Raw genomic sequence first — 142,828 nt, 5'->3', positions numbered from 1 at the left:
TTTGCTTCTAATGAGATCAGATGTTTGTTTACATAATAAAATGTTAAACTATGAAATAATGTTATTAATTAGGGATTTGAATTTAACTTTTTGAGTCATATGTGTAGTATAATAATTATATATGTGACTTTGTATAAAAATTAGAATATTATTAGTGTCATATTATATATGTAACACCTCTGTTAAGGGTTAAGGAAATTGTGGATATAAAAATTGGCGCTCACATTGAGAGGTGTACTTAGAAGATTTTATGGTGTTTATAAATATAATTAATCAAATCAAGCAACCAATAATGATGTGAGATCGAAACATTAGGATCGTATGTAGGAATGAAAATTCTTTTAACGCTCAATTGATAGGCTTGTTCTGGTATACTCAGTCGAACATGGTTTATGAGTCGAGGCGAATGGTAGTTTAAATACCTCTCTTTTTTTAACTTTTTGGAATGTCTTAAAAAACTGTGATGGAATTATAGATTCAAAGGCGAATATATAGTATTCAGAGTATCAGTTGAATTGGTCTGAAGGTAAAACATCCTTTTTTTTTCTCTCCCTTATAACAATCAAACTCATTTATCAATCATTAATACCGTATGTTAATATTTTATATGGCAATAAAATTATTAATGTCATATATTCATATTTGATAGGGCAATCAAATCATTAATGTGTATATTCATATTTGATATGGTAATCAAACCATTAATTAATACTTGTTAATATACCTACTAACGGTCAAAAAATGATCGTTGCATTAATAATTAGTTTTTAATTACCTAAAGCGACTGCCTCGATCGACCGGTTATCCCTATCGGTAAGTTGATTCTCATTGTAACGTCGACTCGTATATTTCATATAGTACACTAAGGATGCAATGATTGAGAAAACTCCCTTAGTGTAGATTGGGGGTTTGTTCTAATACAATCAATAGTTTAACATCGCTTTAAGAGTCAAGGTGGGGATGACAAAAATATCCGTATTCGTGGGTATTTGTGGATAAAACTCGTAATGGATAGTTGGTATCCATGGGTAATTTTTACTCGTGGATAATGGATAGTGGATATTTTAATACCGGTCAGAAAAATTAAAAAAAAATTAATTCATATTTTATTAAGTTAAATTTAATTAAAACTAAAATTAATTTATATTTTATCAGATTAAATTTAATTAAAATTATTTTTTAATTTAATTTAATACATTTTAAGTATTTTTTTTGTAATTTTATTTCAATTTTATTTTCAAAATCTATAAAATATAATTTTTTCGTTAAATATTCGCAGGTAACCGCGAATTTTAAAATATTGATGAGTATTTTTTAAACGGGTATCAGCGGGGATAATGGACATGTAGCAAATGAATTTTTTTATTGCGGATCAGGTAGCGGGTAGGTATTATTCGTTTCTGACCCGACTCGTTACCATCCCTAAGTCAAGACTAATAAAAATTCTAAAACTCAGGTTCCAAAATAGACAATATCAAGAATATTGTTACTTCTCCGAACGATATTATCTAAGAATAATATATATATATATATATATATATATATATATATATATATATATATATAATATGTTAGAGAATAATCAAGAATTCTCTTGTATCGTGATCTAACTAAAATATAAAATTCTTAATTTATTTTACTTTAATTTTGTTGGTTAACACTTAATTTATAATTTTTTTAAAATTATAATGAAATTATATATTTGTATTTATATTTATTTGACCCAAAATATATTATTATTGTCAGGTACAAAATGATCTAATAAGCATTAGGATTTAAGTGTGAAATAAAATAATATTCCTTTGAAATAAAGAAAAAATTATATTTGAGTATATATGAAGATATAAACAGAGTCTATTTGATAATTAACAAAATCTAATTATTATATTTGTTATGATCGTACGTCTCTTAAGTGACATTGTTAGGATCAATCACTCATCAATTGAGGTATTGTCTACTTTGGAGTCTATACTTCGTCACAACTTTGTGTTGGTTGCAAAATCACGGCAAGTGCACAGGTCACAACGTAAAAAGTAATAAATATCGTTCTCTTCCCAGGGCAACACATGACAACTCTTCCTCTCATAACTCAATTAAACATCAAAGTGTACAAAAATACAAGAAACTCCTTTTGATATTTTAATCAAACACTTGGTATGAGTATTTACAATTTATTAAGACTAGAATTCATCTACTTCATTCTCATGCATTCACAAACATCTCAATTTCATCCATTATGAGTTCAATTTCAGTTCTAGGTTCCCAATACATCAAGAACCATAATTCATGCATGGTTGGTCAATCCAAAGCAATCATTAAGTATAGAAATTGAATACTAACATGAATTAGAAAATCATATATCATTAACGTCACAAAATACATAAGAATTCCATGTTTGATAACTAATTTCAACAAATAGGAAAAATTTTCCATGATGGAAAACTTAAGGTTCTACAAAATTAGAGAGATAAGGAAGAAATTGGAACTAAAGAGAAGATGCACATTCTTTCCCAAGGTTTTTGGCTGTTGTTTCATGCTCTAATTATGTTTCCCCTTTGCATCTCCATCTCCAATTCATGACTCATCTTCCTCCTCAATCCAAAAGAGACAAAATCACCATTAATGAAGATTGAAAACCTAAGGAGGAGTGGGAGAGCTTCTCAGCACCCCAAGCAACTTCCAAGGGCCTCTTTCAGTCACTCTAACTAAAGAATTTAAGTGTGAAAGGAGAGAATCTCCAAAACTTCACAAAAAACATGTTTCGATAGTCCATTTTAACAACCGTCTAAGAGTAGTTGCAGCTAGCGATGCCACAACTACGACACTGTATACCTTTACATAAAATAACCATAACAAAAAGAAAGTTAAAGGATAAAAAGATTTACAAGAACAAGAAAGGAAGCAAGCACAATGAAAGTTTTCTTCCTTAGACTTCTCACATACAAAGACAAACATCCATTATCAGAAATACTCTTACTACACATAAATTTATCTGAAAAATAACACATACAAAGTCCATCTCACCAACACCTAAGTTACCTAGACACACGAGTAACATAGACGATAAATATCAGATTTTTTATTCTAATGTAAATGTATTAACCATTGTCCATGTTATTATTAATCACAAAGTTCCTCATATCTAATGATTATTGTAAAAGTTTAGTTAAGTCCAACAATGATTTTAGCTGTAATTTTATTTAATGTGTAAACAGGTAAAATAAGGGATATTAGAAACAATAAGGTAATAAATATTTTAAAAGAACAACGTCTAAATAAAGGATAAATCACAGCTTATATAGAACGAATAAAAAATGTAATCCCATGTGATTGGTGATTAATTAGAGTTGTTGGAAAATTTGGACTAATTACATGCATGCATAGGACAAAGTCGTAAAACAACGATATGACATGAGTGTAACCCGTTATGACAGAGATACATCAATCACATCACACGGTATTCATGCATCTTCTACTTTCCTTTTTTTCAATATTTATTTATTAATTCCGTGACACCAAATCATGGTGCTCAATCTGTTTTTTGGAATGTATTAATTAACCCATTTATGTTATTTTAATGATAAGAGTTGCATAAAATTTACATGTCCTCTGTTTTATTTAGTACTCAGCATATTCTGTTTTCGCGATTACCATTCTTCCCCCTCCTTCAAACAATAATTTTCTTTTTTTTTCTCCGACAAGTTCTTTGTTAATCGAACGCTCCTGTCATGGAGGAAATTAACGGTGTGCACCCTGTTTCTTATCGTACTCATATTTTTTCACTCTTTTTTCTATGTCAAGTACATGATTTAGTTTTTCCAGATTCCTATTATTTTTTGGAGGGTGTGGAGCTTGTATGATTATGGGTTTTTCTTGCTTACCCTTTTCATGTTTTTGTTATTTGCATTGATTTTTTGAATCTTTGTGCAATATGTGCATGCTACATTTTTTGGTTGTGTTGATGATATTTGCAGAGCGTTGAATTCTTTTGGGACTTTGTAATAGAAGTAATGAAGTGTGTAAAGTCACCAGGGGAATATGAAGTTTCATAGGATTGATTATGTGCATCCTTGAAAATTTAAAGTCCCTACCCAATTGAACAACAGAGCAAGTATTGTATATTTAGAACATAATGTTTCATTTACTTCATTGTGTTTATTTACGTTTTCTTTCTTTTCTTGATTCTTTCAGTGTTGGAAGCTAAGGATGGGACTGTCTCAGTAGCTTCTGCATTTGTTGGTCACCAAGAAGGTAATTATTTTGCAGGGTTCAGATTTCTTCTTTCAATTTTGCTCTATTAGTTATCCATGGCTGACTTTCGTTGATGCATCTACGTTTAATACCTCATATTTATATATGTTTTGTCGTGGTCAGTTTTATATTTGTTTCAGATGTCAGAGTCCTATGCATGTGTTATCATTTCATTCAATAGAAAGAAACCAGAATTTAGTATTCATTCATTGGGCAAACATTAGGCCTGTTTATGTAAATCAATGTGATTTTTTTAAAGATCAGTTGGAGTTTTTGTTTTGCTTGCTTGATATTGTACTAGTCCCTTATTGGTTTTCTTTTGGCGTGGTCGTTGCTTAATTAGTTGTGCAGGATACAGACCACAAATTTGTAACGAAAGCTGTTGAAGAAGCATATAATGGGGTAGATTGTAAAGATGGAGGCCCATTTGGTGCTGTTATAGTTCGTAAGGGTGAAATAGTTGCTAGTTGCCACAACATGGTTCTGAGAAACACAGATCCAACTGCTCATGCTGAGGTGACAGCAATAAGAGAGGTTGGATTTTAATTAGGCAAATGATTCCCTTATACAACATGGAAAACATATTTTATTTAGCTGATAACGATTCTGTGTTTTTCTGTCTCAAACAGCATTCATCATTGCACATGATGCATATGCCCTGATAAAATGTCGATTTTGTTGTCTCAAACATGTATCACTTTTTAAACAAAAGACTAATAATAATCAGTAAAGAATATATTGATATCGTTTCTCTTACTTGTGTTTTTTAAATGCAATGTTACTTGTTTGTTGGTGGATATTGAAGATTTTTACTAAAGGGTCTACTTATTAAGAATTTACAATCTCTGATCGGAATGGTTGAAACTTGAAAGGATGGATCATAATCATAACAGGAAAGATTTCTATAGATATATACCACTCAAACCTTGGACACATCTCATTGGTGACAATTATCAAACACTCATTGAGATTACTTTTAGGACAACATGCCTGTGTATAAATTGATCGATTTGGATTTTCCAGTTGTCAAATAGGGTTTTGGACTCATGTTCAGTTCCATCTATGCAAGCAAAATAAAAAAAAGGTAGACATAATAATGTGCTCCAAAATCAAGTTTTTGAGATCTGATACATGTAGAACAAAATCAAGTTAGTATTTAACAGACATCACCATTTAACCTATGTTTCTTAGTTTCAGTGAAAACCTTCTGGAAAGTGGTTAAATCCTTGTTATTATTTGTTCAAATTTTAGATATGATGCCCAAAGATTTTTCTAGATTATACTTTGTACATACGTTACAAGGCTATGTACTCTCTAGGGTCTGATGTCTGATTTAGTTTTAGTAAGTAAACTCTGTCTTAGGAGAAAATGTTGCTGCATTGTGAAGAATTTAAATGTATGTGTGAAAATGCTACTAGATTTCATACATGGCTTTCGGAACAACAGGTTTATAATTATACAATTTGTTAGCTGGTATGACTCTATTTAGATTTTGGATAGGGCGGTTAAGGCATTAACTTCCGGAACAACTGAAATGTGATTGAATTACTCTGCATGTCTTGCTTTCATGTACTTTATGTGTAACAAACATAGTGCAATGAATGATAAACAAAAACTAATAAATGCAATGTTTTCATTTTACAGGCATGTACGAAGCTTAACCAAATAGAACTTTCAGACTGTGAAATATTTACTTCCTGTGAGCCTTGCCCCATGTGCTTCGGTGCAATCCACCTTGCACGCATTAAGGTTGGAAATTGGAATACCTGCTTTTCCTATGCGTTTCCTTTATATAACATTCATCATGTTTAGAGCTAACTCATTACAACATTCTTTTGTAACAGAGATTAGTTTACGGTGCAAAGGCTGAGGCAGCAATTGCTATCGGGTTTGATGATTTTATTGCAGATGCACTGCGAGGTACTGGATTCTATCAGAAAGCAACACTGGAAATCAAAAGAGCTGATGGTAATGAGGCCGTGATTGCTGAAGAGGTCTTTGAGAAAACAAAGACAAAATTCCAAATGTATTAGATCTGTCATTTTTCATTTAAATTATTGAGACTGGATTGAACTCATTTGAATACAAATGCTACAATTTGAACGGCATCAGATAAGGACTATATCATTGTCAAAGAATTTTATCTTCACACCATGGTATTATCTAATAATATATCCCTTATTTATCATGTTATTGTTGTTTATGACATCAAGCTTTAATACTTCCTGAAGCTACGTTTTCATGCTCAAAAATGCCTTGGTAACATAGGCTTAAGGGTTTATAAATACAGAGAAGAGAAAATAGAAGCAAATGTTTCTGCAGGGTAAGTTCTCCGTTAGGACGAGTAGAATAAAGTGGGTGGTTTGTGTACTTTGCAAATTCTAATATAATCGTTAGAACTCTGATTACAACAAAAGTGCTTTTGGGAGTTAATGAGATAGATAACCCCATAATTAGTAGAATAAGTAGATAATTAGTTAGTTTCATGCTAAGATGATAATAAGGCATGTTATCTATAGACTTATAAATAAGAAATGAGCCTGAAAGGAAGATGTGAGTCTGGAGCCAATGAGTCATCCTAAGACCATGGATTTTCAACACAGTTTGTCCAAAGAATAAAACTTTTAAATGGGATAAGGGAGTGAGGTGCTAAAACATACTCTAGTATACATACAGAGTGTACCGATTGGGATCACGGGGAATCGTCCATGATTCGCCCCAAGCAGACGACGGTTGAAGTAACCGATCAGTCCACAATAGAAAGTCATGTAGGTTGAAAAACATTAATAATTAATTAATAAGTTTAATTCTCTTATCAAATATAAATATACGATATTAATGAATAGTTAACAAATTTTATTGATTAAAAATATATTATATTAATAAATAACTAATGGGTTTAATTACTATGAAGCCTATGATATATTAATGTCTGTAAAGATACATTTTTAAAATCATATTAAGATTTTAATAAAGATATCTAATTTAAACATCAAAACTGAACTAGGAAGGACAACGACATACCCTTTCAAACTCGACAACCTTCCAACCTAAGCACATACATAGTCTGACAAATAAAAGGCTTCAAAATCATCAACATTAGACCCTGATGTTTAATGTTTACCATGGAACAACATAAGTATCCTAAGAAACATTATTAATGGAAAAAGTAATCAGTGTATCATCAATGAAAGAACAAGAATCTCCTTTAAATAAAACTAGAAGTTTTAGAGAACAACAGTGCGGTATAAATTTTTATTAAAGACAATATACAATAAGTTAAATAATCACCATAGTTTATATTTAAATTTCTTTGATTAATTTATAATATATATAATTTTCAAATCGCCTAAATAATTTATTCATAAATAAAGTTTTTCATTTTTAGAATTAAAAGTTTAAAAAATATAATTTTAACATTTTCATTATCATTGAAATAATTTTACCCAATTTAATGTTTTATTTTTGTAAATATTCTTTTCCGTTAGACAAAATTAGACATTTAAACAAAATCAAAGTTTTCAGCTATTTTTTATTATGAAATTAAAAAAATGACAAACAATTTTTAACTTTAATTTGTAAAATTTGATTTGTAAGTTATAATGTGAAAGAAAGGTTGTGTGAAAGATATCCTAAGTGTAAGTTTGGATCTAACTAGATGAATTGAGTGTAGAGAGTTAGTGGGTGAAGTTTGTAAGAGAGTTCCCAAGAGTTGAAGGCATAGATTTTGTCGTGTTGTTAGGCAGAGCAGTGAGCTAATTAATGTCAAGGGAAGTTGAATATAGATGAAAGGTAATGATGAAGAGAGTTTGTAGAAAAGTTGAGCGGTTATTGCGGTGTTAGCCTGGTCAATGCAATGAAGAAAAAAATGCAAAAAGCTAAACTAAATTAGCAGCAATGATACAGGAGGTTTACTAAAAGATAACGATACTTTGAGAAGATTTTAATACTACGTGTTATATGTGGTGATCGATCTATTTTGATTATTATTATTATTAAGTATGAATGATTATGAAGTAATTTTGAACTAATCATTAAATAACACTAAATAATACGTAAATAATATTAAAATATTGTTAAAATATTGTTAAAATATCGTTATTCAACTATTCCGTCAAGATATTTTTGGTTGAATCGGTCAGGTGGCTACGCCGCTTTTCTTTACCATCGTATTGTTTCTTTCTTTCTTCTATTGCTTCTGTGACTTTGAAGCAACTCTTTTTTGGTCCTTTTCACTTTGAAGGAGTAAACCCAATGCCCCACACCACAAGCCAAACCACACAACCCGATTCTTCAACTTTAGTCTGTTCCTCTCTCTGTCGTCTTCCTTCCTTCCCGCTATTATACAATTCGTTTACTGTCTTTTTTCTTTTATTCCTCAATACAAAACAGACAACCAAGACTCTTCCTTTGTTCGTTGAATTCAACCTCTGTTCATGTTTCATCCTACTTTTTACAAACACGCTCTCCCCACTCAAAATCACAGATTGCAACCTTCCCCTCATTATAATTATTAATAATCATATTATTGAAATAATTCACTATTTGCTGCTTTGACCCAATATATATATATATATATATATATATATATAATAGAAATTGAGGTGAATAACCACTGCTTTTTAATATTTTGAAGGGAATGCAAGACGTTATATTCCTTACCAGATACGCCAGGTTCAAGTGTCTGTCGTTTCTCTCAGGTAAACTTTATGGGTAAATTAACGTATGATATTTATGTTTGTATTAAAATTCAAATGAAACACAAGTTGATAAATATATTTTAGTTAGAAAATAGTGAAAAAATTTTAATGTTGATTTAGGTGTAATATTGTGTTTATGTAATGATGTGAGTACACAAGTTTTTCCCTGGGGGTGATGTTTATCACTCGGAAAGTCAAAAGTGATTCAAAAATTTGGTGGTCAAAATTTTCATCTAACACGGGATGACGACGCGCAAAGAATGATTTCCCAAGTCTTCTTAATGATTCTCTCCATAATATTTAGTAATACGCATTCACATTTATTTAACGTAGACTAAAATAATCTAAAGAAATAATTTTTTCTATTTTTATAAAAGCAGTATAAAAATATATAAATAAATATAAAAAATTTGTGTGTATAAAAATATAATTTTTTTTATTCAGTATATTGGATTTCTTCTGATTAATCTTCCTCCGATATTATCCCTAAATCTAATATTTCATATTTAAATAGGTTGAAGATTACAAAAATTGAAACTTGAACGTTGAACAGTAGCATTTTCAAATGAATTTTCACCCTTTCTTCTTTTTCTTATCCGATCATATATACATACGTATATTGATAAGGACACCGTGGGATTATATGCTTTATTCTTTCTTCTGAATAAATAAAAACCTAGAATGTCTGTTTGTAAGGAAGAGTTATTGACTTTCTTTTTTATAATAAAATCTATTTACGAGATTTATATTTGGTGAATAAATATTTTCCATCTGCTGCTTTTCTTGTTGATTTGTTGGAGAACTAACATATATAAAATCAAATAATGTTTTCGGAGAAAACAAAGTTCTCAGTCGTTAATAAACAAAAATCAAACAAGAAAAAGATTTATTTGTATCAAGTTCGACTGGTGGAGCATTGACTTCAAATAAAGTTAAATTAAACTATATATTCGTGAATACAAGTTTTATTTTATGAGTACATATATGTTGGATCTATTGAGGAGGAGGTTTATGTGGGTTACACAAATACCAATAACATCTGAGCCAACTATGTAAGGGATCGACACCACTCTTTACACAAAATCTTAAGACAATGAGTCTTTCACCTTTATATACTACTCTACTTTCTCATTTTTATCCAATATGACATTTGGACTTACACTTGAATATAATTCTCTTTCAACATTTAAAAATAAATTTATGAGGATAGATGAGGTTAGGTGGAATTGTATTTATTGTACATGATGTATATTGAAATCGAGTTTCACGACCAAATGGTGACCCCATACTCTAATAATTGATGGGCTCCATGTCTTTGGTTGAACAAGCAAAGACAATGAAAAATGAAGATGAATTCCTTAAAGACATGAACATGCGCAAAAATAATGGAATATATTATCAAGTTTTCCTTTTAAGGAATTTTCAATTTTTAAAAAATAAAAGTTACACATTATTTTTCTTTTAATTAATGTAGCTTTTGAAATCATAAGACGATATTTAAATCACTTCTATATTCAAAGACAAACATAACCAGTGATAACAGTATTTGATATAAAGAGGTGAAAGGTAATTTTTGAGATAGAGAGATTTTAGGTTTTAAAGCAGAAATCTTTTAAATATGGTTAATGATATTAATAATATTATCTCGATGGATCTGGAATTAAAATATTGATATAGTATAAAAACAAAAACAACATTCCAAAGTATAATTGTTTCCTCTTGTCTTCTTTCATTCTCTCCTTGAACTTACATTTATGTTTTAAATTACTATATTACGTGACACACCTTGACCTTGACGCAACCACAATCTGTAACTTCCTCATCCCTGCTACGTAAAAACTAAACTCTTTTGTATTATCCATCTTTTTTAATCTTCTCAATGATGTGGATTTGAAATTCACTCATTAAAACATATGCCTTTATTTATGAATGTATAATATTAAAAATAATTTAAGAATGAGTTTAGGTTTTATATTAAATAAAAACAACAAAATTAAATCTTATATATAAAAAAACATAAATCTTGAGATGTATATACCGACAACATCTCCCACTAAAAAAAACCCCTCTTGGAAAATAAATATATTATATAATAATTTAGAAAAGTTAAATACATTTAACTTTTATATCTTATTCAAATGAGTTTTTAATAAAAACATGAACCGAATCGAACCATTATCACACTAAGGCTAGTGACGCAGCATTTAAGATTGTGTTGTTTGGTGTTTATTATTATTGTGATTTCCCCTGCATGAAGGAAAACCGACCAAATTTTCGCCTTTCATTTTGTCGTCATGGAGGGTGCTTCTTTCGTTGACTCAACTTCATTTCTACTTGTACTTAAATCTAAACACATTTAATGTATTCAATGCCTCAACTAACAAAAATCACATAAATATGGATCTTCTAATTAGCACAAATGAAGGGAACGCGTTTTAAGTACAACGCACCATTTTCGGCCATTCTCTCTCACTACCAATAATTCAAAGAAAAATACACCACCACCAATTTCCTAAAAGGGTGATAAATCGAGTCATCTCGACAGCTAAAAATAGACCAAGTTAAATTATATTATTACTTAATAACTAATTGACGAATTGACCAATCTCTCAGACTGAAATGGATTCATGTTGAACTGTCGCACTATCAGAGTTGTCAGACTGCATTTGAATAATTTATTACTTATTTGAATATAACATTTCTGTCAGTAGTTGAAATTTTTATAACATATATTCATACATTAAATAATTTTTGTTCACACAATCATTCAATCATTATAATATTAAAATTTTAAAAATTAACAATCAATTTCATCGTCATTTCTTCATTCAATATTTATCATTTTCCTTTTCAAGGTTATTAGATTTAACATTAGAAGAACTCCCCTCCTCTTCTCTTCCAAATTCACCAACATTATCATCAAAATCACGAAATTCATGCTTCCAAGTGGAAGTACAAATTATTGCTTCAACATTCATTGGCAATAAATGATTTTTATACTTATTCAAAATCCTTGAACCAATACTGAAAGTAGATTCAGATGTAATTATTAGCCAGGTTAAGACTGAGTTTCTTACACTTAGGTATTTTTTAATGATGTCGAACTATCGGGCTATCAGACTGGACTACCGAACTCGACAAGTGAATTCCTCACATTTAACTCCTTTTAATAATGTCAGATTATCGGATTAGACGAGACGAGTTATGTCATATGAAAGAGATTATTCTAATCTATTCTTTTTGGTTGGATGACTGAGTTCACTTGACTCCACCTTTATTTTTTCTTAATTTTTTGCACTTTTAAATTATTCTTTTCACATACTTTTACTATAGCATTAATTAAGTTTAAAGTGTATCATAAGATTGAATGTTCTTAATTAAATCTCTGCCGATAATTTTTGTGCACAGTTGAACATTTAACTTTTTTACATTTTTTTTCGTTAGATTTGGTGACTATTCAAAGTAATGTGACTCATTTTCCATTCTATTGTCATTGTTTAACTGTCTTATGAAAAATCAAACAAAAGAACTTAATTAAAGTCTAAGTCTTTCATAAACTTAAATGAAAGTATCTATTAAAACTTTTATTTTACTATGTTAAAATTAGTGACATATAAGTTAAGCTAACCTAATTAATAGATAAATATAGTAATAATAATTCAATTGAAAAATATCAAATTTTCATATACTCAATAATAAAACCTTTTATTAGAAATTTAGTTTAAAATAAAATACACTTAAATTAATTAAGTCTTTATTTTATACTAATTCAATGTATAACTAAAATTCTTACCTTTTTAAAATAATAATACGTTAACAGTATATATAACTGAAAAACTCTAATTTATCTTAAAATTTTGAATGAAAAGTAATTTTATTTTATATTAATTTAAGTTTTATTGATGAATATTTTTCTAACTCTTTGTTCGAATTACCACCATTCTTACTCAATGAAATAATAAAACCGCTTGCCTACTAAAAATTACAAAAATAAAAATAACACGTATTTGGGAAGAAAAAATATAGCAAGAAATCCATTGGCATGCCAATAATAGTCCCCTTGTCTAGTGGAGACAACTTTAATTTTTCAGAAAATAATCGATAATATCGTAAGCTATGGAAATCTTATATATATATATATATATATATATATATATATATATATATATATATATATATATATATAGAAAAAGTATTAGCCAGAGAAATATTATCTGTATAACAAAACAAAAAAGGTGTACAAGTAAAATAATAAATAATTTTTCAAAAAATATTAATTTATTTAATGGTCATATGGTGACCGTATCTCACATTTTCACACCAAGTTTTTTCACGTTTGCTTTAAAAAATGATATTGTAAAACAATAAAATACCATCTTCGATATAACTTTTAAGATAGTTATTACAAAAGTTGATTTTAGAAATTAAATCAAAGAAAAGTGTATTCTAAACAGTCACTATCTTTTCTCCCCACCACTTAGACAAGGTCACTTGTATATTTTATGTGGAAAAATTCTCTGATATAATAAGCAGACTTTCATACTTAACAAAGACTATGCTGACCAGAAAGAGGGAGTCTTAGTTTATATATATATATATATATATACACACACACGGAGGTTGCATCGACTATATATCAATCTTTGCTTCATAACTGAGATTCCAATACTGATATCTCCAACTGAAACCATAACAACCCAGAAACAGCAGCTATATATGCATATCTGATATAAATGGAGGACAAAGTTGCATTCAAAAATTTGCTGCAAGATCAGAAAAAGGCATGTGTTAGTAGCACAGATGCACTGAACTGGACTCAGGAACCATCCATCAGAAACACTGTAAGTTAATTACCTATTTTTTCTTGCACTTCACCTTTATCTCTACCTATTCTTTACATCTTTTTTTTTCTGTTTTCATTTATATCCAAGATATAATTAATTTATATTAGCTGATAATTTGTTTTGAAAGCTAAATTATCATGATCTTAATTACACGAGAATATATATACCATGTTTGTGAATTGTGCAGCTAGGATCTACTCTTCTCGGTTTGAGTCTCAATAACTTGGAGCTTCCCCAAAATCTTGAGCAAGATCCTCTGAACCAAGTGGGTAATCTTTGACAAGTTAAATCGATCTGCAAAAACTGCATGAATTTTTTGACTGATGCTCCCTGTGTTGGGTCTTTTCCTTGACTGGTTTTTAGCTGGGATTGTTGCAAGTTGAGCTGGAGGAGGTGAAGAAGGAGAATCAAAATTTAAGGTCAATGCTTCATGAGATCAGTGAACACTACGCTGCTCTTCAGAATCAGTTATTATTGGTGATGCAGCAAAAGAAACTCTCTTCATCTCCGAATCATGAGGACATGCAGGCAAGTTTGACTATGAATTTGTTTAATATATGCTTATTTGACTGATACTTCGTTTTGTTATGAAAATTAATTACATAACTCTAAATTAAGTTTTGTTATGAAAATTAATGCACAAAATATATTCATAGGTAACATAAATTAAGTTCTTCTTTCTAATTATTAACATCACATGTATTATTGATCGTATTAATCTCCAAATACATAAGAATAGTTAATTAAAATTTGTATACTCTTCTGGCTCATTTTAAAGGAAATTGATTAAAACCATAAACCATGTTTTCTATGTCTCTAGAAGGATAGCAGGCAAGATAACGTGAAGAAGCCATGGCTGTTCTTACACACTGGTAAGGTACCCTTCAGAAGTATTTACTTGTGTTGAACAAAGGCAAAAACCTGAAATATATATATACTTACGATGTTGAAGGTAAAATCAATAACCAAGTAACACCAGAAGAAGCAAAAATCATAGAAGATCAGGCATTTGAGGCTTCTTGCAAGAAAGCTAGAGTATCTGTAAGAGCACCGTCATCAGAATCTTTGGTATGTATGCATTTCTATCTTATTTTTGTAGAATTTTATTTTATAAATTTGATTGCTAATTCTCATAAAATCTATCATTTTATGCATTGATTTCATCTATATGAATGTAACATGAAAAGATTGGGATAATTGATCAGAAGAGGTGTATTGAGAAACATAAATGAACACTTGTAAATCTTACATGACTATAATCAATTTAAGATAAACGAGAATTTAAAATATATAAGTAAATGTAAATTTCATTTTTTGTGAAGTTAAAATTTAAAATTTATTTTTTAACAAGACATAATATTTACTCTCTTTTTTATATCTAAGTTAAAAAAAAATTAGCATTTATAAATATAAATTACAAAATTATTAAAATGTACTTTTTTTATAAAGTACTATATTAATAAGTTTTATTTTTTTTTAATAATTAATCTTGTTCGATTTACAAACAACTTTTATAATATTAGATTAAATTTAGAGTTTATTTTTTAACATCATTTCAGAGTAATTGTTACAGTCTAATTTTAACGAGAAAAAATCCTTTAAAAGGAAAGTAAAATTTCTTTTGTATTTAAAAATATTTATAAATATAAAATAAAAAATTATTAAATTAAATTAAAAAGTTTTTTTTTTTAAATAATTGGTTTTCACTCACGAGAGAGAGAACATTCTTTATAACATGTTCTCCTTCTTTTTATCTTTATTTTTAGAAAAAAGAATATGTATTAAAAAATTAAAATAATATTTTTATTTTGATTCAATAAAATCACCACCAATAATAAATTTGTTGATTTTTATTAGAATGATTAAATATTTTTTATCATTTAACTTTAAGTAAAAATTAAAATTAGTCATTTTTCAAAATTTTAATCAAATTTAGTTTCTCAACTTTGTAATGTATAAATTTAGTCATTTTAATCAAATTTTATTAAGTTTATTTAATGTTTGAAATGTATTTCATAATAACATTTGAGTTGTTTACATTGTTTGACACATTTTTTTTCTTCAATATTAATTGAAAAATGCATTTGAAACCGCAAAAAGAATTAATAAAATGTACATTCTTCTAAAAGTGGGAATTAAATTAGTCTAAAATTTTAAAAATTGACTAATTTCAATTTTTATTGAAACTTAAGAAATTAAAAATATATTTAACTCTTATTATAATTATATTAAAATTTAATGTATTTTCTTCTTAATTCATACTCTTTTACTTTAGACAGGCTAAGTGTAATTCATTTATAATATATAAATTTAAAACATGGGATAATGTTACAACTTTTTTGAAGGCAAATATTAAAAATTATTGGAAAGAAAATTGCCAAGAAAATTGCCGACAACTACAAGTCATGTTGCATTTTTGTTGATCATTCAACATAACACTTTTCATTTCAAATGCAATGATTAAATTCCTGTTTAGTTTAGTTAAATTCTATTGGAAATTCAACTGTGAGTGGTTGGGAATGTATCCGTTGGAGGGAAAGTGTACCTATGTGAAAGAGACTCATTCTTGAAGGAGAGATTGTTAGAATCCAATTGTGAGTCTAAGTCTTATATTGGATAAAAATGAGAAAGTAAAACAGTATATAAAGGTGAAAGACCCATTAACTCATGGCCTTAAGATTTTGGGTAGAGAGTAGTGTCAATCCGTTATATGGTTGGGCGTGGAAGGGACTCACCCTTGAGGGGAGATTGTTGAAAATCCAAGTGTGAGTCTAAGTCCACATTAGATAGAAATAAGAAAGTAGAACAATATATAAAAGTGAAAGACTCATTAACTCATAACCTTTGGATAAAAAGTTATCTCATTGGTGTTTATGTCTCCTCAGTGAATTTCTCGTCAATAGACCTTACAAAACCTTCAATATTCTTCATTGTGATAAGATGTGAGTTATTTTAATTTTTGTCTAGATTTGTTTTATTAAAGCAAAATTAAGTGTGGGTTGTTTAAGAAAGATAATTAATTACATTCATATTTTATATTTTTTAAATGTGGAAAGCAACTCCATCCAAATTGTCCTAATTAACATATATATGACTTAATTTTCATGGGAGAAACTAAAAATTAACTTGATCAAAAGCTCAACAATCATGCTAGTTTTTCGGTTCTCAAGAAGAAAAAAGAAAAGGTAAATAAAAAAAGGCATTGATCTATTGCTGGTATTAATTTACTTTTAAAGCCATGAAGTGAGTAAGGGTGATTTCATTATCTCCAATTAACCCAAAGAGCTAAAATTTAATTTTTATTTTAAGTTAGAATAACAGTATAAAAATTTGATGCAACCAATAAAAATAAAATATGACATTGAATAAAGCATATATATATAACTATGCATTGACATTTTATTGTTAGAAGGGTGATGGGTGTCAATGGAGAAAATATGGACAAAAGATATCAAAGGGTAACCCTTGTCCACGGGCCTACTATCGTTGCAACATGGGAACATCATGTCCAGTTCGCAAACAGGTTTACATTCTCATTAAGATTTGAATATATTACCTTCTTATTTGCTACCAAATACATGCATTTTCATTGTCCAACGTTGTTATTTACTTGGAAACAGGTTCAAAGGTGTGCTTCCGATGAAAGTGTTGTGATCACAACCTACGAGGGGACTCATAATCATTCACTCCCTCCACCAGCCAGATCCATGGCTTCCACAACATCAGCAGCACTCACCATGTTCCTTTCTGGCTCGACCACTAGTTCAGCTTCTACCTACTATCCATCTGCATCATCTTGTCCCACTGTAACACTTGACTTAACCCAGCCCACTAAGAACTACCTCAAATTCCCAACTTCAAACCATTCTCAAACTTTCCCTCTTTCAATCAATGCCTACCCTCACAACTATGAAGGATTACCTTCAGAGAAAGACCTTTCCTTGGTCGATGTTCTTAGTGCTGCCATCACTAGGGATCCTTCTCTTAGGGCAGCCTTAGAAGCAGCCGTTTCCTCTATGATTGCAGATTCTCAGAACATCAACAATCAGCAAGTGCAGAGAAGATGAACATGTGTTATATATTGTGAGTGTAATATCGATATTTTATGATAATATATGAATTGGTGATCTTTGAACTTATGTTATGAGAACACTCTCCAAGAGGTGGTGTTCTTGTGATGGACCATAAAGATACAACCATTAAAAAATTCAGAAAGCTGTGAGATTTAGATGAATTCATACAAGAGGTTAGCATTTTCAAACTAAAATATATTTATGAATATTTTTAATTTAAATTCACACTTAAATTTGCGATAATTGTTTAAATATAAAATATAAAATTCATCGAATATTTAATTGTTTAAATCCTTCAAAAGAAACTTGTTTCATAGAAATGGAGATAATTAATAATGGAACCTATTCCTCGCACTACACCCATTTGACATCCACGTGAAAATACCTACAAATATTCTTTTCAATCTAAACAGTTATTTCTTTTAGATTCTCAATATAATTGAAATTAAATTGTGTATTGATACAAGTGGGTTTTTTTCTAAAAAAAATCAAATAAATGAGAAATAAATTCAACAAATAAATTACCATTAAAAAACAATCTCTCTAAAAATAAGCTTAATTTTATAAATTTAAATTAAAACATATTTATAAAATTAAATTAAACAAGTTCAATTGCTAATATTTTTTCATCAATAACTTTATTATAAAAAATAAATAGGGTCATAAAATTAAATTTTAATTAATATTTAAATGAAATCATTGATCATGGTTAATAAATAAATTGATGACATCAACTTCTAAGGAACCTGAATTATAAATATTTCTCTTAACTTTTTCAAAATTTTCAAATAAAATTTAGTTGACAAATTTTATTAAAATATATATATTAATGATTACAAATTAATTAATAAATATATATCAATTACTGATAAAAAAATTATCAATAATCATTTATTAGTATAATTATTGACAGATTATTTTAGCTATCCACAAAATTTGTTGCTAAATATTATAATCGTGTCTTTTTTTTTCTCTCTTCTCTCACTTTTTTTTTTCTTCCTCTGCCACGGGCAAAACTGCGTCAGTTATCACTCTTAGTTCCTCTTCTTCCTTTTTTTTTTCTTTTTCTCTTTCTTTTCCTTCTTCTTTTTCTCCTCCATCTCCACCCTCACCTATGCTAATGTCCTCATGGCCTCTGCTGCTACACCATGGTTGCACCATTATCATAATATAGTCGTTGCATCATTGTTTTTAGCTATTTGTCTTCCCTTTTGCTATTATAATTGCCTCTCACTCCTTCTCCTCCTTCTCATTCTTCTTCTTATATTTCTCTTTTTTTTTCTTTCTTTTACCTATCTCACTTAATTTATAAAAGAAAAATTAAAATTAGTGAAAATTTTGATATTCATTTTACAATTAAAAAATTTGTTAATAATTAAAATTCTAAATTATTAACTAATTTACCGACAAATATTTAAAAACTTCCATCAAGTTTATCGACAAGTTCTATAAAAAGTGTAATTATCAACTGATTATAAAATATATGTTATCATCAAAAAATTTACTACAAAATAATCAAGAAAAAATTGATTTTACTAATGATTTACTGATAAAAATTATATTAATAAAGAATCATGAATTATCAATAAATTTTATAAACAAACCTATTACTAAACATATTTTTATTGATAACTAATTTTAATTTACCTATCAATTTTACTAACAAATTTACTACTAATTAAAATTTTAAAACCCGTTTTGACAAATTTATTTCTTTCAATAAGAATTTGACCGATAAAATACGATAGAAAGAATTTCATATTCAAACATAACAGATAGAAAACATGACTAAAAGTATTTCTTTTTATGGAAAGTAGTTTATTATGTTGAGTTAAATGGTATATATATCACATCTTTTCGGGATTAGATTACGTAAGAAAAAGCTTTGCAAATATGTTATATAATTTTGTTTGAACCATATCCCAATATATAATGTTAAACATCAAAATCAGTATTTTTATAAATGTATTAACATGTTTAATTGTGTATCCAGAAACTTATATAATATTTTAGTGTGCAGGCAACATTGTATGAAGAATCTAAGAACTTTGAAAATGCTTACCATTCTTTTATTCTTAGTTGAAGGCTCACAATTAACACCAGTGATTTAGTTAACTTTGTACAAAGAATTCATTGTTGAATCCTGTAAAATCTTAAACATTTATTATACTAGTTCGGGGATCAATTATTTGTTATTTTTATTGTTATCTCCATAGTTATTTATTATTCACTTGTTTTTTAATTTGTGAGACAAGTAAGATGAATTGTTTGTTATTCAAATTGCTATCTTGATAGTGTTTACATATTAATTAACTAGTTTTGAATTTGTGGGTGAAGTATTAGTACCTTAGATGACATTGTTGATATTTGTGCCAAGCTAGGAAACCATATTTGAAGTAACATTTTGTGATTCATTCTATAACAGTACAGCACTACTTTCAATAATTTTAATTTCTTCCTCTTCCTTGAAGTCTCAAGCTGTTTCTACCACGTTCCTATCATCTCCGACTATTTTGTCCTAAGTTCTGTCCATCAAAAAGCATTTATCGGGGTAAGTTGTCTTAGGGGTAAAACTGTTAATACTTGGAACGAAAATGTTTCATAAGAAGTACCTCAATCTTGATCGGAGTGTAGATTTCTACAAATCCTTTAAGATTGGAATGTAGATTTCTACAAATCCTTTAAGAAAATAAACACTTCCCTGTACATAGCCACAATCTTCATTGAATCACAATTAACGCTAGTCCCCCTTGCAGAATCTCTCTTAAATCTTCTCAGATATCTCTTGTGAATTTTGGACAATCCAAGCATTGAGAGATCATGTAATTCATAAAAGAACCATCATGTTACAACTCTCCCACACACCAAAGAGAGAACCATCTTATTGTGGCATTGATAAACTTCAGTTTGTTATTGAATAATAGGCAAGAGTTTACATGAAAGAAAAGCAAGAATATAAAATAAAGGTAGAAGGAAACAAATGCCCGCAATAAAACAATCAGAAAACGGCACAAGCTGGAGGCTTATTTAAGCAACAAACAAATATATAAAATACTCACATATATATAGTATATATAAAAAAAATACATTACCAACATATACATATATATAAAAAACTATGTCGTAGTAGTTAACAAACAATAGCGATGATACACACATATACTAGTCTTAGGACATAAGAAAAACACCCAACCAGGAACTGCAACACACGATTTCAATTGACAATAGACATAATAGACATGAGTCTCAGCTTAGAAACCACCGCGAAGGCGAAGGACAAGATGCAGGGTAGATTCCTTCTGAATATTGTAGTCTGCCAAGGTACGACCATCCTCCAATTGCTTCCCAGCAAAAATAAGCCTCTGCTGATCTGGTGGGATTCCCTCCTTGTCCTGAATCTTTGCCTTCACATTATCGATTGTATCAGAGCTCTCCACCTCCAAGGTAATGGTTTTCCCTGTCAGAGTCTTCACAAATATCTGCATTCCACCACGAAGCCTCAACACCAAGTGCAGAGTGGATTCTTTCTGGATGTTATAATCTGCAAGGGTACGCCCATCTTCCAACTGCTTCCCAGCAAAGATAAGTCTCTGCTGGTCCGGTGGGATGCCTTCCTTGTCCTGAATCTTTGCCTTTACATTGTCAATAGTGTCAGAGCTTTCAACCTCCAAAGTTATGGTTTTCCCAGTTAAAGTCTTCACAAAAATCTGCATTCCACCACGAAGCCTTAGCACCAAATGAAGAGTGGATTCCTTCTGGATGTTATAATCAGCAAGGGTACGCCCATCTTCTAGCTGCTTCCCAGCAAAGATAAGCCTTTGCTGATCTGGTGGAATCCCCTCTTTGTCCTGTATCTTAGCCTTTACATTATCAATGGTATCAGAACTTTCAACCTCCAAGGTAATGGTTTTTCCCGTCAGAGTCTTGACAAAAATTTGCATGCCACCTCGAAGCCTCAAAACCAAGTGCAAAGTAGACTCCTTCTGGATATTATAATCCGCAAGGGTTCTTCCATCTTCAAGCTGTTTCCCAGCAAAGATAAGCCTCTGCTGATCGGGGGGAATACCCTCCTTATCCTGAATCTTGGCTTTGACATTATCAATGGTATCTGAACTCTCCACCTCCAAGGTAATAGTTTTCCCGGTCAAAGTCTTGACAAAGATTTGCATGCCCCCCCTCAAACGAAGAACCAAGTGGAGAGTGGATTCCTTTTGAATGTTGTAATCAGCAAGGGTTCTTCCGTCCTCAAGTTGTTTACCAGCGAAAATCAGCCTCTGCTGATCCGGAGGGATACCTTCTTTGTCCTGGATCTTAGCCTTCACATTATCAATGGTATCGGAGGATTCCACCTCGAGTGTGATAGTTTTTCCGGTCAAAGTTTTCACGAAGATTTGCATCTGTACAACCAGAAACTAAATCATCAAAACAGTGACAGAGATAGGCAATTCAATCAAACGACAAACCCTAATTCCTCCAAAATATCCATAAAACAATTAAACCACAAATTGAATTCCATAAATATATGGAAAAAATAATTTAAACATCTTCTAACTAAATATCGGTATAAATTCAATACACGCAACAACTCGATAGCAGAATCCAAAAGACAGCTCTATCAACACAATTAAAAGAAACAAAAAGATCGGTACGACAATACGATGATTACAGAAGAAACTGAACCTAAGATAAGAATGGGAGAGAAAGAAGAGACATACCTTGAAAGAAAAAAGAGAACGTCCAAACGATCAAGAAACTGCGAGATTGGGAATTTAGGGCTGAAAGATTGAGAATTGCAATGATCGATGTATGAAGGTTGGGAATGGTGAGTCGTATTTATAGGTTGGACGACGACTCATTGACAAAAATATCAATAAAGTAGCGAATACAAATTTGACACGTGTATGGCGTGGTCACTGACACGGCACGACAAGCATTACAATTTACAGACGGAACGGATTACGTTCTCTCTACAATGTTCTGGCAAATTCTATATTTTGCTTCTAACTTGGTTAACCACAAATGTTTGACTCTTGAATTAGTATCTTCTCTTTTTAAAATAAAAAGATTATTTCACACGTGTTATTACTATTTGTAAATTCTTTTAAAAGAGTCAAATGACCATCATAATAATAATAATGAAAGTGATGTTTTGTAATAAAAGAAAAAAATATTCATAACCTTAAAACTATTGGAAACATGTGTTTACACTTTCTTTTACTATAATAAAAAATAAAATATAAATTTTATCATAATCATTAAAATAATAAAAATATTACTAAATTTATATAATAAATCATTTTTATAATTTTATCATATATAATTTTTTATTGTAAATAATTAATTGAGTTTAAAAAACTTTATAATTTTTTAATGTAAAGTAATAAAAATTAATTTATATTAATAAAAAATTAATAATAAATTCTATATATTAATGGTTACAAAGAGAAAGTCTATTTATTGACAGTTATAAATATCTATAAAATCAAATTACCAAAGAAAAAAAATATGTTTTTATTTATTGTTTTAATTATTAAAATAATTGAGAATTTAAATTATTTGTTTCTTTTTGTTTTATAAATTAACATCATATTATCATCACCCTTTTCTCTTTTTATTTAACTAGGTCATTTAAGAGATTGATGAGTTTATTATTTGAAATTAATCCATCACTTCTTACCTCTCACCCAAAGAAAGTGTAAGTTCTCTTAAAAAAAAATGAAAGTGATTTATATAGAAATGTATAAAAAGGTTCAGATTCATGAAAATAAAATGAGATTTATGGAAAAGGAAACACCATCATATACCCTCTCTAAGTATGATGTCAATCTAAATCCATGATATATTTTCTAAATTTTAAGATTATATGAAAATCAAATAAAAAAGAGGTGAATCCTCGAAGAAAACATCTAGAAGGAGACATGATCTCGGAAGTTACTGAGAAATAAAAATTAAGGGTTTGAGATATAAAATCTGAAAGAAAAAAAAATATAACATAAGAAGAAAACAAAATAAAAACCGACAATATTATTATAGCATCCTTATATATTTAAATAAAATATTATATTTTTTATGCTGAAAGACTTTTTATATTATCATATTTTGTCCTAATGAATCTTACATGTTAATTCAAATTCTAAATCATCTTAAATCTTCGTTTTACAATCAACGTGGATGCATCCAATAACCTTTAAAATAGAAGATGTATCAATAAAAAAACTACACTCTTCATCATGAAGAGTTGACAGAGAAGAATGCAGCCTAATTTGAGCAAAGGTAGAGGCCGCACTAAATTTATCTTTCTGTGCTTAATATCTAAGTAAGGAAAAACTTCATTGAAAAGGAAACAAGTTTGCATGCTACACACATACTACTGAAACACTTCTACTATAGTTTTGAAAAGATATATAATTTTAGAAGAATAATTCATAAATTAAGAAAAATATGTGTTATTATTTTAGGTAGGAAAGTTGGGCATTTATACTCAAGAGATAAAAAAATATAATTAGATATTTTATAAAATAAAAAAATTATTTCATTTATTAAAAGGTAAAAATAACAAAGTTAAAAAAGACGTATCTTATTTTTATAATACTATATATATATATATATATATATATATATATATATATATATATATATATATATATATATATACCTTCTATCATCACTAAAAAATAGAAAATTCAATACCAAAATTAATATTAAAATAGATATTTTAATACTAATTTAGTAGTAAATAATAATTAATGAGACAACCTAACTCATTCCATACTTAATGATTCATTTATCCAATGTTAGATTGATAGCATTCAAAATAAACCATGTTTCATAAAAATACATCGAAAAACAAAGGCGACATACCTACAAACTTTATTTAAGGTAATGAAGAATTCAAATTTTTAAAGTCGATTAAACTTTACTCTAAAATTCGTTAAAAGGATTATCTCTAATTTGGATAGAGTGCATTCGACGATATTTCTAAAATAGCTTATTTTACACGATTAAAGTTCAGGATAATTTTAAATAGAAGATTTTGTTAATATGATTTAGCTATTTGAAGTTTAGTGCAATTCAATGGTTTTGAACCGTCCCTAATCTTTTATACAAGGATTTATCCACCACAGAATACAACACCAGCAGCAAGCAAAGTTTGACCATGCTAGCGATTAAAACAACACGAACCTTCGAGACAGAACGACATCATAATCGACTAAAAGAGTAATCAATATGGTTCTTCCTTCTTTTCATTACCAAGATGTGAGGAAGTTATGACATAGAAAGATCCTTTAAGAGCCCATTCCGGGGTAACTAGTTATCAATATTTATTTCTACCTTTATATCAAATTTCAGTTCCTAGAAAAAGTAATCTATTTGATCAAAATTTAAGAATGAAAGAGTGATGCAAATTTCTAAAAGTAATGTGTGAAACGAGAAAGATATTTTTTATTTGATTTGAAGAACACACGAGTTCAGGAGATCAGTTTAAAAACACAACAGCAGTACATACACAATCTGCTGATCAAGAGTACAACGAAACAAACAATTGGTGAAAAGTGAAAAACTTAGAAGCCACCACGAAGGCGAAGGACAAGGTGGAGGGTGGATTCCTTCTGAATGTTGTAGTCTGCCAAGGTGCGACCATCTTCCAATTGTTTCCCAGCAAAAATAAGCCTCTGCTGATCTGGTGGAATGCCCTCCTTGTCTTGAATCTTTGCTTTCACATTATCAATTGTATCAGAGCTCTCCACCTCCAAGGTAATGGTCTTTCCTGTCAGAGTCTTCACAAATATCTGCATTCCACCACGAAGCCTCAACACCAAGTGCAGAGTAGATTCCTTCTGGATGTTATAATCAGCAAGGGTTCGCCCATCTTCCAGCTGCTTCCCAGCAAAGATAAGCCTTTGCTGGTCTGGTGGAATCCCCTCTTTGTCCTGAATCTTTGCCTTTACATTATCAATGGTATCAGAGCTTTCAACCTCCAAAGTAATGGTCTTTCCAGTCAACGTCTTTACAAAAATTTGCATTCCCCCACGAAGCCTCAAAACCAAGTGCAGGGTAGATTCTTTCTGGATGTTGTAATCCGCAAGGGTTCTTCCATCTTCAAGCTGTTTCCCGGCAAAGATAAGCCTCTGCTGGTCTGGGGGGATACCCTCCTTATCCTGAATCTTGGCTTTCACATTATCAATGGTATCTGAACTCTCCACCTCTAAGGTTATGGTCTTCCCAGTCAAAGTCTTGACAAAGATTTGCATGCCGCCTCTCAAACGAAGCACCAAATGGAGGGTGGACTCCTTCTGAATATTGTAATCAGCAAGGGTTCTTCCATCCTCGAGTTGTTTCCCAGCGAAAATCAGCCTCTGCTGGTCTGGAGGGATGCCCTCTTTGTCTTGGATCTTGGCCTTTACATTATCAATGGTGTCTGAACTCTCGACCTCAAGGGTAATGGTTTTCCCGGTCAAAGTCTTGACAAAGATTTGCATGCCACCCCTGAGGCGAAGCACGAGGTGGAGAGTGGATTCCTTTTGGATGTTGTAATCCGCAAGAGTGCGACCATCCTCGAGTTGCTTACCCGCAAAGATAAGTCTCTGCTGGTCAGGTGGGATACCCTCCTTGTCTTGAATCTTTGCTTTCACGTTATCAATGGTGTCGGAGGATTCAACCTCAAGGGTGATGGTTTTGCCGGTCAAAGTTTTCACGAATATCTGCATCTGTTCAATCACAAACTAATCCATCAAGAACAACGTAGACACTAAATCCTCTTTGAGGATTTAGGGCTAAATTCTCAAAGCCCTAAATCCTCAAGAAATTGAAAACATAAAACCCTAACTAAAATCGGAAAATATGCTAATTAAATTCGTAGATCTCAGAATCGAAAAACAATTGCATGAATCTAATTCAAAGATGATAAAACCAGTAAGCATAGATCAAACATTCCCAATTGAAAACATCGGATTGAGAGTACGATTATCAACGAATCCCAAGGCAAAATCAATCAATTGAAATTAATCCCATCAGGGTGACGAAAAGGATGAAAAAGAAGAACCAGAAGTACCTTGAGAGGATAAAAAATGCTATCAAAGATGTGCTGAGATCAAGAATTGGGAACTATAAACCGATATTAGAGCGATGCGTCAAAGATTAGAGGGAGGGTTATATTTATAGCTTTTTTGTGAGAGGCGGTTGCAAAAATATCCCTACGTTAACGAATAAAGATTTGCCACGTGTACTATGATGATAAGGATGACACTCAAAATAAGCATCACTACGTAAAGGATTACAATTCTGCAACTGTATATAGATTCTATTTTGAGCTCTTAAGTTATAATATAAAAATAATTTAAGATTAAGATTTTATATTTTATTTTCAGTTTTACCTAATAAATAAAAACAATTTAAATTAAAACAATTAATTTACAAATTTTACCTGGCTCTTTTTTAAACTTTACTGTTTTTTAATTTGACCGTTTTTAAACTTTTTAATTAACAAATTACCTACAAAATAAATAAAAATATTAATAATAAAATTATACAAATTATTTATATTTAATTTTGTAATTATAATAATAAAAATATTAATAATGTTATTATTATTTACTATCATAAAAAGTAACTAGTATGTATATGTAAGACATTTATTTTCACTTGTCATTAAACAAAAAGTGTAATATAAATAACATGAGTTAATTAAAGAGAATATTTACTATAATTAATGATAAAAAAATTTAAAATAATTGAAATGTAAACATTATATTTTAAATAAACGTTAAAGGTATCATATATGTATATCCATAAGAAATAAATTAAAATTTCATATGAAGTTATACATTGGAGATATCTTACTTAATATTGTGATTGTTTACTTCTCCATAAATCTTTTTATACTCTTTAACCATGCTTTTGAATAATATATAATAATAACTAATATTATCCAATTAAAAATAAATATTACTGAAAACATTTATACGGTATTTCTAAAAGGTAAAGATTGGAAGTTTACTTTTAATGAAAAAATAACCTGTTATTATATTAAATAATTCGATACAAATAATATGATATTTACTACTTACATATTTATCTTTTTGAGGTTATGTTTATATTTTTTAATAAAATAATTCTCTTAGAAAATTATTAAAAAATATTTTTCAACAATATGGTTTATAGGAAGTGTTAATTTTTAAAAGTGCATTTGATATATTAAGTTTTTCGATAATTAAAAAATGAAAAATCTCATTTTGGATAATGCGTTTTTGTGTCTTTGAAAAATCTCATTTTAGATTCATCAAATCATATGATTTATTAGACATAATATTATAGGTTGATTCGCTTTTTTTCAAAATATGAATTAAACATTCACGTAATTATACTATTATATTATTCAAAATAATTATACTAATACATAATCAATTTTATATAAAAAATCTAAACTTAGTTCTTACATTTCTATATTTATAGAATCTAAACCTAGTTCTCATTGTCATATATTTACATAAGTGCATCAACATTTTTCTCTTGAAATAAACACATGTAGTTTTTCATTTACTCACACCACTAAAAATAATCATTACAGAAGAAGAACCAACACAAACATAAGAAAGAATAAGCAAGTTTATAAAAGAAATAATCATATAGCTTTTTTTTCAAAATATAAATTAAACATGCACATAATTATATTATTGTACTTATTCAAAATAATTATACTAATACATAATTATATTATTATAGTTTATAAAAGAAATAATCATAGGTTTTTTCAAAATATGAATTAAACATACACATAATTATATTATTATAGTTATTCAAAATAATTATACTAATATATAACGAATTTTTTTATTTACTCGAATGGAAATTTTGTTCGGTTAGACGAGTTTTTTTGTTATGGCAAAATAGTGAGATTGTAGAGTTAAAGAGTTTTTAAGAAGAAAATATACACATTCTTATTTTTCTAAAACAAGTGAGTTTTTATTCTTTTAAAGAAATGTTTTGCGGGTTTTACAAATATATAATCTATAATCACTTTTCCAGTTTTTACTAAGTTTTGCAGAATTCTCCTAATATTATTTTCTTAGTTTTAATGTAGACATACAATTTAATTAAATTGTACATTAAATTATTATTTATATGTTAATTCAAATAATAAAAATTATTTAATTAATACAACTATACATAAGAACTTAATTAAGAGACTTTATTTTACTTAGTCTGACCTGTTTATTAGTAAGTTGAAGACATTTGAATTTAATATATGATTGATGAGTTAAATAGATTTATTTACTTAATTAAAAAAATTATAATTTTTTTAATGTAACATTCTTTTAATATTTAACAAAATCCAAAAGTTCAAATGTATTTTATTTATTTTTCCTCATTTAGACAATAAATAAATTATTTATTTCAAAAAAATAAATCATAATTTTAAATTGAATATAAATAATTTCAAATTGTAACCTAAAATATTTAAAACGGTTTCACCACATCAGTTCTTAATAGACCAATCCATTTTTGATTCGTACTAAATAATTTCTTTAAAACGAATCCATTCTGATTCGTACTAAATTCATAAAAAAAATTAATCCCACCTAACTCGAACAAACTAAATATAAATTTTAATCTATTTTAACAAATCTATGTATTACTACTAACATTTTATTAAACATATCAAAATCTCTCTCATGCATGCAAATACACATAATTTTTTTTAGTAAAAAAATCATCTCATAATTAAATAAACATATCTATATATAATGCTTATTCAATAAAATATTCAGTATTTCATCTCCACCTCTAAGGATTTCATCTTGTACCTCAAATTTCCTAAAATGTCCCTAATTAATAAGTGATTTAAAAGTTTAATATTTTATTATTGAGAATTTCTATGCACGGCATTGACTCCAAACATGCATTCCTACTGCACCTGTGCATCCCTTCACTCATGCACCCTTGCATCCCTCTACCTCGTTTCATCTTTATAAAAAAAAAAACCTACACCTTTGAACTACAGTTATTTCATATATTTTTCTTCGAGTTATTATTTTTTTAATTATTTTTAAAATTATATATAATTTTCTACGAATTTATAATGTAATTATATAATTTTTAATTAATATAAATTAATTTCTATAAATTTATTAAAATTAATAAAATTGATTTTGAATAAGGATAAACTTAATATCATATCGGATACAAAAATTTGAATTTGTAAAAATCGGATGTGTAGATCTGAGGATGAAAATTTCAGATATCAATATTACTGTTTTAATTATTTTATTAGTTTATAATTATTTTTAAAATTATGTATGATTTTTTTATTAGTTTATAAGAATAATATAATTTTTAATTAATATAAATTATTTTTTATGAATATATTAAAATTAATAAAATTAATTTAGATTAAAAATAATTATGCATATCCGATATATATATATATATATATTCAGATATCCACATCCGAAGTTTTGTTTTAGATATGAAATGTAATTCATGCCATTATATTTTTTATTCTTAATTGTTTTTTAATAATTTGATTATTTGATTTTTATTCTTTTAATAATTTGATTAATTAGTTTTTATTCTTTTAATATAAAAAAATAACTATAAAACAAATATTAAAACAAAATATTTCAAATAATTAAAACAGAAAATTTAATATTTTAGAGAAAAAGAACCAAAATAGCTTCAAATTATAAAAAAGATATAAAACTTTAAAACAATTGAAAACAAAAAAAATTAATAAATTTAACTAATTCCTTAATATATTATTTGAAATAAATAACTATACATTCTATAAAATTTATAATTTCATTAAAAATAAATAAATTTAATTCAAATCTTTATATAAATAAATAAATTATTAAAATATAACAATTTAATTAAAATAAAATTCAAAAATACAATAACCGAAAATTTAAAATAAATTATTAATTAATTAATTAATTAAAACCACCAAAAAATAATTTTAAAAAAAGTTAAACACAACATTAAATGGCTAAATAATATTTAAACAGAACATTAAAACCCATTATAACAGTTACCAGTTTACTAAACATTAAATATAAATTTAAAAACATTGGAATAAAAGAAAATAAAAAACCTATGTACGCATGTCAAAATCTGGACTGAATCGCTTATGAACATCCGATCGAGTTCCATCATCTCTCCATAGCCAAACGACACCACCAACGTTGTCAAACGCAATCAAATGCTGGAGGGAGAAAACCACTCCGAGAACGGAGAGAGTAAGACGAAAGCGAGAGAGGGAGGAAAGAGCGAAAATGCCTAGACAACTAACTTAAGTAATGACATGCGAGAGAGAAATGAAATGAGAGAGAAAATATCTTTGTGCACTACTACAAAAAGAATCTTTGACCACTTTAATTTTTTGATGAAACCTCTTAAAACATTTTTCACTTTAAAAATGCTTAACAATCTCGGTTAAAAATATTCAAAATATTCTCTATATTCTTTCATGTAACACATGACCAGTTGAGAACTACAAATATAATAGTTATCACATTATTTCATATAACATTTAACAATTACACCACATTATTCAAATTAAACATTTATCAATATTAACAATTTGTCTTACTTTGTAAAAACTTGTGAAATGGACTCAAATACACTTATCATATTAGTTTGAAAATCTATTCCATTCATCACTTAACCTCATACACTTTTAACTAGCAATCACATAACACATCTAATTTAAAATTTCACTCATACGACCTATATAATTTAATATATGTTTAATGCGTACATTACTTAAAATTTCACTCATACGAATTATAAATTTATTATCTGGTTTATGCATACATTACTAGTTATTAATATCTATAAGGAATATTAAATATATTGCAAGTATATAACTACCAATCACAAGTTTTTCAAGAAATCACTAAAAATATAGTTATTCCACACAGACATCGATCATTGATATTAGTCACACTAAGGAAAACGCTTAAAGGCCACCACGAAGGCGAAGGACAAGGTGAAGGGTGGATTCTTTCTGAATGTTGTAGTCTGCCAAGGTACGACCATCTTCCAATTGCTTCCCAGCAAAAATAAGCCTCTGCTGATCTGGTGGGATGCCCTCCTTGTCCTGAATCTTTGTCTTCACATTATCAATTGTATCAGAGCTTTCCACCTCCAAGGTAATGGTTTTCCCTGTCAGAGTCTTCACAAAAATCTGCATGCCACCACGAAGCCTCAAAACCAAGTGCAGAGTGGATTCCTTCTGTATGTTATAATCCGCAAGGGTCCTTCCGTCTTCAAGCTGTTTCCCGGCAAAGATAAGCCTCTGCTGATCTGGGGGGATACCCTCCTTATCCTGAATCTTTGCTTTCACATTGTCAATTGTATCTGAACTCTCCACTTCCAAGGTTATGGTCTTTCCTGTCAAAGTCTTGACAAAAATTTGCATACCACCTCTCAAACGAAGCACCAAGTGCAGGGTTGACTCCTTCTGAATATTGTAATCAGCAAGGGTCCTTCCATCCTCAAGTTGTTTACCAGCGAAAATAAGCCTCTGCTGATCAGGAGGGATTCCCTCTTTGTCTTGGATCTTGGCCTTGACATTATCAATGGTATCTGAACTCTCCACCTCCAAGGTTATGGTTTTTCCAGTCAAAGTCTTTACAAAAATCTGCATACCACCCCTTAACCGGAGCACCAAGTGGAGGGTGGACTCCTTCTGAATATTGTAATCGGCAAGGGTTCTCCCATCCTCAAGCTGTTTACCAGCAAAAATCAGCCTTTGCTGATCCGGAGGGATACCCTCTTTGTCCTGGATCTTAGCCTTGACATTATCAATGGTGTCAGACGATTCTACTTCAAGGGTTATGGTCTTGCCAGTCAAAGTTTTCACAAAGATCTGCATCTGTTCAATCAGAAACTAAACCGTCAATAACATAGATATGTAGGCATAGTTCGACCACATACTCTAGCCTCAGAAATGACAACAGAGTTCAAATAACAAACCCCTAATTATAAACCGAGGATGTATATGGGAAGTTTGGCTAACAACAAACCTATTACAGAATCCATCAGACCACAAACTCTACTTCAACCACAAACCCCAGCCCCCATAAATGATTAAAAATAATTGAATCACAAACCCTAAATTAAAAACCGACAAAGTATACGGGACATTTTGCAAGAAACAAACAGAGTACAGACCCCAATCAGACCACAAATATTGCATAAAACAAACGGATTAAAGAACAAGAAAAGGTGATATAATCAATTCTAGTTCCACGACAAAAAAAAACGACCAACAAAGATTAACGTAAGTAAAAGATCGAGACGTGGATATGATCAACGAAGAAGACCCAAAGTATAACTCAATAAACTGAGGTTAATCAGATTGCTATTTAATGAAAAAACTAAGAAAAAGGGAGAGAAGAGAAAGGTACCTTGAGAATTGAGACGGAAACTCGAATCGAAGGATTAAAATAGCTAGGGTTTTGAGATTGGGAATATAGGGTATCGATATATGCGAAGAAGGATGACGAAGGAGTAGTATTTATAATGTGGTTTCGCTTACTGAATGACCAAAATATCAATGGACTAACCAATAATAATATGCCACGTGTATGGTTGTTGTAACTGATACGGCAAGATAAGCATTACTTCATGGATTACGCTTCCTTCTAGGTTAATCTGGTAGATTCTATGTTTTGTTTTCCTAATATCGTCAAAGATAAGATATAAAGAATTTTCTTGCGCCAATATCTCTCTTAATTTTTTTAAAGCAAGCTTTTAGATATGTATGATAGCAAAAATCTAAAGAATTTTATTTTAAAATAAATTTTTTTATATTTATAAGAAAATAAATTAAGCAAATTGCTTTTATAAATTAAATATTTATTATTTTAAACTAACTTTTATAATATGTTAAAAATAAGTATATATTAAGCTTATGATAACTTTATATTTTACTTATTTAGTTTTATAGATTTACACTTATTTACTTTTAATTTGAATTTGAATAAAATACAATTTGACAATATATATAGATTGTTTTATTGTATTATCGTATCTGTCTATAATCTGAAAGGTGAAACATATTAAATATTTATTATAGTATCTTTTAATTATTTCATTCATTTTTATTTAAAAAATAATTTTATTTATTATGAAATATTATTAATATATTTTTAACGTAAATTTTATATATATATATATATAAATTATTTATTCATTCCTTGTGTTTTAGTTGTGATATAAGATCCAATGACAGATAAAATTGTTTACACCCGTTCTTATTAAAAATTTATCTTTATTTCAATCCTTAACAACTATAACATTTTTTACTCATTAACTTTCTCATCCGAAACCAACATACCCATATTCATGCTCATATTGTTCTTTATTGTTTTAAATATTAATTTAATAATATTTTTACAAAAAAAATAAAATAAAGATATCATAATACTTTTTTTATCAAAATTATATAGTATTTCTTCTCTTTAATATAAAATATTTAAAAAATTATAATTATATAAATATCAAATAAGATTATCAAATAAAAATTAAATTAATATCAAATGATTATGGAAATTAATGAAAGATGATTAAAGATGTATCTATAAATAAGTTATGAAATTAATGAACAAAAGAAAAATTAACACGACGACTTATTTGGATTATCTAAAAAATTTAAATTATTCCAGTAGTTTAAAATAAGTATGGATAAAGGACAAAAATGAGTATTAAACGGATGAGTATTAGACGGATGAGACAAATATATACATAAACATTATTGTTCTATATCCAATTTGAAATAATTAGAAATTACATGTACTCACACCTAGTCAATTTATTAGGATTTTTTATCAAAATGGGGATAGATTTGAAGAATTATTATGTATAGTTCATTTTCTATTCCTAACGTTGTGTTTGTTTACGTGGATACTTTTGTTTACAGTGATATGCGAAGATAGATTTGTGAAGAAAATGATATTCGCTTGAAACGATTTGTACATAGGGAAAAACAAGAATTTGCGAGATTTGAACGTTATCAGCATTCCGCTAATCTGAGAAGATTTGCGATGATTTAGGTGGAAAAGACTGCTTTGCCTTGTACTATTTTAAAATTTCCAAACACACCATTCAGCCATGGTTAACATAAAAAATGCATGAACTGTACTTTCACGAGTAGGGACGACTATTCTTGGCCATGTGATTTACCACTTTCCACTATCTTTGCCAATGTATTTATGGCTTTTGCAGCGTTCTTTTGCAGCCATAACACTGTGAGAAAATTCTCTGTTTGACTATACAATTCACTGAAAAGAAATTTAAATATGATTTAAAGAAAAAAGGTTAAATAAAATAAAAAATTGGACAACCACTATATTAAAATAATTCTATTTATTTCGTATAAAATAATAGTTATAAAACATTAAGGTCAACATTTTTTTTAAAGGAAGCATTAATGTCATTAAATATTACGCTTTTCAATGACATTTTACTGAGCATCATAAATGTTAAATTTTTAAAGTTTGATTTAAAAATGAATAAATGATGAATGAATTGATAACATTGTTACAATTTTTAATGTTTTTACTTCCTAACAGATATTTTTTAAAACGATTAATTTTTTTAATAACATATAATATTTAAGAAATGAAATTTAAGTATTATTTATGCAAAACAATAAACTATCTGGTAACTTTTTGTATATTTTAATTGGTAATTATACCTTTCAACGGATAAAAATAGTTAATTTAATAAAAGAAATAATTAAATACTTTTATATTTTAAAAATAATTGTTATATTTTTACTACTATTTTAATAATTATCTAGCTGGATTGTCTACACTTCACATACCAACGGGTATAAGATTAACAAACTAAATTGCAAAAGAAAATGTAAAGATTAGGAAAAAGTTAGCTCTAAGAGAAGACACGTGGCAGCAAATAATGGGATTTGATATTTAAAATAAAATAATTTTAACATAAGAACTCTAGACTCAAATGGATAAAAATAGTTAATTTAATAAAATAAATAATTGAATACTTTTACATTTTTAAAAATAATTGTTATATTTTTAATATTATTTTAATAATTATCTAGCTGGATTGTCTACACTTCACATACCAACAGGTGCAAGATTAACAAACTAAATTACAAGAAAAAATGTAAAGATCGGGAAGAAGTCAACTCTAGGAGAGGACACGTGACAACAAATAATGGGATTAGATATTTAAAATAAAAGAATTTTAACATAAGAACTCTGGACTCAAGATCACTCCATTATCTAAGGAAAACCTTGTCACTCTCCAAAGCTCTTTGTCCCTTCTCTGCCTTCTCTCTTCAATCTATTCTCACTGAGCCATCGGATTGTTGATCAGGTGGTGTTCGAGCATTCCCAACGTAGAGGGCTCTGTTTTGAACTGATCACTTTCTTCTTTCTCACCGGTAAGTAGTTCTTCCTTTCTCCTCCGTTGCTTTGGAACCTAGGGCGTGCGACTTTACTGGTTGCATATAACTAGAAACATTTTCTTCAAAGCCTTGTCAAATTCTAGCTCTAAGAGCTGTTTTCTACCATCAATGTAGTGGTTTGTAGGGTTTGGTTGGGCCCTTGCTGTGTGAGGTACTATAGAGAAACTTTCTTGTGAGTTGGGCAGTTCACCTTTGAGGTAAGGGGAGTTAGCTGTTTGTTTAAATCTGTTTTATAAATGTGTATGCATGTTGAACTGGTGTGTTGTTTGGACTGCATTTTGGTTTTAAGTATATTGGATGTTATGGAATGAAACGTGTAGTTGATGAGACTGTAATGGCGTGCTTGTGAACTACATTGGATGAACTTAGTTACTATAAATTGAACATGTCAGAAGTGTTTGGGGGTAAGATTTTTGTTTAGTATTAATTAGATGGACAATTTAGCAATTAAGAAGTATTTTAGGTCATTTGAGAGAAAGTGGGATAGTGATTCTGAGCATTTGAAGTCTAGAGTGTGTTTTGGAGGGTTAAGACAGTTTAAATAGGTCCAATGTGGCTTGCTAGGAACATAAAACTGGTTTAGAACATGCTAAAAATGGTAGAATTGGATTTGAGCCCCTTAAGTTGAGGAAATTAGAGTTTTAAGAAAGAATTTGGGTCTTAATTACTTAATAATCATTGTAGGAATGTGTCAAATCAATTAGATAAGTTTAATTAGGTTTATATCATCAATTAGAGGTCTTAGAAATTGGGGAAGATTATTGGAAATGGTAAGAGGGTGTGAGTGTGCATAATTCTGCAGAACTGGCGTTCTGCAGATTATGCAAACTCGTTATGCAAATGGTTTCGCATAGCGAGTCCTTGCAAGGGGTGCTCTTTGCCAGGGTCATTCGCTGTGCGAGTTGATGCGCCTCACGAATGATCAGAGAGTGTTGCTCTCTGCCTGGTGGATTCGCTTAGCGAATCTTGTCGCTATGCGACTGGTGGTGGCCTGGAGCCACTACCATTTTAATTAGAAAAGCAAATGGGGCGCAAGGCGAGAAGGTTTGGGGGGTTGGTCTCTATCTAGACTCTCGTTATGAGACTTAGTAGCGCTATGTGAGAGACCTAATGTCTGTCACCTATGCGAAGTAATTCGCAAGGCAAGTGTGGTGCGCTATGCGAGCCACTTTGGTTTCGCCATGCGAACAATATGTGCTGTGCGAGAAGCCCTGAGTTTAGTTGTTTAATTTCCATGGTTTTATGATTGATTAAGTAGTTTGTTACACTATTTGTGAAGCATGTTTTAATGGCTATGGCCTTATCTAAAGGAGTTTAAATCTCTATGTTGATTCTAATTAAAAGTATATGAGTTGAAAAGGAAAGTGGTATGATCTCAAGGTTTCAAGTATAAGTTTCAAAGTTTAGAATCTCTTGGTGAGATTCTTAGTTGTTTAGAATGAGAGTAGGAGCTCAGTCTTAGGGGTCATCCTGAAACTCCAATGGGCAATCATTCTCAAATAGAGAAGATTGAACCATGTCGTGAGGAGTAGTAGGAGGTCTTAGTCTTGGGGGCTTCCAGTATGCCTCAAGGCCCGAAACAGGCTAACCTCGTGAGTGTGGTAGGGTGAAACCCATTGGCAATGGCTTTGCAAAGCAGTAGAGGCCACCACGAGTGCATGACCCGCCATAGCTCGACTATTATTCTAAGTCCGGAAGAGTTAAGTCTAGTACACAACATGTTAAGATGTATAATTTAGCTTGCTTTGATTGAAATTGAATTTGGTATGTTATACACTGTTATATTATATGTTTTGTTTATTAGCTCACCCTTTTGCTTGTTGCTGTGTCTACTTGTGTGTGATGTTTTCTTTTATAATGATCATCCACTCAGATGTGAGCAGAGTTAGATAAGGTGCCTCTGGAGCAGGCCTTGGAGGGAGAGGACAATGCTGCTCAGTGTAATTAGGATGCATATCTATTTTCGTATATTTTGAAATACTCTTTGTATTTAAAGATTTAAATTTATAGCCATTTTGAATGAGTACAAATTAAATACTTTATTTTATAGGTTCTTAACTGCTTTATAATATTATATCTGATGATCTCTATATTATATATTTGCCATACATGGGGATGTTACATAGAAAAAAAATGATAGATACCATAATGTGATAAATTTACAATTGAACAAATTACAATATGATAACCCATCTTGATCGAATACATAAAAAATAATAAAATTATTACTATTATTATTTATTACAGATAGAAAATAAATATAAATAATTTTTATAATTTTATTGTAAATAATTTTTACTTATAATTTTATAATAAAAAAGATAATTAGTTTAAAGAACGGTCAGATGGAACAACTGATTAAATTTAAAGAAACTCTCATTTAAAGAATAAAATTACTAAAATAATTATTTTAATTTTTTTAAAAGGTAAAAATGAAAAATAAATGTAAACATTAAAAAAAGAAATCTCTTCTCATATATAGATATAAACTAATAAAAGTACATACATACACACTTGTATTCACTTTTTTATGATTATAGAAAATAATAAAATTATTATTATAAAATTAAATTAAAGAATTTTATGATTTCATTGTAATTTATGATTTGTTTTAAATAATTTTATAATTAAAAAATAGATAAATTTATAAATATCAAATAAGAAAGAACTCTTAAAAGGTAAAAATACAATCACTTAAATATAAAATTAATAAAATAATTATTTTAATTTAAAAAAATAAAAAAAGTGAAATTGAAAAACAAACGTGAATATTAATATATATATATATATATATATATATATATATATATATATATATATATATATATATATATATGAGAATTTGGTCATCAGTATATTAATTACTTTAAATTTCTTAAGCGTTATGTTACATGTTGTTTTAAAAAATTATTAATCATTGATATAAAACAATTAAATATTTGTTATATCAGTATTAAATGACAATAAATGTTTTCTTAAAGAAATAAATGTATGTAGTGAGAAGTAGCTTAGTGGCTATAAATTGAAAGGTGTAAAGAGGATGTGAATGTGGTGAAAGAGTGTTTGAGAATGGGGAATGATGAGGTTGTGTTGGTGGATTTCAATCTGAGTATGTTCTGTGTAAGAGTGAAGATTGCTTTAGCAGAGAAAGGTGTTGAGTTTGAGAACAGGGAAGAGGATCTGGAGAACACAAAGAGTGATCTGCTTCTGCAAATGAATCCTGTTTACAAAAAGGTTCCTGTTCTTATCCACAATGGTAAGCCAATCTCAGAATCTCTGATAATTGTTGAATATATTGATGAGATTTGGAGTGATAGGACTCCTCTTTTGCCCACTCATCCCTATCAGAGAGCTCAAGCAAGGTTCTGGGCTCATTTTGTTGACCATAAGGTAACCTCACTTCTTATTTTTCAATGATCTCATTTTTTATTTTCCAAAATCCTTCAGGCAATCACTTTCTGACAATGAGATATGCAGGTGCATGAAGTTGCAAAGAGGATGTGGACTGGGAAGAGAGGTGAACATGAGGAAGATAAGAAGGAGTTAGTAGAGAATTTGAAGCAATTGGAAGAGGCTCTTGGGGACATGCCATATTTTGGAGGTCAGACATTTGGGTTTGTTGATATTGCTCTCATTCCCTTTTACAAATGGTTCTCTATTTATGAGAAAATTGGGAACTTCAAGCTCAACTGTCCAAAACTCACTTCTTGGGCAAACAGATGTTTGGTCAAACAAACTGTCTCCAAATTTGTTTCTGATGAGAAGGATGTCTATGACTTTGTTATCAGATATAGGAAAACAATTGGGGTGGACTGAGAGATACAGAGACCAATCAAGAACAATGATAAAATGCTGAGTATGGGAAGTTTGTGCTTGGCCAAAATAATTATGCAATAAACTCAAGTGAATTCAGCTAGTCGGTTTGGCTTAGCTGCTTAAAATATCTTTGCATTTTTCCTTTGCTTTTATATGAATGCTTAAAATATACATAAAATCTTTGGCTACAATGAAAATGAAAAAAAGGACTAAACATATGTACTGAAACGGCAATTTTAAAAATTTATGTAGAATTTTTTACATACACCAATTTTAATTTATAAAAAAGTAAATTCCAATTTTCTTTCTGTTCCTTTTCTTTTTCAAAAATATTTTATCAAGAAACTCATCCGTACATATCCTTCCATTATATTGTTATATCTAGCTGTTTTCCCTCGCTAGAAAAATGAAACGAATCATATCCATAAAATATTACACTATTTAAAATGTAAGAGGGCTAATCACAAATTCCGAGGGATACAACTGCTGATTGTCACAAATCATGTAAACCTTTTCATTTTCTGAAAACAATATGACCCCAAAAAAATCTGCGATTAGGCAGCTTCAGTAAATCTATTTGGCAGATTGCTAAAGTCAAGCAAACTCCGAGTAAAATGCTCCCAAGATAAAATCTCCAAAGAGCCCTGCAACCCTTACCATTGTTTGCAGAGTATCTCATGAAAGTGAAGACTGATTTGTAATCTCCGTAAATTCGTGGAGAATCGAAGGTAATAGGCATCAATACAAAGTACAAACATAATTTGCGGCATATAAAACTAAATAAATAACCATACTTTAAAATTGACGGATCTTTGATGATAATATCCCCATTTATAAATTAACTTGGTTCGGAAGCCAGACATGTCTTCAGCCAAAAGGGAATACTACAAACCTGGGCATTATCTGATGGAAAAACTTTAAGATTAAACGTCATGCTAATCCAGAGTTACCCATTATCATGTAAATGTTCCATAGCAAACAATCTTGTATAGTCATATCTCATTCTAAAAATAAGCTCAGTCAAAAAAAAAAATTTTGAGGAAACAATTACATTGAACCATTGTGTAAAATACAGACAAGATGATGAAAAAATGGGTCCTAAGATTCGAGCTTACAGTGCAAAAACAAATTTGAGATTGAGAGGTGACCTGATAGTAATCTTCCCATAATATTGCGCATGAAGATTAACTCCTTATGTATTCTAAACTTGCTTTACATCCTTATTAACCCTCCCTAAACCTCTGGGACGATCAGCCTCCTTGATCTTTACAGAGCAAAGACTGCTATTGCCTCAATAACCGTCATCAGAATTCGTAGAAGCCAAGGATCTAAATCAGGCCCACAGGCACTAATGGATACCAAGCGACTGCTCGTTCAGTAGTTTTCTTACTTGATAGGATACAGATTCAAAAGCTTCTATGGCATCTTCATATGGATTTTCAACCTTTGTTCCAACAAAGCTTGCAACGGAGGCTCTTTTAAATGTTGCCCAGTTATGGTTTTATTCTGCAAATCCTCACATCAGCACTTGTATTCTGCAAATCAAAGTTCCATCCCACAGGGTATTTACCCCGTCTAAGGTTCACAGAAATGCTTTCTTAACTACCGTCAGATACTCATCCAAGCCATGCAGATCGCAATCTGACTCTAATTTATTCTTGTAGAATTTCCTCTTGTTGAAATTCTCATGTTCGACCTTTTGTTCCAATACATTCTTAATTACATGTTGAAGCCTCTTCGTCCAGTTGACCTCCAACCTTTCTATTTTGTCCTACGCGTGCCCCAATCTGTTCTCCATGCTAGAAAAAAATTCTGCTCTCAGTTCAGGCTTCCATTCATTCCAGTTTTTCGTCCAACAGATCCATCCTTCTTGTTGCAGAAGTCATGGTTTATTTAGCAAATACCAAGTCCAGTGTCCTCCAGAGCACAAAGATGCTAGAGAGAAAAAATTAGGGGAACTTCTACTGGAACAAAGGCATCTATGCAAAAGGTTCCTGAACCCATCCTTTTTTATGGCACACTGTACAACAGATGCCAACTGTTTCTGCCAAGTACATGAAAACATTACGTCAGAGTAAATCAAATGCCAAAAGTTATGCAATGTTTCTTTATTTGAATCTTCCCAGACATTGAACATTAGTACAAATAATTTTCAAGTACCCAATAGGCAAGGAGGACTATTAGTAACAACGAACTTTTAAACCATCAGGAAAGATTGAAAAAGTCGTGTACCTGTTCAGGTGAAAACAGGAGAATCATGGAAACAAGTTGCACAATTCCAGCAGTGCCCACACGTCAATTTTAGAGGATTTGGCCCAAGTAGTTCCCGTGTGCAGCTCTCAATTCGCAATTATCTAGTGAATTGGGTCAGAAAGAAATGCGAGAATCTTTACTGGTCATTGTTTGACTCTTGAATTCATTCGGGATTGTGTAGTTCACGTAGCTTCTTTGTGGAGTTCTGCTAATGGTTATTATTAGACCTTCGACATATTGCATGTTACTTGTTCATACTTCTTCCTTTTTACATGATATATTTAAGGATTCTTTTTACCCTATAGCATATGTATAATGTACCTATCTCTTCAATCTTAACGAATTTTGTTTTAAAAAAAGCAACAAATACGGATCAACAAGAACAAAAGATAAAAAGATGAACCTTATTTGTGATTCTGATGGGCTTAATTGAATTGTAGTACATATAACAGTTAACCGGGAGACAGTGCCTAAAGATCCCAACCAACTTCATGTCCCTTTCTACAGGTCTGCTCTACCACTTCAATAACATGCAGCATAAGTTGCTGTAGCTATTGAAAATAGACAAGTATTTTGCCAAACATAATGTTACTGTAGCTATTGAAAATACGACTACTGATATTCCGAAATATGTCTTGTCCTGACTTTTGTTTGCCAAAATTGAACACAATTTATCATGTTGGAGCTGTGGAATAGGACTTAGGCATAAGACATACAATACAACTTCCATTATTGTGAGGTACAAGTACATTAACTAGAGCAAAGGATGTAAAATGATAAAAAGCCCATTATTATTTCCCTCTAAAGTCTAAATGGCATAGCAAATGACAGACATAAAAATGTAGGGTTGAACCAAGTATAAAGGAAAAATAAACGTTTTGCTAGAAAGGAAATTGAAAAGGCAAGGGTTGTAATGTATCTACCTTCTGAGATGTAAGTTTCTCTCACATATGTTATTTGTTTTACATGGTGAATTTCTCATCTGGAAGAATAGATTAAGTATTAACAGCACCGATGAACAGATTAAGGAGAGAAATTGTGGCGAAAAATGCATTATAAACCCTCAATCAATTTATGTATTTACCAGTTTAAAGAGTAAGTCACTAGGCTTGATAAACAATGCTAATATATGAATATTCAAAAATCACATCCAGTAGTTTGACCTATATTAAGAAAACATGTCACACTTCAACAGAAGACAATTAAAACAAATGAAATATAACATTAAATGAATGTTTTGAAATTTTAGCTTATGTTCTTTATGCTTTTTTGGCAAATACTGGGCATATTGTGGAATCACATCCAATAACTAGCATATTGTAATGATAAACAAGCCCAATATAACATTCAAAATCACACCCTGTAGTTTGATCTATAATAATAAAATTTCCCATTTCAACAGAAGAAAATTAAAAGAAATGAAATATAACATTAAATCAATGTTTTGAAAATTTAGCTTATTGTTCTTAGTGAATGATTCGTCATACTTTTATGGCAAATGCTAGGTATGCTTGGATCATTATTCATTAACATCAATTGCTTAATTTTTCTGGCAAATGCTAGGTATGTTTTGTAAAGAGGCAAAGTACCTGTGCCAATGTTTTTGTTAATAGATTTAGTTGTTGGAGCCGAAGTAAAGAGGCAGAGTATATATGCACTTTGCAATATGTGCTACTACTGCATTTGATGTGACCATAATGATAATTTTCAAGGTTTCTTTAGATTAGCATCTGACTTAAGACAACATTAGGCACTTAATTTGATAATTCTTAGGTTTCATCTTAAAATCAATTGACATTAATTAAGTGAAGTTCCCCAATAAGTATATAAAGTACGCAATGAGGAAATTTTTAACACCCCCCTTCACACATGTCTATTGGACCAAACGATACATGAAGAAAACTATGAAAACAATAAAAATCCCCTTCCACAAACCCCAGAATCAACAAAAGTGGGCTATGGCCTCTAATACCAAGTTGAAAAGGAATGAAGTTTCAAATATTATCATTGATATCAAATACAAGCACTAATATACTAATTTAATCTACTAATATTGGCTAATCACAATAGACATATAATGTCCTAGTAATTACAGGCTATCAGTTTGAGAAATTTGCGCAGGAAACATTCTGTCCTAAATTAATGCTAATAAAGTATTTACAACAGATAGCAGACCTGTGATCAAGCAGGTTTATGTTAGAATAAAGGTGAATGGGGCATGCACCTAATTAGGCCCATTAAGGATGGGTTACAGTTATAAACTGTAGATAAATAGTTGCCTATAAAATAGGAAGACTGTAAATGGTTTGATGGGACTTTTGGTGATTAAGAAACTGAAGTAAGAAGTGGATCCACACCTCATTAAATATCTAGAATCGTGCATTACTCCCTGGGGAACTTCTCCCTGGTTTTATTCAATACAGAAATGTTCTTTCTCGTCATATTGATACCAGTTCCATCAATCAGTACCAGAACCTATCAACTACTTCCCTCAACTAAAAAATGGGCAAAGTTGGCAGGGTGACTGGCATTGCAGTGTCCACCAAACACTAGTCAAAGGGTTAGTGCACAGCTAGCCCGCATGGACACCAAGGCTAGAGAGCGTAGTGGAATGTCAAGATCCAAATTCCAATTGCATGTTTAGTGCGGGGTTTATAAGGCCCTGGGCTCTTCAACTACAACAACTAGCTTATGTGGTGTTGTTCTCTGCAGATTCCTTTCATAATTTCTATCAAATATTAAGCACATGGCCTCTCGATAACAAATAAGCAACTTGAGCAGAGTGGTGTTGGCGTTCACCCAAGACTGGTCAAAAAGTTCGCGCATAACTTGTTGGGGCTGCTAAACATAGAAAGATGTTAGGATCCAATTGCAATTTTAGTGCGGGGTCACCTTGAACAGTGGGATCTCTTTTCAACTATAGTAGCTGGCTTTTGTGGTCTGGTTCTCTCAAAGTTCTTATCATAACTTCTATTCAGCATAATGTACACGGCCTCTTTAAGAAATTTCCTAACAAATATGAAAATTTGCAAATGGATTAGCAGCTTGCTCCGTCCTTCCAGCAATGCTTTCTGTTTTTATTTGTTGTTCTGATTTTCCTTTTCCATCATGGAGGATCCATTATTACCTGATTCCAGTGTAAATTTGCTCTCTCCATGTTCCAAGTTCTTCTTTCATCCTCTAGCAAATAAACTTTTTGAGATACAAACACAAATGAGTGCTAATGGTTAACACCACCAATAGTTTCCAACGGATTTCTATTTTTGATAGAACCAGAGACAACATTTCAAGGATTAGTAAAGCTTTCTTTTAGCAGAAGAAGAAAAAAATATATAATTATGAAGGATAAACATGGGTGGCAGGAATAAGGTTCAATAATAATCAATTCTCAAACTCAAATAACTCACCAAAATTTCCCATACAAGGGAAAGAGTTCATTCTATCTTTGACTCAATGAAATGTATTGGGTAGGTTCGGGAGTCTAAGGCACTTCTCAACAATATTGCGGGGTTGGAATGAATCAATGCCACCAAATAGGGTAATTCCATTCTCAAGACCCCACCTATCTTCTTTGTTCTGCATCCACCCATTTTGAGCCTGAGTTGCCTTCTTTGTTGTTGGGATTGTTTTACTCTGCTGAGGATACTCATCATCGCAAGATTTTGAGTTGTCGACCCCATCATCAAGCTCTTCTATAGCATGTATTCTCACCCACCTCCCTAACCACTTTGATTCTTCCCACTTTTGTTTGGATTCAAGTTTAAAATTTTAATATCATCTCCATATTTGCATGACTTCATCAGGTTTCCGGAAACCTGTGAGCAATACGCTGCACTAGCTTTTATGAATAAATTATTTACTAAATTATTAATTACATTTTAATTCAAAAAATATAAAAAAAAAACAACAACAAAGAGTAATAAAATTTGACTCAAAATATTGGAGTATATCTGTGTAGCTATATGTGCTCAAGCAATTATTTCCTCTCAAAGTTGAGGTGGTTTCAAGATTCTTTCCCCAGTCTACCATCATTATTTCCAAGACACGTGACTCTAAAGATCAAGATCCTGACCAAGTCCTTCACTACCATCATTATTTCTAAGATATGTGATTCTAAAGATCAAAGTTGGACACTATGCTCAGGTTAATTTTTGTAATGCTTCATCCATCTTCTTGCTCCCTGAATTTGGACTCAGTAGATCAGACTAATGAATAGAAATTGGGAGAAAATAACATGAAAGATGGATAGAAAGAAATTAAAAGAACAGAACTTTATTGAGGAGCAGAACAAAAATGTAAAATAGAATTCTCTTCAAGGGATTTCTCCTACACAAAGGATCACTCCTTCTCCTTTTCACTTGAAAAAATTTACAAAAATAACTCTCGCCAAATCTAAGTCCCTATTTACAATCAAACTAACTAGCTAACTGGTCCAACTAAATAATGTAATAATGGATTAGCAGCCTTCCTTATTCACCTCTCATTATGCATCCTAACAACAGGGGGTGATAGTGTCTAGTGTCTACCACAACCACAAGAAAGCAGATGGATAAACAAGTAGTTGAACCAAAAGAGGAACTCGCTGAAATGCAGCAGTTTGAAGATAACAAAAAAAACAAAATGAATGGTTGAAATCATCATTATTAAAAAAGTCAGCAAATGGTGGTAAACAATTCTGTATACCTGGCCTTTCAAAAGGCAATATTCCAAGTTCATCGACTCATGTTTTGAATGAAGGCAAGAAATAAGTTAAGCACTTATACATTATATATCCTCCCTCCATCACTCCCACTAATTTGGATTGATCTTATTATGTCAAGAAACCTTTGTGCTTCTTTCAAGGGATCCCATTCCCACGGACTCTGGAAGTAGGATTCAAGACACTTATGAAAGAAACTGTGCACTGCACTTCTAGGTTATCATTTCAGTCTCTATATAAAGTAAATCAGCCATCCATTACATACAGGAAGCTACCGGACAGATTAATCCAAACTGACAATAGCTGCCTAACCAACGTTCTTTTCTTGTTTATGTGTGTGCTACCACCAAAACTGTGACCAGAAAAGAGAAAAAGGAAAAAAAAACATGGGAATTTTGAATCCTATTGAGACAAGGTATAAGAAAGATTTTCCTCTTCTATTCAATCAGAATTCAAGGCAAGGAGTAACTATGGTGGAAATATTAACTACAACATGTCCACAAAATGGAGGCAACCAGACACACAACTACTGGTGAAGCAGATTGATAAAGATAGATCAACTACACAAAAGCACATCCATTCCATACAACATACAGCTAATATCCAATTATTCACTTTTGAAATGACATATTGTTGCATCATATTATCTATCACAACATGGCATGCAATGACTGCATTTGAATTTGGTAAAACACAAGTAACATTGTTTGATATTTCAATATTCCAATGATGCAACCAGCCACCCCACAAACTAACCCTACCCAAAAAAACTCACAAGAATCAATTCCACAACACCATAACAACAACCAATTCATCATTCCAAATCTTATTGCAATGTTTAATAGCAATGGATTGGACGAAGAAGTACACTATTAGGCGCCGCGCCGCCGTCCACCAGCAGAAACATCCCCGTTCAGTTCCTCGTCTTGCTCCCGAGCGAGGATCTCCGCAAGATGCTCCAGGGCCTCCTTGGCCCTCTTCCTGGCCACAGCTGCCTCCCTAGCACGGCGCTCCGCGTCGAAGCGCGCCGCAGCAGCAGCCTTGCTCATGGAGAGGGCCGCGATCCGCGCAGCGGCAACGAGGACCTTGGCGGATTGGACATCTACTGCTCCAGTCTTGCGGTCGGGGGGACTGAAGAAGATGAAGTTGCCGTCGAGACAAATAGGACAAAAGAAAGGTGGTGTGGACTCAGCAGACGTGGTGGAGGGGAAGACACAAGAGCGGTGGGCGATGGAGGGGCAGCGGACGCACATGAGGCGGTGGTGCGGGGCGAGGAGAGAGTCTTCGTGGAGGTCGAAGCAGATAGGGCAGAAGAGGCCAGGGTGCTGCTTGAGGACACAGTTAGTGCAGTAGCGACGGATGTGAGCACGGTGGCGGATGTTGTGGATGGTGAGAGATAGGGTTTGTGTGGCACCACAGATGTCGCAGTTCGACGGAGAGGCTTGCCGAGAGTTCATGGCGGAGGACGGAGAGATAACCTCCGTACGAACGTCCAGTTCCAACGGTAACCCTAGAAATTCAACACTGAAAAGAACTAGAATTGGGAAAATGGTGGGAACTACTAAGGGATTCTTTCACCAACTGTTTTATTTTCTTTTAATCTCTTGTTGTTAGTTTAATCAAGCTTAATCATTATGATTTCTTTATCTATCTAAAATTGTTAAAATATAGGTTAATTGTTTATTTAAATCATCATTAACTCGAGTTTATAGATAATCAGTCCATGAGTAAAGTTTGGTTTTAAGGAAGTATGATTAAGGACACAATCTTAAAGTGCAAATATTTTAAGATCTAGCAAAACATGATATTGAATTTTCTCCTTAAACTGAGTTTAATTCTTTAAACCGAATACAAGCCTGCACCTTTTTGCGCCAAATTCATCCTAACCAGTTACAGGAGAAAAAAATGAATTTATTTACAAGATAAAAAATAACTTATTTGTATATTAAAAAATAATAATTTAGGAAAACTATATGAAAATTTTATAAGATTTAGCTTTAGAGAAAAATATGTTTTTATTTTGTTCACTTAAAATTTGTTTTATAAAATACTCTTGATTGTTTAATTGTGAAAAAAAAATGACAACTTGAACTACTTGGCAATGTAACACTTTCAGTGAATATTTTATATTGTGGTCTAGTAATGGCAATGAAAAAAATTGTATATAATAATTTTTCTACTGTGTGTTGAACTTATTTAAATAGATTTAAAAAATGAAATTAAAATGTCCTTTTTTCACAGAGTAATAATACCACAAAAATTTTACCTAATGCGTGTGTTGGAAAGATTATTTAATTATGTGAGTTATGATTAATTGTGTATTTAATATTCTTTTCTTATGATGCTATGTAATCAACATGACTTTATTTAGGATGATAAAAACTAGCATCATTAAATTATTTATATTATCATTACCATTAATTATTAATTGATAATAAAGGAAATTTATTTTCTTATGTACTTAATTTTCTTATAATTTTACTTTTCAAATTGAAATAAATATTTTTTATAATTTTATCATTTTAATAACTATTTTTTAAATTTAAGTAATTATTCAAAACAACAAATTAATTTATAATTTCACTTTTTTAGTAACTACATTTCTTTAATTCAAATGATTATCCATGATAAACAATAATTTACACACAAAAAAATGTCACAAAAATTATTTTTTTATAATTAGTTTTTATAAAATAAAATTTTATAATTTATTAATACTTTTTATTTCAAAAATTCAAAACCATTTCATAATTTAATAAATTTTTGCTATAGTAAAAATAAATAACACACGTACGTATGTATTTCCACTATTATAATTAATGAAAAAAAAAATCTCTTCATTTATAATTTATATTTATTTAAAGTATTTTTCAAAACTTTTTTATTACATTTTTCATCTTGTTGTTATTTTAATTTATTATCTTTACACCTTTTTCCTAAATATACAAACACTTACAAAAAAAAATGAGAAAAAACTGCATATTTAAATTTGTGTAACATTGCATTATATGCAAAACAATTAACTTTTAACTTTTGATTATTATTTTTTATTCGTATACAATAATAAATTTAATTTTAAATGGTTTGATAGATAGTTTAAGGATTTGAAAATATTTATGAAAAAAATACTCTAACTAATAAACAAATATTAGTTAAACAAATTAATTAATATTCTATTTTCACTTTCTATTTAAATAAATACATAAAATACACATACATATTTTTTTTTTCAATTTTTAGTAATATTTTAGAAAAGAAATGAAAATATAGCCATCAGTAAAGATTTAAAAAAAGCGTACCTTAACATTTTTTAACTATATTATATATTTTGTTTATTTTAGTTTTATCTACATGAAAAAAATTAAAAAAAAAACGTACCTTAAAATTTTTAGTAATATTTTAGTTTTAACTACATATGAAAAAAATTGACACCTTATTTAATTTTATCATCTGTCTATTTGTCATGTCTCTTTTTAAGTTTTTGTTAAACCTGATTTCTTTCTTTCTTTATCGAGTTATTATTATTTTTATTTTGTCAAAAGTACAAATACTTTGAAAATTGTATAAAATAGTGCATATTGCAATTTATTTAAGATTACAATTCTTTCAAACAATTAATCACTGGACAAACTTGTTCATATATGCGAGCAACAATAATAAGTTCAGATTCACCTTGATGAAAAGAGAATTAGCAAAGTTAATAAATATTTACCTGATATAAATTATATATTTAATATAAATAGTAGTCCAATAAATATGTTAACGTTTCTAATTCATTCTCATAATATTACTTTTTCAAAATTAAACAATAAAATAATTAATATTGTATCATATCTCAAAGAATGCTCCTCGATATTTGTGACATCCCCATAATATACGACATACATGTATAATAAAGACGTCATTTAGTTATAATATTAGAAAGCAGTTAGAGACATATAACAGACTATATTGGTTACAGTCATCCAAAATAAAATCAGAGTTGGTCTCTTAAACATAAAGGACCACTGTGAATTATTATCAGAATAATACTACTAATCAAGATCCTAAATATACTAAGCTGCAGCATCACCTTCTTCCAGCGTTTTCTCCACAAACACCTCCTCTTCATCTACTCACATCCAATTTAGGATGATCATTGCAACAGGAAACATACCCAAACAAAGCACGAACACACAAGCAAGGGTGAGCTAGTTTCACAATCAAGCATACTATATTAAAGTAAACAATTCAACACATAAGTACTTTAAGCTAAGCAAGTTAAACCATACAAAGGAACATGTCACAAACTAGACTTCACTCGTTGTTTTATAAACCGACTCGTCCGAACCAAAATGATTACCGAGCTATGGCGGGTTATGCACTCGTGGTGGCCTCTACTGCTTTGCCAATGGGTTACACCCTACCACACTCACGAGGTTAGTCTGTTCCGCGCCCTGGAGCATATTGGAAGCCTCCAAGACTAGGACCTCCTGCTACTCCTCACCACATGCAATCCTCTCTACTTGAGAATGAAAGACCATTGGAGCGTCAGGAAAACCCCCAAGACTGAGCTACCATGCAATCATTGTACACACTACAAGGAAACCACCATGTATCCCCTCCTTGAGGATCATGGAATTACGTTCATGAACCGTACTGTCACTTTGTAATCATATACTTTCTGCCACAATCAACATATACACAATCTCAACAATATACATTACTCACCACTCACAAATTATAAAAATAACATCTCCACAATTGAATCTAAGTTAATCAATACCAAGAACCAAACAGCTCCAACTAACCCATAACAGCTCATAAAATGCATCAATTTATACATACCTACAAGTAATATAATATAATTATTGATTAACACTCACGTTTCAATATAAGAAACAAGTATCCTTACTTTATTATATATATGATACGTAACTGTTATAAATATATATTTTTATATTATATTAAACTAATATATATTAAATTAATATATATTATATTAAATATATATATATATATATATATATATATATATATATTTATATATGGATCCTTACTTTAAATTCCAAACACACAGTGACTGATTTCCCAAAATTATAATTGACTAGAAATTAACACATGATAATTTTATGCATGTACAATCAACTTGTTTTAATTTATTTTCATCCTAATAGAGATCTTTCTTTACCTCAATTGGTCACCGGAGAGGACCTATATGTCTGAAAGCATCAACTCACATTCGACGCCAGCACATATGACTAGTCACAACTGACTGGACCAGGGTAGGGCTGCTCTATGATAAGGGATGTGCCAACTCAAAAGGTTCCTTTATCCTACCAACAAAGAAAGACTCTCAACAATTAACAATTAATTTATTTAAATTATCCTCTTATGCTCTAAATCTGAAATGACTAATTTTAATATTTTCACTTCCACAAACTGATTCAAAACAGTTTCAGTTATAACACCCAATACAGTAAAAGTCATAAAACAGTTTCACAAGAGCACACCAGTTCAACATTCGTATGCATATATTTTTATAAAATAAATTCATACAAAAATAATTAGCTCCCCTTACCTTAGTGGTTACAAGTACAACACTCTTTAGAAGAAACCCAAAACAGTACTCTTGCACAAAAGCAAGTTCAACCGAATCTACAAAATGTCAAATTGGGTACAGAGACATCTCTTAGAGTTAGAATAGATAGAGAATCTAGAGAGGAAAACCATTGATTTCATGCAACTAGAAAATTGCATGCCCTAGGTTCAAAGGAAAAAGGGAAAACAGAAAAAGATAAATTACCCGTCCAAAACGAAAATCTAATCAGATGAAGGGAAAGCTCTCAACTCTGTGAACGAAAGCACACTACCTATTTGAAATTTCAATGGTGGGAAGTGATGGAAAAGTAGAGAGAAGTCAAAGCAAGAAGAAGAAAATGAAGCTGAACTTAGAGAGAGAAAGAGGAACTGGATGAAGAACTCAGAGCTGAAAAATGAGACATCTTCTAAGGTCGTAGTGTCCTTAGCTTCTTGGACCAGGCTGCAGGACCCAATAGCCTTACATTTTCAGGCTCTTACAATATTACTTATTATTTGAAATAGTTCATATATATATATATATATATATATATATATATATTTTAATTCTGCAGGATAAAAACTAACATCCAATTTAATTATATTATTAATGTCAGTGTTTATTTGAATTTATTATTTTGAAATTTCATGAGCCATATCAAGAAACTTATTATCTTAATATGTGAAGTTTGAGGAGATGCTAATCTAACTCACTTAAGTATTTGGAACAATCTCATTTGATTGTTTTATCTGTACAAACAAAGTTTTACATCGAATAAAATAAAAGATGAACATATATTTATATACATATAAAATATAATAGAAAGGTTTGTCCATATCAAATAAAATAAAAGATAAACATGTATTTATATAGATATAAAATGATATCAGCACGAGAGCAAAAGAGAGAGACATTCGTAAGTTTGACTTCTTCTTTTTCATCTTTAGCTTAAGTTGTCTTTGTTTTTTCATTGAAGGTTCTGTGTCTCAGAGGAAAGCTATGTTTCTTGTCGCATACATCCACTGTATGTCCGAAATTCCCACTGTGTGTATTCATGTTGGTAGGATTTTTTTTTTCTTGAAACAAACTTGTATGTCATGTCTTTCCAAAAAAGAATAAGTAATAATGTTTACGAAAACAATGTTTTTAACCTCAGAATTAGAGAAAAAAATTATTCCCATTAAATGTCTTTCTTGTTGAAAACACAATTTTTTTTAATGGGTAGAGGTGGATGCATCAGCAAGACATCGGATCTGTCATTTAATCCTCTTAAAAATTACATGGCACGGTCTTGCACCTTTGATTCAAGACTGTGGAAACTTCATAAGATTTTGCACGTGCAAGAGAGATCAAACTTCAAATTTTCCAATTCATCCCAAACTGTTCTAAGTTTGGTGAAGTATTTTGTGAAGTGCTTTCCCTTGTCTGATTGATGCAGAGGATGTTTTGTCAAATATCAGAAGAGACTGAACCATCCACGATACGATCATGCTGTTGCATGGTTTTCACTCGTTGTATGGTTTTCACTCTTTGTATGTGTGATCAGTTTTCTCTGGTTCAGCAGCAGACCCATCCACGAGCTGGGCTTTGTTTTTTTTACTTAGTGCTGTTAGCATGGATTTATTTCGTGAATGATAATTGGCAAAATCGAGAACTGGAGAGACCAAAGCGGTGGCTGGATTTTTTCTAGAATCATTATTTTCTTCAGCCATATCTTGAAAACCAAAGAAAGCAAGGCAGGTAAAAAGGAATGAAAGACGACAAGAATCAGCAACACGCATCAGGGCTCTTCTGAAGAAGAACTTTGATACCATCTTAGATATTACACCTTCTTTCTTGATCACACGTGAGAGAACTGATCTTGCTTGATATGTAGCTATGATTCATCATGATATGAAGAGCAGAGCAAGAGAAAAGAAGAAAAAAAAATGTATTGACATGTGATGTGTGTTGCTGAATACTGAAAATAATTATCACCAAGAAAAATTCATTGAGACCTGCAGGTCTAATATTTTTTAAAAATTATCCGTGATATGTTGTGTAAGTTTCTCAACATACAACAAAATTTTTCTGAAAATTTCAAGAACATGATAGTATCTTTTTAGCAACATAATAACCTATTTGAGGAAAATAGCAAATTATATACTTGATATGTATTATAATTTTATCAATCATAAAATACCGCAGAATCCTTATTATTATTGGTTTGGACATACAAGTATTCAATGTTTATGAGTGTTTTAGAGGTCGTGTCAAGGTGTCCGTGATATCATGAAGAGAAACTTATTGAACATGAAGTAGAATGTATTGATTTTTAATTATTACCTTTTTATTTTTCATGATACATCTTAATTTTCAAATTTTAAAAATAAATTAATATAATATTTTTAATCTAATGTCATTAATTTTTTTCTTGTTAGGTTTAACATTTTCGTATAAATAATTCAAATGTATTTTAATATGTCAAAATCATTTAACATAGATTAAAATAATTATATTCACCAACTTTTTAAGTTTGAAACTAAAATATATTAAAGTTTCGTACAAAAACAAATTTAAATTTAGCATCTAAATTTATCTACTAAAAATATATTTAAACCTTACTATAAACTCAAAAGATAAATTACATTTATATCTTTATAAAAAATAGATAAATAAATAAAATAATGTATAAAATAATTAATTTTACCAATAAAAATACAAGAAATTTCAAACACAGAATATAATAACAATTATGTGGAAAGTTAATAAATATACATTGAAATTATTAAAAAAATATTTAATTATATTTTTAGTTCCTATATTTTACAAAATCTATGATTTTAATTTTTAATTTTTTTCTTGTTTTCTAATTATACCATATTTTTTATTATGAATATTTGTTATATAAGTAATTTTATTTAATTTATATTTTAGTTTTGAAATTAAAATCATATTATTTGGTATTACAATGTTCATAGGCTAAAAAAAATAAATTTATAAAAATCAAATTCAAACATTTTTCATTATTTTATATTAAAAAAAGTATTTAAGCTTATATATTTAAAAAAAAAACAGCTGGCCATTAGATATTTGAATACAAAGGAAGGACCCTCTGGTCAAAAACGGAAGAAAAATTTTCTTTTCATGTTTCTAAGGAAAGAAAGCAGAGCGGGTTTTGAATTTTGAGAGGCATTTGGTTGATTTGAGGGACGAAGCATAGCACAGCTACAGCCTCCATGGATGCGGAGGACTGGGATTTGAGTGCAGAGGACCTCGATTCCCTCGAAAGAGACGCTTTCCAGAAGATTGCTCAACTACGCAACCCTCCTCCTCCTCTTTCTCCACACCAACATCACAATTCTGCAACGGCAACAACGAATCACTTCCCACCAAAACCCCTTCCTAATTCGCTTCCCCAAACTGTAAAGTTATTATCTTTTCTCGTTGCCGTTACATTGAGAGTCATGGGTCCTTTTTTTTTTTGTATGTGAAGGTTAACTTAGTGATTTTGATGATAAGTATTCATGCCTATGTTATGTCCCATTTAAAATGAAGCAACCTAGAGGAAGAAGCCTAAGCTGTTTGATATAACTATTATTTTACTTTATTTTTATGAATTATGAAGTTATGAAGTATATATGACATTTTTGGTAGAAACACTGCTGTGTGTCTTAGTTTTATTGCTCCAATCCAGGTTGGTGCTTCGTCTCAAGGAGCAAGAGCATTGCCCACGTCATTGAAATCAGGGACAAACAACGGTGTGCTTACCGTCTCTTGCACCATTTACTTAGTCACCCTTTCTTTTCTCTCTGTAGCAGTCTATCTTTTCTATCTCTTTCTTTTAATTGTTTGTCAGCCATTTCTTATTGGTACATTATGCTCAATGGTCTTTGAAGGTTTCTATTTGCCTGCTGTAATTTGTTATGTTGGTGGTGATTTGTGGGTGTTTATTTTGTTTATCCTGCTTTATGTGTTGCAGACAAACAATCCAAAAATGGACTGATAAAGTTTTCAGTTAAATTTTTTCTTCATTCCAGTGGAAATATTGCAGCAAAGTTTCAATATGACCAGGTTTTACTGACTAAACTACTTGCAGAGTATTGATTTTATTATTCAATCTTGAATCCTTTGCAAACAAGGCTTTGTCTTTGTTTGACCATATACACGTGTCATTGTAGAGCTCCGGGATCATGCCTTGGACTTTGTTTTGCATCAGGTAGTAATTGCTGCTTTTCGAAAAATCCCTAAATCTTCTTGGAATGCAAAAGAACGGTATGTTTCTCCACCCTTCATCCAATTTGTTTGTTTGTGCACTGCATACCAGTGTGAGTATGTATTAGTTTTCTTGATTGGCTACTTTGTTGCCTTAGCCATATAAACTTTGAGCCTGCAGGTTATGGGTATTCCCACTGTCTTCCTTGTCAGAGGCGGAGAAGTTTCTTGGAGATGTATCAAGTTATAATGTTCAGGTAACGGCTGCTTCCTTATTTCCCTTTCTTTGTAGTTAGGAAATTCATGTTAGTATGCTACTATATACCATCATGAGAGAAACAACCTTGACATACACAAAGTTCCTTTTCATAATAATTATGTTACCTTTAGTATGAGTCTTGGATCAATAGTAAGACTGATACCAGTGCCTTCATTTGTGAAGGAGGGCTTGTGTCCCTTCTGATTATCTCAGAAAAACCCTCAAGTCATTTGATGATTGTACTGGCTGTTTGAGTATAAGATAGTAAGTGGTCTTTTTTGTAGCTTCCTTTTTCGTTTTGTTAACTGATTGGTTTTTTATGTGGTTCTTCTGAATTATTTTATTTGGAGAGAAACTAGTGGACATGAGTTTCAAACCTTTTCTGTGTATATTTGAGGAAATCCATGATGCATCTTTTTGCCCTGAATTCTGATATACTTTTTCGGTTTCCTTTTTTTTTCTTTTTAATTCATTTTTGTTTCAAGGCATTTTCGCCCTTTTGCCTGTTGCCAATTACAACTTTCCTCTCCCTGTTTTTTAACAATCGATGTTTTAATAATGGAAAAATAGATTATTGGAAAAGTAAACCATCCTATGTGAATAATAGGACAAGGAGATTCAAAGGTTGGATCTGGGATCATTGATTCTGTAAATGTTTATTCATTTAGTAAGAAAAACATGTTATCCTAGAGTAAGCTTGTATACTCGATTTTTGTGTTTAAGGGTCTTGTTTTTTGGACATTATTTTGTTTCTTAACTTCATCTCTATATCTTTTAGTTTTCTTCATTTATTTAAAAAAATTGAATAATTTTATAGGTTGAAAACTTAGATCCCTTAGTGCAACGTGCCATTGCTGCAGCTTCTGTAGTTCCAGATCTTCAAGGTATATACTGAATATTCTCGTTATCAATTTGTTCTCTCTTTTCTAGGTTGGAAGACTTTAGGTTTACTTTGTGTTTTGTTTTTTAATGAAAATTTCTGAAGTTGCTATTTTTGGCTGCTTTACTGAAAGATCGTTACTGCAAGATCCCTAGTTATATTGAATCAAAGCTATTGCCATTTCAGCGAGAAGGTGTTAGGTATGTAGTGACTTACTTTTTTCTCTCTCACTATTCTCATAAATATGGATCAGTACAGTTATTGTCTTTTATTTTCCTTGTCTATTTGTTTTTTTTTCTCATGTATTCATTTTAGTTATTATTTGTTTTCAGGTTTATATTGCAGCATGGGGGACGTGTTCTCTTAGCAGATGAAATGGGACTAGGGAAAACCTTGCAAGTAATTCACTGTCTAAAATTATTTCCATGTTTGCACTGTGCATCATGGTGCATAAAAGTGTTTTGCTTCTTTAAAACAAACATAAAATTGTTTGTGGTGGAAATAAAATGTTGGCAGGATTTGTGCTCTTCTAATATCTATTGTCGGGTCATAAATTTGGTTAGCTATTTTTCTTCTGTAAATAAAAAAGTGCATCTCAGTGTCTTAAATGTTAATTGACTCACGTCACGATAGAAATCATCCTTAATGATACAGTAACCTGTCTAACTTAAATAACAATAGTACACATAAATAACATCGCAGTCACAGTAGCACTGGTGTAGTAGTGAGTAGCACCCATTTGTTGTAATTTAGGGTTGTGTATCGTGTCAGAGTTATGATCTTTACTTTGGTTGTTAATTCGTTATGACGGAAACTCTTTATTTACTAGTATTGAATGTAGAATTTATTATTGGAGAAAGTTTCTTAATACATTCTTTTACCAGTATTGAGTAGCACCCTTTCTTTTTACTTGTTCCTTCTATTTCTTTTCTCCTTATTTCATTCCTCATCCAAACAAAATGTCAAGGAAAGTATGGAATATTTATTCAATTCGACTACCATATTACATAAGTGTTCTACCTTTAATTTTTCTTGACTTCTGTGTCAACAACCAAAACTTAATTGTGACTGGTGCTTAGGCTAAGCTAATTGAAACACTTCTTTGGCAATCTCCTCTTAAAAGTCCATTTCCAAAATAAACACTTGCCAAAATACATATACCACTAGCCAGAATCCGGGCATCACATATCTAATCCAATAATATTCGCAGGAGGTAATAGCGTTTCATAATACCAAAACCTTTTTGATTGGAGGATGTTCAAGATAAAAAATAAAATCAAATTGTCACCAAAACAAGGGAGGTCTGACAAAATTGCTAGAATGATTTCTGTTAGGATATTTATCCTATTTTATCATCACTATATTGTGTCAAGGGTTACCCTATTTATCATGATTATATTGTGTTAATGGTTATCCTATTTATCATGATTATATTGTGTCTAGGATTATCCTATTTATCATGATTATAGAGGATCAATCAAGCTCTCTAGAATTATTTTACAGTTTAATTCTCAAGTATTTCAAACTGTCAGCAACTTACTACTCATCTGCATAGAAATCTGACTGAAAAAATAATAATAGAGATGGATGCTGTGTGGCACAAGAATATCCATGAGCATGATGGAGGAGCATAACTGAGCTCTATTTTTATTTTTTCATTGTTAGTGACATACATGCTAGATGACTGAATAGTCTCAATAAAATACGTGCATAGAAACCAATTAATTATTCAATTTTTTTAAAGAAGCAACATTTAAACACTTTACAATTTAAAGAAGTAAATGCCAAAATGCAATGTTAAATGGCAAAAGTTGGAACTCAACAAATTAAATAAATAAAAATGTTTGAGGTCTAACATTTAATATATACATAGGGTTAAAAGCTTTCAATCCTCTCTCATAAACTAGCTTTTGGTGTTGAGTTAGACCTAGTCCAAATTCAAGAAGGATAATTCATGTGAGAGTTGAAATTGAGTTTGTTGTCTCATTGATAACCCTCTCTTGACAATTTCATAGGGACAATTTCATCTAATAATACTCTATTTTAGAAATAACAATAGTATGTCAACAATATCTTATCTCACTTGGAGCAACTTCATCTTGTTGGTCCCTTTGTCTATACACTGGTGGCTCTTTCTACAGATAGTCCTTCCTGGATTATAACTTGCTAATGGTCACATAATCTAACATGGACATCCCAAAAATACGTTACATAAAATCACTCTCAGTAAAACCAAACTCATTTCCCATGTTGAAAGTCTCAATGTCATGTTATATAATGGAATTTCATTCATCATAATTAAAATATGATAGAATAATATAGGCAGGTAAGGTAAACTTAGTTACGGAGAGAGAAATTGATACCTAGTGTATTACTTACGAGAAGAAGAATGTAGGGGTGTGGAAGTTTATTTTTGTAGCGTGGTGTGGGTCTAGAGTATGTACTCTGACTTGGGAGGGCCTTCTCCGGTGGGGTCTTCTCTTGTACTTGTTTCTTATTTTTAGAAATGCAAATACATCAGATTTCTAACAGAAATTCTTGTAAAATAATTGCTTGTCATATTCCACAAAATATAATCACCTAATTGATCAAAAAAGTTCATATGCAAAAATTTTAGATGGTCAGCAGCCAATACAAAGACTTATTTCTCCTAGCAAATAATATTAGATAACAGTTACATTACAAAATAATTAAGATAATGATCATAAAAATATTAGAAATATGCTGCCATGGTCGCTATCCACTTAAAAACTATGCAGAATCAAACCAAATCACTGTTTTGAACTACAAGATAGTAGTTGGTAGACCTGAACGCGTACTGATGTTTAATTTTAGAAGATTATTTAATGATGATAAATTCATTCCTAGACTGCTAAAATACACCTTCAAACGGTGGTTGAAGTGAGGGCCTTATATTTTATAAAGTTTCATTCTTAAAATTACAAAAGTGGCCGTCCTTTCTTTTTTTAAAAAAATTGATTGGCGTGTTTCATTTTGCAGGCAATTGCTGTAGCTTCATGCATTCAGGAGTCATGGCCTGTTCTCATAATTGCACCATCTTCACTGCGCTTGCAATGGGCTTCTGTAAGAATGGCATTTTTTTTCATTTAATAAAACACATTCGGAAACTTATTTTATGCTCCCGGTTTTTCTTTATTTCAGATGATTCAACAATGGCTGAATATTCCTTCATCAGATATACTAGTATGCTATGCATGATCCCTTCACCGAATTTTATGCATTGTTTTGGTTTATATAGAAAATTGTTTTGGTTGTTCGAGGATTCTATTCTGATAAAATACATAATTTACTTTTGTATTCTGAATTCATTTCCCATAAAATAGATTGTCTTACCTCAAAGTGGTGGATCAAATAGAGGAGGTTTCAACATTGTATCTTCAAGTTCTAAAAACAGCATTCGTTTGAATGGACTATTCAACATCATCTCATATGAGTTGGTGCCAAAGCTGCAGAATTTGCTTACGACATGTGACTTTAAGGTTAGTACTTTCATGTTATCGGAATTTTCTGACTTTCATTATGGTTCCTACGTCCTTAATCATATATCAGTATTTGATTTTAACCATTTCTTGAAGGCTGGGTACAATAAATAGAGGAAGTCATCTATATATTATTGCAATCAAAGTGTTGAAATTTTGAAATACATGAATTTGATGAAGTATTTAATGTTTGTAAATTATGAGGCTCATTATGATCTGCATGGTTATACTAGGCTATTAAGCAGTGTGTTTACTTGACCACGGGTTGTTAAATAGAAATTGTAGCTTGTGTACTGAACTCTTTCTTGGTAGCGGTCCAATGGTGCAGCGTCTTGTAGACTTTTGCAATCATTGTTTGGTATGTTAGTTGGTTTTCTTTTTCTGTTCTATGTATCTATACTTTCCGGGCCCCTTTATAAGGGTGATATGTACACATCCATAGATGATGCTTCTACTGTAATTGACGTTTGCTGTGTTCTTTTGTATCTCTTCTGTACTTGGTAATACGAGACCTGTTTTTGTCTCCTTTCGTTTGATTGTTTTCTGTGCATTGTTCTTCCAGAAATGTTATATAGATTGATGGAAGCTGTGGAGGTGATTACTGTTTCCCCCTTCTTTGGGTCTGTTGGCTGGGAATTCTATTAGTTATTGGTTATTAAATGAAAATGACTTCCATTATCCATTCAAATAAATCATCTGATAATGATTATGGCATTTGTTTTACATGGTATCCCTTAGTTTGAGGTTGCATGTGCTTTTCAGAGTGTCTAGCAGCTATTGCATATGTATCCTGATCATAAAATAGCGAATATACAAATTATTTTTTTCTTTTGTTTCAATTATGACCTCTTGCCCTTTTGGTATACTTTTTCTTTGAAAAAAGTGAAATGATTTGAGCAAGGGGCTAAATAGTAATTATTTTTTATATTTCATCGTTTTTTTTATTATTGTGTTTGTATAATCAAAGCTTTTCCTGAATTTATGTCTGACTATAATTCTTTGCCTGCATACATGGTAAAAACATCGCTCCAATTATTACTGATAAATCACACTCTTAGATATGAACTATTTTTGTCCAGGTTGTGATTGCTGATGAATCACATTATCTGAAAAATGCTCAAGCAAAGAGGACAACTGCTTCTCTTCCTGTAATAAAGGTATTCACTCTTGAAAGTGACAATCAAATGTATACCCATATCTAAATTTCATGTTTAACAGACACAGAAAACATATAAGGAAAAGGATAGGAGAAGAAGTGAGAGAATTGAATGGATAATTAAACCGGAGAAAAAGAAACAATAAGTCTGTAGGGTGCACGGAAGCGTCAGCAAAGGGTCTAGTACTCTGAACCCTTGTTCCCCTCCTCCCCTAAAGGAAGTCTGACTTCATATATGAAACATATAAAGTAAATTTTGTTTTAGCTTCAATTGCAGTATAGACTGTCTGCGGTAGAGTTTTCTGTTAAATTCTCTCATGCTTTCTTTGACAACAAAGTATTGTAAAATTGTCAGAAAGCTCAATATGCATTATTGCTTAGTGGAACACCTGCTTTATCCCGGCCAATTGAACTATTCAAGCAGGTAACTCTTTTTATGTTGATTTATGTTTCATACCTCATTAGTATTTGGCATTTAGGAGTATACATTTTAATAATCTGATTGAAATTGTGCTGTAGCTGGAAGCTTTGTATCCTGATGTATATAAGAATGTTCATGAATATGGTAACCGGTACTGCAAGGGTGTAAGTCATCTCGTCATTACTGATAAAATCCTTTTGATTAGCCAGTTTTTCTTTTGCTTTTAATGGATGAGCATTCATGCTGCCATTATCACATGGATCTTCCAGGGATTTTTTGGACTTTATCAAGGTGCAAGTAACCATGAAGAGTTGCACAATTTGATGAAGGCTACAGTGCTGATTCGCAGGCTTAAAAAAGACGTTCTTTCTCAACTTCCTGTAAAGCGCAGGCAACAAGTGTGTACATTTATTACCATTGGTTCTCTGCAACATTTTATGTTCTGCACACTTTTGACTGCTTATTTCAATTTGTGGATACTCATGTTTTATGGAACCTAAGAATTGATTATTATATTTGTTTGGTAACTGGTTCACAGGTCTTCCTAGACTTGGCTGACAAGGACATGAAGCAAATTAATGCTTTATTTCAAGAGGTGATTCAATATATCTGCTGTTCATCTTTGCCTGTAGAATTGATTTCCAATTCGAATAAGTAATTTGACTTCCTTTGGCTTGACTGTTCGTTAGTTGGTTAATGCACATATTGTCATCAATTTACATAACTTGTTTTTGCTAATAAATGAATTGTATTCTAGTTTGTGATTGAGAAAACTGATATCTTCTTTTACTTATGAAATTGATTAGAAATTTGCTCTGAAGTTTTACCTAGATCTGTACTGGTAGTTGTTACACACACACACACACATATTTACAAAATCAGTTTACCTGGAAATAGTAGTATTTATGTCTTGTCTATGTTAGAGGTTGTAAAAAGCTGACCAGGATTGATTTTTCTCCCTATAGTTGAAAATGGTAAAAGCCAAAATTAAGGATGCTAAATCACAAGAGGAGGCAGAATCACTCAAGTTTACTCAAAAGAATATAATTAACAAGGTATTGACGGAATGACTTCTGCACACAATTCAGGTTGCACTATTTGTTTGAAAATTTGTTGCTATTTCCTAGAAGTAGAACATATGTTTCTACTTTATTTTCTGCAATGCATGCTCCCATTCTTCATGTAGGGCAATTTAAATTTTGACTGTTTGTGGTTAAACATAAAATTTTGATTTATTCAATTCCAGATATATACTGATTCTGCAGAAGCCAAGATTCCATCTGTTCTTGATTATCTTGGAACTGTCATTGAGGTACTCCTCTCCTTCACCTCGTTGCAGCAATGGAGGATTAATACTTTCAACACTGCATATGCACCAAGATCTCTATGATATGATTCCTGCTTTCTTTGTATGAGTATACTTGCATGTATTATGTTTATTTGTTACCTAATCTCATACTATTTAGTTTTGGATAAATTTGTCGTTTTGTGTTTCTTTTTTTGTAAAGATGCCTTTTAACACTTACTGTAGGTTGATTATTTGAATCGATTGAATGAATATTGTGGTAATATTTTTAACAGTAGGCTGATTCTACAAGAACATATTAGATAATATTCTGTTGCATATCCTTAATTTTGACAATGACAAGCTTGAGCTGTAGCCTGTGTTCAAGTCTCTATTAGAAAGTATTTGTGGCGATAAAGATTCTGAGAAAAAAATAAAAAAACTTTTAGCGGGATAGTTTCAGTCCTGAGTACTAAAGGTTGCTTCCCTGTAAGTTATATTTCCACCGTTGATTCTGGGTCTCAAGAATTGTGCTGCGGAAAATGGAAATTAATGGATCATGGCGCTTTCTTGTGCCTGCTACCAAGCTATTGGTCACAGTGTACTGAGAAATTTGTAGCCAAACTACACATTAATTGCATACCAAAATAGATGTGAACAGATCGTTGTTGAGTTGATTGATTTATCTCATGCTTCACCCCTAATCAAATGAGTATAATTAATTGAAAAGAATGTCATCTTCAGTTTTTTAATCTTAATATTTTTTTAATTGGGTTGTTGATCATTGGAAGTGGTAATGTTATGCTTCCTAATTGTCACAGGCAGGTTGCAAGTTTCTTATATTTGCACACCATCAGTCAATGCTTGATTCGATACATGAGTTTCTTCGTGTAAGTCCACTTAAATGTTATGCATCTCATCCTGAAATGGTAAAGTCTCATAAAACTGCTCAAAATTTCCAGAAGAAAAAAGTGGGTTGCATACGGATTGATGGAGGTACACCTGCTGCTTCCAGACAGCAATTGGTCACTGAGTTTCAGGAAAAAGATTCTACAAAAGCAGCAGTGGTATGGTAAATTTTGTTACGAACATCCTTGCATTTATTTTTCTAACTCTATTGAACTCTTGCAATCTTGGACTATAATTCTGGCATAAAATATGGTTCAATTTGAGTTAATGAATTTCTGTTCGTATGTCTGCAGCTATCTATTAAAGCTGGAGGCGTTGGGTTAACTTTAACTGCTGCCAGCACAGTAATCTTTGCAGAACTGTCTTGGACTCCCGGTGACCTAATTCAGGCTGAAGACCGTGTTCATAGAATTGGCCAGGTATCCTCGAACATGGGTGCTTCCTTAGTATAAAGAGAGAAGAAAAAATTAAATAGAGATATACAACACCCTTGTAGTTCAGATAAGGCATCAATGGTACTAGCATGATAACATTATGAAACCCTGGCAATCTCGGGAAAAGATTGAGAATATCTCCATATGGAAAAGTTCTTCCATACTTGGCTGATTCTTAGTAGCCAACGTGTTATGATGTTCTGATGACTCTTTCACTTGCTACTTCTTGTGTTTAGGTGTCTTCAGTAAATATATACTACTTGCTTGCGAATGACACGGTTGATGACATCATATGGTGTGTTTTGTGCTTTTCTGCTGTTATCTAAAGCTTGGTGGTTGTTACTGACTTGATCTCTTAGATATTAATAATACTATAATTTTTTCACTTTTCAGGGACGTAGTGCAAAGCAAACTGGAAAATCTGGGGCAGGTAAATCTCTATTTTTTAGGAACTCTCTCGGTCGTAATGAGATTAATTATGTATACAGTTTCTGTGTAGTAAAATGATATGGAGGTCCAAGTTATGATTTATCTTTCTACCCGTTAGAGAAGATTTATACCCAAGTAATTTTTTATTGTTTGGATTGATGCTTAAAGATGCATTCTGAATTTAAGTTATTGAAACAGATGTTAGACGGTCATGAAAAGGCCTTGGAGGTCTCTGCTACTCTGCCAGAGAGTAGCCCTTCAAAGCAGAAAACTCTGGACCAGTTTATTAGAAGACCTGAAAACGCGGATAGCCCTTCAAAGCAGAAAACTCTGGACCAGTTTATTAGAAAACCTGAAAACTCGGATAGCCCTTCAAAGCAGAAAACGCTAGACCAGTTTGTTCGAAGATGTGATAAGATAGATGGGTTGGAACATGAGCCCAAACGTCCCCGAAACTGACCCTTGAAACGGTAACCAATTTTTTTCCTGCTTGTATATGTTTGCATGACTGCTTACAATTATTTCTTCAAAAATTTAACAGTCGGTGCTCAAGGTGGACTACAATTATCGTCCCTTGAGAAGAGGGGCTTCTAAAGCAGGAGGGTGTAGCTTCGCAGCACAGTTTACAACTCTAAACTGTGCAGCTTATGACGAAGGAACTGAACGGTTTTGCAGAATATGCATGGGATGGAATCAAGGTTCTCACAGATTTTAGGCTTCAGATTTCCCATCAGTTTTTAGTGGGACATGTACAGAGTACAATATCATGAATGTAACTTGTAAATTGCTTTTTACTCAATGCAAATTTTTGATATCATTGTCATGTCATGTATGATATTTAATTTTATACTAAGTTAAGAACTTGTGTTTTGTAAAACCTCTTGTACGAATCACGTTAAGAGTGGTTTAAACGATCTCTATTGTAAAAAAAAACTTACCTTTCATACTTATCTCCTTCAATTTTTTATGAATTCTTAAACAATAAAGACTAAAAGAAATGATACAATGAGTAAAGACTAAAAAAGTTTTTTAATACGACTGGAAAGATTAAATAAGTTAAAACCTATAATTTAATGTTAAATATAGTATATGTTCGTATGTTGCTGAAAAAATAAGGAAGAAATGTAACGGTTAATTGCCGCCAAATTATTGTAGAGAGTTAAACTACGGAAAGGCATTCCAAGTAAGCAAGGAAAGGAATATAGCAACTAGTTTATATACATAGATAATTCGAAAAAACCATTGTTAATAATGTCAATACCACTAAAAATGTTATGTACAAAAAAAATCTTCGAATCTCTTTAAAAAAGAGTACATTCAACATTTTGCAATACATTTAAACTACACTTCTTATCTCAATTTTTTTTAATTATAACATGTTTATCAAAATTAAATCGAGTTGATTAGTGGATTAATTTCAGACAGACAACGTTAATCAATGTTCAGATGTCCATGTATTCATTTATAATAAAAGCATTCAAAGTCTCGAGGTAATCCAACATTTTTTAAATCTACATTAATTTACATGAACAATAATGATTTGAATAAGCATTTAATGTTTATTAATGATGATGCTTATCATATCTGCAATTCTATATTTATCTAAATAAAATTAAATATATTTATTTATTAAAACTAACAAAATTATAATGTAAGTATCCGATGAGAAACTAGTATATATACATTTACAAATAGCACACAAGTGGTTACCATAGCCACATCAAGCAGCCGTAATTGCACCTGCCATTCCTATATCTGTGGGATTCTCCCCTAAAAATCTAGCCACAATGGCATCCACATCCTCCAAGCCAACTCCAATGAACAGAGGGTTAGCTGGAAACTTAACAGAATCATCAAGTCCCCGAGCAAGGCTATGATCAACGGAATTCTGAACTCTCACATTAGGAGCAGTTTTGCACTTGCCCATGCACTTGCATGCAACAACAGCACCACCTTCAACACCCACCACTTTTTCAAACTCTTGCAACAATGCAGCAGCCCCTGATCTTTTGCACTTCCCACCCATGCAGACCTCAATCCTCTTCTCAGAACTGGTGGTAACTACACCACTCTCTCTCTTAATACCACCATCTCTAACACTGCTAACAGAGACATCGTTGTTAGAGCACAAATCCATGGCATCACGACGTGAATTCCCGTCCTCAACAATGGGGGTGATCTTGGTTATTGGGGATTCATCCACAGGTGCAGCAGGGGCAACAACACTAACACCAACACCAGATCTAAAGCTGTTCATGTCAACCACTTGATCACAACCACAATCACTGTCACTTGATTCAGACGATGAAGATGAAGATTCACACTTCTTTTTGGAGGCCTTGAGTTTAGCCTTCTTCTCCTGTTTCCTCTTTTTCTTCGTTTCCTTCTCCTTTGCTCTTGCAGCTTCCAACTCTCTAAGTAACACGTCGCCAGCATCCTGCACGCAGTCAAACAACACCGTTTCAATAATATTTTCTTGGGTAAAAAACTTCATCTACCATCATCATCATTATTAGATTTATGCACATTGTTGTTTCTATTACTGTTAATATACTTATTATAAAAATTAATAAACCTATTTCATACGCAAATATACATTAAAAACTTTGATCTCCTTATTTTTTATTCGCAAATATAGATTCTGGGATTATTTCATTCATGAACTTAACATCCGATATTTAATAAATTCCCTGATCTGACATCTATAATTTCACAATTAGAAAAGAAGAAATAAAAAAAAACAGAGCGAGGCCAAATTTGTAAATACTAATCACATATAAATCAAATTATAATAAAACATGTTATTATTATTAATATTATGATTATCAAGCAAGGGATAATATACAATCATAATTCTGAACAGTAACAAGATAAAAAAGGGAAAAAATTGTACCGAGGTGAGGTTTTGTTGAAGATCATAGAACATGGAAAGCTTCTGAGGATCCGAGGCGAACCCTAATTTGGAGAAATCCTTCAGCAGTTTCAACGTTTTCTTGGGAGAGAGAACCTTTTTGGTGTTCTGGTAATACTGCAGATGCCCCTCGTCACAGAAGTCAGAACCCGTTCCCATTCTCACCGCAACACGAGGAGCCACGCCACGGGAACGCGTGTGAGTCCCAGCGCCGGAGACGTAGCTGACATGACGGAAAACGGTGCCAGAAATCTCCATGCGTGACGATGGCAACGAACGACGCAAAGTTCTCCTTTTCTTCCTTTCTAATCTTTCCTAAGATGCTTCGATAATCTTCTATGAATGTTCCTTTCTTAATCTACAAACACGATTTTTCTTTTTGAATTTTTTCAGCTAATGTGGCTGTCTCTTATTGGGCCTTTTTGACGTGGCTCGCATTTTCGTTTAGCCTCTGGCGGACACGTGACCGTTTTGGTTTTCCACGGTTTTCTTTCGTTCCGCGCACGAATTTCTTTGATCTCGGCCGTTGGATTAACTTCCCATCATCCTGTGGTGCAGATGCAAACAGAGTGGCGACACGTGTTTGGCTTTTTAATGACGCGTCACCATTTTAAAGAACACGTGGTCATAGACGATGCGTTGTGACAGATGGATCTTAGACGACTTCGTTATTATCTATACCATTAAGAGAATTTATTTTTTATACAATTTTTTTTAAATTTATCATATTAATAATCACTTTTCAAATTCAAATAATATTTAATTTTTAACATTCAAACAATTATTCATGATAAAAATATTGTTTTTATTTTACATTTTTAATAACTATTTTCTTTTTTGAATTAAGTAATTACTTTCATAAAAAATATTAAAATAGTAAGAAATTTATAAATTATTTGTTATAAAATTTATTTCATAATTTGTTAATAATTTCAATTTTAATAATAAAAAATCATTTCATATTTTAATAATTTTTTTAAACATTCGCTGAATTGTTTTTACTTGTTTATATAAATTTTTCAAACTCTTATCAAATAACTTCCCTCCTTTACGGAGGTATATTACATATAAAAAGTTCAGATTTAATTATTTTAAAGTTAATTTGAAAATCTATTCCAGTCAGTTAAAATATCTCTTTTCGTTAATATACTTTGATTTTATTTCAACGGTTTATATTTAATATTATTAATTAATAAAATATTTAAATAAAATAAAAAATAATTATATTTTCACATTATTCAAATAAATATTTGTATAGTAATCACTTTTAAATTTTTAGTAACTTATACTGAATTATTAAGTGATCATCTTTTATTAACAGTGTTTCAGAATTGAATTTATTTATACACATTGGATATTTAATCGCTTATTAAATAGTAATAAAAATATATACTTGGTGAATTGTAATTTAAGAAAAAAAAATTATGTACATATATCCTTTGAGATAAACTTGCTGACAAGAGAAACACAAGACTGCAGAAAAAATTTTGATCAATGCATTTAAGGGTGTTTCAACATGCACTTTCAATCATTTCATTTTATATTTCCAATTTTTTTTAATTCTAAAATTATTATCTACAATTTAAAAACCCTACATTTTATTTTTTATACTCAAATTTCAAATTTATTAAAGAAATTTTCTTTCAACCAATTTTAAAATTTGACTAATCTTCTTTCTTGAATTTTAAAATTCTGATAAAAAATCTTTTATCATATTTTAAAATTCGTTAAAATATTTAAAAAAATTCTTTAACAAATTTTAATTCAGATAAAAAAAAATTGTTTAAAAAAGACTTAAAAACAAATTCACTTTAAGAAAAAAAAACATATTTAATCCTAAAAAATTCTTTATAAAATAAGAAAGTTTCAGAAAATGTGAAAGTTTGAATTAATCCATTTAATAACAAACAGTATAAAAAAAAAGGGTGTTTCATCATGCGTCTCCAATCCTCTCATCATGAACCTCCAATAAACTTTAACAAAATTACTATTTCACCCTTAGTTATTTTAAATTTTGTAAAAACTAAAAAAAAACTGGTCAAAGATTTTTAACAATTTCAGTTTTTATTTTCTGCATTACATTTCATTTGATTATCTGCATAGGGCAAATTCAACTTTTACGTTTCTTTGCATCGTATTTCATTTGCTTCCTGAAGTTTTAAATGTTTTATTCTTCTTCGACTACATTCGTAACTTATACAAATCTAATAATTTAAAATCACGCAACTGTAAGAAGAATTTTTAGAGAAACAGCGGACAAGCTGTTACCATTTCCAGTTTTCTCTAACCTCCACGTCTAAGGTCTAAGCTGTCTCTCCAAGATGCCAAGCTACCTTCAACATCTTAATATTCAACTAAGGGTGCAAACACTATGCAGATCTTTTAAACAATATATTTAATGCTGAAAAAGACTTTCTTTAATAAAAGATAATTTTCAATGAATCAATTTTAATGTATAATCATCTTTATTAATTAATGGATATTTATAAAAATTAAAAGTATAGGATTAAAGGATTGGAGAAACAGATGAAACACCCTAAAAAAAATGTCAAAATAGGCCTGATATGTCATTTAAATAATGAGTGTTTCATCTATCCATTCAAGATTTTATCCTGCACCTTCAAAAATTTCACTTTTAACTTTTTGATATCTCATCCTACACCTCCAACTTTTTTAAAACTTTATTTTTAACTTTAATAAATATTTTTCCATTTTTTTTTCTTTCTTATTAAAAAGAATCTTCACTGTCTTAATAATAATTTAATTTAATTTAATTTAAAATTTAAATATTATTTAAAATAATTTTATATTTTAATAATTAGGGTTAAATATGTTTTTAGTCCCTAAACTATTGGCCATTTCTGGTTTACGTCCCTCTTCCAAAGTAAGGTACACTTTAATCCTAAACTTTGGTTTTAGTCCTCCAAAACTAACACCGTGAAAATAATGCTGACGTGTCTAACGGTAGACTGACAGAGTTCTTTATTTTTCAGCTTTTCTTCCTTTCTCTCTCCCTCGGATTATGTTACGATGACCCTTACTGTTCAACATCATTGCCTTCATCAGCCATTTCAACCTTGCCCCCAAACCCCTTCCCGCCGCTGCTCTTTCCGACGCTTCTTCCTCCGAAACCACTGCCGACGTCTTCTCCAGATCCGTCGCATCTAAGCGAAAGCGCGCAAAAGGTAACACCAACTCCAACTCCAACACCAAGCGCTGCACTCGGAGCAGAATCGCGCCTCCTCCACCACCACCGCCTACAACGCTCCCGCTGCTGCCCGAGACTCCGGTTCTGAAGAAAACAACCACCAGAGAAAGCCACAAGGACGCGCCGGTGTGGCTGAGCTTCGGGAACCGCGGCGGTGCAGGTGCGTCGGTGGATCCATTCTGGTTCCCGGCGGCGGGAACGGTGGTGACGGTAGAGAAGACAATGGTTGGAGAATCACCAAGCCTTCTAGAACTACGCCGGGAAAAAGCATCCCAAAATAATCTTCTACCGTTCCTTCTGGCGTCATGATCATTGGCATTAGCATTGTTTCCAGACAAAATGTTGGAAGATATTGTGACCACGTCAACTTGAAGCACACTATCATTTCCTGTTCCTCTTTCCTGATTGGATACAAGAATACCTAAACCTGAAGGTATTGTCTCACGGCATGGTTCTTCTTCTGGTCCTTGAGAAGTTGCTGCTGAGTTGGAACCTTGAGAAACAAAGTTGGAAGAATTTTGGATAGATATGAATTGCATTCTCAACAGAAAAGCTGATAAACTCTGAATAAAAAAAAAACTGTCTCAGTCTACCGTTAGCCACGTCAACATTATTTTCACGGTGTTAGTTTTGGAGGACTAAAACCAAAGTTTCGAAAAGTATGAGGACTAAAGTGTACCTTACTTTGGAAGAGGACGAAAACCAGAAATGACCAATAATTTAGGGACTAAAAACATATTTAACCCTAATAATTATTAAAATATAATTTATATTATAATAATAGTTATATTAAAAACATAATAATAATAATAATAATAATAATAAATAATAATAATAATAAATTTGATTTAATATATTCAAATATATTAAATTATAATAAAATATTAAAATAAATTAAATAATTATTAAATTTTAAATAAAAATAAAAATTTTAAAAAACTTATTTATATATTAAAATCTATAAAATATGTTAATACTTTTGCTTTTTATTTAAAATTTAACAAATATTAAACTTAAATAAAAATTATAATATTAATTATTATATTTTTATATTTTAATAATTAATAAAATATAATTTATATTTTTAAAATAGTTCTATTAAGAAAATTGAAAAATAATAACTAAAATAAAAATAAAAATGAAAATAAAAATAATACTTAAAATTATATTTAATATATTAAATTATATTAAAATATTAAATTAAATTTAATAATTATTAAAATTTAAAAAAAACAAAATTTTGAAAAATTTATTAATCAGATATAGATAATTATAAGTTATGAATCGGATATCAATATCCGAGAATGGTTTTAAAATTTTATTTTATATAAATTTTAATAATTATTTAATTTAATTTAATATTTTAATATAATTTAGTATATTTGAATATTTTATTTAATATAATTTTATTTGTTATTTGATAAATAATTGTTTTAAAATTTTGTTTAATATTTAAATTTTAATAATTATTTAATTTAATTTAATAAATTAATATAATTTAATGTATTTGAATATATTAAATATTTTATTTAATATAATTTTATATTTTTGTTATTATTTTTATTTTTATATTTTTAATATAACTATTATTATAATATAAATTATATTTTAATAATTATTAAAATATAAAATTATATTAAATAATATTAGAATTTTAAATTTAATTATTATTAAGGTGGTATAGAGTCTTTTTAATAAGAAAAAGAAAATAAAATAAAAATATATATTAAAATTAAAAATAATTTTTTTTTAAAATTAAAGGTGTAGGATAATGATAAGATCAAAAGTAAAATTTTTAGAGGTGCAATTTTAGAGATATAGGATGAAACAATCTTAAATAGTAAAACAATGGAAAAATAAAAAATACGGGCCAGTCCACTCATTACGAATTTATTATGGGTGTTTCATCATGCACCTCTAGTCCTTCCACCCTACTTCCAAACTTTAATAACAAAATTTTACTAAAATTAAAAATTAATAGAATAAATTAAATATTTATAATTAAATTATAAAATCAAAAAAATAATCTAATAAACTTAAAAATTAAAACACCAAAAAAATAATAATACTTAAAACTACCTAATAACTTTTATAATTTTTTATATGAATTTTAAATAAATTTAAAATATTCATATAAATTATTGTATACAAAATATCTATTTAAACATTTATAAATAATATAATTAAAATTTTTAAATTAATCTAATAAACTTTTACATTCAAAATAAAAAAATTTAAATTTTAAAATAATATAATAAAAAATAAAAAAAACAAACTTTTACATTATAAATAATATAATTAAACCTTTAAAATAATATAACAAATTTTAAAGTTATCTCGTTAAATATTTATAAATAATATAATTAAATATTCTAAAGTAACATAATGAACTTTTATATTATAAAATAATATAACACATTAAAAAAAATTTATAAGCACATCGGAATATTTTTTTTTAAATATGTATATATAACATTTCAAGTTTCGATAAATAAATTTAAAAAAAATATGTACCGACTATCAACATGATGAATCGGACATCGACTTTCAAAATTTCCTTTTTCAGATTTTTATATTTGATACATTTATCTTTATAATTTTATTTTTATTTTTTCATAATTTTATTTATTAAATTTAATAAAATCATATAAATTATTTTTTAATATTATAAATTATCTAATTAAATATTTATAAATAAAATATTTTAACAATCTCTCAAAACTGAAAAAGGAGAAAACTAAAGAAGATGAAGTGCATGATATGCAAACACTCAACAGAAGTAAACAGGGTGCAGGTTTTCTAAACAATATATTTAAGGTTGAAAAATGCTTCATTTAACACACAAAATTTTTCAATAAATAAATTTTAATATATAACAACCTCAATTAATTAGAGGATATTTATGGAAACCGAAGATGTAAGATAAAAGGTTGGAGGTGCAGAGTGAAATAGCCATTTATTCTCCAACCCATTTTCCGGTAAGTCAGTCTCCTTCCACCCGATTTGTCATTCTTAATTATTTTTCTGTTAATATAAATAATGTCCATTTATTAGTGTTATATACTTGTTTTTAACTATGGAATTTATTTTGATGATGAAAAATATCCTCGAACTTTTCATCATTACTTTTACTCTTTATAAGAATGATTTTTACAGGCACAAAACAAGGTAAAATCTTTTCCAATTAAATTTTCATTCTTGAACGAAAAGAACGTAAATGATTATATAATGAGGTAGAAATAGCTTCAGAAGTGTTTTTCCCAAGCTCTACAGATTGAACATGACTGTTATACTTTTGAAGTAACTCTATAAACATTGATCACATGCACCTTCAAAAGCCAAAGTTTCTTCTTCTTCACGGTCTTTGTTACATGCACATAACAGTGAAGACCCTATTCCTAGGTTATGACATGTTGGGAGCTCACAGATTATTAGCCATTTGACCTTACTATGGAGTTTTCTTTCTTCAGAATCTCTTCATGTCTAACAAGCATTGACATTGGAGATGAGAAAAAGAATAATGAATGTTGAATACCCATCTTTTGTAGCATAAAGTAACAATGGTTTACCATGATAATGGTATGCCAGCCAAAAGTTCTCGAGACCCTGCTAGGTGTCCTGGTACACGTTGCCGTATCTCTTCAAAACAACACATTGTTTCTGAGTCCAATCCTCCAGCAAACTACAAAAACATGCTAAAATCAGTGTGACAGCTTCGTATATGATGAAATTGGTGCATGTGGTCTGTCTATGTAATAAAATGAAGAACATGCTGTGAAAGATAAATAATATTTCACTCAGTGAGAGTGGCCTTTTGATGACATGTAAACAAACATGTTTAGGGGTTCAACTTATGATGTGCTTTAGTCACAAATTTCTGAACACTTACTAGTTACACATGAAAATCAGAAGTGATGACAAAAAATCTGCAGACAGATGCTAACAGTTTACCTGATGGGCTCTGTATGCAAAATGCACACCCTGAAGCAGAAGAGAATCTTGAATAGATTCTCTGTCGGAATTGCGAACGGATTCAAGCTCGATTGTCACTCTTTTCATGTACATCTTGACAAGGGTCATGGAAGCCTGCTTTATCTGCATATAGATGATATATTATTCATTAAGACAAGTTTTACAATGCAAATTTAGCATGTGCAAAGACAACGACAGAAGACAACAAATCTTCTAAGGGTTTGTTTGAAAGTTTCTCCTAAACACTTCTATGAGAGAAAAATAACCCAAAAAAAATGAAATTAGAATCTGTATAAGATTCTATTAGCTTCTCATAAATCCTGCTTTTAATTCATGTTCAAAGTAGTTTTAGTCTATGGAGAAACTAATTTCATTTCTCTTTCTTATTTTTTTCTCAGCTAGAAGTGTTTATGAAGAAGTATCCTCCAAACAGGCCCTAAGACAAGACATTGAAAAGCATGAGAAGCAATCATGCTCTTATATAAATGCAAATGACTTATGATAAGAAACACATGGATTGTGATGATTGGAAATGTACGGCCATCTCCAGTAGTTGTCGGTGATCATTAATAATATTTTGAATAAGAATGAATTTTCTATTTCTAAAGAGGAAGTCATATAATATGCCTCTACAAACAAATTAGACAGTCACATCTTTTAAATCATGCATACTTCATTGAATTTGTTAGACATGACTGAAAGAAAAACAACTCATGAGTTTTAACGCAGAAAGTTTTAATCACAGGGACATCCTTGTATGAACGTTGAACATTGATCTCCCTTCAGGGGTATACGTTCATTCAATGTTCTCATTTCAAAGATATAGCATAAAAAAACCATACATTGCTCATTATTCCAGAATCAAGCATCCATGCAGTTGGAATGTTGTACACTTGATATGAATGTATGACTGAACTCCTTAGCTTTATTAGCCTCTGTATTCTCCTCTCAGACCTGTTACAACGAGATGTAAAGAGAGACAGAGTTAGCATCCTTGACCTGTAAATGTCATATCAGTGATTAATAAACAGGAACAATATATCTAACTTGTCTAATAGGCTGGCCATCTTTTTTAAGGCAGCTCCACATGGAATATCAGGGTCATCCTTGTAGGAGGAGATTTCCTGTTCTAGCATTTTGAGTTCATGATACTCAATTGCAGCCTCTCTCAATGCATCAGCTCTCTTCTCAGGCCACTTAAAATGCTTCAAGACAGCACGTTCATCAGCCTGCAGAATGAAAGATACAGTCCTTTGTTTTAAGAAAGAAACCAATTATAATTTATGTTGTACCTGATTACAACATTACGTGACACTGGCATACTTTTAAGAACCTTGTAGTACAGTCTCATTTTCTGATGAAACTTCATTAGATGTACATTATTAAACTAAACATTAATATTCAATACCTTAACTCATGCATTTCTGCATAACCACCTTTCCTTGTAGGGCTTAGATCATTCATGAAGGTTAAACTATATGCAGCAGTAAAACTCGATGAACAAGAATGTACAAATAGAATATACCATTTTTTTGTCTTGGGAACAGGAAAGGATGATGACATTAAATGCTAAATCAATGAAGTTATCTTTCAGAGTCCATATAAAAGTATTGCCTCCATTTCTTGTTACATGTCACTTTTAGAGAAAATAAATATTTCTACTTATCTGTCATTAATTATCATTTTCTTACTTATTTAAAACTTGCAAATTGAAAACGACAAATAAAAGTGTAAAGAATATCAAAGTACAGAAAAAAAAGATACTAAGAAATTACAAATATATCTTACATGATAAATAGCTAAACCAATTGGCTGCTCAAGCAGTAATCATTATCTGCCAGATAAACAGTTTCGCTAGAAACTTACCAATGATGATAGTTTTCCATCAAGCCAATTAACAAACTTTAAGACCTCTTCAATATCCGTGAATGCTGCATCTACTACTTTCTTTATGAGGTCATTAACGAACTCTCCTTTTGTTTCAATATCTGTCCTTATCTGGAAAAGATGGTCATTTATTAGTCTCATTAAATAGTAGTACACATCTCAAAGTTAGAAACACATTGAATGCAAAGCTTACGGCTAACAGATGAGCTGAACGGTTTTGAATTTCTCCCACAATGCTACTGTGTGCACTAATAACTACTGGTCTCTGATGATTCACAGGTCCTTTTGAGTCTATCTTCCCATCTTTACTCTTTAACGAGTGAAATAGTTCAACAATTGCAGCACCCTTTTTGGTGTCAGATAATCTTGCTGAAGGCCGAGATGGAATTGGAGGTGGTGGAGGAGGCGGAGGGGGTTGCAGGCATGTGCTGTGTGCAGAATTTCTTCCTATAATTGGTGGTGGTAGTGGTGGAGGTGGCTGCAGGCATATATTGGGTGGAGATTTTCTTCCTATACTTTTAGTTTCATGAATGGAAAAACTTCTGGTTGGTGAAAGAATTGATGCTTTGGCAAAATTAACTTCAGGATTACCTTCCTTTTTCACTCTAGACAGTTCCAATTTGTCAGCAATGAGTTTCTGTATGTCTTTAAACTTGGGACTCTGGTGTTCTCCTATTACTGACTCCTTCTTCATCCAAGAAAAGAAAAACAGATTCAGTTCCAAGATGTGGGAAACATAAATTTTTATGAACAAAACAAACACATGATCTTAAATTTGTACCAGTATAATTTAAGAGTAAACAACTATCAACAACATGAAAAATCCAATCAAACAGTGATTGATGACTGCAATAAACGAATTAACCACACTTGGAATTAAGACCGAATATGAAAATTACAATACTTAGAACTTCAGAAGGAAATTCAAATATTGAGAAATTATTATATGGTCCTAAACCTGTTCATGACCATGGTCTCGATTCACCATCAAGAGTGGCAGAAAAAAATCTAATAGCTTCTCTTCAAAGTTCATATTTTTCGAGGTAAAACATAACAAATTCTCACCTTTCCACTGTTGCCAATCCCAACAGTTGCTTGCTTAGCTTCAGCAAGGTTCCGAGTGAGCTTTGTGTTCTGGGACTCAAGCTCCACATTCAAGCTCTTAACTCTATCCAATTCCTCCTTCAACGCCAGCACCTCAGATTGCAAACTCTTGATCAAATTTTCACTCACCTCGAGCTTCTCCTGCAACTCCTTCCTCTTCTTCCCATCAGGGTCATCATCTCCACTCTTCCTCAAACCGAAATCCCCAAGCCTTCGCCGTGGCCGAGCAACAACAACAACCTCAGCCTCCTCAGCTTCCCTACCCTTTCGAGACCCCACAGCAGCACCCCTCTTGGCCCTCGAAACGTCCTTCAAGTCCAGGGGCACTGACTTGGCTCTGGTTGATGTCTCTGGTGGTGACTTTGGAGCCTTGGAAGAAGCTCTGAGGCGTGGCTGCGGTGGACTCTGCAGGGACTTGTTGTTGTCACCGTGCTTCTTCAACGCAGTTCTTGTAGTGATTGGTGAAGACGGCGTCTTTTGCTTCATCACTGAAAAGGGTCTGTCTGATGAGAGATGATAAAAAGATGAAAGAGTGACAAAAGAGAAGAAAAGCAGGAATGTTGCGGAGAGAGGCTTTGTTCGTGTGAAACGGTGACGGTGGCAGTGCCATGCAGAAGAAAGACAGAAAAGGAAAAAAAAAGGTTACGCGACAAGCGTGTCCGTGTGTGTGAAAGAAGGAGTGTGTGCCAACTCGTGACAGAACAGGGTCGCCATAGACGAACAAACAACACCTTCAAACCGAACGAACCGTTGACAACAAAATTAAACTCTGGAAGTTTTCCCTGTACTGTTAAATTGACATAACAAAAGTTACTTCTTTTAACTTTAAAAAGAACATGCTTCAAATGAAGGCCCATTTTTTACAGGAGTAACTATAAAGTTTAACTATGGATCATGGGTTATGATAAGGAGAAATATAATCGCAGTTTGAAAAGCATATATAAATTCTTAAATGGTGGATTATGAAGATAAATGAGTTGCAGTTGTATTTTTTTTATTGCAGTTCTCGCAGCTGTAATTTATAAAAAGAACGAATATTTCCCAACAATCTTACATAATTCTATATGATACTTTCGTATTTTTAATCAGCACGAACTTTCCCCAATTTGGATAACAATATGATATTATATATCCTTCATGTCAATAATATTTTAAGAATTTTATATTTTGTAACATAAACTGGGGAAAGTCAGAAATTTTGTTTCTTTATGTGTCTTGTATGTAACTATATATATGTAAGACAACAGCTAGCAGAGGGAAGTAGGTGCAACAAAGGTTCAACGTACTTTACAGTCATACAAAAAAATGAGTATATGATTTTTGGGACTTGTTATATGATAATACTAGAGAGAGAAACACATTTTTTTTTTCAGAAAAAGAAAAACATCATGATTGATCATAGGATTCGCTGAGAAAAATAATAAAAAAACATGTTTTCTGCATTATAAATAAGAGATCTAAATATATCATTATCATCATGATCATGATCTGAAATGCAATATGAAATGAAATGAAACAGAAGTTAAAGATAACGTTACACACAAAATATAGTAAAATGATTAAAATAAAGAAAGATATTTAAAGTATCTCTCTAACTCAATGCTATTGTGTGATTAACAGGGCGTGAAGGAGACAGATCGTCTTTGTAAGGGTAGAAGTGTTCTTTTTAGGATATGGATCCCTATGTCTTAAAACTGTCAAAACCAAATTTATTAGACTCTCCCTTCTGTCCTATTCTTTTCCTTATCTTCAATTCAAGGGCCAAAGGACCACAGATTAAAGCTAAGGTCATCACAATAAATTTAATAAAATAATTATGTTATCCATTTATCTTTTTTATGTAACACCTATATAATTATTTTATTGAAGATGGAAAAAAGAATGTGAGAATTAATGGAGGACAGTAAATGTGCATCCCAAAACCAAAACTTTGTTTCATGGTCCATAAAGACAGATACATAAGACAATGTAAACCACTTTTTTTATAAAGAAAATCCACTCACAAAAGGACGGGTCATTATATGATTTATTAACTACTATAAGTGTGTAAGTTAAAATTTATTTATTTTTAAACTGTAATATACTTATTCTTTTGGACCTGTTAGTGTTTCTGGTGCGTGTTGTTTAAGTATGATTATTACTTTTAAAAGAAAAAAGTGAGCTACGGAATCTCAATATTTAATTTGCGTGAAAAGACACAAAACAAAGTGCGTTTCGTGAATAAGCCAAGACTTCAATTCCTTAAGGCTCAAAAAGCACACAAAAAAGCGTTTTTTTTCATAAAAGGGCCATTAACTAAAAGAATTGCAATTCAAAAGAACTCAGAACTTGAAGACTCTTATTTAAGATGCATGTGAGTTATGTATGAGATGACATGAATCTCACAATGGCCCAGCAATTTGTGCACCAAGTTTGACTATTTTTGTTGCAGAAAGTGATCCCTCAGATGGGTTGAACCTGAATGTTTGTCAAAGATAGTGTTATAAAATTTTCACATCAGACAAAAACGTATAGTGAAAAGGAGAACCCGTGAAACGTGTAGGAGCTATTTGTGCAGTGTCTACATGTGACAGTCCATGAAAGTGAGAGAAAAATGAGTAGCAGAGCAGCTGCAGCAGCTAGATTTTAGAGCCACCTCATACTAGATTTTAGTACCACATACTGCATAAGGGGAATGCAAACAACATCTTTACAGAATCACATGTTTGTCCTGTTTTGACACTGGAGGACCATCATCAACCATGCACAATAGTACACTAAATGGATTCATGCATAATTTGTCACTACTAAACCAATTTCAGTATAGATTACCTACCTATCTATTTTGTAGCCTTTCAAAAGGTTCCCTTTTAATGACCCCTTTTGACGAGTTTTCCTTTGGATTGTTTCCATGGTCAAAAACTACTATTTTTTAGCTTAAAATTCAAATAACACAGATATGTATAGATATGTAGATCATGTGAGCCTGCAGCTTTCAGTGTTTAAGAGGGATGCAGTGTTCAAATCAGTTCTTGCAAAAAGCTAAAGTATTAACCAAATACCTTCCAAAAAGGACTTCACCTTCACCCTTCAGACTTCACAGTGATATTGCAGTCTTAAAGCCTTAATAGCCCATGAATCAGAAGGAAACTTTTTCCAACCCTTGACAACTAAATCTCCTACATGTCATCATCTATAAAGAATCTGCAGATAAATCAGTTTAATGCAAGAACTGAATAGCTCTCTTTATGAAAGATGATGATGAATAAGCTGTGTTTAATGAATGACTCATAAACATGCAGAAACAGAGAAAAAAAGGTGTGAGGAAGACACCTTGGCTTTCAGCTTGGTTCCACCATTAATGGAGGAGGGTGCTAGCTTGTGTTATATGTACGTTTCTTTGTGGCAGTTGATCTTGATTATGAAAAATAGAAGGAAATGTAAAAGTCAGAGAAAGGCAAAAAAGGGTGGTAGGGGATTGAGTATATAAGTAATAGGTGATATTCCCTTTGAAGGAATACTTTATATATATATAACAAAACCTTTCCAAGTTTGTTGCCACTTCACATCACAGAAGGTGTCATTTGTTAATGCAGTTGTGATTAAGGAAATAGCTAGGAATGCCGCTTTCATCTTTGAAATCCGTTGTCTTTTTGTAATTTGGCTCTTGAACACACGTGCTAAAATTCTATCCCCTTTTGCAATTGAGGTTTGAACTCAAAATTAACCCTTTTTCTGGTAGGTACATTGGCCTAAATAGAAGTATCTTAAGATGGCAGACACCGCTGGAGGTCCTTATCAAACGGTTTTTAATTTCTTAACAACCTTTTCACTATATCCCTTTTGTTACAAATTTCTTTGTCTCTTTCCAACAGCTAATTGGCTGAATAATACAATTAATTACATTTCAAGTTTCAACCTGTTCATCTTCAGTGGCAGTTGTGAGCATTATATCGAACACTGGTTGTGCATTATTACTGTAACATTTGTGCTTGTTGGAAGCTTGCAGTGCTGGTGCAGCAGCAGGAATCTCAATCATTTGCTCATGGACCCCGTGATTATGATTAGCTACAATACAAGGGTGTGTGTGTAACTAAACATAGGTATCGATTTTTTGTATTTATGTTACGAACTCATGGTTCCTCAGCCAGAAAATTATCCACTTTTATGGCATTTTTCATTGATCTTTCTTCTTTGGGTGCCATTTTGTTAGGAAAATTTCTTCTTACATCAAACAAAAGCTGCAGAGTTGTTCGAGTGGATATATATAACTCAAGAAATTTGAATTCAACGAGCCGTGAGATAATCTTTAAACTTAAAACAGTAAAAAAAAAGTATGAAAATAAAATAAAATTAGTTTTTAGAAGTTGAAGTATATTACATAAATTTATTCATAAAAGTTCTTTTTATAGTTTCCCTGTTTACACATAAAAGACTTAATTTAACTAAATTTACCCATAAGTGTTTGTAGAGAAATAAAAAAAAGATGTAAAATTAATCAAATTTCATTCAAACTAAATTATGATTAACTTATTCACTTTAGCTTATGAAAAAGTTAGACAAGAGATAAGAAAAATATAAAGTGGACAAATTTATTTTAACTTCCACTAAAGTTTTATTAATATACTAAATAATGTTTGTTTTTCATAAATATTTATTTTACAAAATATTATACAAACTATAAACTTTATTTAAGAAAGCCTAAGAAATGGAGTTGCTACCCTACTTTTAATTTTTGAACTTTCTCTAAAGAAGAGATTCTAAAACCAAATACAATTAAAATGATAATAACAAGAAACAGAAACATTTAATTGTGAAGTTTGACTATGGTTTGTAGAAGTGGGGTTAGGTGTCTGATGTAACCATCAAAAAGTCTACCCTGTTTTTCACGGCACCAAATATACTCTTTAGTTTTTTATTTTTAATCATATTATTGCTATTAATTGATTCTTGGTGATGATTATTTTTTCTCCAAAAAATCAAATTCTTTAGTGAAATCTATTTTCATAATTACGCTCTGTCGAGTAAGATTCAAATTCAAAATATTGTTCCCCCTCTATGCTAGTTGGCAAATTGAAATAAATATGTAAATTTGAGGTGTTTTCTTATTTTTCTTTGGTTTAATTGCTTCCTTTGTCCCCAGTTTGGTTGAATTGTGTCAAATTCATCCTCATTTTTAAAAAAGTTTCATTGTCGTCCTCACGTGGTGTAAAAGTTTCATTGTCGTTCTCACGTGGTGTAAAAGTGTCAATTGAATCCAAACATAGAAAAAATTTGTGTCAAAGTAGTCATTTTTCCTATATCTCTGTGTCTTTCTTTCATACAATCAAGTACAGATATTCATTTTACCTTATCCAATTTAAGGCTTTTCATAGCTCCAGAGAAGTGACATATGAAAGGAAGACACAGATATATAGGAAAAATGACTACTTTGACACAAATTTTTTCTATGTTTGGATTCAATTGACACTTTTATACCACGTGAGGACGATAATGAAACTTTTTTAAAAATGAGGATGAATTTGACACAATTCAACCAAACTGGGGATAAAGGAAGCAATTATTCTTTTTATGAAACATCACCTTTATTTTGAGTAATTTTTTTTACCTCAATTTCTTACAAATAATCATGAGGTATTGTTGATTTTAAAGATTAGAATTTTTGTTATTTTTTTTTTAAAACAGTTTCGAATTTTGAAGAAAGAATTTTTTTTAAACTAAGAATCACCTCTTTGTTTTTTTAGTTTCTAAACTTAAAGTGAATTTGAATTTTTTTCCCGTTTCAACTTTTAATATAAATTTATTTTTAAATTTTAAAAATAAATATATAATTTTTACAATTTAATGACATAAAGTGTTAAAAAAATATTTAAATTATTTAAATTGTGTCAAATATTATAAACAATTCAAACATTATTTTAAAACACTCTTTTAATATATCAAAATAATTTAACACAATTTAAATTAAAAATATTATTTCTATTTATTTTTAAAATTTAATATAAAAATTATTATTAAAGACAAAAACGAATTTAATTATAGACAAAAACGAATTTAATTAGGCATCAAAATTTAAAAAATACAAATATAATTAAATTTTAAACTAATTTTAATGTCGACTCTTAAATAATGTTAAATTATTAATAAATTTTAAAATTACATATTTATTTCAAACAACTTTCTTAGAATTTTAATTCTGAAATTTATCGGACTGTTCAAAAGTTTAATTCTAAATGTGATTCAAAAGTTATATTTGGAAATTTAACTCCAGGGTTTAATATATTTTGAACTTTTAAAGTTTTTGGAAAAAGAACATACATCTTATTTAAATAATAATTTTAAAAATTATAAATATATTTTTTATTTTATACAAAACAGTAAAAAATTGATTCTTATTCTTATATTTTTATTTTCCTTAAGTATGCTTTTATCTCTATTAGTTTGCGAAAATAAAATATAAAGATAAAAATAAAATCTTTACTGATTTGCATGGAATAATATATATATATATATATATATATATATATATATATTAATGGAACATTTCAAGGTAAAATCTTTATATAATTTACTTTCATTATAAAAAAAATTTAAAATATTATTTTCATGAAAAATAGTCTTTTGTTTTTATTATGTGATTATTTTATTAGAATTTATACATTGAATAAAAAAGATAAATCAACCTCAATTGATTCATAATTTGTAATATTTCAATTTTTTTTCCAAAATCTAAGTATATATATATATATATATATATATATATATATATATATATATATATATATATATATATATATATATATATATATATATTTGTATATGTCAGATCCGTAAAAACTCTAACTTAGTGGAGTACATGTGTAAGCGAAAGAGGTGTTTGAAATTCAGAAAGTGGAAGACAGGTGTGTGATGCAGATTGGACGAACGGTTTTGACGGTAGGAGTAAAACTTAAACTTTCAAATTTTTGTGCCACTTCTCTGCATGCACCATTCATCTTCAACCTTCTGAATCTCCTCCTTCTCTCTACCATATCCACCTTATCTCTAAGAAAATCTCATTTTTTTTTCCGATCACCTCTCAGACACCGTTTGAACTCTCCCGACGTAAAGGGCTTTCATTTAAACCGATCGAGTCGTGGTTCTAAGCCGGTGAATTATTTTCTCCTTAGCACGTTCGTTTCTTTTCGCATGCAAACCCAGATTTCTGGTTGCCTAAGCGGATCATCTTATTCTGAGTATTTCTGGTCTTCTGTTTGGTTTAGTTTCTTAAAGCGTGACTGTCGAACGTTAAGGTCTTTGGTAGTGGTGAGCTATATTCTGCATCTGTGAGCGTTCGGTTACGTTTAGAGGTAAGGGAAACTTATATAATTTGATTAAGATTCTATTTTGAATGGTTGTATGTTTGTATGATACTTTGTTTGATGAATATGAAATATTCGTGTTACTACATGTTTGGATGTGTGGATGAATGATTGATAAATGGTGTGAACTGAGTTGAAATAGGGTTGATCTTCAAACTGCAGTATTCTGAGTAAATTCTGTAAGTGTGGTCAAGCGTCATTCGTGGTTGTTCGATTCTTCATGGAAGTGTATGGTCTTAACTGAATTCTCATGCTTTAGGGATATCGTCTGAGAGTCATTCTGTAATACTCTGCAGAATTATGTAAACTGTAACCGAGAGTCAGTATTGACCATTCGATTTTCCTTTGAGCGTTCGTTTAAACTAAACTCTTCTTCTTGAGAGAATTTAGTTAATGACGATCGTTTAATATTATTATATATATGTAAATGAGCGTTCGGTCTAAGTATAGTTCTTCTTTGTGTTTCATAAACAGTTTAGTTAATGTATTCTATAATAAGTAAAGTCGTAGATAATGTATTCTATAATAAGTAAAGTCGTAGATGATATCGTTATTTTTCATTAAAAATAAGTGTGGCGCAATTATATATATATATATATATTATATTCATTCATTTTATTTAAGTTTAGTAGTGCTCGGTCTTGGACCAAGCGTTCGGTCTCAGTAGCGCTCGTTCTTGATAAGTGTTTGGACCAGCGCTCATTCAATAGTGTTCGGTTTCTACAGGGCTCGGTCTTAAACTAGCGCTCGGTCTCGTTTCAGTAATCTATTATTACCGTTTTTAAAATAAGAGTCTTCGGCCAAACTTAATAGCGTTTGTTTCTTCATAGTATCTCATCAGTTATTAGTATTTGGTGTCAAACAGTTTTGGTCTTTAAAAGGTGTTCGACCTAGAGTCTTAGCACTCGGCCTAGGCTTCGTGGAGTCCGGTTTGAACTCTTAAGGGTCAGTTCATTGAAGCGGATAAATTTGTAAATAACGCTCAGTCATGATTAGTTTCTAAGAAGTGTCACTACAAAAAAAAGCTTATTTAGAGGGGGTTTTTTTTTCAATTTGCGGGGGTTTTTACCCTCCGCTAAATAAATTCCGGGGGTTTTTCAAACCCCCGCAGTTTGAGTCGCCACAAATTATCTGCGGGGGTTTTTTTCGCCCCCTGGTATCATATTCAATTTGCGGGGGTTTTTCTGCGGAGGGTAAAAACCTCCTCTATATATTCAATTTGCGGGGGTTTTTCGGCGGAGGGTAAAAACCTCCTCTATTACTGACTATTATTTTGAGGGGGTTTTTAACCTCCTTTATATTTTTGTCACTTTTTTGTTTAATGATTATTAAAATATATAATATCGTTTTTTGTTTGATGATTATTAAAATATATAATAACTATCTATTTCCATTAATTTTTTTTTTCAATTTCAAAATTAAATAAATTTAATTTTTTTCTAAAATTATTAAATACCAAACAAATATGATTCATTTAATTAAAAAAAGATATCATACAACAAAAGCCCCTGAATAGAAAGAAATTTAGAAAAATAAATTGAGAAACAATTTTATAGTCACATCAAGATAGACTAAAAGTCAATGTAATCTCATTACAAAAGTAGTTACAAAGAAAGAAATGTTACTCAATTCATAATAAACTAGGTATAGTTTTATCCTAAAACAATATCATAAACTTCTTAAATGTTACTTCCATCAGATGATTGTCTTGCACCCAAAGGAGACTCTGGCTCATTTGCATCAGGAGCTTGCTGAAATAATATAAAAAAAAATTAATAAAATAAACTCAATTACATGTACTCACATTTTGTAAATAATATATAAAAAAAAATCAAATAGAATTCAGTTTTAAAAGTCATTATTCAAATTTTCCTTGACTACTGCAGTTACTACTTTACACCATATATAAAATGCAATGGACCATGAGTGTAAAGTTTTAATACTTTTTTATTAGTGAAAGGGATGCATAATGGTTCATCGTTAATTCCAGGTGTTTCAACATGGAGCAATGAAAAACCAAAGAAATAGAGAATGATTATAATGACCCTTGTTCGACAGTTTCAGAATGCATGTGAAGGTTTTGTATGGTTTGGTTTTCCCTAGCCAGCCAGAAATGACAACTGATTAGGGCTTTGCACATCTCATATTTTGTCACAGTTACATTATAGTCAGATGAGCTTTTTGTTGCATTTTCTACCATCATAAAAGTTCCCTCGTTCACAACCCTCCAATTAGTAGTAGAGCAAGTCCGTGGTTCTCACATAAAATCTAACTGTAATGATTTTCATTGTAAGAGAAAAGTGATTCTTATACACGAAATAAGAATTTCTCCCCTCCAACATACAACTTAATGATGTAACATGCTGTAAGTTGGCGTTCCCTCTTGAAATATCTACGTTGGGTCAGAATTCAGGAGGATTATCTAGCTTGTATTGATTTGTTAACCATTTCAATCTTTACTTCATCCTTCTTTGTGTTAGTTGAATACCACATGAATTAAAATCAATACAATGGCTAGGGATCAGCAGGGCTTGAAAATATTTTATAATGTACTGAAATAAGGCTTCTCAAATCCCCTTTTTTCTCTCCTTCCAACATATATTCACTGCTTTCGTTACTTATTAATAGTGGTTCGTGTATGTGCTTTCTATTTATTTTCTAATTGTTTGACTACCTGGACTCCAGTTAAGACCAATGTTTTATATCTTATGTGGTTTTAATAAATCCTTAAGACTAGTTCACTGGCTAGAGCATTGTGATTGCTATTATAGAAGCAAAAAGTCAAATTTGAATATTCTAAAATATACTGATTATGATGTTTTAAAATATACTAAAAACTTTTTTTAATATACCAACATTAGAATATTTTGAAAGTTTAGCAGAAAATCCAACGAAAAAAGTAAAAATAAAGATAAAAGTCCAAATAATGGATACCAAAACTACAGAATAGAATAGAGCACAATAGGTAATAAAAATATATATGATGTTATTGAAAAAATAGGAAAATCAAAAGGAGAGAAACTCCAATTCCCATAACAGAGCTCCTAAACAGAGAAATCAATATTTTATATCCCAAAACCTTCTCCTTCCCTCTCTCTCTCTCAACATTCGCCTACAATAGAATTTCTCTTTCTCTCACCATAATGTAACTGTGACAAAATAAATTAACACATGCATTGATCTCTCATTACATATTTTGCATGCACTCTAGTTTCTATCTCAGTAGTTGAAGGTCGCCTTCCTCTTGATCTTCTTTTTATTAGATCTCTAAATTCACTACAAAAATTAATTACATTAAATGCATAAAATACAAGAATAATGTGGTTCAATTTGTTTAACTACAAATCACACACTTAATGTAGTGTACTTACTCAACAAACGGTGTGACTATCGCACAATTTAAAAGCACATATCGATGGGCTTGTAGCTTTTGCATATGAGTTAAAGTAAACATTGAGGAACCTCCTACCACCTTCCCACCTTGTGGGAATATAGATGACACAAAACACTCATTATCATTTGGGTTATCACAAACACGTCGTTGTCTATTGAACCTTGTCTCTATATCTTCAATGTATCTAGAACAAAAAGTAAGAGACTCTTCAGCTAAGTATCCCTCAGCTATAGAACCTTCTGGTTGTGCCTTGTTTCGTACAAAGGTCTTTAAATGACCTAATTCCCTATAATAATGATAAATAATTACATTAAATAAATTGGACACATATAATATCATACCTTGAACTAAAAGTAGTTAGCAATTACCTCTCTATAGGATACATATATCGATAATGAACTGGACCTCCAAGCTTTGCTTCCTCTACCAAATGAACAGTTAAATGAACCATAACTGTGAAGAATGATGGTGGGAATAACATTTCTAAGTGGCAAAGTGTAACCACAATACGATTTTGAAGCATTTCAAGGTCTTCAAGATTTAAGCTTTTACTACAAAGGGCCTTAAAAAATGAGCAAAACTCCACCAAGGTTGCAGTGACATGGTTTGGTAACAAATTACGTATTGCCAACGGAAGTAATTGCTCCATTATAATATGGCAATCATGACTTTTTAGTCCTGATATTTTATGTTGAACATCATCAACACATCTAGAAATGTTACTTGAGTAACCATCAGGTACTAAAACATTTTTCAAAGTTTTGAGGAACAACCTTTTGGTATCACGAGTTAGTGAAAACAAAGCAAGGTGGTATCTTCCATTATCATCTGGCCAAAGATCCTGTCTTATGCCCATTTCCTTCAAATCTTTCCTTGCATTAAGATTGTCTTTGGATTTAGGCTTTTCATTCAACAAAGTATAGATTAAATTGTCAAATACATTCTTTTCAATGTGCATGAAGTCTAAATTGTGACGTAACAAATTAGACTCCCAATATGGAAGTTAAAAAAAAATGCTTCTTTTATTCCACTGTTTAACTTCTTGTCTGCATCTTTTTCCTTTACCATCCAAATGAATTCCTCTCCCAAATGTAACATTAATATTTTCCACTTGCCTAAAAATGTCAGATCCTGATAATTTTAGTGGTGGATTTCGTTCTTCAGTGCTTCCATCAAAGCGAACACGATTCAATCTAAATCTATGGTTTCTACTTAAAAAGCGACGATGTCCCATAAAACACCACTTCCTACTATGAGGAAGACGACAAGGTTCTGCATCAAAGTTACAAGTAGGGCAAGCTAAACCTGTGTGTGTGTTCCAACCAGATAAAATACCAAGGCCAGGAAAGTCACTAATTGTCCACATAAGAGCTGCTCGCATTCTAAAAGTTTCATTCAATGAAGAATCAAAGGTCTCCACCCCATCATTCCATAGCTCACGTAACTCATCCACAAGGGGTTGTAAGTACACATCAATACTATTTCCAGGCATCTGCTTACCTGGAATGATCATCGATAGGATCAATGAAGTGTGCTTCATACAAAGCCAAGGTGGAAGATTGTATGGAATTAAAAACACTGGCCAAATACTATAAGTAGAACTCATAGTGCCAAAAGGATTAAAACCATCACTAGCAAGGCCTAAGCGGACATTTCGAGGATCTAAAGCAAATTCAGGATGCATTACACTAAATGTCTTCCATGCCTCACCATCCCTTGGATGCCTTATAACTCCATCCTTGTTCTCTGAAGAATGCCATCTCATATGCTTTGCAGTCTTAGAGCACATAAACAATCTTTGCAATCTTGGTTTCAAAGGAAAGTAACGTAAAACTTTTGCAGGTTGCTTTTTTTTCTTCTTTGGGTTCCATCTAGATGTACCACAATGTTTGCATGTTTGCAAATCCTTTTCATCATCTCTTAAATATAACATACAATGATTTGGACATGCATCTATTTTGGTATAGTTAAGACCAAGTTTGTTGATGATTTTCTTAGCCTCATAAAAAGAAAGAGGCAACTTTGCTTCACTAAATGCATCTCTTAGCAAATCTAGGATCATAGTCATTGCCTTGTCACTTAATCCACACAAAACCTTGATATGATATAATTTGATTACAAACTCTAATTTTGTGTACTTGCTCCTGTCACACAATATTTGATTTCCGTCATTGAGAAACTCATTAAATTCATTATGATTCTCCCTTGGCATTTCATTAATAACATCATCTTCACCCAATGGTTGTGATCTGCCTATATTAGTACCTTCTTGCCTATAATGTCCAAATGCTTCATTTATCATTGTTTCCATTGGATTATCAAAATGAAATGTCTCTTGTGACTCATCTTCATTTCTAGAAATATCTTGTCTTTGCCTCTCACCATGAAGATTCCAAATAACATAATTTATGGGAAATTGTTTTAAAATCAAGTGCTCCTCAACTATGCCTCTAGCTTGCCATTTCACAAACCCACATTTGGGGCATGGACATCGAATTGTGTCTCCAGAGGCCCCATTCTCAAAAGCAAAATCTAAGAATTTTTGCAAACCAATTGAGTATTCAACTGTATTTCGGGGCTTAGTTATCCAAGATTTATCCATTCAAAAATATTCCTAAACAAAATAAAATACACTAACACATGAAAAAGAATACAATATTCATGGAAAATACAAATAAATAATGAATTAGAAAAAATGAAATACTTGTTTCTACTAACCTTGAAGCGGTGAGATTGCAATGCTTAAAGAAAAACCTGCAACATCAATTATGAAATTGGATGGGAAAAAGATTCATAAAGATAACAAAACATAAGTGACTAAGCATAACCTCCCGACAAACAGATCAAAGACCTATGTTTCCAAGGTGCCAATTTCTTAGAGAAATTACCTAGAATAGGCTTCCAATCAACCTCTCGAAGAGGATTTGCACCCAAAGCTACACCAATATAAATAAAAGGAAAATGTGAAACCTTGCAATTTAAAAAATTAGCAAACCTCTTCTAAAAGTGCTTATACTCTGACAAATTACAATTACATTGACAAAGCGACAAGAACAAACACCAGAAAACTAAACAAGAACAACATTGTGCAGCCAAGAAAATTTAGCTTTTCACTCTGTGTGTGTGTGTTGAAAGTGTCGAATTATATTTAATTCACAACAGTTTGCTAATTTCTAGATAAAAACACACATCCCCATACCTCTTCAAGATTTGTAGCAAGGGCTAGGAATTTTTCATCATCCCCCAAAAACTTCATATCCACAATTTCTTCATTATATCCAACAAGTCTTTTGGTTAGATTTAATTGAAACAACTCTTCAGTGCATTCCAGAGAGTAAAATAAAAACTGATTAGATAAATAATATTTGCCTCATTCTTTTAAACTAATAAGTTATAACAATCAATAATTGATCATATAAATATACAAATTTCATCATAAACAAAAGATGTATAATTGATTATATAGCAATTCAGAGTATATAATTAATTAATACAAAATATTTCAATTTATTTCTACTTAAGTATGAAATAAAATGACCAGACAAGGTAAATGTAGTATAGAAAAATAGGGCACGTTTTTCTTTCTTTTCGCATTTTTTTTATCAATTATTTTGTACATATCCGTGGATTTTATTTTATTTTTTGTATTAATTCACCGTTACACACATAATCCATCAATTTTCTATCGCTACCTTAAACAAAATTCAAAGTAAAATTTATATATTTTTTCTAATGTGACTGATTTGTGATTGACAGCAGATAGGTGTTAAATTAAAACTGAAAACAAAGTAAAGAGACCCAGGTTATTAAATTCATGTATTCAAGTGAGTATGAACACATAATCCACCGTAACGTACGTGGAACACATCCATCTAAATGTTATTTTCTTGCATCCTTCGCACACACGATTAAGGTTGTTTTTCTTTAATTAATCAAGATATAATTGAGAAGATTGAATCGGGTTCAATCACCACCACCTATAGTAACCATTGCAGTTCAAGATCTTCCAATTTCAGTGAGAAAAATTGTTAAAGCATGTACTCAAAGGCAAAGGTATTCTATTTAAGAGCAATTGCTCTTAAATGAGTAATATCAAAAACAATATTTTCTGACAGTCTTGTTTGGTTTGCGGTGTGGGGGATAAAAGGTAAATACTTTTCCTGCCGTATTCTGAACCAGTGAGTACAATCTATTGCTGATCCTGTACTCTTTCTTGTGCTTCCAAATCTTAAAATATATGTCATGGTAATTATATTTCTAACATTTTACTGTTCAAGTGACAGAAATGGTTTGAAGTGGAACATCAAAATTTAGAATATACTCATTTTACAAGGATAGTAAATATTGATAAAGAGAATCTATTTAGCTACCTGATGTTAGAATATTGAAGATGACCTTTGTCTATCTCTTAGGTTTCAAGTAGAATATGTTATCGGTGTTAAATGAAATTAAATTCAATGTGCTGTGTTACTTTGGTGCATGTAAATTTACCATTGGAGTGTAATTCTCATTTTTTTGTGGCAATGTGCCTAATGGATGGGCTTGGGGGAAGGGAGGGGCAGATATTAATTAACAATTTTTTTTATACTCTTGCAGATTAGAGAAACTATTTTTGAATGCCTTCCCAGCCTTGATATCACCTGGGTCATTTCTACCCTTATTTCCATCTTTAGTAGACTTGCCAAGTATGTATAAATTATATTACTATCACCACTTATGTCTTGATTACCTTTTTATTTCAATAGAAAGATTAATATTTTCAATTATGATTGTTTGTCCTTTTGCATTTTCCCTCTCTTATTTTTCTTATTACAAACAGCATAATTCAATTTATAATCAAGATTTTGAAAAAGTTGACCGTGCTAAATTTTTATGTTTAACTTTTCCAACTTATTGATCTTAAACACATTTTCCATAGCAATAACCATAATTATTGTGGGCCCCTTCCCCAATATTCAAAAATAACAGAGAAAAGGAGGAAGTATGAACTATTTTCTTCAGTAATTAATAAGGATCATCTGGAAAAATAGGTAGTTATTGAAGATGTTCTGTGTAATGAGTTTGATAATATGCTGAAAATCAGTTTCTTCTTATGTACCTTAACAAAATCTTTTAAATTCAATGTTTTCGTTCCCATATTTGCTAGTTTTGGTAGTAGCATTGGAAAAGGTGAAAAAAAGCTCTGGACCCTTAATTGGGAGCAGCAGAGCTTCTATTCAGAAAAATACTGCCCCTAAGGTTATCTGTGATTCTTTAAATTATAGTGATGTCTAGCCAGTGTTGCAAAAGTGTACCCTATAAATATTTCCATAGGTATCGTTGTATGTTAACTTTTTTCTTGTTTGTCATGGTTGTTACTTCCATTTGTCTTGGTTCCTTTCGTCCTGTTATTCTAAAGCTAAAAGTTGAAGTTGTTGAGCCAGTTTTTCTCAGCCACATCATGTTTACCAATCAATAGTTACACAAGATTGATAATAAGTTTGCTTGCAGTAATATTGCTTTCTTTACATTGAAAGTTTAATGTTTGATGAAATTTTGAGTTCTAACTCTTTGATATTGTAGCCATATTACAAATTTGTGATTTTGTTTGGTATTTAGCTTCATTTAAATTCCTAAAGTAAATTCTATCATCTCTCATGAACGTCCCTGGTCATCTCCAGTGATGACTGCAATATTACAGACTTCAGTCAATAGTCCTTACTCTGATAAGCTGAAAGCAGTACTTAGCTTGACTCCACGTCTTCTTGATGTGTACTTCTCCATAGCATTGCAAACTATCAATAATTGTATGTTTTGTTCACAGACACTTTCTATGCTTGTTTACTTTGAGGTTATTCAATAATACTGAGGATTTTGTCATTAGAATCTGTTTTTAAAGATATATGACTTGGCTGTATTTACAGTTTTTTTCTCTCTTATAATTAATTTTCAGCTCTGATTTGTGCATTGATTCCCCTGCTCATGTCGAGATATGCTACAATATTTCCGGACAAAATATTTTCATATGAGGTGGTGTATTGAACTATGAGAAAAAAAAATTGAAACATTGAGTTGAATGTATTTCTATAACAACACGGGTGATTTATTTATATGGAGAAAACAAAATCAACCTAGTAAACAAAGGGGATTTGGTTTCATCTAATAATAAAGATATGATACTAGAATAAAAAAGAAACATTACTATAAATACAAAAACTGAAAGAAAACCAAACGAACTCAAGTTACTCGTTGATTAAAAACATGATTGAAACTGGGAAGAAGATAACCCACTAAAGTGACGCAGAATGAACTCAATAAAACGCTACACCAAATAAAAGCACAAAGAGTTGTAGAACGATGTACCTCCGTGACGTTATGAGCTCCGCTGTCTGCCGGTCCGCAGAACCCCCGTTGCAGCTTCGTCCACCGACTGCGAATCTGAAAGGAAAAGGAAACACGGGCAATCCAAAGGAGAAATGAATGACAACAGGAAATAGAAGAAGGAAGAAAGGAAGATTGCGTACCTGCGAGGGAGAAATCGGATGGAATGAAGGGGGAGCTGATTTTGCTGATGGAATTAAGGGGGAACTGATTTTAGGGTTCAGTGGAAGGGAGAAATTGAATCAGAAATTAGACGAAAATATTGGGTTTAGGCAGATGGGTTTAAGATATGAAGGGAATAAAATTTTAGGATTGTTAAAAGAAAACTTACTGTAAAATTTTTAGAAGGAAAAATGTAAAAGAATTAGTAAATGAAGAAAAAAAATATATTATTATTTGAGGAGGTTATAAACCTCTCTTAAAAGGAATTAAAACTCCCACAAACATTGTCAGTTAAATAATTTAAATTAAACATCTTAAGTTGTGTTAATTTGAGGGGGTTTGTTATACCCTCTCCAAAATAACCCCCTCTAAATAAGATTTTTTTTGTAGTGTGTTATTCCATTCAGACTTGTGCTATGATGAGAAAGTGTGATCTTATTTCAGTTGAATATATTGATGATGAAGTATAAGAGAATTTGAAATGTGATGCGAATGAAATAATTTGGTTATGAAAGAGTATTCCAGGGAGGAATATCTCAGAAAGTGGTTATTGAATGGTAAAGTATGAATGTGGGCAAAGCTTAGCGGGCGTTTATCCTAATATTCCGTGATTACTCATTCTCACGTAGAGAGGAGTAAGTTATGTGTGAGAATGGCAGGAGGTCGTAGTCCATAAGGTTAACTTGGACAGAACGGATTAACCTTGGGTGGCAGCTGTTGAGGGTATCCCAGTTACTACATCACCCGGATGCATAAACGTCGTAGCTACATAGGATTCATACAGTTCGGACAGTTAGAGTCAAGTGGTCGGTCTTTGCATGCCATGATTAATGAATTATGATTTTGGTTGTTGTTTGATTTAATTAAGAAAATTGTATGTTTTATTGAATCAATTAAATTACATAAGCTTACCCTATTTATTATCTTGTTTGTGTTGTACGTTTGTTTGTTTGTCCTGTTGCAATGATTATCCGTGTGGATGTGAGCAGAAGGAGAAGAGTTGCTGGAAGAAGCACTGGAAGAGGTGGAAGTGAAGGCCGAACCTTAGGAACGTTCGGTTAGTTGTTGGCCTCTTCTTTTGTAGGACCGTTCATTAAAAATTTATTTTGTAAACTGTTCGGTCTAGTTGTATCTATTGTACAGTTTTAAATTCTGTAGTATTTTGTAAGGCTGTTCGGCCATAACTGTGCTTCCGACCTTTTGTAAGACTGATGTGTCATGTTATTAATATGTGATTATTCTCGTACATTGTTTATACTGTATTTTTGGGATGTTACAGTATATATATATATATATATATATATATATATATATATATATATATATATATATATATATATATATATATATATATATATATATATATATATATCTCGGAACTAATTTTAATTTAGTATAATTTTTTCTTTCGAACAAAACAAATATTAAAATTTTACTTTCTAATAAGTATATAAATTAAAATTTTAATCACTTAATCATAATCTTTCTTAACTGTTTTATCTCATTTTTTTTATATTTTTGGAAGTACAAGTATTTTAATTTTGTTTACATTTCATTATAACAGAGAGGTGTAGAAAGTAATTATGAAGTGGAGGAAACAATTGCACGAGACAGCATACTACAGGCCCACCCAAAACAAAAAGCTATAAAAGCGGTAGCTTCTTGTTGCTGTAGGCGAGAGCATTCTTTGTTTGTGAATTGTAAGGTATGTTATCCGTTTAACCTAAAATTATTTAATTTAATCCAATAATTATATGTATTTTTTTTTTCATATTTCAAGTTCACTTTGGATATTTTTTTTTTGGAAAAGCAAACTAGGTTTGATTTTCTATAAAACAAGGGTAAATGGGAACAGAGGCACGCTATCGTATGCTGCCTTGATTTCATCCCAGACAATGTTCACTCATTATCTCTGTGCTTTCCAATGTTACATGTTAAGCTCATAATCTCCAATTAAGATAGTTTTTTTTTTCCTTTCTAATTTTAATATTTCATTTCAGTATTCTGCTTACCCGAATGGCGTTAGATGATTGTGGGTATTATTAGTGTGTGTAATCCCGAGACCCATTAAAAATGGGTGTTCAAGTTTTCTGAAAATTACATTACATAGAATGTAGAACATAGAGAAAGGATCCTTTAACATAGAATGATAGCGTGTTTGGTTTCACGGATGTTTGTCTTAAATGTGATTCCTCCATTCTCAAGGAGTTTCCAAACACGGTGTGAAAAACCATTAGATAATAGGTACTAATAGCTATAATGGATCTAAGATGAAGCATGAGTTGTGTGCAAGCCTACTAACGAAGCATAGATACCACCCTTGTTAATCAAAGTGTCATGCTTTCCTTGCTCTGCAATGACTCCATGTTCAACCACTGCAATTGAATCTGCATCCTTTATGGTGGATAACCTGTGAGCCACCACAATTGTTGTTTTGTCCACCCTCACTCGGTCAAGTGCATCCTGAACAACTCTTTCAGACTCAGCATCTAGTGCGCTAGTGGCTTCATCTAGCAGTAATATTTTTGGACTCTTCACTATGGCTCTTGCAATTGCCACCCGCTGCTTCTGTCCTCCCGATAGTTGAATCCCTCTCTCCCCTACTACTGTATCGTAACCCTGCATGTGTTGTTTTTCAATAATTCAGAATTTTGTTCATAAGGTTTTTAGAATTCGATGTCTAGTTATTTAAAAATTTGCCACATAATTCGTTGTAGCACGAGTCTTAGGAAAATATTGAGTTCCTTGAATTGTGTGTAGTTTACCTGTTGCAAACTGCTAATGAATTTGTGCGCGTTGGCCAGTTCTGCTGCTGCTATAATTTCAGCTTCTGTTGCATCACCACCTTTTCCATATGCAATATTGGCTCGGATGGTGTCATTAAACAGTATAGGTTCCTGGCTCACCAGGCCCATCTGCTTCCTAAACCATTTGAGTTGTAGATTTTTTATTTCCGTTCCATCTAGTGTTATCTGGCCTGAATCTGGGTCATAAAATCTTTGCAATAATGATATTACTGTTGACTTTCCACTTCCACTTTCTCCAGCTAGAGCAATTGTCTGATTTCCATCAGTATAATCAAACTCTTAGATTCTCCCTTAAGAGAGATGGTATGTTTGGAAAAGATCGTGTATTCTTATGAGAATTGTGCATCAATTAAATAAATGCATCAGTTGGTAAGTTACCTCTCCTGCGTTAATAGTCAAGGAAAGATCTCTGAATACAAGCACATCAGGCCTGGTTGGATACTTGAAAGTGACGTGGTGGAACTCAATCTCTCCTCTCACTTCTTGCAACATCATTCCAGACTCATCACTGGGGTCTATATTTGATTTCTGCTCAAGAATAGCATATATAGAAGCAACAGCACTTTTTGCTTTACTTGCACCTGGGGCCATGAAGCCAGATTGTGTCATTGCTACTGCTGCCAATGTGAGAGTGAAAAATACCTGAAAAATTAGAGTGAGTTGTTCAATGATAGCAGAATATGATGAGCATAGCTCCTAAATTATTTATGATGTTTATTTGAAAGAAAGAGAAAACATCTTTTTGATTTATTTGAGATATTAGCTTATACTGTCAGCAATGAGTAGAAAGCACTATATCTGAAATGGTGACAAGGATAGAATTAACTTACTCGGAAAACATCTGAGATTGATGTTTTGCCGCTCTCGACAAGTCGGGCTGCAGCATAAAAGCTGCCTGCATTAACTGAGAACACCAAGAAGAGTGATATCCCAAAACTTGTTCCGCTGACTAAACCTTGCCTTATACCTGTCTGGATGGTCCCTGAACATTTCTTCTGGTATAACTCCATCATCTTTTCTTCTGCACAGAAAGAAGCTACTGTTCTGATATTCCCTACTGCATCATTTGCTACTTGACTTGCTTCTTCGTAGAGTTTCTGTGCAACATATAGAGCACATTAACCATTGGTACAATGGAAATTAGTACTAATTAAACATAGAGACAAAATCCTTTCCCTGCCACATCATTCCCCCAACTTCCATTGGATCTAAGATTGGTAAAACTAAAAAATCCAGTTGCAATCAAGTAACATTGATGAATGGTTGCCTTTTTTGTTTCTCTGCAGGTTACCCGTTTACCCATTTCAATATAAGATTAGGTGAAGGAAATAGGTCTGATTAATTACTTGAAAAGGTTAGGAAAGAAATTCTGATTCAAGAACTTGATCTAAACAGTAGAAGAGGATACATTATATAGAATTCTGCTTCCCAAGAAATACATACAATAGTTAATGACAACTCTTCGTACTCCTCTGCAGTATATCAGTTTTCTAGTTGAAGTGTCCGTCTACCTCTATATGTTTTGTCCTATCATACTAAACTAGATTCTGAGCAATACCAATAATTGATTTATTATCACAAAAGAGTGTAGTGGTTCTAAGTGTATCAAAAGGCTGAGAGAAACTCTAGTGTTGCACAAAAAAGTGTTTAGTAGACACAAATTAAAAAATAAGATACTTGGTACAAGACCTTTTTCCTTTTCTCAAGGCAATAGGTAGGTCATTAAGGTTAGACTCACAATTAGTATTCAAGTAATTTTCTTAAGGTTCAAAAGTACGAACATTTATCTTTGACTCAGACAATTGGAGTTTGGGTTCCTTTTCTCTCCTCTAGATGGCTAATATCTGATGTTGATGTTGATCTTGATGAGGGGGCAAATTTCCCTAATCAGAAACAACTTCAAAAGCATTCTTATGAGATATATTAGGGTAACATTAGTATGAGAAGATGAAGTTTCCTACACCAAAGGGACAACGGATGACTCAAGTGATGCATGTGCAATATGGAAAATAGAACAAATTGCCTTTTTTGTTTGTAGTAACTTGGAGAGCAAAATAAAAATAAAAATGCAACTTATATGCACATTTGTGGATCTACGAGCATAGCCTCCTGAATTACAGTAGATACTTCCTTTTGTTCCTTGGTGATTTTACAAGGATGTGTTAAGTATTATTAGAGCAAAAATTTGAAGTCTTCACAGTATTTTAGAAGTTTAAAACAATGGTTGAGAAAGAGAGTCAAACGGTGAAATAAAGAAGCTTCGGTCTAATAGTGAAACTGAATATACAACAAAAGAGTTTGAAAAGTTCTGTGGTTTTAATGGAATTAAACACTAGTTGACTATTTCCTACGCCTCAACAAAATGGAGCGTGAAAGAAAGAAAGAAACAATAATAAAGATGGCCAAATGGGTCTCCCGAAGACATTTTAGATTGAAGTAGTAAAAAACTGTTTTTTTTTTTTGCAAAATATGTTGTCAGCCAAGGCTTTGGAATGAAAAACACCTTTCGAAACTTGATCTGAAAAAAAAAACTTTATTCGAAAAAAATAACAGTTTTTGTATGCATTTGATAAGCCTTTATTCCAAAAGCATACAGGGTTAAACCATTTGCATCTTTTTCAACATAAACTCAAGGATATCGTCTGTACAACCTCTAGGCAGACAACATCCTCATTAGTAGCAAAGAGACCAAGCCAAAGTCTTCTAGACATTGAAAGAACAAATGTTGAAGGTCTAAAAAAAGATGTATCAGATAATGATTTTAAAGTACTTGTTAGGGGGCACCAAACCATTAGAAGATGCCTACGCCAATGTCAACCTTTCCAAATGGACTACTTGAGGAAGGAATCTTTGTTAAACAACCAGAGGGATTTCTGACCAATGACATAAAAGTTTACAAGCTTCATAAAGCCCTGCACAGCTCCAAGGGGATGGTACAACAAAATTGATGATTACCTTATGAAGCAAAGCTTTACACAAAGTGAGAATCAAGCCAATATGTATGTCAAATGAGAAAATAAATTATAACTCACTATCTCCATGTATGTTGATGCTTTCTTGGAATTTGTGAGTGAGTCAGACACTCTAAACAATTTAAAATGAATATGGGGCAAGAATTTGAAATGATGGACCTTGGTCTAATGAATTATTTTCTTGGGTAGGAGATACTCCAATTATTTGATGGAATCTTCATCTCTTAGAAGAAGTATGCCAAGGAGATCTTGAAGAAGTTTCACATGTAGAATTGCAAATGTAATTCCACTGCATTGGTTGGTAATTGAAAAGTTGTGCTTGGATGAAGATGGGAACCAAAGGCTATGCACTTGTGTATAGAACTTTGATTGGAAGTTTGTTGCATCGATTTCCAACCAGACCAAATTTAATTTTTGTTGCAAGTTTATTATCCCGATTCATGCACTCTCAAAGCCAAGTTCACATGGGTTCAACAAAACAAGTTTTGAGGTATTACAAAGGCACGATTGACCTCGGGCTTCAGATCTTGAAGAAGAGTGAAAATCTTTAAGGTTACTCTGGTAGTGATTAGGCAAGAAGTTCTGATGATGCAAAGAATACAACAGACAACTACTGCAGCAAATCAAGCCATTTGGCTTAGAAAATAATTTCAGATGTTGGCCAAGAGGAGAATGAAGGAACTGTTTTAAGAGTTTATAACAATCTACTATTGCAATTCCAAAGAACCCGTTTAGCATTGAAGAACAAAGAGTATCAAGGTTAAATATCATGCAATAAGGGAAGTAGAGAAATTATAAGAAATCAGATTGGTGCATTGCAGTTTTGAAAATCAATTAAGAGATATAATGATGAAGACACTTCCAAACAATAAGTTTAAATTGCTAAGATCAAGACTTGGAGTATTAAAGAAACATAGATGTTAAAATTTGAGAATATTTCTTACCGTTTGATGGTTTTTTCTTCATCAAACGATACATTTGCTTCTTCATCATTGATTTCTCATATAATTAAAATAGGTTGCTTTTTACAATGCATGAGAAGATGTATAATTTACTCTTTGTTTTCTATTTTTTTTTCTTTTACCAAAACATTACCTATTGTGTAAATGATAGCACTTGTAGTGATTACTTTTCACCCAATGAGAAACATGAATCCACAGGCCTACAAAAGCAACTATTGAGAGTTCATTTGAAGAAGTAGAAATTTTTGTAATAGTGAAGCATTCTTTTATGACCATATATGAAACATTTTTTCTCCATATTTACCTCATCTAGATCCACCGAAATTTATTCTACATTACTTTGATTTAATCTACACCATTGTTAACACTTTAACAAACTTTACCACCTAGAAATGAATATAATAGTTAACAGTAATCTTCGTATCCCCATAATATCTCAATAGACTCAATAATTGATATTATCTCCTCGCAACTCAACATAATTCATTTAGGTTACATTTAGATCCAAAGTTTCACATCACCCTTTTCTCACCATGTTCGAAATTTATATATTTCACATGTTTTCATATTAGCTATTGGTTTAATATGAGTTACTTGCAAACCTTTGCCTCAGTGACAAATCCTTGCATGGACCCCATTTGCACTTGTCCGTTTACTAGTAATAGTGGTAGCAAAACAAGCATGATGAGAGAAAGCTGCCAGTTTGCCTCAAAGGCAATTGCCAAGGCTATAACTACTGTAGCAATATCTTGAACCATCAAACTTAGTGCATCCCCAACAAAAGTTCGAATAGAAGCCACATCAAATGACAGCCTTGCTCCCAGTACTCCACTTGAATGCTCAGCTTTGTCAAACCAGGCTACTTCCATGTGAATAATTTTCTCAAAACACATTAGCCGGATCCTTTTTATCAACTTCGAACCAGCTACAGCAAAAAAGTAGGACCTTAGTGGATGAAATATGAAGCCAGCGGCTCCAAGGGCTATAAATACCGCAGCCCAAAACTTTGAGTCTTTACGAAGTTCATTTGCTGGCTCAGAGAAAGTATTTATCATGCAGGAGGTAAGAAACCCCACAAGAGGAAGTATGGCCCCAGTTACTGTGGCTGCTAGAGTCCCGAGGACTAACACTGCAATTTCAGGCTTGTTAAGATAAGCAAGTTGAAGGAACGAGACTTTTGGAGAGGAATGCGGTACTGCTGGAGTAAGAACTTCAGGTTCTCCTTCTGATGTTTTCAAGAGATTAAGTGTAGTAGGCATATCATTTGATATTCTGCATGAGTGACGACTGCTGCTTTTTAGCTTTCCCGAGTCATCTGTAACATCTGAGTGCCTGTTAATTTCTTGCAATCTAATGAGTTGGCTGTAAGCTCCATCAGGATCTTTAACGAGGTCAGCATGGACACCTAAACAATTGAAAGATAAGAATGCAATAATGCATATATGAAGGAAAATGATGACGTGCAAGTGTGCTAGAGACAGAAAAACATGAAAGCAAATTGTCACAATGAGTTCCATTCATGTAGCAACATAGTATATCTACCATTTTCTACTACTCTTCCTTGATGAATAACAGCAATTGTATCGGCATTCCTTATTGTGTTTAGGCGATGTGCTACAATGACAGTTGTTCGGTTTATCATAATTTTGTCCAGTGTCTCTTGGACCACTCTCTCAGACTCAGCATCGAGGGCACTTGTAGCTTCATCAAGGAGTAGAATTCTTGGATCTTTTAGAATTGCCCGTGCTATGGCAATTCTTTGCTTTTGACCCCCAGAGAGCTGTGTACCATGCTCACCGACAATCATATCATGTCCCTAAAATCACAATTTTACACAACCAATGAGGTAATAAATATATTAGACTTTGTATTGTATTATTTGAAATTAATATTGTTGAATAAGCACAACATGCCAAATTTCAAAAGACGAATCTGTGAGCTCACATGCGGAAATCTATCTATGAATTTGGCTGCATTAGCAAGTTCAATTGCAGCTCTGATTTCTTCATCTGTTGCCCCTTCCTTACCATAAGCAATATTTTCTTTGATGCTACCAGTAAAAAGGACTGGTTCCTGGCTGACAAGGCCTATTTTCTGTCTGATCCATTTCAATTGAAATTCTCTGAGGTTGATGCCGTCAATGAGAACTTCTCCGGCTTGTGGATCATAAAATCTCTCAATCAGACTAATAACTGTTGATTTCCCACTGCCACTTTTCCCAACCAAAGCTGCAGTAGTGCCACTTGATATTGAAATGGAACATCCATTGAGTATCAATTCATCTGGCCTTGAAGGATAACAAAAGCAAACCTCCCTAAGTTCTATATCTCCAGAAATGTCATCTACCTGTCGACCTGCAGTATCATAAGCATCAATTTTTGGCTGCCTATCTATTGTTTCAAATATTTCAAAGGCGGCAGCCTGTCCTGCAGTGAATGCAGTTAAACTTGTAAAAGCCTGCCCCAACGACCTGAAAAATAATATTAACATTGAAAAGCATATCAAGTTTTCCTGCCAAGCTTTGGAGAAAAATTGTAAGATATATGATGGATGCTTCGGCGAAATAGATGTTAAAGCAGAAACTAGCTTACATGGAGCCAAAAAATAGGGCGTAAAATATACTCATGACTTCACCTCCTGTATAGCCTTCCTCTAGTACCATCTTCCCTCCGAACCATACAGCCAATGCAAAGCTACTGTTAATAAATAAACGGATTGAACCAAGGCCTAAACCAGCAGCCATTCCGTCTTGCACTGCAGTCCTGTAAGCATCGTTTAAGGATTGACTGTATTGAGCTATGGCTTGATTCTCGCCCGTAAATGATGCAACCTGCATTGGAGGAACTTTATATGCTGCTGCAGTCTTGGGATGGAAAAGAACAACCTGAAAGTTAAGTTATAATGATTCACATACAGTTCGAATTGAACCAATTGTGCGATCTACTACGGTTGCTGCTTCAGAATAAGCTGCTTGTCCGCGGGATGCCAACTTTGCGAACGCAAAGCTCATTATGGAACCGGAGAAAACAAGAGGTGGAACACAAGATAGAAGGACAAGAGTTAGAAGCCAACCCTTGATGAATGCTATGACTATACCTCCTAAAAAGCATGCCACACACTGTATGAATTTTCCTACCTTGTATATTTCACAAAATGAGAAAAAAAGTCATTCTTATTTTACTCTGATAAAATGGTGATGATTTGGGTTTTGAAGAACTATGTCACCCATTAATACCTTGTCTCCCATGGCTTCTTGAATAAGAAATGTGTCACCTGATATCCTTCCAACAACCTCAGCAGTGTTGGTTTCCTTGTCGAAGAAGCTAATATCTTGCCTCAAAATTGCTTTGAGGTATAAGCCTCTTATTCTCGCTGCCTGCCTCTCCCCGGTGGACACCCAACAAGCCACCTCTGTAATGGTACATGTTTGAATTACTCCTTTCATTGTTATCTAAGAATAATTTTCTTTTCTAGTTATACAGGATAAATAATGAGCAGAGAAGTGGCATGCTCACGTAGAAAAGCTGCCATAAAGGAAGCTACACCTATTACTGCAAACTTCAGAGACACCTGAGCATGAAACAAATCATTATGTGTTATGACATAGACATGAGGGAAATTTGAAACCAAACAGTTCTTCTCAAACTTGAATTAGTTCTTATGCAATTAAGCAATTTCCATAAAATTGTTAAACAGAAAAAAAGAAGGGATGCTGGTGATTACCTTGGAAACTTCATGAACTACATGTTTAGTGTTGCCATGTTGTGTAAAAGCATCAATTGCTTCTCCCATAACTATATTCGTTGAAGCCTTAGTTATTCCATTTCCAACAGCGCTTACTATCCCGACAAACATCAGTAGATAATCTGAAGAGTCTGCAAATGAAAAAAGTTTGAAATAGGGTACTGTTTTGTTGCTTTCATCCTTCATCTTGTTCTTCTTGGAACCTTGCTGCCTTGCCATTTCTGAGGTATTTTCAATACCTACAGCTTGTGGATGACTAATTGATTCTTGATCCTGTTATCTCAGCTGAAGTAACATCCAAAGCTAAGTTTAGCCACCATATTCCCAAGGAAAACCTCTGCTGGTACAAACACCACAAGAAAGCAGCTATTGCAGGAAGTTCACTAGTTTGAGACTGCTATTTGGTTTTTCCATCAAGAGTCACCACTGAAGTAAATTGGAAAATAAGCCGACTTAAATAAATTCAACAATAGATAGACATGAAGAGGAACAAGGCAACAACAGAATTGAACAGTAAACCTTAACAGGACAGAGGAGACTAAGATGTAACATGATCAAAGCACCTTCAAAACCAAAACATATATTAATATAACACGAAGAAAAAGCCAGTAATAAACATTTTTCAAACTTGGGGTTGAAGTGCTTCCTGCTCTCTCAGAATGATACCAAACTAGCACTATAACAGGAGAATGAAGGAAAACAAGGTTGATGGAAATAAGCTTGTAAGTAGTATAGTATTACAACTTACTCGAGAAGATAAGTTACATTAGTTAATCACAAGCAGGGAAAGAATAGGATTAGATGCCCATCATCAAAGCCAACAATTAATTTAAGGTTTAAAGTTATGTTAAAATAATGCAAATATATTACAAACTATGCTATGTTAAAATGTACTCCTTACCGTTTTGTTGGATGTGAAATAAGGCGCGAGAGAATCATATTTTGGTGGGACCCCTATGGGATGAAATTGGAAGAAGAAAAAAGAAATTATAATTTATGAAGAACTTACCCAAAACAACCTATAATAAGAATAAGATTAATGTTGTATTGGAAGTTGATACTCTAAAGTCTTTAACTGGAAAAAACAGCTACTTAAATTTGAATTTAATTAAAATATTCTAATTCTACAAAAATTTACATTATTGATATACAGAGTATATTTGAACGAACTTCTTCATGAAAACAACCAAGAGAAAAATAATAAGAAAAAAAAAACGACACTATAAGTTAGAATTAACAATTAATTTGTATTTTAACTACTTTGAGCTGGAATTTTTTTTATATATTTTTCTTCTAAATTCCTTATAATAGTATACTGATTTTTACACGGTTGTTTTATGACATGTTATGATATATATTAAAGTATTGTCTATTATAATTACTATTTTAAAAGATATATAATATGATTATGATGGATTTTACGTGATATTTCATTTTTAACGTTAATATTTTTAAAGAAAATGCTTTAGAGAATGTTAGTATAAGTTTCTCCATAGTTATTTATAAGTTAGGTTCTTAACTTTTTGTCTTTACATATACAAGTTTAGTTTATTAAAAAAGTATTTATTTATTTTTATTTTTTCAAAGGTGTCAATCATTAGATTTAAACATTACAATATATATATATATTGTAGAGTGTTTTTACCTTGTCATTCAATCATGAAAGTTTTGTACAGTAAAAGTGATTTGTATAATAATTGCTTGCAGGTTTTGGCAACTTATTGGGATGCCTTGTAGACATGCAACATGCAATTTGTGCAGGTTACTATCATCTATATAGCTTAAGATGTCCCAATTTAACTCAATCACAACCATTTTTAGAAGTAATGGGATAAACATTTCAAAATAAAATGCTTAAGAATTTTTGTTAGTCTTCAAAATTTGAAGGGTTAATTAGGAGAGAAAAATAATACTTTTGAGAATTAAATTAATGGTTATGTTAAAATAGCTGTTATGAAAATTAATAATTTTTAGTTACCTATAAGTGTAAAGAAATTATAAGTATTTTTCAGTTGAGTTTTATAGTAAGTATTTCCTTTTTGACAAGGGAGAGGAGGAGACATGTGCATTTACTTTATTTGCTTTTAAAGAGATAGGATGAGATTTGAAAAAAAAAAAAGAGAAGAGGATGATAAGAAAGATAAGCTTTTGAAATTTGTGTGAAATTAAACATAATTGATGTGTCTTTTTATTCACAATTGATTGTGGATATAATTTTATTATAATAATAAATTTATAAACATTATTTTTAACAAATATACATTACAATCCGTCATTTAAGATTACAAAAAGAAAATCCAAAATATAAAACTTCATTAAAAGAAGAGGAAATATGGAATATACAAAAAAACATATATAGTTCACATTCCTCACACATCTTAGTCTCACGGATGTCTTACATTTATCATTTTCTGTATATATATAACATATAGATAAATTACAAACAACAAACAATAGAATAAGATAGTGCAATTACAATAAACCAATACAAAAAACTAGTATAATTCCTCTCCGATAGTCATTATATTCTCTTTATCCACACAAAAAACACATTTTATTTCAAAAACTTTAATATAAATAAAATGTGACTATTTTATCTCAATTTGTATTATAAAAACAATTACATTCAATGAATTGAGAAACCAAAAGCAATAATTTATTTTTAGCTCAAACAAAAATATTTTAGTTTGAGAAAAAAAAATGCTCATTTGGTAGGAACCTGGTTAAGTTGCATTGTCATCTTTGATTGAGTGAAAAACTTTGTTTGAGCGAAATAGGACAAGGAGTAGGGTTCAGGTATATATTCTACTTTTGCTTGAACAAAAATTATTCCTTTGAGCGAAAATATTATAGATTTAACAACCAGTCCAAAAATTTAACAACAATCCAATTAAACATGCATAACTCATTTATTACTAGCTTTCCTTTTACCTTTTAGCAGATAGGTGCTGGCATTGTCGTAAAAACCTCTAACTACACATTAGAAAACTCAAACCAATGATTTGAACACACTTTCATGATCATAAAAAAGATTCACTTTTAGCTGCCTGAGCACATGCAAACTCCATAGACCACATGCAAACAGAACAAAATAGTCTTAAGAAAAAGAACAAAAATTAAACTTAATGTATTCACACTTTTGATCGGTTATTTGTGTTGTCCTCTACACCAACAATACTATAACGAGCTTGGATATTCTAAGATATGAAGGATGGGGTCAGAATTTTAAAAAAGGTTTCAAAGAGATGATTTTTATATAATGAAAAAATAATCGAGTATTATCTATAAAACTATTACTGCTCTTAATCGATTAGATCCTTATACATCAAACCATTTCTTTGAAGTCAATGCTTTCCTTTGGCGAACTGGAAAGTTTGAAAGCATGTTATCTCATCTTAAACCCTATATATTATAATCTCTAATAAATATATAAGGCTTCAGAAGCCAAGAAAATGGATTCTCTGTTTTTAAATTTAGATGCTTTTAAGCACTCATTGTGAAAATGGATTCTCTGTTTTTAAACTTAGTTGCTTTTATTACATTAATTCGATATTGCTTAAATACTAAATATTTTGATTATAAGAAGCCATAGTACTCAAAACAGAATTAATTTTCATGTCATGTTATTTTCTTATGATATATGGACAATTTGTTTTTCCATTCATTCATTGTGTTAAGGTGTGAAGGCTAAGATTGATTCAGCTTTTCGTTCAGCAGAAGTGCAGACTAAGCATAGTTACTTATTTGTCTCTGTAATTTGTTATTCATTTCAGCTCAACACTTACTATATCATTTAGTTTAGATGCTTGTGGGTGTTATACAGTTGGAACTACACCAATATGATGAAAAGATGTGTAACCACAGTTTCATTATAAATGGACGATGAGTGTATATATTCATTATACAGGAATAGTGCCTTAAAGAAGGGATTAAGAAACCACCAGATGATTGGTGCAATGAACTAGGAGGGTTTATAAAGAAGAAGCACTGATGTGAAGTGCTACTAAGGAAGCATATGTACCACCTTTGTTAAGTAAAGTCTCATGCTTTCCTTTCTCTGCAATGACTCCATATTCAACCACTGCAATTGAATCTGCATCCTTTATGGTGGATAACCTGTGAGCCACCACAACTGTGGTTCTATCCAGCCTCACTCTGTCAAGTGCATCCTGAACCATTCTTTCAGACTCAGCATCAAGTGCACTGGTGGCTTCATCTAGCAGTAATATTTTTGGACTCTTTACTATGGATCTTGCAATTGCCACCCTCTGCTTCTGTCCTCCGGATAATTGAATCCCTCTCACCCCCACTAATGTATCATATCCCTGTATATGCATATGGTGTTTAGATAGCTAGTTATTCAAAATTATACCATATAAGTTTATGTTGAACAGTGTGCAAGTTACCTGCTGCAAACTGCTAATGAACTTGTGCGCATTTGCCAGTTCTGCTGCAGCTACAATTTCAGCTTCTGTTGCATCACCACCTTTTCCATATGCAATATTGGCTCGAATGGTGTCATCAAACAACACAGGCTCCTGGCTCACCAGACCCATCTGCTGCCTAAGCCATTTAAGTTTTAGCTTTTGGACTTCTGTTCCATCCAGTGTGATTTGACCTGAATCTGGGTCGTAAAATCTCTGTAACAGTGAGAGCATTGTTGACTTTCCACTTCCACTTTTACCTACCAGTGCAACAGTCTGCTTTCCATCAAAGTTTCAAACTCTTTATTAAGAAAGTTTGTCTGAAAGAATCATGTGTTCCTATTATTTAAGCATCAAACCATTAAATAATGTGGCTAGTTACCTCTCCTGCATGAATAGTCAAGGAAAGATCTTTGAATACAAGAGCATTAGGCCTGGTTGGATACTTGAAAGTGACATGGTGAAACTCAATCTCTCCCTTCACTTCTTGTAATGTCATTCTAGATTCATCACTGGGATCTATTCTTGATTTCTGATCAAGAATAGCAAATATAGAAGCAACAGAACATTTTGCTTTACTGGCAGCTGGGGTCAGGAAGCCAGATTGCGACATTGCTATGGCTGCCATTATTATAACATAAAATACCTGAAGAATATGAACTTAGCTATTGAATTGTCTATGTTGTTTGATTTAAAAGAAATTGTAATTTATTTGAGGTACGTAGTACCTTATACTCTGTCAGCAAAAAAATTTAGATTGTTAAAAAGCTTAAAACCTGAGATTGTTGTAAGGATAGGAACATAGGAAAATAACTCACACGGAAAACATCTGAGAATGATGCTTTGCCATTCTCAATTAGTCTTGCTCCAACATAAAAACCGCATGCATTAAAAGCGTACAGAAAGAAGATTGATAAACCAAAGCCTGCTCCGCTGATTAAAGCTAGCTTTATACTTGTCTGGATCGGTCCTAAACATTTCTTCTGGTATAACTCCATCACCTTCTCTTCAGCACAGAAAGAGGCAACTGTTCTTATATTCCCTACTGCATCATTTGCTACTTGACTTGCTTCCTCATATAGTTTCTGTGGAACATATAAAGCACAATAACATTGGTCCAAACACAAATAATAAATAGTAATAATCAAACAAGGAAAGAAATTAATATACACAAAGATGTTGGATTATTGATCTAAAGTTTCCCTTCACCCTTGTCCCACTATCTATGTCTGAAACTTAAAAATTTTCGAAAGGTTCCGTGGAAGTAATAGATAGTTTGATATCAGTAAGGTGCAAACCTTTGCATCTGTGCTGAAACCTTGCATTGACTTCATTTGTAAATATCCATTTAGTAACACTAGTGGCACCAAAACTAGAATGATTAGAGAAAGTTGGAAGTTTGCCTGAAAGGCAATTACCAAGGCTGTCAATGCTGTCGAGATATCTTGAATCAACAAACCAAGAGCATCCCCAACCAAAGTTCTAATGGAAGCTGCATCAGTTGACAGCCTTGCACCAAGAACTCCACTTGAATTTTCAGCTTTATCAAACCAGCCCATTTCCATGTGAGTTATTTTCTCAAAACACATTAGCCGGATCCTTTTTATCAACTTAGAACCAGCTACACCAAAGAAGTAGGACCTTAATGAAATAAGTATGAAGGCAGCGATACCAAGGGCAACAAATATTAATGACCAAAACTTTGAGTCTTTACGGAGTTCATCTGCAGGCTCAAGGAAAGTATTTATCATGTTGGAAAGCAAAAGCCCCATAGTGGGTTGTACTGCGCCAGTTGCTGCTGCTGCTAGAGTTCCCATGAGCAACACTGGGATTTCAGGTTTGTTAAGATAAGCAATGCGGAAAAACGAAACTTCTCGAGGCGTATGTAATGTTGCTGACGGAAGAATTTCGGGCCATTCTTTTGGTGTTTGAAAGCGATCTGGTGTGATAGGCATGGCATTGGACGTTTTGAAGGAGTGCTGACAGCTGTTTTCTCTTTCAGATGATTGATGTCTGAAAGTTAGAGGCAAAGAAAATTGTTGGCTCAATTGTTGTTCAGAATCTATTAAGTTTTCTGGCCGGCCCAAGTCGTTTGCATCATGCTGTTCTGACTCGCTTCTAATTTCTTGCAATCTAATGAGCTGGCTAAAAGCTCCATCAGGATCATTAGTAAGTTCAGCATATGAACCTAATCAGTTGAAAAATATGTAAGGGAGAAGCATATGTACATGTGAAGGAAATTGAAGAAGATGTGTGTGGGGAGAGAATGACATGAAAACATACTGTTATACTGAGTATTGTTGGTATCTATAAAAATATATCTCTTATTTAGAACTTTCAAATACAGGAGTAAACACAACACTCTAAAAAACTCACAAGCATCACTCTGTTTTTCTCTTCCTCTCGGCACACACAAACTTTCTTATTCCTTCTTCCTTTTCTCTTTCTCTCGGTGGTGGTGCATCCTACAATTATTCTCCCACACTTTTATAAGTGAGGTTCATACAAATGACAAACACAGTGCACAATACAAAAACCATAAAACAAGGAGCACTTTCCGGAAGACTTTAGCTAAAGTGAAGACACATCCCTCAATCAGCATAGTGGTAGGTCCCATCCATTTAACGTTTACCCAACAAGTATCACTTCGGTGGCAAGAGAATATATATTAGTATGTATACCTTTTTCTTGTAGTTTTCCTTGATGAATAACTGCAATGATATCAGAATTCCTGATCGTGCTTAAGCGATGGGCTACAATGACAGTTGTTCGGTTGATCATAATTCTGTCTAGTGTCTCTTGCACCACTCTCTCTGATTCTACATCAAGAGCACTTGTGGCTTCATCAAGGAGCAGAATTCTTGGGTCTTTCAGAATTGCTCTTGCTATAGATATTCTTTGCTTTTGACCACCAGAGAGCTGAGTTCCACGCTCGCCGACCATTGTGTCAAGCCCCTAAGCAAACTCACAATTTTAAGAAAATAATGAGATAAACATTCCTCTTAATGAATACAGCAAATTTTAAGAAGTTGAAAGATGAATTGTGAGCTCACATGTGGAAATTCATCAATGAACTTAATAGCATTAGCAAGTTCAGCTGCAGCTCTGATTTCTTCATCTGTTGCCCAATCCTTACCATAGGCAATATTTTCTTTAATGCTACCAGTAAAAAGGACTGGTTCCTGGCTGACAAGGCCTATTTTCTGTCTGATCCATTTCAATTGAAATTCTCTAAGGTTGACGCCGTCAATGAGAACTTCACCGGCTTTCGGATCATAAAATCTTTCAATCAAACTAATAACTGTTGATTTCCCACTGCCACTTTGCCCTACCAATGCTGCAGTAGTGCCACTTGATATTGAAATTGAAAATCTATCGAATATCTGTTCATCAGGTCTCGAAGGATAACTAAAGCAAACCTCCCTAAGTTCTATATCTCCTGATATGTCATCTAGTCGTTGACCAGAAGAGTCATAAGCATCAATATCTGGATGCCTCTTTATTGTTTCAAACATTTTAAAGGCAGCAGCTTTTCCTGCAGAAAATGCTTTTAAGCTTGGAGATGCCTGCCCCAGACGCCTGCAACATAAAATTATACCAGAAAATGTTATCACATTTGCCAGCCAAGCTTGGAACAGAGGTTGAAAGATATTGATTGATGCATCCACAATATAGAAGGTAAAGCAGAGAAGATAACGTACAAACAACCAGACGTTATTGCCCAAAACACACCAATGACTTGTCCTCCTGAGTAACATTTCTCTAATACCATCTTCCCTCCAAACCATACTGCCAAACCATATGTGCAGATCGAAAATAGTTGAAATGAACCCATGCCAAAACCACTAACCACGCCCTCTTGCACTGAAATCCTGTAAGCTTTAGTTAAGTATCGATTGTATTGAGCTACAGCTTGCTTCTCACCTGTAAATGACGCAACCTGCAAGGGAATAATGCATGTATTACCCTCTTGTAGCGAGGAAAATAAAAGCAAAATAAGGTATATTCTGAATGTAAACATACAGTTCGAATTGAACCAATTGTCTGCTCCACTACAGTTGCTGCCTCAGAATAAGCTGCTTGTCCTCGAGATGCCATCTTTGCAAAAGCTAAGCTCATCATGGAACCGGAGAGGACAAGAAGAGGAACAGAAGATAGAAGGACAAGGCTCAGAAGCCAACCCTTGGTGAAGGCTAAGGTTATGGCTCCTAGAAAACTTGACACACTCTGTATGAACTTTCCTACCTGAGATATCACCCAAAAAGAGAACGAAAAAGTTAACTCCAATAATAGTTTGATGAGATTGTGATGATTTTGGATTTGAAGAGTGGTCCATTAATACCTTCTCTCCCATGGCTTCTTGAATAAGAAATGTGTCCCCTGACATCCTTCCAACAACCTCGCCACTGTTGGTTTCCTTGTCAAAGAAGCTGATATCTTGCCTCAAAATTGCTTTGAGGTATAAGCCTCTTAGTCTTGCAGCTTGTCTCTCCCCAGTGATCACCCAGCAAGACACCTCTGCAAAATTGAAGAATGTGTCACTGAGTAACTCTTGCTATATTTTTATTAAATTTTTTTCTATCTTTACAGTAAGAACAATCAGCTGAGAATTTGGCATGCTTACGCAAGAATGCTGCTAAAAAGGCACCTGCGCCTATGGATGCAATCTTCAGAGACACCTGAGGATGAAACGAAACTCGAAAGGTTATGACATGAAACTAAGCAGAATTTCAAGTCTAAATTTTTGCTTTGAAACTTAATTCATGCAAAGACAGTTATATGCTAGTAAGAAGCTTATTTGATATCAGTATTTTTCTCCTTTCTCCTTTCTCCTTTTCGTTTTTATGCTTGCTCTGTTCAGTCCTACAACCTTTTTCTGTTGTTTTTTCTAGCAAGTTTTCAAATCATTCCTCTGACCCTATTTTCATAGTTTCTTTCCGATAGATATTTCACAGCATTGATTATTAATGAACAGGATCTACGGATTACCTTAGAAACTTCATGAAGTACTTGTTTATTATCAACATGTCCTCCCAAGGCATCAATCGCATCTCCAACAAATATAGCCAGTGAAGGAGTACAGATTCCATTAGCAACAGCACTTATTGCCCCAACAAGCATCAGAAGACAATCCAGAGAGTCTGCAAATGAGAAAAGTTTGTAAAAGGGTACTGTTTTGTTGATTTCATTCTTCACCTTGTTTTCCTTGGAATCCTGCATCATGTCAACCATCTTTTCTGTTGTATTTTTGGACCCTTGAACTAGTGTTTGATCACTTGTTGCTATCATCTCAGTTGAAGTCATATCTGCATCCAAGGAAAACTCCTCTTGGTTTTCAACTTGCAAAAACCACTGAAAAACCTCTGCACAAGACTGTTGTGCACTTCAGTGGTAACGCAGTAAGAACTTTCATTTGTAACTCAATGCCAAATTTAAAATTAGAATGAAATCCAAAAGTATATCTATGATGTGTTTTCCAAATGCCATGTATTCTAATATATAAATTCTGAGCTAAGAAATCATATGCTGCCACATTAAAATCCTCTTATTCATCAATGTCAATATCTGAAGAATTCAACTTGTTTATATATATCTACTGTGCAAAATTTACACCCAAATGAGCCACTACTGCAACAGTGTGGTCGGCCACACTGAAGATCTTGTACTGGAGATCTTGTGTTGCTCCATAATGAGTGTTTTCTAAAATTAGTGCAGCTAATAGTGTGTACACTGATAATGAACAAACGGGCTGAGATTAAACGGTCAGGTTACTCCGTCACCCTAATATGACTATTGCAGTGTGAAAAGGTTTTCTAGTCAATTTCTGGATAATAATTTTTTTCAGAAAAAAACTAATGAACTATTTTTATGGGACTATTTTTTTTATCTATATAACTTAAATTCAATTTCTTATATTTAAGAGTTAAACCTGATTTCACTCACATTACCAACTTGTTAATTTCTTTCTTAGTATATAAAGTTTTTCTATTTTTTCCTTGAAAAATCAATTTTTACTACCTAAATATATTTTTCTCATGTATCTCATAAGTTAAATATTTCGGTTCAATTTTTTTTATTTCTAAATATTTATTACGATAACAATTGATGCATTTTTCATAATATTAGGATAAATAATATTCAAGTTTAATTAAGTTTTAAACACATAAATTTAAATGTTTTTAATTTAATTTTTATTAAAAAAAATTCATTTTATGAAGAAAATGTCTCAAATTCTGGTGTTATTTCTTATTAAAATAACACCATCCTCTTATTTTATACCACTTTTTTTTTTCTAATTTTAGAACCTTAAATTTTAAATTATTCTTATAAAATTAATCATGTCTAATCCCAAGAGTAATTTATATATCATTTCTAAAAGACATTTTAAAGCACTCCGAAACTATTTTTCAATCCTATTCAAATTATAAGTTTAACTACACTTTGTATAAAAAAATTATATATAAAAAGATAGTTAATAAAATCAATTAAAATATAGTTTATAAATTTAGCTATGTTTTCTTTTTTAATAAATCTCGCGTCAAACATCACTATTATTACATGAAAATATATAAAAGAAAAATTAAATTAACAAAACATAGTTGTTAAAAGTAAAATCGCCGTCTGTGGGGATCGAACCCACGACCACGTGGTTAAAAGCCACGCGCTCTACCACTGAGCTAAGACGGCACTGCTGAACATCTAATTTTGCTTATATTAACTTCACATAAACTTAGTCACTTAATTTAACAACAAATTTCCATTTCATATTTTATTCACCAAGTTCTGCTTATAATAATATAAAAAAAAAATTAGAAGTGCATTGATATAGAAATTCTATTTTTGAAGTTAATGAATGAACAGAATTTAATAATTTAACCAAAAAGAGAAATAGGCATATATAATTATTAAATTATCTATATTACCGAATTTTGTTTTGCCAACGCATTCTGAAAAACTAATTATCGTAAAACATCCCAAGCATCAAATAAATTAATTATTTCCTATAACATATTTCGAGAAAATTTCGATACAAATTAGTTTATAGAAGAATGCAACATTTAATTTTCACAAGTAGTATTTAGAAAAAGACCATTATGTTTATGTAATTAGAATATTTATATGGTTTAAATAATATGCATGTCCTGACTGACTTTATTTTGACGATTCAATATTTCTTTTGAGGATTGAATAATTTTTTCGAGGACTCATTTTTTTTATTTCAAAATAGACATCTAATAAATTAAAAAAAATTGGTTTAAATACAATAAACGTATTTATTAATATTTAAACTTTTTATTATGGTGGTTCTTCTTAAATATTTTAAACTTCTCTTTTATTCTCAAAACTTAATTTTTTTTATAAAATCAAATTTCATTATACAGTGATCTATTTTGTTAGAAGATAATACGAAAAAACGAGATGATCATCATTCTTTGTTATCATAGTCGTGTGACCCTTTTATCAATTTAACGGATACATATGTATATTAGAAATTGACATAAATATAAAACCAAAATGTTTAACTCGTTAAGTATTCATTAAAAGAACAATTGGTGACTCAAAACAATAATCAGTCATATATTGAAACTTAGCTAGTTGTATTAAGTAATAATATTTCATTTTTAAATGTCATTCCTTCTTCCATTAAAGTATTTTAGGACTTCTAATTTAGTGGGTGTATTTTTCAAAATTTACCTTATATTTCTCAAATTATTATTTTTAATATTTATAATTCACTTCTACACAACATAAATTAAGAAAAAATTTAGGATGGCAAACCAAATGGTGGTAAGTGAGAACTTATAAAATGACTTAAGAGTAATGATGATTTTTATAAAAAGAGAATACTATATTATTTTAATATTAAAAGGTTTAAATTAGAAAGAGAATACTATATTATTTTAATAATAAAAGGTTTAAATTATAAAGAGAATACTATGACGAAGCAAATGCAGTGCAACTATAATTATAATTATAATTATTGGGAGAGCAAAAACAGAATGACAAATACATAAAGCAAATATTTAACAAGCTATAAGATAATTGGTGGAATGAACTAAAAGGGTCTATGATGAAGCAACACTGATATGCAGTGCAACTAAAGAAGCATATGTACCACATTTGTTAATCAAGGTCTCATGCTTTCCTTTCTCTTCAATGACTCCATTTTTAACCACTGCAATTGAATCTGCATCCTTTATGGATGATAGCCTATGAGCCACCACAATGGTGGTTCTGTCCAACCTCACTCGATCAAGTGCATCCTGGACCACTCTTTCAGACTCGGCATCAAGTGCACTTGTGGCTTCATCTAGTAGTAATATTTTTGGATTCTTCATTATGGCTCTTGCAATTGCCACCCGCTGCTTCTGCCCTCCAGATAGTTGAATCCCTCTCTCTCCCACCAATGTATCATAGCCCTGCATACTTATTCATACGCTGTTTAGATAATGGCTACTTATTCAAAATTGTAACATATACTGTGTAAGGTACCTGCTGCAAACTGCTAATGAACTTGTGTGCATTTGCCAATTCTGCTGCAGCTATAATTTCAGCTTCTGTTGCATCACCACCTTTTCCATATGCAATATTGGCTCGAATGGTATCATTAAACAACACAGGCTCCTGGCTTACCAGACCCATCTGCTGCCTAAACCATCTAAGTTTTAGCTTTTGGATTTCTGTTCCATCCACTGTAATCTGACCTGATTCTGGTTCGTAAAATCTTTGTAATAATGAGATCACTGTTGACTTTCCACTTCCACTTTCACCAACTAGAGCAACTGTCTGGTTTCCATCACCATAATCAAACACTTAGTTTCTTCATTAAGAAAGGTTTTCCAAAACAATCACGTGTTCTTATGATGAGAATTAAGCATCAAACAAACAAAATAATTCGTTTGCTAGTTACCTCTCCGGCTTGAATGGTCAAGGAAAAATCTTTGAGTACAACAACATTTGGCCTGGTTGGATACTTGAAAGTGACATGACTGTACTCAATCTCTCCCTTCACTTCTTCCAATGTCATTCCGGACTCATCGCTGGGATCTATTCTCGATTTCTGATTAAGAATGGCAAATACAGAAGCAACAGAGCTTTTTCCTTTACTAGCAGCTGGAGTCATGAAACTAGATTGTGACATTGCTATAGCTGCCATCATGAGGGCATAAAATACCTGAAAATTAGGAAATTACTTTTCATTGCTAGATTAAATTACATATTTTTGTTTTATTTAGATAATACTAATTTATAAACTTAAATATACCATTTTAAGTTTATTTTAGATTTTGAGATATGATTAAAAACTATCAAAACTGAGATGGCGAAAAATACAGAAGAGCAAGACAATAACTTACACGGAAAACATCTGATGATGACGCTTTGCCATTCTGAACGAGTCTTGCTCCAGCATAAAAGCTGCAGGCGTTAACTGAAAACAGAAAGAAGAGTGATAAACCGAAACCTGTTCCGCTGACTAAACCTTGCCTTATACTTGTCTGGATTGGCCCTACACATTTCTTCTGGTATAATTCCATCACCTTCTCTTCAGCACAGAAAGCGGCAACTGTTCTTATATTCCCTACTGCATCATTTGCTACTTGACTTGCTTCCTCGTACAGTTTCTGTGGAACATATAAAGCATTATAACATTGCTAAAACAGAAATTCAGAAATAGTAATAATTAAACATGGAAACAGAAAATGAGAAAATTATAACTAGGCAAAGATTTATGGAGGGTTCTGAGGCATTGTCCGAAAATAAAGATTCCGAAAATGCACGAAACACACTATTTGTGAGGCATGTCCGACCTTCATAGGTCGTACCAGTATGATGTTAATGAGTCACAAACCTTTGCTTCAGTTCGGAATCCTTGCATTGACTTCATTTGAACATATCCATTCAGTAATAAGAGAGGTACTAAGAAAACAACAATGAGGGAAAGCTGCCAGTTTGCCGCAAAGGCAATTGCCAATGCTGTAGTTGTTGTAGCAATATCCTGAACAAGCAAACCTAGAGCATCCCCGACCAATGTTCGAATAGAAACTGCATCAGTTGACAGCCTTGCTCCAAGTGTTCCACATGAATTTTCATCTTTATCAAACCAGCCCATTTCCATGTGAATTATTTTCTCAAAACACATCAGGCGGATCCTTTTTATCAACCTAGAACCGGCTACCGCGAAAGAGTAAGACCTTAACGGATGAAATATGAAGGAGGCAACACTGAGGGAAAAAAATAGTAAAGACCAAAACTTTGAATCTTTATGGAGTTCATCTGCAGGCTCAAAGAAAGTACTTATCGAGTGAGAAAGAAGAAACCCCATGGTGGGTAGTATTGCGCCAGTTGCAGCAGCTGCCAGAGCCCCCATCAGTAACACTGGGATTTCAGGTTTGTTAAGATAAGCAATGCGGAAAAACGAAACTTCTCGAGGCTTATGCAATGTTGCCGACGGAAGAACTTCAGGCCATTCTTTTGGTGTTTGAAAGCGATCTGGTGTGATAGGCATGGCATTGGACGTTTTGAATGCGTGCTGACTTCTGTTTTCTCTTCCAGATGATTGATGGCTGAATGCTAGAGGCAAAGAAAATTGTTGGCTCAATTGTTGTTCAGAATCTATTAAGTTTTCTGGCCGGCCCGATTCGTTTGCATCATGCTGTTCTGACTCGCTTCTAATTTCTTGCAATCTAATGAGCTGGCTAAAAGCTCCATCAGGATCATTAGTAAGTTCAGCATATGAACCTAATCAGTTGAAAAATATGTAAGGGAGAAGCATATGTACATGTGAAGGAAATTGAAGAAGATGTGTGTGGGGAGAGAATGACATGAAAACATACTGTTATACTGAGTATCACTTCGGTGGCAAGAGAATATATATTAGTATGTATACCTTTTTCTTGTAGTTTTCCTTGATGAATAACTGCAATGATATCAGAATTCCTGATCGTGCTTAAGCGATGGGCTACAATGACAGTTGTTCTGTTGATCATAATTATGTCTAGTGTCTCCTGCACCACTCTCTCTGATTCTACATCAAGAGCACTTGTGGCTTCATCAAGGAGCAGAATTCTTGGGTCCTTCAGTACTGCTCTTGCTATAGATATTCTTTGTTTTTGACCTCCAGAGATCTGAAGTCCACGCTCGCCAACCTTTGTGTCAAGTCCCTAAACACAGAATTACACAAAACTAATGAGATAAAGTGCCTCTCACAGAGTACAGAAAATTTCAAAAGATGACTGATGAATCGTGAGCACACGTGAGGAAGTTTATCTATGAAATTAGAAGCATTTGCAAGTTCAGCTGCAGCTCTGATTTCTTCATCTGTTGCCCCATCCTTTCCATAGGCAATATTCTCTTTAATGCTGCAAGTAAAAAGAACTGGCTCCTGGCTGACAAGGCCAATTTTCTGTCTGATCCACTTCAATTGAAATTCTCTGAGGTTGATACCATCAATGAGAACTTCACCAGCGTTTGGATCATAAAATCTGTCAATTAAACTTATAACTGTTGATTTCCCACTCCCACTTTGCCCTACCAAAGCTACAGTAGTGCCACTTGATATTGAAATGGAAAATCGATCGAATATCAATTCATCTGGTCTGGAAGGATAACTAAAGCAGACCTCCCTAAGTTCAATATTTCCGGAAATATCATCTAGCTGTCGACTACCAGTGTCACAAACATCAATATCCGGCTGCCGTTCTATTGTTTCAAACATTTTAAAGGCAGCAGCTTGGCCTGCAGCAAATGCAGTTAAGCTTGGAGATACTTGCCCCAGACGACTGAAACATAAAATTAGCCCAGAAAAATAAATCATAATTATATGCCATTCAAGCTTGAAAAAGATGTTGAAAGATATAGATTGATGCATCCACAAAAATAATGGCAAAGCAGAAGCTAACTTACAAGGAACCGGACAATATTAACGAAAATACACAGATGACTTGTCCTCCTGTGTAACCTTTATCCAGTACCATCTTCCCTCCAAACCATGTTGCCAAACCGTAAGTACAGATTGAAAATAAATGCATTAAACCCAAGCCAAAACCACTCACAACACCCTCTTGAACTCCAATTCTGTAAGCTTTAGTTAAGTATCGATTGTATTGAGCTATAGCTTGTTTCTCACCAGTAAATGACGCAACCTGCGTGGGAGGAATGCATATATTTCATGTACTATTGTCTTGCAAAATGGGTATAAAAGCAATGGAAAAGTACATTCTGAATGTTATCATACAGTTCGAATTGAACCAATTATCTTATCCACTACAGTTGCTGCTTCAGAATAAGCTTCTTGTCCTCTAGATGCCATCTTTGCATAAGCTAAGCTCATTAAGGAGCCAGACAAGACTAGAAGAGGAAGAGAAGATAGAAGGACAAGGCTCAGAAGCCAACCCTTGACGAAGGCTATGACTATGCCTCCTAAAAAACATGACAGATGCTGTATGAACTTTCCTACCTGAGATATCACCCGAAAAGAGAACGAAAAAGTTAACTCTAATAATAGGCTGATGAGATTGTGATGATTTTGGATTTGAAGAGTGGCTGATTAATACCTTCTCTCCCATGGCTTCTTGAATAAGAACTGTGTCCCCTGACATCCTTCCAACAACCTCGCCACTGTTGGTTTCCTTGTCAAAGAAGCTGATATCTTGCCTCAAAATTGCTTTGAGGTATAAGCCTCTTATTCTTGCAGCTTGTCTCTCCCCAGTGATCACCCAGCAAGATACCTCTGCAAAATTGCACTCGTGTCATTAAGTAACTCTTGTAAATTAGCAAATATATATTTCTAGTTATACAGTAAGCATAATGCTTACGCAAGAATGCTGCTAAAAAGGAACCTGCACCTATGGATGCAAGCTTCAGAGACACCTGAGGATGAAAAGAAACTTCAGAGGTTATGACATGGAAATAAGAAAATTTTCAAATCCCAATTGTTCCTTTCAAACTTAATTCTTGCAAAATCAGATGTCCACTGTCTATGCACTTATTCCATCTATAAAAAAATGTGAGACAATTTAAATTGAAATCGCTATATGGTCCATATAACCACATATTCATGTCATGATGTAAGCCAATCTCCTATGGCATGTAGCTAAGTTTTTAATGTGCGAGTGTTCAGATAAAGTTAGCTGCAGGCTAATGAACCTTAATTCTTTAAAATTTGTTATCATTTCTTTTTGTGGTGTCCAATAAAGAGTTTTCATAACTTGTATTATTAATCTTTCTGCAACACTTGTGCAAAACTCAAATTTATCATATCAATATTTTGCTCTTTCTCTTTTTCGTTTGTCTGCTTTCTCTGTTCAGTCCTACAACATCTTTCTGTTGTTTTTTTCCTAGCATATTTGCTTTCCAGTAGATATTTCACAACATTGATTATTCATTAAGGGGGATAAGCATTACCTTAGATACTTCATGAACTACTTGTTTATCATCAGCATGTCCTCCAAAAGCATCAATCATACCTCCAACAAGTATAGCCATTAAACATGAAGAGATTCCAGTACTAACAGCACTTATTGACCCAACAAGCATCAGAAAGCAATCCCAAGGACGTGCAAATGAGAATAGCTTGTGAAAGGGAACTGTTTTATTGACTTCATTCTTCACTTTGTTTTTCTTAGACTCTTGCTGCTTGTCAACCATGTTTTTTTGGGTATTTCCAGTATCTTGAACTGGTGCAGTTGAAGTCATGTCTGCATTAATTGGTTCACAACTTACAAATACTATTAACAAAAGCTGCTGAAGAAGGATCACTAGTATGAGTTATAGTTTTCCATCAAAACACCACTCAATGGAAAGATAATCTCTGCACAGGATTACCTTGGTTTTCTATGTCATTCATTAATAACAAAGGAGACATTTTTATTTTGTCTTCCATCAACTTGTATATAATGTCAATTCAAAATTTGAACTTGGAATGAATTGCAAAAGCCTATGTTGACCTCTTTTCAAGACATTGGTGGGTAATTAAGTTGCAAGTTGAGCTTAAAAGCATTTATGTGATCTTTATAATTAGTTTAATTTATGTGTTAGAAAATTTAATTTAAAGTTCAATTAAATTTGTGCACTCCCAGTGTTTATCTTGAAAGGAAAACAAGCCATGCTCTAAATAATATAAATAAGTTGTAGTAATCAGAATCATGACACAAAAAGGAAATTAAAAAAACTGTTACTATAATTTGAGTCTATAGTTAATTATGCATAGAAGATACTATCATGCTTGTCATAAAAACATTTGTTTTAATTCTTAAATAAAATTGATGTAATTTTAAAATATTTATTTCTAAATTAAATAATATAAAAAATAATATTTACATCTGCATAGTATTGTTCCCATGTATTTGTATTAATGGAATCAAAGTTTTATGAATAATTTTTTTTGGTTGGCGTCTTTAATATATTGTATCTTGATTTTGTTTTTTATATTTTAAATTTTAAAATTATTATTTTCACTAAATAAACATAAAAATCAATAAACTTAAAATTTTAAAATTTAAAATAGAAAAAAAAAACCAAAATTTTGCTAATGATCAAGGGGTTTCACATTTTTTAAAATCTCACAAACTTTTGCTGTTAAGTTGATTGTTTAAAAATTCATTTAGACATTTAAAAAATTAACATTAATGTATATTAAAATTACTAATCTTAGCTTAAATTAAATATTTACTTTCTCAATAATAAAAATTAAATCACTGAATTAACCACTTTAAGAAATAAAAGAAACAATATTGAACCTACAGAATGAAGTAAAGAAAAAGACTTCAGAAACTGTATAAAACAATTATGTTTATCAACGTATCTTTCTATCCCTTCCAATCTTATAAATATATCTAATAAATATTATAACTATTATTTTGTATGTTCACTCTTTTACTAATTATATTTTTGTTTTTAAACAAATAATTAATTTTATCAATCACTAAAAAGTTTATAAAAATTAACAAGTAGATATCTATACCATAATAATTATTATAAAAATAATTACTTTTTGAAACACAAACTTTCTGTTATAATAATGAACAATAAGGTGCATAAGCATTCACTAATAACAGATAATATAATGTACTAATTTATTATTATATTCACAAACAACTAAAATTCCAGAAAACCTAAGAAAACAATATATATTCTAATTATTACTATAATATAGAAAAAAATTCCAAAAAAAATTCATTCTTTAAACTAATGAAACTGCATATGTATAAAACCTATTTGTATCTTATCTATGATAGGTTTGTGACAAAACTTAATAGAATGAGAGAAAGTTAAGTTGAAAAAAAGAATGAGAAGTTCATTAGTAAAGATAACAAAAGATGGTAACATTAGAAGAGAAGTAGAATACATAAAAAGAAGAGTGTATAGTGATACCATACCAGTGTAGCTTCCTCTCTTCAAAATCCTCTCCTGCTTCTCTTACTATTTTTCTTCATAGTTTCTTATTCTATAATAACCTTTATATGGTAGCAGATGAAAACCTGTATGAGACCAAATCTGCTACATAATGGGTCGAGTGCATGTATGAAAAGTGTGAAGAGGACAGTCAAATAAGTGTGTGCGTGGCAAGAGAGAAAAGAGATCCTGACATAGACACTGCATCTGTCAGAAGAAACGACAAGAATTGAAAACAAACATTTTCAAGCTTAGTTTACTTCAAAATTAAGCTAAAATTCACTAATTTTAATAATTTGGAATATATTTTTTACTTGACTACTCCAAAATAGAGGTTGCCTCAAGAACAGTTCTGCTGTGTAAGACAACTTACATGTATCTGCAAGTTTATCCATTTCAACTTATCATCATTGCTTAATATTACTATAACTTCATCATTTGGTTAAATAAGTTTGCTAGAGAGATATTAGGGAGGGATGCAAGAGCACATATACCATTTCCAAACCTTGTGTGGACCTATTCTAGCTTCAAAACAACATTAAAAACATCAAACAAACCTATGATAGGCACTGTTATCATACATTAATAAAGCCAAAGAAACCACTGAAGCTGAAATCATCAATGCTTATGGACAATTTGTATAGTTTTCAATGTGAATATATATGGTACCCATTTTAATATCATGTCTGAAATTTTCTTCTCTATCTCTTGAAAACTATGTGATAGGATCAATCAATGTTAATGCAATCCATAGCAGATTCAACAAAATCCTATTATAAACAATAATGTGAATATACTAACAATTTAACTCTCTGTTTGATCTCAATTGTGTATACAAGGAATGAAAAATAGACAAATGAAACATCTAGATGAAAATTTTTATTTTACTTTCATACCCTTATTGTTTTTTTCATTCTTCTATTTCAATATTTTGCTTCACCATCAATTTGGCACACTGGACAAAGTATATTTATAATAAGTTATTACTTTAAATAAAGAACAAACTCATCAAATTTTGATTAACTTAAATCATTATATTTAAAGTGTTACTAACTAAAGATATATTTTGAAAAATCCTTACATTATATTATTTATAACAATATATGAAAGAATTTTAGGTTTTGGCTATTGCTAGTGCATTCAAATAAACGATTCAGTTTGTTCCAAGCATCTACTGATTGTCATGTCTTCATATTATTTGTATTACCCTGATATTGATGATGGATTCAACAAAACAGTGGCGAACATGTTGGAATTACAATTAGGGTTCCTGCTCTGCATCATGTACCCTGATAATCTACTGAGGCTGCTCTGAGGACAAAGCTAAGGTACAATTAATTAGTAAATACTTTTCTTCTTTTTATTTTCCTTTTTTTCTATATAATGGTTCAATAGTAGTAAATGTTGGAGTTGATTTCATTAGTGTCTGCATTCAACAAAAAAATGTCTGCATTCAACAAAAAAATGGACCATTCTTTTTTCTTTTCATTCTAGTACATAATGCTTGTAATTGACATCCGAGCCTAACGTTTAGAGATATAAATTTCTAAAAGGCTATCAGATATTCATATTGAGATCTTTCATCATGAATATATTTATTGGAAATATTTTTCATTTTACGAGCTTCTATCTCTATTACTTGGATACAAATGAACTATTTCACTCTATTATCCTTTCTAGATAACTGTCTTAAAAGGAGCATCTGTCGATCTGTTAACTGGAATACTGATAGCTTTCGTTGGCTTAAAGTTTACTCAGAGATAATTAATGTCAAGATAAACTTCTAATCTCAAAGTATTAGTTCCAATTGTTTCTTAAGTTGCAATTTCATTTCAGCGTATGCTTACCATGTCATGGATTCAAATGCTTGTGGGTGCTATCTGCACAGTTAGAACTGCATAAATGATGATAAGATATGTAACCGTGAAATCCACTAAAAGTGGGTAATCAGTGCTTGGAATGTTTCATTACAAAGGAATAAAGCCTTGAAGAAAAGATTAAGAAGGCATCAGTAACTTGGGGCAATGAACTAAAAGTGTCTATGATGAAGCAGCACTAATATGCAGTGCTACCAACGAATCATATGCACCACCTTTGTTAAGCAAGGTGTCGTGCTTTCCTTTCTCTGCAATGACTCCATTTTTAACCACTGCAATTAAATCTGCATCCTTTATGGTGGATAACCTGTGAGCAACCACAATTGTGGTTCTGTCCACCCTCACTCGATCAAGTGCATCCTGAACCACTCTTTCAGACTCAGCATCAAGTGCACTGGTGGCTTCATCTAGCAGTAATATTTTTGGACTCTTCACGATGGCTCTTGCAATTGCCACCCGCTGCTTCTGCCCTCCAGAAAGTTGAATCCCTCTCTCCCCCACTAATGTATCATAACCCTGCATAATTATTCATATGCTGTTTAGATGGCTAGTAATTCAAAATTTACAATAAATGATTTTGTTGATTGGCATGTAGGTTACCTGCTGCAAACTGCTAATGAACTTGTGTGCATTTGCCAGTTCTGCTGCAGCTATAATTTCAGCCTCTGTTGCATCACCACCTTTTCCATATGCAATATTGGCTCGAATGGTGTCATTAAACAACACAGGCTCCTGGCTTACCAGACCCATCTGCTGCCTAAACCATTTAAGTTTTAGCTTTTGGATTTCTGTTCCATCCAGTGTAATCTGACCTGAATCTGGGTCGTAAAATCTTTGTAACAATGAGATCACAGTTGACTTTCCACTTCCACTTTCACCAACTAGAGCAATTGTCTGATATCCATCAGTGTAATCAAACTATTAGATTCTTATTTAGGAAAAGGTTGTCTGTGATAATGACATGTTCCTATGATGAGGTTTATGCACAAAGAAAAAAAAAACAGATTATTTTGCGAGTTACCTCTCCTGCGTGAATGGTCAAGGAAAGATCTTTGAATACAGGAACATGGGGTCTGGTTGGATACTTGAAAGTGACATGGTGAAACTCGATATCTCCCTTCACTTGTTCCAATGTCATTCCTAACTCGTCACTGGTATCTATTATTGATTTCTGATCAAGGATAGCAAATACAGAAGCTGCAGAACTTTCTGTTTTACTTGCAGCTGGGGTCATGAAGCCAGATTGTGACATTGCTATAGCTGCCATCGAGAGAGAAAAAAATACCTGAAAAATTAGGAAAGTAATTGTTCAAGGCTAGAAGAGTGTGATTATCTTAGCTCTTAAACTATCTATCTTTTTCTTATTTAAGAACATAAGAAAAAGAAAACGGCTTTCTGTTTCATTTCAGATATGCTTATTACACTTTGTGAGAACAATTGAGACAATCAGATGAGTAAAAAACTTCATATATAAGATAATGACGATGATAGGACAATAACTTACACGGAAAACGTCTGAGATTGATGTTTTTCCCTTCTCTACAAGTTTAGCCCCAGCATAAAAACTGCATGCATAAACCGAGAACAGAAAGAACAGTGATAACCCAAAACCCGTTCCGCTGATTAAACCTTGCCTTATACCTGTCTGGATGGGTCCTGCACATTTTTTATGGTATAACTTCATTACCTTCTCTTCAGCACAGAAAGCAGCAACTGTTCTGATATTCCCTACTGCATCATTCGCTACTTGGCTTGCTTCCTCATATAGTTTCTGTGGAACATACATATAGACCATTGATCAAATGATATTAGTATAAGGCCTTCTATTTACACATTTAAACTTTTTCTGAGTAAAATCAACTTGTTTACAGTCTATAAGTTAATATTTATATCCGAAATTTACATATTTTTAAAAGGTTTCATGCTAGAAAACAATAGTTTGGTACCAATAAGGCAGGCACAAACCTTTGCATCTGCGCTGAATCCTTGCATGGACTTCATTTGCAGATGTCCATTTAGAACTATTAGAGGTACCAAAACAAGAACTATGAGAGAAAGCTGCCAGTTTGCGTCAAAGGCAATTGCCAAGGCTGTAACTACTGTAGCAATATCTTGAACCAGCAAACCAAGAGCATCCCCAACCAAAGTTCGAATAGAAGCTGCATCAGTGGACAGCCTTGCTCCAAGTGCTCCACTTGAATTTTCGGCTTTATCGAACCAGCTTATTTCCATGTGAATTATTTTCTCAAAACACATTAGCCGGATCCTTTTTATTAACTTACAACCAGCTACAGAAAAAAAGTAGGACCTTAATGGAAGAAATATGAAGGCACCCACACTAAGAGCAACAAATATTAGTGCCCAAAATTTGGAGTCTTTCCGGAGTTCATCTGCGGGCTCAAAGAAAGTATTTATCATGTGGGAAAGAAGGAGCCCCACGGTGGGTAGTATTGCCCCTGTTACTGCTGCTGCTAGAGTCCCCACGAGTAACAATGGGATTTCAGGCTTGTTAAGATAAGCAATGCGGAGAATTGAAATTTCCTTAGGTTTATCTGATGCTGCTGAAGGAAAATCTCCAGACCCTCCTTCTGAGGTTTCAAAGTGATCATGCGTGGTGGGCATGGCATTTGATATTCTGAATGAGTTCTGACTGCTGCTTCCTCTTCCAGATGATCCCCGGCTTAAAGATTGAGGGAAAGAATACCGTTGGCTCGGTTGTCGTTTAGAATCTACCAAGTTTTCTGGCCTGCTTAAGTAATTTGCATCATGCTGTTCTGACTCCCTTTTAATTTCTTGCAATCTAACGAGCTGGCTAAAAGCTCCATCAGGATCTTGAGTGAGGTCAGCATGTGTACCTAATCAATCGAAATAAATAAGCATGCATATGTCAAGGCAAATTGAAGATGTGTTTGAGGAGAGAAGGAATGACTTGAAAGCGGATTTGTTATACTAGTTTCATTTCTAGGCAACATAGTACATATACCTTTTTCTACGACATTTCCTTGATGAATAACGGCAATGACATCAGCATTCCTTATTGTGCTAAGGCGGTGAGCTACAATGACAGTTGTTCGGTTGATCATAATTCTGTCTAGTGTCTCTTGCACTACTCTTTCTGATTCCACATCTAGAGCACTTGTAGCTTCATCAAGGAGCAGAATTCTTGGGTCCTTCAGAATTGCTCTCGCTATAGATATTCTTTGCTTTTGACCTCCAGAGAGTTGAGTTCCATGCTCTCCAACCATTGTGTCAAATCCCTAAACTCATAATTTTACAAAACTAATTAGATAGAACAACCTCTTAGTGAAACAAAAATATATACACTCCAAATTTCAAAAGATGAATGATGAATCGTGAGCTCACATGGGGAAATTTATCTATGAAATTAGAAGCATTTGCAAGTGCAGCTGCTGCTCTTATTTCTTCATCTGTTGCCCGTTCCTTTCCATAGGCAATATTCTCTTTAATGCTGCAAGTAAAAAGAACTGGCTCCTGGCTGACAAGGCCAATTTTCTGTCTGATCCACTTCAATTGAAATCCTCTGAGGTTGATGCCATCAATGAGAACTTCACCAGCGTTTGGATCATAAAATCTTTCAATTAAACTGATAACTGTTGATTTCCCACTTCCACTTTGCCCTACCAATGCTGCAGTAGTGCCACTTGATATTGAAATTGAAAATCTATTGAAAATCTGCTCATCCGGTCTTGAAGGATAACTAAAACAAACCTCCCTAAGTTCTATATCTCCTGAAATGTCATCTAGTTGTTGACCAGAAGAGTCATAAGCATCAATATCTGGTTGCCTCTTTATTGTTTCAAACATTTTAAATGCTGCTGCTTGTCCTGCAGCAAATGCAGCTAAGCTTGGAGATGCCTGTCCCAGAGACCTAAAAATAAAATTATCGGGAAAGTGTATCAAATTTTCTTGGAAAACTTTCGAGAGAGGTTGTAAGATATCAGTTGATTCATCCATTTTCAATGTATATGGTAAAGCAGAAGGTAACTTACATAGAGCCCGTCAAAACTGCAAAAAATACACTAATGACTTGTCCTCCCGTATAACCTTTCTCTATAACCATCTTCCCTCCAAACCAAATTGTCAAACCATAGGTACAGTAAACAAATAAACGAACAAAACCAAAGCCAAACCCACCAGCCAAACCCTCTTGCACTCCCACTCTGTAAGCTTTTGTTAAGTATTGATTGTATTGAGCTATAGCTTGCTTCTCTCCGGTAAATGATGCTACCTGCGTTGCAGCAATGTGTATCTTTTAATGTAATGCTGAAAAAGATAAACAATGGAAAGGGCATTCTGAAGGTTGGCATACAGTTCGAATTGAACCAATTGTCCGCTCCACTAGAGTTGCTGCTTCGGAATAAGCTGCTTGTCCTCGGGATGCCATCTTTGCAAAAGCAAAGCTCATTATGGAACCAGAGAGGACAAGAAGAGGAAGAGAAGATAGAAGCACAAGGCTTAGAAGCCAACCCTTGATGAATGCTATGACTATACCTCCAAAAAAACATGCCACATATTGGATGAATTTTCCTACCTGAGATAATCACCCAAAAGAAAAGAAAAGAAAAGGCTAACTTCAAAGTTTGTTTGTATCATAGTTCGATGAAAGTGTTTAATTTCTATGCACTGTTAATAAAACAATACACTGCTAGTTGAAAATCATAATATTTGTGACTTTTAAGTGGTCTGTTAATACCTTCTCTCCCATGGCTTCTTGAATAAGAACTGTGTCCCCTGACATCCTTCCAACAACCTCGCCACTGTTGGTTTCCTTGTCAAAGAAGATGATATCTTGCCTCAAAATTGCTTTGAGGTATAAGCCTCTTATTCTTGCAGCTTGTCTCTCCCCAGTGATCACCCAGCAAGACACCTCTGCAAAATTGAAGAATGTGAAAAATTCTTGCTACTTTATATAAAGCAAAATTGTATTTCTACTTATACAGTAGGAATAATCATCTCAGAATTTGGCATGCTTACGGAAGAATGCTGCAAAAAAGGCACCTGCACCTATGGCTGCAAACTTCATAGATGCCTGAGCATGAAACAAAACTTAATGGGTTATGGCATTGAAACAAGGAGAAATTTGAATCCAAATTGTTCATCTCACATTTATTCTTGTGGAATCAGATACCCTCAGGTTTATTGAACAATAGAATCTCACTAATAAGCAGTAGGAATATGATAGAACAAAATTTAGACAAAAACTACTTTGCACTTATCCGGATGCAACAAAAATGTGAGACAACTTAAAGGGGAATATTGTACACCTCATTTTCACCCATCTCACTATTTTCATATATTCCTTCTCATAGATAGTTTCACAACATTGATTTTTAAATGAAAGGGAGCTAGGAATTACCTTGGATACTTCATGAACTACTTCTTGTTTATTATCAGCATTTCCTCCGAAAGCATCAATAGCATCTCCAATAAGTATAGTCATTAAAGGCATAACGATTCCATTAGCAACAGCACTTATTGCCCCAACAAGCATCAGAAGACAATCCCAATAGTCTGCAAATGAGAAAAGTTTGTAAAAGGGTACTGTTTTATTGCTTTCATGCTTCGCCTTGCCCCTGTTGGAATCCTGCTGCCTGTCATCCGTTTCTTGGGTATTTTCAGGACCTTGAACTGCTGGATCATCACTTCTTGATCCTGTCATCTCAGTTTAAGTCCTTTGTGCATCCAAGCTGGCCTCAGCCACCATTTCCCCAACCAAAACCTCTCTCGGTTCACAACTCACAAACACCCTAAAAAAGAGCTGCTGAAGAAAGATCACTGGTTTGAATCAGCAACTCCCTTTTAGTTTTTCCGTCTAAGCTCACCACTCGAAGAGCCTAATAGCTCTTTAGATGTCAAAAACTGCAAAAGTAGTTGACTTAACCAAAGTCAACAATAGAAACGAATGAAAATTGAAGGATGACACCAAAAGAATAGTTAGCTAGGAAATCAGAATTAAGGTGAAAGGAATACTTGCAAAACCAAAAATCCAACATAAGTGATCAAAACACATTCAACATGAAAACATGTATCATAGTAAAGCAAACGTCATTCTTATTCATTTGTTATTGTCATTGTTATTTTCTTAAAGAAGCAAAAGCCACCCGAAACGAACCTTTTTGCAAACATGGTGTACAAATGCTTCCCGCGTTCTCAGAATGCTGCAAAGAACTATAAAGCAACAGGGGAATGAAGGAAAACCACAAGATTGATGAAAACCATCTGGCAGTAGCCCACTGCTGCAAGTTAACTAGGCTCATCTTTAAATCATTAGATAAAGCAAAAGAACAAAACAGAATTAGATGCCCATTACCAAAGATAATAGTTTATGTACGGTTTAAACGCATCATGGAACAAGAGCTCTCTGATATAAGCATCACACGTGGAGGTTATAATCATCCCAGAACTAAATTTAAAATATGAGCAATGTTCTAAAAGCACAGGTCAAAAGAAGAAGTATATGTTAGAAGTATAACGTACTAAAACTAAAAAAAATTGCTGCTTGTTAAAGTATATATTCAGATTATGATTCCTTGACAAGTGATCAAGGATGGTTGTTAGCATTGCAGATGAAACAAGAAATAATTTAGATTAAACATCAAGTTTAGTACTATTGTAGATTATCCAAGAAATATTTTTTTCTAATTTCTTCGTATTAGCGAAGCAGATGAAACACTATTCTTTTTAAGCCAATGCCAGGGTTAAGAAATCGGCTATTTAATTTTATTTTCTTAAAAGAAAGAAAGAAAGTTCGAGGCTGAATTAATTAATATATATGTACCCAAAAGACTAATGAATGTTTGGTTAAATTTGAAATCAGGACTATTAACCAAATTTTCATTGACTTTATATCTTTGGTCCACTGGAAGTGCTTATACGTTTCTTCAACAAGGCATTCATAACTAATTATTATTATGATATATTTAATGGAACACATATATATCACTAATGCACTATGATAACGAGTTGGCATAAAAAATTAATCAATCACAATTCATCAGTAACAAAGTCAAAACTGTATTCCTTTGTGATGGCTGATTATCGAAAGATGTACAGCATGAGAATTTTTTCTCTCTCCCATCAACTGTAAAGAAGCTCTGCAAGATTGTATACATCATGGAAAATTGAAATATGAAAGTGTCTGTTGACTTCTTTAAGACATTTGTGCTCAAACGTTTGAGCTGAAACTCAAAAGTTGAGGTTGCCATGTACTTTTATTCAGTCACCAACTCTTTTTCCTACTAGTGTTAGTATTATAGTAGGGTAGGTATCCACTTTTGGTTTCATTAGTAAACCTCACTTTTGGTTTCATTAGTAAACCTGTCTCTCTGGATGGGATAATAGATTTGGAGGAATGAAAATGAGCGACTTTAAAGGAAAAGAAAGAGACAGGGGAAGCTGTTTGATTTAAAAGAAAAGAAAAAGACAAATGAAGTTGTTTGAATTAAGAAAAGAAAAATTGTATTAGTTTTCTCTTACTTTCGTTTCATTATGTCTTTTATAATAAAATACTATATTTAATAAATAAAAATAAATGAAATTTTAAAATAAAATAGTAATATTTATGATTGTCAAATGGTATTGTAATAAAGAAACTATAGCTTTATTTTCATGGGAACAAATAACGACGGCATGATGAGTCTACATAGAATGATTTACTATGAGACACATTTATAATGACATATAAGTTTTGTTGGAAATCCAAACGTGATTCTAAGTGCTACAATAGATAAAAATGAGAAAGTAAAATATCATATAAAGATGAAATACTCGTTAATCTATTATTTTAAGATTTTTGGTAAAGATGGTGTCAATGTCTTATATAATTGGATTCAGATTTCATTAATGTTTGTATCTCCCGTAATTAGTTAGAATCTAAGTTTTTTTTTTCTTGTCTTAGTGCAACGCCCTTTTTTTTTATCATTAGTGGAAAGGAGAATTTATGTGTCTCTACAGTAAAAATGATAGTATAGTTATATTTAGTATTTTGATATTTTTTATTTATTATTTAATTTTTATTTAATTTTTTATTTCAAATTATTTTTAACAAAAAATATATTATCCATAAATATCATATAATAATATTATTATTGAATAAATCTTTAATTTTTATCTATTAAAATATTCTTTTATTTATTACATCAATCAAATTTCACAATTTTTTTTAAATTCACTTAAATTACTTGTGAATCTTTTAAAAAACAATAAACAATTTACGTCAAATTCCTTCAAATTTATTTAATTTTTATCTCTCAAGTCATTTCTCTAAATAAACACATCCTTAATTATTATATACCCTTAAGCTGGATAATGGGACAAATCTTAATAGAAATAAGAATAACATTAGTCTCTAATGTTGTCGTTAGATTTATAATTTCCGACACTTGTTTCAAAAATAGAGTGACCCAGATGTCTAAAAAGGATTTCTTTTTTCAAATGTCTAAAAGAGTGACGCATATGGAAAGAAGAAAAACTCGTCCATGTCGTATTAAGATGTGTAAAGAGTAACTCTAATAACTTTATACAAAAATTAGTGAATAAAAGTATATTAGTTTAACCTATATGTTGCCTGGATGCCCATTGGGTATTCTTAATTATGGTGAGATTTATAATGAATAGATAAAAGACATTATTCGATGAAGAAGTCATAAAAGTAGTGAGTAAATGCAGCTCCTCTTTTTGTTTTTGTTTTCGTCCTTTGCTACTCTCTGTTTATGCTGCTGATTTGACCTCAGATACTTGGGGACCTATATCATTATAATATATAAATATCAAAGGACCTATTTTCATCATCGTACAGGGCTACATTCATTTTAATATAAACACGTATTTTTAACGTACAATCTTTGTTCTCATATAAATATTTGTTTGGCTGATATGGTACTGTCTTATTTTAAGGGTAGGACGGCTACGTCTACCACCTTCCAAGCTAAACAAATAAATACACAAGAACCCTGCAACCAAAAAATAACCTAATTTTATACTAATCTTCACTCTCAATCTACCATTAAATTAATTGCTTTGTAGCTTAAAATTGGAACAGATTATTCAAGAAATATCTCAATCGGTTATCTTCCCAAGAATTCAACACTGGACTTTATTCAAAATAACTAATTTCAATATCTCAATCGGTTATCTTGAGATCATCATAAAAACACTCATTTACATTTTTTTTAGTTTAAGTTATCTTGAACACATTTTAATTAATTTTTTTCGTTTTTTTCATGTTCAAATTCCAAACTGTATGAGTAGTTGTCAAATCATTCCGATACTGAAATTAGCGATTTAATCAATTGAGAGTTACATTAAAATTTTAAATTCATAATAAATATAATTATTTATTTTTTATTTTAGACTTATATTTATAACTGTTAAAATGAGTTTATGATTAGCAAAATCATAATCGTGTTCATCATCTTAATAAATAGGACTTACCGGTAACTTGATTAGAAATTATTCTTAAAGTTGCTTAAGACTTAAGACTATGACCGTCCCGTTTCATCGCTTTTGTGATCCAATCATCCATTGATGGAGACAATATCATACAGTATAGTAAAATATTTTTATTCTCATTTATTACTACTATCCTTTTTATTTATTATTCATATTATTATTTATAATTATTTTTATTTTGTATTATTATTATTATTTGTTATATATTTCACCTCTTTTTTCACATCTTTGAGAATGAGTCGAAAATCATCTCACCTCAATTCCTTTTATTTTTAACGGATGCATACTAAAGGAAAAAACAGAGCAAGGTATATGACTAATGCATTAATAAGTTTGATTTCTCCCGCATAATTATTAGCCTACATCGTTTAAAAAAGCTAAAGAATATAAAATGTTTTTATAATTTTATAATCCTGAATTTAAATGTTTTATAAGGATTTGGTGTAAGTATAAAAGTAAATTTGCACAAATCATACACTAATTATGTGTATGAGTTCTTCAGTTAGAGAAGAGTTGTTGATTGTCTTATGCTAAGAACTTGGATTAATATAGGAACTAAATGCTTTCACTTGCTCATAATTGTTTTGTCATTATATATATAATTGGTTCAAATATATAGTTATTTCACCATCTAATGCTATTTATATTCATATAAGATCAAAATTATTTCGTAGTTGGATTAATTAATTGGAAATTGAATAGTTAATTATAAACACAATGGTCCTCATCAAGGTTATGTACGGTATATATGATTCTTACAATCTATTAATATATATATATATATATATATATATATATATATATATATATATATATATAAGTGGTTGAGACACCAACTCTTTGAAACAAAACCTAAACTTCTTAAACTTCTATTATTTACTCACATAAGCAAACTTCACATATTCTCTTTCCCTAATTCATTGGTTATTTAGGGTTTCTTTATAACAACTCTTAACCTTATACACAAATATAAATCATTAACTTCAATTCTTAACATTATTGTTTATAATAATCTCTTTTTTTTTCATTATTGTATTATGAACCTATATATTAAATTATAAACAAGTTGAAAGAATTTGAAGTTACAAGAAGATCAACGTTTCATTCCATCAGAGTAGGTTCTCTGAAGTGTCGTGTGGTTACAATACATATGTTGGAACTTTTTCCTACATTTTTTGTTTCGAGTTCCACAACGTTTTCTTAATTTATTCATTTATTCATTTTACTAATCTATAGGATCTACCATCTACTGAACCTTCCCAACATTTTTTTAAAAATTTGTCTTCAATTTAAATAATATAATTACTTTTTTATTTTATTTGACAGGGCTCAATGTTATACCATATAGTAGGGTAAATTTGTATTGCAACATTTACGTTTATCTTTTTGAAGATATTATACTATTGTTAAAAACGGTTGTCATACGAATTGGATTTGGAGTGCTTTGAAATTATATGCATTAAATCATTTTTTGAGGGACAAGACAGAAATCTAAAAATATTTGAAAATAAATTAAGATAGTCAACATTAGGCAATACAAATAAATACATTTTTTAGAAATTTAAACAACAAATTTACAATTTGTTAAATATCCAATTTGAAACAAAAGTTTATCAGACACATATATAAGATAGAATATCTCAAACTTATTTAAACCTAATAACTTTACAACATATATATGGTAAGAGAGAGAAGAAAAACATAATTTATTAATAATAGATAGATTCCAGCTTTGGTTGATCAGCCAGGTGTCCAATCGGTGTGTTATTAAGGTATGAGAGGGTACAGTCTTGTGCAGCATCCCACTATGTGAGATAACATGCTGAGCCATTATCTACAATTTGAACCACTTTAGCATTGTCTTTGTTTTTTGTTGTCTCCATCTTTCTGGTTTTTGTGCTTACCAGTTACACAAAGGAATAAGATCTTGTCTTTTAAGGATATTTCGGTCTTAAACTACTGCATTCGTAAAAATTGTAGTGACAAGACAAATTAAGGAATCAGTTCCCCAACAGGGGGAATTGGTAAAAAGAATTACAAAAAGTGAGAGAGATATCTTCTTCTGTTTTTGTTGTTGTAACCGTTAGTATTAGTCGTGCTTCCGCTTTCTACATATTTTATTCTCTCAAAGATAATGAGAATTTTTCTGCAGGTGACGGAGTTCTGCAAATTATAGTAACCAATTCTTGAACTAGAGAGATTTCGATGTTTATGAAGTCATGCAAATGAGAATGATATCAAAGAACCAATTCCTCTATACGAAGAGGATATTAAGAAACAGTTCAATTAAGATTTAACTTCTTCATAAGTTTGATTACTTCTCATCAAGTTTTTATTAAAAGATTATTTTATCGTGCATTCATAATTTTTATAGTTTTTATTAAGTTTTTGTTGTTTGATTGATGTCCACGTGATCATAATTTTATTTTATGTCGGGGTTGCTTTACATGTTTCTATATAAAAAAAATAAGAAATACATAAATTAAGTTTAAATTTGTCATTAAAAAAATTAATATCGATTTTAATCTTTATATTCATAGCAATTATTCAATATTTCTTTTTAATTTATTTTTTATTCAATATATTTTATGTGAGAATCTAAAAATAAAATATTAGAAGTGATAGGATGTGCTAAATAATTAGAGTCGATTATTTTAATATTAAAATTTTAAATGTATAATTAGAATTTTAATAAACAAGTTTCATTATCTAGAAGAACATTATCTCTTTAGAACTTTTTTCTAGAGATTCTCTACCATCCTTCTAAGCTTTCTCATTTTTTGTTTATCTGTTTGAAGATTAAAGAGTATCTAAGTGATCACTGGGACAAGGTCTTCAAGTCTATAATCAGTTCTTGCAAAGTAAGTTAGTTTTTACTATTTTCTCTAGTTTGTCCATGCATGTGAGTATCGTTCTATTGCATGCATCATCTAAATCTTATATAAGACTCTCTACTAATAGTTATACTAACAATATGCTCTAATCATTATTTTGTGATTTGTAGGAGCAAAAAGAGTTCCTTGAGCTGAAGGAGTCATTGTAGATTCAACACTAAGCTTCTACCAGGTAAAGGAAACTAACTACTATATTTTAAAGTCATTAATATGTTTTTAATTTATGATGTATGTTGAATTTGATATGAATTTATGGTTTGGTATGGAATTTTTATATGAATATATATGGTTTCAAGAGAAGTTTTTTGTGTGGTTTCAAGTTAGGTATGTGTTGATGTAAGGATTATGTATTGGGGTTATCCTGATATTCTAATAATCATTCAATCTCAAATAGAGAATGGTGGGGTATGTAGTGAGAAGAACAGGAGGTCCTAGTCTAGGGGTTTTACCTTGGTCTAAAGTGTTAACGGACTAATCTTATGTGGAGTAGGATAAAATTTCATTGACAATGACTTTGCAGAGTAGTAGAGACTGCCACAAGTGCATAACCTGCTAGAGTTTGATATCAATTTTTATATTCGGATAGTCAAGTCTAGAGTTACTATATTTGTATGCTTAGGATTTGTTTGATTTACTTTACTTAATTATTATATTCATAACTTAATTGTATGTTTTTTTGGTAAAATTAACTTATTTTTTTTATTTTTGTTTGTGTTTTGACTTGTTTTGTTATATTATCACTTTAATAGTGTAAACCGTTAAAAAAATATTTATTAAATGAGTATTAGGTGATGATGAAACTTTTATTAATATTAGTGTTATAATTATATTTACATGACTATAATAAAATTTTATATATTCTCTTATAAGTTAATTATTTTCTTTCTTTTTCGTAATAATGTTAATAATATTGAAATTATTCTCGGCTCAAAATCAGGAGTTAAAAGTAAAGTAGAACTTTGTTTCTACTTTCAGAAACTACAATTGTTTCTATCGGTGGCTCTGAACATTGGAAAGTCGCAGGCCTCGCACAAGGTGGAGGCTGCCAACACACTCCGTTGAGTCATTTTAAAAATATGAAAATTACAATAAATTAAGAGAAAATATTATATAATCAGTATGAATATAAAAGTTAAAAGTCTTGTTAAGCTTTTTATTATTATTGAATTATTTTTTGTAACTAACTCTTTCGTATCTTTATCAACCATTATGTATTTTATTTTCTCAACTAAACCTTTATACTGTTTATATAGTTTTCTTATTTTTTATTTGAAAAATATATATTTTTATTTTAAAAATATAAAAATAAATATTTAAAACTATAGAAATGTAGAAATATTTTTAGAAAAAATTTTAATTAGAAAAAATATGAAAATAGAAATTTAAAAATATAAAAAATATCAATTTTCTTAATTAAAAATTATAAAATAGAAAAAATATTAAAACTTATTAAAAAATATATTTAGAAATAAATTAAAATAGAATTTGAAGCTTTTCTATGCAATTTTTTTATTTTTAATTTTAAAAATTTTGAGTATTATAAAATTTATTTCTTACTTTTTTAATAATTTGGATAAAAAAACATTTAAAAGTGTTCTTTGAAAATTAATTTCTGATTACTTTTTTTTATGTAGAATGATCGCATTGAAGGTAAAAATTCAGCACCAAGAAATTAAATCTAACGTAGAAACGAAATTATGTTATATATATAACGTATAATGTGTTGTATTAGAAAAAAAGATCTCCAACGGTTCTATGTCAAAAAAGTATTTAAAATACTGTAAAAAAGATTCAAAGAAAAACATATTCACATTTAAATAATTAAATATAAAAAAAAT

General features: G+C 31.6%; 12 protein-coding genes, 1 long non-coding RNA gene, 1 other non-coding gene and 1 pseudogene across 35 annotated transcripts; 5 read left to right on the top strand and 10 right to left on the bottom strand.

Annotated features, from left to right (window-relative positions):
• The first annotated feature begins 3,541 nt into the window (after positions 1–3,541).
• On the top strand, positions 3,542–6,438 carry LOC108337599 (guanosine deaminase). Of its 2 annotated transcripts, XM_052871787.1 has the most exons (6): positions 3,542–3,744; positions 3,975–4,107; positions 4,192–4,251; positions 4,595–4,785; positions 5,896–6,000; positions 6,096–6,438. In XM_052871787.1, coding segments are annotated over exons 2-6 (546 nt in total). In that variant the 5' UTR covers positions 3,542–3,744; positions 3,975–4,106; the 3' UTR covers positions 6,285–6,438. The 2 variants fall into 2 exon arrangements, with proteins under 2 accessions (XP_052727747.1, XP_017429649.1); XM_017574160.2 differs by lacking the exon at positions 3,975–4,107 and having other exon boundaries at positions 3,544–3,744.
• Positions 6,439–13,522: 7,084 nt separating this feature from the next.
• LOC108340459 (probable WRKY transcription factor 47) lies at positions 13,523–18,095 on the top strand. Of its 2 annotated transcripts, none has more exons than XM_017577872.2 (7): positions 13,523–13,792; positions 13,983–14,060; positions 14,159–14,323; positions 14,616–14,667; positions 14,748–14,863; positions 17,208–17,318; positions 17,416–18,095. In XM_017577872.2, exons 1-7 carry the CDS (start codon positions 13,685–13,687, stop codon positions 17,860–17,862), a joined length of 1,077 nt encoding a protein of 358 aa, XP_017433361.1. In that variant the 5' UTR covers positions 13,523–13,684; the 3' UTR covers positions 17,863–18,095. The 2 variants fall into 2 exon arrangements, with proteins under 2 accessions (XP_017433361.1, XP_017433352.1); XM_017577863.2 differs by having other exon boundaries at positions 17,205–17,318.
• Positions 18,096–20,894: 2,799 nt separating this feature from the next.
• LOC108340612 (uncharacterized) lies at positions 20,895–33,421 on the bottom strand (annotated as a pseudogene).
• A 5,925-nt stretch (positions 33,422–39,346) lies between these two features.
• On the top strand, positions 39,347–40,254 carry LOC108336696 (glutathione S-transferase 3). The gene is made up of 2 exons (XM_017573161.2): positions 39,347–39,703; positions 39,791–40,254. The coding sequence occupies exons 1-2, from the start codon at positions 39,383–39,385 to the stop codon at positions 40,127–40,129; spliced, it is 660 nt and encodes a 219-aa protein (XP_017428650.1). The 5' UTR covers positions 39,347–39,382; the 3' UTR covers positions 40,130–40,254.
• Positions 40,255–41,029: 775 nt separating this feature from the next.
• LOC108319317 (uncharacterized) lies at positions 41,030–48,657 on the bottom strand. Of its 8 annotated transcripts, none has more exons than XR_008246530.1 (3): positions 45,510–46,195; positions 42,362–45,391; positions 41,030–42,173 (listed from the first exon to the last, which is right to left on the bottom strand). XR_008246530.1 is itself a non-coding variant. In XM_052871786.1 (2 exons), exon 1 carries the CDS (start codon positions 48,536–48,538, stop codon positions 47,954–47,956), a length of 585 nt encoding a protein of 194 aa, XP_052727746.1. In that variant the 5' UTR covers positions 48,539–48,657; the 3' UTR covers positions 41,052–42,173; positions 47,950–47,953. The 8 variants fall into 8 exon arrangements, 2 of the variants coding, with proteins under 2 accessions (XP_052727746.1, XP_052727745.1); XR_008246531.1 differs by having other exon boundaries at positions 42,362–45,574; positions 45,790–46,195; XR_008246532.1 differs by having other exon boundaries at positions 41,045–42,173; positions 42,362–42,587; positions 42,786–46,195.
• Positions 48,658–55,720: 7,063 nt separating this feature from the next.
• On the top strand, positions 55,721–66,925 carry LOC108323751 (uncharacterized). 4 transcript variants are annotated; one of them, XM_017556469.2, is made up of 25 exons: positions 55,726–56,045; positions 56,318–56,381; positions 56,603–56,694; positions 56,840–56,895; positions 57,017–57,092; positions 57,912–57,978; positions 58,108–58,174; positions 58,307–58,373; positions 60,975–61,058; positions 61,137–61,178; positions 61,319–61,474; positions 62,554–62,631; positions 62,986–63,054; positions 63,150–63,215; positions 63,321–63,449; positions 63,590–63,646; positions 64,017–64,106; positions 64,298–64,363; positions 65,158–65,226; positions 65,299–65,403; positions 65,539–65,664; positions 65,916–65,974; positions 66,073–66,109; positions 66,307–66,578; positions 66,650–66,925. In XM_017556469.2, exons 1-24 carry the CDS (start codon positions 55,860–55,862, stop codon positions 66,565–66,567), a joined length of 2,169 nt encoding a protein of 722 aa, XP_017411958.1. In that variant the 5' UTR covers positions 55,726–55,859; the 3' UTR covers positions 66,568–66,578; positions 66,650–66,925. The 4 variants fall into 4 exon arrangements, 1 of the variants encoding a protein (XP_017411958.1); XR_008246524.1 differs by lacking the exon at positions 65,916–65,974 and having other exon boundaries at positions 55,723–56,045; XR_008246526.1 differs by lacking the exons at positions 65,916–65,974; positions 66,307–66,578; positions 66,650–66,925 and having other exon boundaries at positions 55,721–56,045; positions 65,299–65,408.
• A 780-nt stretch (positions 66,926–67,705) lies between these two features.
• Positions 67,706–69,471, bottom strand: LOC108332316 (diacylglycerol O-acyltransferase 3). Its single transcript, XM_017567511.2, has 2 exons — positions 69,002–69,471; positions 67,706–68,545 (listed from the first exon to the last, which is right to left on the bottom strand). Exons 1-2 carry the CDS (start codon positions 69,275–69,277, stop codon positions 67,829–67,831), a joined length of 993 nt encoding a protein of 330 aa, XP_017423000.1. The 5' UTR covers positions 69,278–69,471; the 3' UTR covers positions 67,706–67,828.
• A 5,954-nt stretch (positions 69,472–75,425) lies between these two features.
• LOC108323771 (protein CHUP1, chloroplastic) lies at positions 75,426–82,647 on the bottom strand. Of its 4 annotated transcripts, XM_052871783.1 has the most exons (9): positions 82,503–82,647; positions 82,232–82,373; positions 79,152–79,678; positions 78,280–78,774; positions 78,066–78,197; positions 77,247–77,428; positions 77,042–77,153; positions 76,179–76,322; positions 75,426–75,909 (listed from the first exon to the last, which is right to left on the bottom strand). In XM_052871783.1, exons 3-9 carry the CDS (start codon positions 79,674–79,676, stop codon positions 75,793–75,795), a joined length of 1,707 nt encoding a protein of 568 aa, XP_052727743.1. In that variant the 5' UTR covers positions 79,677–79,678; positions 82,232–82,373; positions 82,503–82,647; the 3' UTR covers positions 75,426–75,792. The 4 variants fall into 4 exon arrangements, with proteins under 4 accessions (XP_052727743.1, XP_017411993.1, XP_017411991.1 ...); XM_017556504.2 differs by lacking the exons at positions 82,232–82,373; positions 82,503–82,647 and having other exon boundaries at positions 75,426–75,710; positions 75,797–75,909; positions 79,152–79,977; XM_017556502.2 differs by lacking the exons at positions 82,232–82,373; positions 82,503–82,647 and having other exon boundaries at positions 79,152–79,977.
• A 5,562-nt stretch (positions 82,648–88,209) lies between these two features.
• LOC128194184 (uncharacterized) lies at positions 88,210–93,180 on the bottom strand. Its single transcript, XM_052869014.1, has 8 exons — positions 93,124–93,180; positions 92,920–92,992; positions 92,765–92,860; positions 92,643–92,678; positions 90,990–92,456; positions 90,293–90,887; positions 90,003–90,210; positions 88,210–88,281 (listed from the first exon to the last, which is right to left on the bottom strand). Exons 1-8 carry the CDS (start codon positions 93,178–93,180, stop codon positions 88,210–88,212), a joined length of 2,604 nt encoding a protein of 867 aa, XP_052724974.1.
• A 5,293-nt stretch (positions 93,181–98,473) lies between these two features.
• LOC108322035 (ABC transporter B family member 11) lies at positions 98,474–107,904 on the bottom strand. Its single transcript, XM_017553984.2, has 13 exons — positions 107,451–107,904; positions 106,911–107,357; positions 106,703–106,757; positions 106,423–106,598; positions 106,102–106,323; positions 105,779–106,017; positions 105,132–105,657; positions 104,730–105,003; positions 103,790–104,592; positions 100,084–100,350; positions 99,632–99,895; positions 99,212–99,505; positions 98,474–99,065 (listed from the first exon to the last, which is right to left on the bottom strand). The coding sequence occupies exons 2-13, from the start codon at positions 107,148–107,150 to the stop codon at positions 98,712–98,714; spliced, it is 3,714 nt and encodes a 1,237-aa protein (XP_017409473.1). The 5' UTR covers positions 107,151–107,357; positions 107,451–107,904; the 3' UTR covers positions 98,474–98,711.
• LOC128195008 (uncharacterized) lies at positions 104,364–116,783 on the top strand. 2 transcript variants are annotated; one of them, XR_008246523.1, is made up of 5 exons: positions 104,364–104,403; positions 104,842–105,033; positions 108,639–108,692; positions 115,414–116,059; positions 116,331–116,467. It is a non-coding gene; the product is annotated as an uncharacterized LOC128195008 (long non-coding RNA). The 2 variants fall into 2 exon arrangements; XR_008246522.1 differs by lacking the exon at positions 104,364–104,403 and adding an exon at positions 116,650–116,783 and having other exon boundaries at positions 104,895–105,033; positions 116,331–116,523.
• LOC108323837 (ABC transporter B family member 5) lies at positions 110,772–116,659 on the bottom strand. Of its 5 annotated transcripts, XM_017556612.2 has the most exons (12): positions 116,345–116,659; positions 115,980–116,034; positions 115,698–115,873; positions 115,379–115,600; positions 115,057–115,295; positions 114,409–114,934; positions 114,037–114,310; positions 112,654–113,543; positions 112,174–112,440; positions 111,738–112,001; positions 111,338–111,631; positions 110,772–111,256 (listed from the first exon to the last, which is right to left on the bottom strand). In XM_017556612.2, the coding sequence occupies exons 1-12, from the start codon at positions 116,657–116,659 to the stop codon at positions 110,903–110,905; spliced, it is 3,876 nt and encodes a 1,291-aa protein (XP_017412101.1). In that variant the 3' UTR covers positions 110,772–110,902. The 5 variants fall into 5 exon arrangements, with proteins under 5 accessions (XP_017412101.1, XP_017412102.1, XP_052727740.1 ...); XM_017556613.2 differs by lacking the exon at positions 110,772–111,256 and having other exon boundaries at positions 111,365–111,615; XM_052871780.1 differs by lacking the exon at positions 110,772–111,256 and having other exon boundaries at positions 111,492–111,656.
• A 1,187-nt stretch (positions 116,784–117,970) lies between the features above and the next one.
• On the bottom strand, positions 117,971–118,042 carry TRNAK-UUU (transfer RNA lysine (anticodon UUU)). The gene has a single exon. It is a non-coding gene; the product is annotated as a tRNA-Lys (tRNA).
• Positions 118,043–119,305: 1,263 nt separating this feature from the next.
• On the bottom strand, positions 119,306–135,178 carry LOC108346403 (ABC transporter B family member 4). Of its 2 annotated transcripts, none has more exons than XM_052871778.1 (13): positions 134,759–135,178; positions 134,003–134,521; positions 133,621–133,675; positions 123,910–124,085; positions 123,591–123,812; positions 123,260–123,498; positions 122,610–123,135; positions 122,244–122,517; positions 121,206–122,095; positions 120,712–120,978; positions 120,267–120,530; positions 119,849–120,142; positions 119,306–119,775 (listed from the first exon to the last, which is right to left on the bottom strand). In XM_052871778.1, the coding sequence occupies exons 2-13, from the start codon at positions 134,303–134,305 to the stop codon at positions 119,422–119,424; spliced, it is 3,864 nt and encodes a 1,287-aa protein (XP_052727738.1). In that variant the 5' UTR covers positions 134,306–134,521; positions 134,759–135,178; the 3' UTR covers positions 119,306–119,421. The 2 variants fall into 2 exon arrangements, with proteins under 2 accessions (XP_052727738.1, XP_017440979.1); XM_017585490.2 differs by lacking the exons at positions 133,621–133,675; positions 134,003–134,521; positions 134,759–135,178 and adding exons at positions 124,171–124,225; positions 124,760–125,052; positions 126,733–126,804.
• On the bottom strand, positions 128,665–133,463 carry LOC108346393 (ABC transporter B family member 21). Its single transcript, XM_052871779.1, has 11 exons — positions 133,340–133,463; positions 133,138–133,177; positions 132,956–133,030; positions 132,636–132,874; positions 131,989–132,514; positions 131,609–131,882; positions 130,591–131,480; positions 130,130–130,396; positions 129,647–129,910; positions 129,226–129,519; positions 128,665–129,141 (listed from the first exon to the last, which is right to left on the bottom strand). Exons 2-11 carry the CDS (start codon positions 133,156–133,158, stop codon positions 128,788–128,790), a joined length of 3,204 nt encoding a protein of 1,067 aa, XP_052727739.1. The 5' UTR covers positions 133,159–133,177; positions 133,340–133,463; the 3' UTR covers positions 128,665–128,787.
• Positions 135,179–142,828: the final 7,650 nt, after the last annotated feature.

The sequence above is a fragment of the Vigna angularis genome, chromosome 1, assembly GCF_016808095.1.
Source record: "Vigna angularis cultivar LongXiaoDou No.4 chromosome 1, ASM1680809v1, whole genome shotgun sequence".
Lineage (NCBI taxonomy): Eukaryota > Viridiplantae > Streptophyta > Magnoliopsida > Fabales > Fabaceae > Vigna > Vigna angularis.
Note: the sequence above shows the minus strand (reverse complement) of the source record. Positions and strands in the feature narration are given on the sequence as shown.

Excerpts from the sequence above, each read along its gene's own strand:
- LOC108337599 (XM_017574160.2), top strand. Across the intron at positions 4,786-5,895 it reads AGGTGACAGCAATAAGAGAG|GCATGTACGAAGCTTAACCA; the intron begins GTTGGATTTTAA and ends TTCATTTTACAG. Across the intron at positions 6,001-6,095 it reads TCCACCTTGCACGCATTAAG|AGATTAGTTTACGGTGCAAA; the intron begins GTTGGAAATTGG and ends CTTTTGTAACAG.
- LOC108340459 (XM_017577863.2), top strand. The coding sequence starts at position 13,685 with ATGGAGGACAAAGTTGCATTCAAAAATTTGCTGCAAGATCAGAAAAAG. Across the intron at positions 13,793-13,982 it reads AACCATCCATCAGAAACACT|CTAGGATCTACTCTTCTCGG; the intron begins GTAAGTTAATTA and ends TGAATTGTGCAG. Across the intron at positions 14,668-14,747 it reads ATGGCTGTTCTTACACACTG|GTAAAATCAATAACCAAGTA; the intron begins GTAAGGTACCCT and ends ACGATGTTGAAG.
- LOC108346393 (XM_052871779.1), bottom strand. The coding sequence starts at position 133,158 with ATGTGGCATGTTTTTTTGGAG. Across the intron at positions 132,875-132,955 it reads CAATTGGTTCAATTCGAACT|GTAGCATCATTTACCGGAGA; the intron begins GTATGCCAACCT and ends GCTGCAACGCAG. Across the intron at positions 129,142-129,225 it reads TCATTAGCAGTTTGCAGCAG|GGTTATGATACATTAGTGGG; the intron begins GTAACCTACATG and ends ATAATTATGCAG.
- LOC128194184 (XM_052869014.1), bottom strand. The coding sequence starts at position 93,180 with ATGAAGTTTTTGGGGGATGATGAAAAATTCCTAGCCCTTGCTACAAAT. Across the intron at positions 92,993-93,123 it reads TTGCTACAAATCTTGAAGAG|TTTTCTGGTGTTTGTTCTTG; the intron begins GTATGGGGATGT and ends GTTCTTGTTTAG. Across the intron at positions 92,861-92,919 it reads TATAAGCACTTTTAGAAGAG|CTTTGGGTGCAAATCCTCTT; the intron begins GTTTGCTAATTT and ends ATATTGGTGTAG.
- LOC108323837 (XM_017556612.2), bottom strand. The coding sequence starts at position 116,659 with ATGACTTCAACTGAGATGATAGCAACAAGTGATCAAACACTAGTTCAA. Across the intron at positions 115,296-115,378 it reads CAATTGGTTCAATTCGAACT|GTTGCGTCATTTACAGGTGA; the intron begins GTATGTTTACAT and ends ATTCCCTTGCAG. Across the intron at positions 112,441-112,653 it reads GTTTCAGCACAGATGCAAAG|AAACTATATGAGGAAGCAAG; the intron begins GTTTGCACCTTA and ends TATGTTCCACAG.
- LOC108346403 (XM_052871778.1), bottom strand. The coding sequence starts at position 134,305 with ATGACAGGATCAAGAAGTGATGATCCAGCAGTTCAAGGTCCTGAAAAT. Across the intron at positions 124,086-133,620 it reads CTTTTTTGCAGCATTCTTCC|AGGTATCTTGCTGGGTGATC; the intron begins GTAAGCATGCCA and ends GCAATTTTGCAG. Across the intron at positions 122,518-122,609 it reads TCATAGATAAACTTCCTCAC|GGACTTGACACAAAGGTTGG; the intron begins GTGTGCTCACGA and ends TTCTGTGTTTAG.
- LOC108332316 (XM_017567511.2), bottom strand. The coding sequence starts at position 69,277 with ATGGAGATTTCTGGCACCGTTTTCCGTCATGTCAGCTACGTCTCCGGC. Across the intron at positions 68,546-69,001 it reads TTCAACAAAACCTCACCTCG|GATGCTGGCGACGTGTTACT; the intron begins GTACAATTTTTT and ends GACTGCGTGCAG.
- LOC108323771 (XM_052871783.1), bottom strand. The coding sequence starts at position 79,676 with ATGAAGCAAAAGACGCCGTCTTCACCAATCACTACAAGAACTGCGTTG. Across the intron at positions 78,775-79,151 it reads GGATTGGCAACAGTGGAAAG|AAGGAGTCAGTAATAGGAGA; the intron begins GTGAGAATTTGT and ends TCTTGGATGAAG. Across the intron at positions 77,154-77,246 it reads ATGGCCAGCCTATTAGACAA|GTCTGAGAGGAGAATACAGA; the intron begins GTTAGATATATT and ends TCGTTGTAACAG.
- LOC108336696 (XM_017573161.2), top strand. The coding sequence starts at position 39,383 with ATGGGGAATGATGAGGTTGTGTTGGTGGATTTCAATCTGAGTATGTTC. Across the intron at positions 39,704-39,790 it reads CTCATTTTGTTGACCATAAG|GTGCATGAAGTTGCAAAGAG; the intron begins GTAACCTCACTT and ends TGAGATATGCAG.
- LOC108323751 (XM_017556469.2), top strand. The coding sequence starts at position 55,860 with ATGGATGCGGAGGACTGGGATTTGAGTGCAGAGGACCTCGATTCCCTC. Across the intron at positions 57,093-57,911 it reads TATCAAGTTATAATGTTCAG|GTTGAAAACTTAGATCCCTT; the intron begins GTAACGGCTGCT and ends ATAATTTTATAG. Across the intron at positions 57,979-58,107 it reads TGTAGTTCCAGATCTTCAAG|ATCGTTACTGCAAGATCCCT; the intron begins GTATATACTGAA and ends CTTTACTGAAAG.
- LOC108322035 (XM_017553984.2), bottom strand. The coding sequence starts at position 107,150 with ATGGCAAGGCAGCAAGGTTCCAAGAAGAACAAGATGAAGGATGAAAGC. Across the intron at positions 106,599-106,702 it reads CTTTATGGCAGCTTTTCTAC|AGGTGGCTTGTTGGGTGTCC; the intron begins GTGAGCATGCCA and ends GTACCATTACAG. Across the intron at positions 106,018-106,101 it reads CAATTGGTTCAATTCGAACT|GTTGCATCATTTACGGGCGA; the intron begins GTATGTGAATCA and ends CCTCCAATGCAG.
- LOC108319317 (XM_052871786.1), bottom strand. The coding sequence starts at position 48,538 with ATGAACTCTCGGCAAGCCTCTCCGTCGAACTGCGACATCTGTGGTGCC.